This window comes from Maylandia zebra, linkage group LG18, assembly GCF_041146795.1.
Source record: "Maylandia zebra isolate NMK-2024a linkage group LG18, Mzebra_GT3a, whole genome shotgun sequence".
NCBI classification, from domain to species: Eukaryota; Metazoa; Chordata; class Actinopteri; order Cichliformes; family Cichlidae; genus Maylandia; species Maylandia zebra.
Window position 1 is genome coordinate 1,517,660 of NC_135184.1, and position 119,512 is coordinate 1,637,171.

The following is a 119,512-nucleotide window of genomic DNA, read 5'->3' on the forward strand; positions in this document are numbered from 1 at the left end:
TGCTTACATAAGGCCAGTGACTCAAGAGTGGAGGCAGAAAGCTGTTCCAAAGTTTTGCAGTTCAGCATTTGGAAGGTTTACAACGGTGCGGAAATCCTTTAAGACTTTGAAGTCGGACTGGGATTTTCCGTCAGGGCTTTCTGGTCGTCACCCAGAAGCAAAGCAGCCCCACAGCATCACACTGCCACCACCATGTTTGACTGTTGCTATGACGTTCTTTTTTGAAATGTTGTGTTAGTTTTACATCACTTAAAACGGGACTCAAACCTTCCAGAAAGTTCAACTTTAGTCTCGTCTGGTCTCCCAGATTCTGTCTTGCTGTTGAATATTGAGCTAAGTTCTTTATGTGTTGTTCTGTTTTTCTGTGACATCCTGGATGAGTTGTTGCTGTGCTCTTGAAGAGATTTTGGTAGGCCGGCTCCTCTGAGGAAGGTTCACGTTGGCTCTTGCTGTGGTTCGCTGGAATCACTTTGTCAGATGGCTTCTTCTTTTTTTTTCATTCAGCAGGTCTGGCAGTAACGAGGCCTGCATGTTGGCAGTGGAAAAAACCCCGGTTAATCACAGTGCATTTATTTCACAGCACTGCACTGGTGGTTTGTAATGAACCAGGAAAATAATTTACATTTGAGTACTACTAAACGAGTCGGTGGTCAGTTAGTTTCATCATTGGGAGGGGGGCATCTTGGTTTTGTTAGTCCAAAATACTGAATTAGTGTAGACATCCATTAATTTGGAGCCATTTTTACAAAGTGAAAGAAACCTTGCTTCTCAGTACTCTGCACTGCCACAACAGCTGGGATTGAAACCCTAACTTGCTACAATGAACGGTGATTGACACGCTGACTAAGTAATAGGAATATATGGTGATGTCCTATTGTCATAACAGTGTTTGTTTATTTTTCTTGTCTCTTTCTGTCCTTCCAGACCTTGCACAGCAGCATATCTGTAAGGAGGAGGTTCTTCCTGAGCAGCAGCTTTGTAACCAGGAGAGGAGCTCCAGACTGGACCGGGAGGAACCAGAACCTCCTCAGAGTACAGAGGAACAGCAGGAACTGTGCAGCAGTCAGGAGGACGAGCAGGTTGTAGTGAAGGAAGAGAATGATACCATTTTTAAGGTGACTGTTACTTGGAGGGAAAGCAACCATAGTGAAGCAGAACCAGACAGTGACCAGCTCGCTGCTCACAGCTCTGCTGTAGCTGAGAGCCAAGATCGGGAAGGAAGCAGGAATGTCAATTCAGGTTCGACTGGAAATAGAAGCAGAAGTCAGAGCAATGATACAGAAAGCTCTCCCATGCCAGCTGATAAGTGTAACACTGATACAGGTAAACAGCCTTTGAAAGGAGATGGTTTTCCCTTAAGAAAATGTAAAAAAGCCTTCAAGAAAAAGTCTCAAAAGAGGACACGTCACAGAATGCAAACAAGCGAGAAGCATCATACCTGCAAAACGTGTGAGAAAACCTTTAGTGAAAAGAGTGTTTTGTTGCGTCACACAAAAACTCACACGGGAGAGAAGATTCATTCTTGCAAAACGTGTGAGAAAACCTTTGTTCAACACCGTGATTTGATGAACCACATGAGAATCCACACCGGCGAGAGGCCATACTCTTGTAAAACATGCGGGAAGTCTTTCAATCAAAGTGGTCATTTGATGGCCCACCAGCGAATCCACACCGGTGAGAGGCCGTATTCTTGCACAACGTGTGGAAAATCCTTTAGTCAAGGTAGTAATTTGTTGAGCCACATGCGATGCCACACAGGAGAAAAGCCTCACGTTTGTAAGACCTGCGGGGAAAGATTTACAACGTCAGGATCGCTTAAAATCCACACCAAGAGCCACACAGGAGAGAGGCCTCATCCTTGCCAAGCATGTGGGAAAACCTTCACTACACGCTCTAACCTTCTGCGCCACATGAGAACGCACACAGGAGAGAAACCGTATGTTTGTGAGACCTGCGGGGAAAGATTTACTCAGTCAACGTCACTTAAAACCCACAAAACTATCCACACGGGAGAGAAACCGTATCACTGTAAAACCTGTGGGAAAATGTTCCGCCAGAGTCATCATTTGTCGTTGCACATGAAGACCCACAAACAGCAGAAGTCGTAGTGCTGAAAGTTTTGTGGGGAAAACCGTATTTCAAACACCTTTACACTACTCCAACAACTATTCTGATTGGCAGCATTTGTTCTGATAATATCTGTTCATTTTTCTTTTTTTTGTAAGAAGTCCCTCATGAACAGTTGACCTCCTCACCCGATCACTAAGGAAGGCCAGCACCACCCTTCAGAGGATGCTCATTTCTGCTGCTATATCTGTGATAACGTTCTTTTGACCTTTTGAATTTCAGGGAGTTTCTAGTTTTGGGAGATTGCTTTGCGATTCTGGAAGAAGGGTTTTGTAACTTTTCTAATAACGCTATAATCAACCTTTGAGTTCAGCATGTTTTCAGTGATTTTCTACAGCAGTTTCTTTGTCATATTATTACAACTGTGTAAATTTATAACAATACATTCAAATATTAAAAAATTGGAGGAGCATTTTGTCAGCTGATGGTCTTCATCTGCAGCCTTTGAGATTTTCTCCTGTGACGGAGTCGCACAAACTTTACCTCCATCACTTTGGATTCTGAGTGTTGTTGAAAACCAGAGGATACGAGACGATATCTGACTCTGATTGAAATATCTGTTATTCTTTTTTACTGTGTCTCAGTTGTTTGTGGGTTATGAGCTCAGATGTCGGAGTGGTGATATCTGACAGCTGAAGCAGTTTTGTTTCTGTTTCTTCAGAAGACAAACAAACTGTAAATGTTCGACATTGTTAGAAAATGTTCTTTATAAATAAAGTTATTTTTCTTCTAATAGTTTTGTGCTTCCACAGCAGCTCTGTCTCTGTCTCTGATCTTTACTGCTTCATTTCTCTGTTGTCTTTGTCATCAGTCCAATGACACAAGAATCAGAGGTTTAACAGTGTGTGGCTCCCTCTAGTGGATGTTGTGGAGTATTCTGTTGTCTTTGCTCCAAAGGTTTTTGTACAGAGTTTTGCTGTTTCCTGTCACTGTGGGCTGCAGAGCACAGTAGTACACAGCAGAGTCAGACAGCTGAAGCTTCTGGATCTTCAGAGGAACGGATGTCTTGTTGATTTCAGCATCAAATCTGTCCTCCTGGAACTCTGGGGCTTTATCTGTTGCTCCAGAGAGAAATTTCCGCAAGATATATTTTGGGTAAGCGTTTACTTCTTGTTTGTACCAGAACAAGGTGGGTGTTGTTTGACTTGCAAAAGTACATCCAAGTGTAACTGTGTCTCCTTCAGCAGCAATGACATCTCCTTGTTCCTGGATCACTTTGTCTTCTCCTTTACACTCTGAGGAAGAACAGAACATGCAGAGGAAGAGATGGATCAATAAACATGATTAAAAACTCACCATTAATCAGACTCACACATTTATTTAAGCAGAGGAAACATGTTGATGTTTGTATCTCACCAAAGAAAAGAGCAGCAAGAATAATCCACAGCCAATGTTCCATCTGTACAACAAGGTTTAAATCAACAGGAGAAACTAGCTGATGTTCAACATTCAGTCTGAGAATTGTTCTCTTCACAGCAGCACTTATTATTGACACAATGGTTGAACACAGTGCAGAAGGAGAGCCCCGCCTACTGGATGATGTCGCCCCCAGTGGAGCTGAGCAGTGTGCAGAAGTGTGTTTTTGTACACAGTTTTGGTGTTTCCTGTCACTGTGGGCGTCGCAGCAGACTCTCACTGCAGCAGATCAGATCTGAAGAGCCATTCATCTTTGGTCGTCAGCATCTTCTGGCTGTTCTTTTGTTCTACTTCATGTTCCCGGGCGTAAGATGAGGAACTCACATAGTTTTCATGGATATTTCAAGCCGTACTGACATTAGCAGCTTCCACAACAGCCATTTGTATTTCGTGTATGCTGTGTTGTGAAAACCTCTAAAGAGTAAATAAAGATACCAGTCTCTTCAGGTGAACAGAAAGCTTCATCTGCATTACTCAGGAGGGTTTGTCTTTTCTCCGACACTGTGAACAAGATTTTCTCTTAATGAATTACCTGGTTAAATAGTCACTGCACCATCTTGTGGTAGAAAAGTGGTATTGCATAGTAAAGTGTTGCCTGATGTCAGTTAATCTCTTTTTAAGTGACAGCATGAAATTTTTTGCGTTCTGTTGATAGCTCACTTTATCTTTTTTAAAAACACTGAAATCTTAAAACAGGTACATTTGAATGTTTTTGCCAATTTTTTTCAATATTTTATTTTAATTTTTCCAGCATAGAAACCCATCAACAAACAAATACAGCTCAAGTGCTGAGATAATAGGACAAGAAATAGCACAATAATAATCAATAGAGAAGGACAAAAAAAAAGAGAGATTAGAAACTACAAGTATCCATAATCTGGAACGTGCACAGTCAAAAACTGCAATTTCTGGATTGGGTGAGATGGAGATCCCGTAAGCTTTAGAGTACCAATCAAATATTTAGGACCAGAAGTTGGTCAATGCCTGGAAGCGTGAGCCAATGTGCTCTCTGATACTTTACATCTGTCACATATGGGGAAGTTGAAGGATAAATTTTGTGTAGAACCTTGGAGTAATGTAGCCGATGGTCAATTTTAAATTGTATTAACTGATGTCTGCTGTTAACAGAGCAGGAATGAATCTTTGATAAGCATTTGTCCCACATTGATTCTGATATTTCTATAACCAATTTCTCCCTCCAAGCGTCTCTTATCCTCGTAGTCTGCACTTCAATGCTGTCATCAAATAAATGTACAATAGTGTAAATCAAACGATTGGAGTAAGGAGGGCTCAGGAGCACATTAAAAAATGTTCATGTGGAACATCTTGGTAATTCTTCATATTGGATTGCATAAAATGCCTGATTTGTAGGTAACGGTAAAAATGTGAAGGCGGTAAATTGAACTTTTGCTTAAGCTGATTAAATGATGCAAATTTTCCATCTATATAAAGATCTTTGAATTTGATTCAGCCCTTCTCCTTCCAAACATAGCAGGATTCATCATCCCAAGGAGGAAATGAAAACATACCCCAGCCCTTCCCCCCAAAACGCGTCCCCCAGAACCTGACGCATAACATCCCCTCTTCACTTCGAAGGGAGCTGCCGGGCAACTGGCAAGATATCTTCACACCCACCACTCAGAATAAAAACATAAAAGTGCTGTGTATTACCACCACCATGTAACGGGAAAAGCAAACATTCGCTGAGAAAATGTTACACCAGTAAGGATGTCTCATCTGAAGTTGTTGGTATAATGTTGTACTTGAAAGTCCAAAGCCAGTTCTCAGCATGGTGTCTTTTAAGGCTGCAGACCCTGAATTGGGATACAGCCCACACTTCAAATTTGGGGAAATGAACTGCACATTTGTCGACCGCATTTGGAGTACACTTCGAATTGGGACACCCTTCGTCGCGTCGCTGTGACGTAATCGGTCTACAAATGCGTACTACAAAGCGTGCGGTCGCTGAATTGGGACACAGCCAATGTCTCGAAGCAGACAGTCCAACAGACACTGCACACTGCTGGGTTCCAAGGATGCAGATCAAGGAGGACGCCACTTCTTCAGATACGACACACGATTCAGATAAGGCGTCTGGACAAAGAAAGGAGAAGCTTTCATCCCAAAGAACACCATCCCCACTGTCAAACATGGTGGTGGGAACCTGATGCTATGGAGGTGCTATTCAGAAAATGGACCAGGAAACCTAATCACAGTAAACGGCACCATGAAAAAAAAGAGCAATACATGAAGATTCTCAACAACATCAGGCAGTCTGCAGAGAAACAGCACAACACTGACCCAAAACACACAGCAAACGTGGTGAAGAAATGGTTAGCAGACAAAAACATTAATGCTTTGGAGTGGCCCAGCCAGAGTCCTGACTTGAATCCAGCTGAGAATCTGTGGAGGGAGCTAAAGATCAGGGTGATGGCAACAAGACGCTCCAGCCTGAAAGATTTGGAGCTCATTGCTAAAGATGAACGGGCAAAAACACCTGTGGAGACAAGCTGGTCGGCAATTATAGGAAGCGTTTGATTGCTGTAATAGCCAATAAAGGCTTTTCTATAGAATAGTGAGAAGGGTATGAATAATTCTGGACATGACACTTTTTGCTCAAATGTAAATAAAAGCTGAGAAATATTTTTTCCCACAGTGATGCCTCTTGTACGTCATCTTATCTTTTGGGAGATGCCTGTGTCACGAAAAACAAAACAAAACTTGCAGGTTGAATAAAAGTAACTAAGTCAAAATTTGCCAGGAGTATGAATAATTACACTGTTTGAAGGGGCAGCATCTCCTAAAGCCACCCGATTCTCGTCCACTGCGACGTTTTTGATATAGGCTCCAAACCTCTCTGATCACTGCCAGCTTACCTTGTTGTCGACAGCCTGGTCTTTACCTCCGACTTTACTCTGTATCCCGTAAACTGTTGGTGAATGACTTTCTGTGCACAACACCAAAAATCAAAAGACTCACATGTGCTTTGGTTTCTTTCAGGCTTATCTCGTTGCAGTTGTCTCTGTAAATCTGCTTTCCCTTCAAGCTGGTTTTTACGTGTCCCACATCCTTGATACTTTTGTCTGTGGTCATTCTGATGAGACTTTCAGCTGAAAGCTTAACTTTTAAGTGGGGAGAAGTTCCCACTCTGTGACAGCACCATCACCGTGGTCATTCTCTTCTCACTGAATTTCTCCTCATCATTTCTTGGTCTGGATGATATTTCGTGCCATTTTCAGCTTCTAACACTTCCTCACTTTGTATTTCCTGGCCTCTCGCCTCCTCACCACTCACTCGACCAGCCACGGTGCTGCCACACAGTGATCTGTGAGCAAGGCCTCAAAAACATCTGTCACAGCTGTCTGTGAGAACGACCAACACAGTTGTTCCCAAGCAAAAGAGGCTCTATTGCCAAATGTTCCTATGGTGGTTGCCAGGAAACCCAAACGATGTGTGTTGCTATGTCCATCTGAGAAACGGGGATGTACCTGAACTCATTTACACCAACTGGTGTCTGCTCCATTCATTTGTAATGACCGGTCATCTTTGACTAGGAACACCAAGAGTGTACGAATGTTGGATAAAAACACACAAAATTGTATGTAGACTAAAACATTTTGTGTGTTGAAGTCCTCTTTGTGGACAAAGACATGGAAGCTCAGATCAATTTAAACAGACATTCTTTAGACGTCTTGATGCTCATGCGACATTTCTTTTAGAGATAAAATGTTTAAATCTGTCAAATTTGAACACGAGGGTTGACCCCGTCTCCACACCCAGCTCCTGAACCGATTCTGGACTGAAACGACGCTAACGGCCTGATTTAAAGGTTGGTGGTCAACACACAGAAAACTGGACCCAGCATTAAAGGAGAACATAGTTGGTTTTTATTTAAAGTCTGATTCAATCTTTTCTGAAAGTCTACAGAGAGACAGAAACACAAAAAGCCTTAAAGTAAAGCTCAGATCTCAAACGTGACTACAAATCTGCTGTCAGAGCACAAACCGACGAGGACCCGCCGCCCTGAAGCCTCCCAAACATCTCCGAGTGGAATGTCATCGACGATCCAAGTACATCAAGTAACTCATATGAGAGTCAGCAGAGATCTACGTGGTGAAAACAAAGAGGATCTTCTCCTTGACACTTCTGGTCGAATTCGCCCTCACGTTCAGGAATATTTTATCTTTATTATTGTTCAAATACACTTTGTAAATGCAACATGAAAAGCACAATCACACAGAGAACAGACACGTCTCTCTGAAGTCCGCTTTCGTAAAATGCCCCACCAGGAAAATAAAAACAGGCTTTCATTTCTTCCTCCTCAGAACTTTATTTTCTAAACATGGAAAACTGTTTCCTGTCGGTTCAAACTGTCAAATCCTGCTCAAGCCTGGCATCCTGATTAGCCAGCTGTCGCTCTAAAATAATGACAGCGTGACGCCACAGATGCCCCCAGATCCAGCATCAGCCGTTCCCACCGCATGAACCTTCCCGGGAACTCGTTTAGACCTAAAAATCTACTTAAAGATGGACGAGGATCGAGTTTGGCTTGTTGTTTTAAAGCGGTTAAATACGACGGCAAAAATATAAAAACAAGACACCTGCAGTCTAACCTCTGCCTGCGTCATTTAATGAAGGGCGAGCCACAGTAACGAAGCGAATAACATCCAGCAGGTCATCATTACCCGGGCCGGGGGAAGGGTTTGAGTTCAGTGCCTCAGTTTGGAAATTAGTATTTATCTTTTTAAACGGCAAATATAGAAACACAAGTGTGCTGATGATACCACACTGAACACTTTATTGTTAGTGGCTGATAAAAACTGAGCCGTGAACTTTGTTCAGCTCCTAACGTGATGCGTTTACATCAGATCCTGAGTTTTCCCACAACGTGATCACAAAGTCGAAGCAAACACAGGCCAGCCGATTCTTGAGGGCAGCTTGAGCTCAATGGTTCAACTTCACTGTAGCTCAGAGGTCACAGGACAGAAAAACGTTTCAGTATTCATGAGGAGAAACTGTTTGGTGTCATGGCAACGTTAAATCTGTTTAGGATCCTGCTGCTCACACATAAACATTCCCGTCGTCCGAGCACAGAAAACCGTGACGTCAAAGGTGGCGTACGAGACTTCATTTGAAAGAACATTTTCACGTTTACGCGCAGCCCTGAAACCTGGTCACTGGCGGCCTGAACGATGTTTCAGAGGACAGTTAATGAGCTATCCTGTTTTCCCCGTCAGTTTGGAACCTCGTGACTTTTTGGATAAACTAAACAAAACGGTGAAACCTATTTGGGGCTAAATCCTTAGGTTATGAAACAAAGCACACAGACTGCAGATCCAAAGTTTCACGCGGACTCTGTGATGGTTTTTCTTTTCCACAGGTCCGACCCGCCCCCCCGCACTCCTCTGAAAAGTGAAACCTGCAGTAAAGACCTTAATAATTACATGTTTTCAATAAACTGCACTGCTGATTAATAGACAAGTGAAATACTGACGTTGGTGTTTGGAGCTAAAGTGTTTAAAGCAGACTTTGTTTCCCTGCAGAGCTGCTCGTGATCTGCTCTCAATTATTCAAAGATTTGCTTTCGCAAGGTTTCAGTACTTCTTTCCACTGAAGCGAAAACTATTTTAAAAAGATATCTGCTCTGGTTTTACTGGCGTGAGATCAAACTGGGCTGCAGGTGAACCTTCTTCTTTCAAATGAAGCGAAAGCAACAAGAAGTCCGTTCATCAGCGAGTTAGACGTTTTACATTTTTTCTGAACGACGTTGCAGGTTTGTTAGAAAAAAATCAAATGAATCTTTAAACCCTTAAAGAACGAAAGGAGAGCAGCAACGGCGAAGGACCATGAGAGCGCCGCCCTTTTTCTGTCAGTCACAGGAAGCTGAGCCGCTCTTACAGGATTGGTTAGAAGCAGCAGGAAACGAAACACTGAAGGAATTTTTAGTCGTCACAAATGATTCACTGATTAAATAAAGAAAATAGATTCTTCATTAAAATAATTTCTTAATTGCTTCATATTTCACTCTGCCTGTGCTGAGCGAGTTACTCAGCGTGTCCTCACCTCCTCACCACCTTCTGCATGTTTTTACTTTTATGTCATTAAACTAAATATTTCTGTATTTTACAGCAAACCGGGAAATATTTTTGGCCTACTGGAACCTGCAGATTAACCAGTAATCAAATACACTTTTTTAGCTGTTATTTCTTGGTAGCTTTTGAGTCTGGTTAGGGTGGCTTTACACTGAAGGGGGCGGGGCTTCACTCACAGGTTCAATAAAAGCAGAGCTACAGGGTCTCCAGACGCTCCGTTCCATAATAATAATAAAAAAACAAATTTGCTGCACAGCCTCGAGCTGCAGTCGTGCTTCTCCAAGAAAGGATAATAGAAAATGTTCTGGGCGAGCTGCATAAAACCAGTGAAGAAGAACGGCAACAAAAACAAACAGTAAATGCAGGTAAGCAAGCAGGGTTACATATTTCCATTTTTTCTTCATTACGTAAAGAAATAACAGGAAGAAGAGGTCAGAGAGGAAGAGAACCCCGAAAATATCCAAGCAGGAAGCTAATAGACATACCTGTATCACCCGGAGGGCGCAAAGCTAAAACGGCTACGAACAAATCACAAAGTACATTTTCTATTTTTTGTGTTTTTTTGTTAATAACTGCAATCTCTTGAAGCTAACAGTGACACTATCCCTACGGTCGACAGGGTGTTTATGATCTTTCCTCAGTCTTTCCTGCGATGTTCATCGTGAAGCCACCCCGTCGTCGGGCACCGACACAAGCGGGCGCTCAGCCCGGGAGGCGTTACACCCGGCTTCACAACGTCCAGTCCTGATTCTCACGGCTAAGACACAAGTCCAACTATGGCAATATATATTCACGTATATATTTATATAGCTGAAAACTTTCCTTCCTTCCTTTCTTCCTTCCTCCCTCCTCAGTAATGAAAATGAATGGAGATCAGAAAGTCCAGTCTTGTTTTGACCCCCCCGTGCATCACCTGGCCTCCCCCCAAACCCGACAACCACATCATTCTGGCTCTCGAACGGCCCCGCTTCAGTCTACAGCGGAGATGCTAAAAACCGGCTCTCCATCGGGACCGAGCAGACGTCCAGGAGGTCGTTCTTTTTTCCGTTTTAATTTTTTTTTTATCTTTTTCCAAAGAAAGAAGAAGAAGTTCTTCCAGATGACGAGTTCGTGGAGATGTGGCGTCTGTCCATAACGGGGGGGCAGTGATGTGAAGGGGGGGTGGTTCCTCAATGTTCAGATTTCCACCGGTTGAATGAAACCCGGCGGTGGCGTGGTGCGTGGCACCGCGGTCGAAGAGATCCCGCGCCCTCCGATCCAGGAGGGGCGTCACCGCTCCTTGACAGCCGAGGGGGGTGGGGGTGGTGATTCAGCCTCGTCGGGGGGTCGTGTTGCCTCCCCAGCCTCCACCGTTTCTCGCCGGTTTAATTTGAGTTGGAGCTTGTTTTCGTCAAACATCTGTGGTTTTTTTCCCCTCCGTTTCTCCTGGTGGTGGTTTGTTGACGTCCGGACACAAAGCGCCGCCTCGCGCTGCCGTTCAGTGAGGCGGGTTCATGGCGCCGTGACCTCGCTGCTGCTTCTGCTTCTGCTGCAGGAGGAGCTGCTCCAGCGCCGAAGGGCCCGGCTGCATCATGGAGCTCGACCAGATGGACTGTGGGGGAAGGCAGAGGGTTAGCGTGAGGCTAAATCCAGCAGAGGTCGCACAAGGGAGAAAACATCAGCGAGTCAGACGATAAACACGACTCATTTCTTCTCAGGCGTCTGAACTTGTGGGCCTGGTGTTACCTTGAGGCTGTCAAGCAGCACGGTGGAGGACGACTCCTCCATTGGAGAGTCCTGATTGGTCCAGGAGCTGCCCGTCGATCCAGCCTGGTGCCAGCTGCTGTCTGATGCAGAGGAGGCCGTGGTTGGCAGGTAGTCCAGACCGAATCCGCCGACTGCTCCTGAAACACAACGAGCACACGTGAGGCCCTTCTGTCACGTGACCTTTACTGGCTGTTTATTGGCCCACAGTGTTCGCTTCTTGATCAGCTGCTCCTCTGATAAAAATGTTAAACCGTAGACTTTTGTTTTGAAAAAGTTAAACTGAACCAAACATGGTCAAAATCTAAAGGATCACAGACATCAAACGGCTCCGTTAGCAAGAGCATTTTCCAGGCTCACCACTCTTGCTGGCCTTCCAGCAGTCCATTCCCCTGCGGTCCCGGTTGTCCGGAGTCCCGATGGGCCCAAAGTTGGAGAAAGGCATGGCTCCGTGGTTGTGGGTTGGAGGGGAAGACGGCAGGCTGCTGGGATTGGACGAGTGAGGAGACTGGCTGGCTGGCGTAGAGTGATCTGCCAATCAGAGCACAGTTTCCATTAGCCGCACGTTCCGCCCAGCACGAATGAATATTAATCACATCTCTGTGACGTACCTGAGCTGGCGGGGAGAGAAGGGGACCACGGGGTGCCCTCAAACAGCGTGTAGAGGGACGTCTCCTGGTGCACCATGGGAGCGTCGGACTTGGAGCTGGGCGGCAGGTTTTTACCGTAGGCCTGACTGAAGATGCTGTTCTGGTTGTACTCCTGCACACAAACACAAGCTGCCGTCAGCCTCGTATTTATCATTATTATGAAGGAAGACTTCAGTGACATCATCTATTGCTAACAAGCTGAGCAAACCACGAGTATTCAAATGTTCACATTTACCATCCGTGAACCGATGCTGTCATTTATTGCCTGCAAACTCTTTGTGTTTGTTCCTCACTGTGGTCGTACCTGCCACTCTCACTTATTTCATTTGACTATTAATCCATCCTATTCACTAAAGCAAAGTCACGCAGTCAACATCATCATTCTTCTCAGGCTGATGGTCTTAAAAACTAAACTCTGCGCAAATATCGAGTCTCACAAGAATGTGTGATGGTGTGTGTTTGCATTAAGTAGAGCTGGAGAGGTCAGCAGGACCGAGGCCAAGGCTCTGACCTGCATGGGGAAGCCGGGTATGGGCAGCAGAGAGGACGACTGGCTGATGACCTCGGGGCCGCTGTCCACTCGGGTCTGGTTTGGCAGCTGGAGAGAGAGAAGATGATGACTGACCTCAGATCAGTGCAGGAGTGAGTCATGAAGCTGTTCCACAGTAAAAGCCCCGGGGAGGAGTTTTATTGTGAAGCAGCTGCATCACACATCAAGTAAATCTTTGTGATGTGCAGCTGGTGGTTTCTGAGGTTTCCAAACTGGATCCTTGAAAGTCATTGCAGGAATTTAAATGCGTCGGTAATCAATCACTCAAATCTTAAACACAGCTCTCCTAACTCAAGCCTCACATTTGGAAACCCAAATCAGTTTCAATTGATTTGTTTCCGAAAAAAGGATCCATAATATTTCAGTCTCCAGCTGTTTCCCCGTGTTTCTCTTAAAGTTTGAAAACATACAGCATGCGATTACTGAAGCCGCCTCATCCCAGAAAAATCCCCTCCACTGTTAGCTCTCTACTTCTGTCACAAACAAGGCCAGGTCAGCGTAACAAAGACTGAGAATACTTTTAATTAATAAATTCAAGCTGTGCTTCAAAACATTGAACATCTTAGAAGTAAATCAATGAGACTATGAGGCATGTTTCAGTTTGACCTCTAAAGTCCAATCCCAACATAAACTTGGCTGATCTCCCGTTGTAGATCACCGTCGTGCACCTCAGAGCAGTTTTCAGCTTGGATGAGTTTTACGGCTTTGGGAGGAAGTTCTGTCCTGGTTTATCTGAGCTTCAGTGAGGAGCGCTACAGCTCCGACAACACCATCCTTAAACTTGATTTTCATTTTGAGAAGGGCGGAGTTAACCCTGCACTCTGAGCCGCAGGCGTCAGTTTGACCCTTGGTTCCCTCAGATAGCTCTGACATTAAACTACAAGTAAAAACTGGCACCGTGGAAGACGACTTCAAGGTGCACAACCCCATAAAAGTCAAAGGATGAACACGGCTGGACTTTGCGGCTAAAAACAGTTCGGCTGTAGTTTTTTTTAGTTGAAGCTTTTATAAGCAAGAAGAGGGTGAGTCTGTGATTAAAACACGACTTCCTGGGAGCGATCTAAACATAGCAGCTGAGCTGGAAGGTGTCTAGATACACCTGAGAGGGTGACCTCTGCTGGGAGATCAGCCAAATTCATATCAGGTAAGGTCTATCAAAGGATGATGCTTGCATGCTGGGATGAACTCCTTTGTCCCTCTAAATGTGAGGATTCTGCAGATTGTGACAATAACTCTAACATCTGGAAATGTGAGCAGCTCTGGTGAGCAGAGGGTGGCTTCAGACTAGATGCAGGGAAGTCAGGGTTTAAGGATGGGGAAGAGTGCTGGGTGAGGAAGACAGGGCTACATACAAATATATTTGGTCCAGGAGCAGTGCTAAGAGGGCCAGCCAAGGCCTGGAAGAAATCAGGAGGCTTAGTAAAGACGAGCTCCTCCTCCTCCTCAAAATCTGCTAGAGTTTTTAACAGGTCAGGAGGTAGAAGAGGCGAGCTCTTGTTGTCCTAGTGAGAGATGAAGCAAGAAGAGGAAGAACAGAAAGAAGAAAGAAAATGAGAGGGGGAAATGTAAAGAACAGAAAACGAAAGAAGGCAAGCCAGTAAGACCGAGGTGGAGAAAAGGGAAGTTACGCTGAAGGCTACCAAAGCTTGCAAGCTGACAGAGAAAAAAGAAAAATCATCACTAAACAAGTCCGAGCGTCTGCTCATGACCAGGTTTCTTTACACATGCGGAAAACTACCACAGAGTTTCTGGTATCAGTATAGAGTGAGCTTCAAATTCATCAACCTTCTGTGAGAGGCAGAGGAAAAGAAGAAGTGTGGGTCCATTAAACTTTTCTAAAAACATTTTTATACTGGCAGGAAATTCTTTAAAAATCTAATTTAATCTCATTTAAACCCAGATTACCTGGAAAATGACTGATGTACATAGGGCAGGGCGATATGGCCAAAAATATATATCACGATATATATTTGAAAATTTGTGATAACGATATAACGATATAATGTCTGCGAGACAAAATGCAACTCCACAACTTTACTAGTGCAAAAAAAACCATCCATTCCTTTTACTTAAACAAGCAGCTGTTTTTATGTGCATTAAGGCTTTATAAACATTTAACAGAGCAAATGCAAATTCCTTGCTGAAAGTTTAACCAAAAGGCATTTCCAGTAGAAATGGGCTGACGTATCCTGAGCATAACCATGTATAATATCCACTGAAGTTAAAAAGAGCTGCTTTGCAACATTAAACTGCAGTGTGCAGTACGCATTTTTCGGACCATAAGGTGCACGGGATTATAAGGCACATTAAGCGAAACAAAGCAGTCAGATAAATCAAACTTTATTAAACTCATTCTTCTTGCTTCCTCCACTTCTGTACCATTGATTCATTAATGTTGAATTCTCTGGCAGCTGCTCTATTCCCATGTTGTTGCAGTATATTAATGACTAACCTCGTATTGTGGATGGATTATCTCAGTTGTTCTCCTGACTGAAGTTTGGTCCGTTTACAGCATCCTGCCATGAGATTGCATTTGTCTCTAACCATGAGGAACCTTCACGTTAACTTTTATAAGTGGAAAAGTGTTAGTGTTCGTCCTCCAGCTTCACTGTTTATGTTATGCTAACATAGCTGTGTCGCTAGCGATCACGTAGCACATCATTATATACCAGCTAGCCCAACTTCAGTAACCCTACAAACGTCACTGCTGTTTAGTTTCCTGTCTTCATTTATGTTGGAAGTGATAGCAGAGCTGTACGTTTGAATGTTTTCAGAAATCTCTCAGTCAGAACGTGCTATATCATGCTTAGGTAACTAGCGAAACTAGCGAGCTAACTTCCGCTAGCTTCCTGCTAACTTCTAACTCCGTTAAATGTAATAAATTTTGTTTTCATGGATGCCTGGAAGTTAAACTTTATAGTTACACCTGGTAAAGCAGCAATGCTGATCGTTTTATTAAAGATGAAAGAATTTAGACAATTTTAAACTCTCAGTGATGTTCGTTTGACTTCGGGACTTTAAAGGATGGAGTTTAGGACCCAGATTACTCCCAGATTTACAAGCACCTTGGTCCAACAAATACGGCAATAACGATGGCCGCTTGCATGTTGTACAAAGAAAAAAAGTGCTTTGTTGTGTATCTGACGGACAAACACCAAACCAGTTAAGTTGCACCATTTTTACAAAACAATCCTGGCTCATCCGTTTCACTCAACAATCTACTTTCCCCGTTCACATTCTCCGTTACCGTGCGTTCTCCGTGCTTTTTCGGCACTGCGCATGCGCGTTTTACCCATATTCTATCTCGATATGTCATTTTCTTATCGTTGCCTAGCGTTGTACCAGTATTACCGTGAACGGTATAATATGGCCCAGCCCTAGATGTACATATAAGCCAATCAAATTTCTCCATTTACTTTGTAATGTGTAGCTATGGAGAAGGCATGTTTTATTGAAACATACCGACACAAGTAATCACGCCTCTCTTTTCCTTCTTGAGGAATTAATGCGATACTTAAATATTATGTGCGATATATAAATAATATTTAAATAGTACAAACGTGACTTTTGGCAAATTTTAACAGCCTGAATCAGGAGAAACGATTACTGCAACAACAGTTACACCCAAGTTTAGATTTAGATTTTAGTTCATCTAAAAAATAAATAAATAAAAAACCAAAGTTAAAAGAAAGAAAAAAAAAAAAAAGCAGGAAAATAAAGAAAAAGAAGCAGAAAAAGCAAAAAGCAGCAAAACAAACTCCTCCCTCTGCGTCTGCTGACAGCAGCTCACCTCAAACGGGGGTCCCCGGGGCCCATCCTGCTCTGAGCAGATACCCCCCGGCGATGGCCTCTTCATTCTGTCGGCCAGCACAGCCAGGCTGTCCCCGATCCTGTAAGACGAGTCCCAGTAGAAGTCCTGTAACTTCACGTCGGGGTACTTCATCTTCTTGTCCATGCTGGAGACCTGAGCCGACGACTGCAGCTGGTGCTCGTACATCTTCAGAGGATCCTGAGCTGCCATGTAGAAGGCCTGCTGCTGCTGCTTCTGCTGCTGCGGCTGCTTGATGGGCATCTGCATGGGAGACACCTTCTGCAGGGCCGCCTGGGCCTGGTTCCACATGTGACTCGACTGCTCCTGGACCTGCATGTACTGCTCAGGGCGGGAACACAACGAGAAGGAAACATCAGTGGACAGTTCAAATCTGAGGCGCTCACACTCAGATTTCCATGTTTTTGATATTTTGAGACCTGAAACCAAGTTACATTTAATGGATGTAAAGAGAGTAAAACACGCTGAGGTAAACAATGAGCTGCCTCAGTGTGAGAGCCTGGGAGGGGTCAGCACAGAGACAGAGGAGAAACGAGGCACGCTGGTTGTGCTCAAGTTCATTAGCGATGCTCACTATAAAAGCTGTGAGCAGGAAAGAGGCACTCTGAGCATAAACATCACATTTCACTAAAAAAATGGAAAAAGAAGTGTTTCAGCCGCGAGTCTTTCAAACAGGAATCAGTTTAGGAGCCGAGTTAATCGCTCTTTCAGCTGATGACTGTATGAAGGTAGTGACAGTCATGTGACCTGACCTGCTGCAGTCCTGGGTGGTGAGGTGGACTCTTTCCCATCCCAACCTGCTGGACTGGTTTGGTGGGTGACTGCTGCTGACTCATCGTCAGCTGGACTGACTGCTGCAAGGCCTGCTGGGAGGGAGTCTGAGTCTGGCCCTGCTGAGCCTGGGACGGGCCGTGTCCCGAGGATCCCGGCCCCTGACCGGGCCCCGGGCCCGAGGGCCTCTGCTGACTGTAGGGAATGTGAGACTGCTTCCCAGCTTGGACCTGGGTGCCCGCCTGGGTGTGGACAGGCTGCTGGAGGAAAGGCCCTGGGACGGACACACCGGTGGAGAAGGTGAAGCCCGGATTCACCTGGAGTCCAGGGAAGGCCACGGGAGAAGGGATCACATAGGCTGAGGGAGGGAAACCTGCAGAGGAAGCGATCGGGATCAGAGTTTGGAGCCACAGAGACAACAGAGATGAAGCTCACGGAGAGGCGTATTCGTTTAAGATGAGGTCAGCAGACCCACAGTTTGGTCTGAAGTTCAACAACAAAAAAAGTTTGGACGAGCTCAGTGGTTCAAACCCAGGCTGAGCCCCTCTGTGTGAAGTCTCCAGATTCTGCATGTGGCTGTGCACGTTTTAGACAGAAGCTCTGGTCTTTCCCACCATTGAACATGCAAAAATCGCCCTAATGGTGCCTCTGGGACCAGTTCAAATTTAAAGTTTAAATTTAAAGAAAAAGGTCCAAACGTACCGGGTCTGCTGGGCAGAGGCGGGAAGGCTCCTGGATGATGGATTGGGATGAACTGGGATGAGCAGGTGGTTTGAGTCTGAGTGACAGGAGTCTTCTTAGCCTCAGACACCGGAGTCTTCCTCAGCTCTGTCTGTGCCTTCACCTGAGCGAAAGGAAACGCATCATCACGCCGGCTCAAACCTGCAGCTTCATCAGTGAAAATATTTCAGCGTCTCTACCTGTTTTCCAGCATCGGCCGTTTTCTCATGGACGCTCTTCTTCAGCTCGCTCTTCCTCTTACCGTCCCTCTTCAGCTCTGTTTTCCCAGCGGCCCCGTTGCCTTTGGAGAAGTCTCGGCGCTCCTTGCCACCATCTTTCTGATGGTGGTTCCTTGTGGGGTCACGGCTCTGCTCTCTGGGTTTGATGTTCTCTTTGAAGGTGACCACTGGACGGTCGCTGCTGTCGGGCCACGAGCTCTGAGTCTTCCCCACCGAAAGCACGGACTTCAGGCCGGAATTCCCGCCGTCGTTGGCCGTCTGCTCGCCATTCAACGACTCCTGCAGCACGGGTACCTCCTTTTCCTGCGGCTCCTCAATGGCCTCTTCTGGAATGTCAGTCATGAAGATGAGGAGGCCATCCTCGCTCACTCTGCACTGGATCAGTCTGCAAAGGGGAAACAGCCATGACACACCAGTCCGTACACAGCACGACGTCACAGAGCGGAGTAACACTCACCCCGGCTGGCTGTCAGCCACCCATTTGCCCAGGCTGATGAGTCGCTGGTGTCGGGCATGCACCGGCAGGCCGTCCCGGTCCACCAGGATGCCCTGATGTCCTTTGGTGAAGTCCAGACACCTGAAACACAAACACACATCAGAACATCTGCGCTGACCAAACACTTTAAACAATCACCAAGAGAGGGAGGCGAGTCGTCACCTCAGAGCAGGACGGAGAGCCAAGAAACCCTGCAGCTCAAACTCCTCAGGCAGGGGTGTGACTGTGGAGAAAACAAACATCCTAGAATCAAGAATGAACTTTGTAAAAAAATTAACCAACGAGTTCGATTAAAAGTTAAAAAACAAATGTTTTGGTTTATTCAGACAGGATTTAAACTGTGAGGGTCGCAGGTTAAACTGCTGCAGTGCTAACAGTGACCGAAGGGACTTCACTTCCTGTGAACCTCTTTGTATCAAAACTGGCTGAAAATGCAGCAGATGCACAACAGGGGGCGCCTGTGAACTAGCTCACTGTTCACAAGCAAAGGACTTTTTTTTTTTTTTTCCCCCCCATTCGCCCATAAAACGCCAGCATTCTGCTAATGCACGCCGACTAAAGATTTAGAACAGGACGCCGTCCCATGATGGCGCCCGTTTGCTGGTTTTGATGGCTGAAGGTGATGCCGTCTGGAAGCAGCACATCTGGAGGATGCTGTAAAGCGGCTTGTGGATCTTTGATGTTTCCTAATACTTCCCTAAAATTTGAGGAAAGATTCCAGATTCAAAATAATTACTCCAAGAAACATACAGAGTAGCAGTCATGGAGTCATTATAAGAGGATTTATTCTGTGAACACAGCCTTTTGTTTTATTGTCAACTTTAACCTGGAGAATGAAACTGTAGTGAGATGAAAGCACGCTAGCAGCAGTTTTCCTGCTTTCTCAGTGATCTGTCACTAAGGCGACGTTTGCGTATTTTACAGCGGTCGGTGTGAACAGGAATAACAGAACAGTCTGAGCTCGTCTGCTGTGTGTAAGAATCAAAACGTAACCTAAAGTTACAAAGTAGTTTCCAGGAAATTAGGAGCAATGTCCCACCTGAGGAGCAGGACAGGTCGTCCTCTTTGGGCTGGAAACTGTTGAGAATGGACACGAGCCAGGGCCAAACGCTGAGAGAGAGGAAGAGGATGCAGAGTTACAGCTTCAGTACAAAACTCTGCTGATTAAGAGAGAGAAAGTGGGCAGGACTTACTACTGCCGTTTAACAAGAGCGGCCTCGTGGAAGACGCTGGGCCTCAGTTTGAGCCAGTCCAGCGACACCTTGATGGCCGGCAGCGGGCACTCGCCCATGATCTCCTCCCCGCGGTTCTTGTTGAGCAGCACGCGGCTGCACATGACGCCCAGGAAGGACACTGAGGAGACAGTTTTGAGTTGTTGCAGGTTACACATATGAGTCGCTGTACTTCTAATAAACGTAAAAGCCACCATATAAATCTGACATGAGTATCATTCAAACAAAGCAGGAGCCGTCCACGACTCCATCCATGTAATCGGCCATTAACAGTTTTCAGTTCTTACTGAAAAGGCCGAGGAGCTGGAACCAGCTGATCTGCTGCTCGCTGCTGTAGCTCTGCTCGCTGCCGTCAGCCGTCAGGTCTCTGAGGTGGTGCAGCTCAAACAGGTTAATGACGGTGATGTGGACGAGCTGCTGAGAGCTGAAGGCTTTCTGCAGGATCAGCCTCTGCACATGCAAACACACAGCAACACCCGTGTCATACAAACGGACTCGCACAGATTTGCACGTCGCGGTGCATCAAACAGCGTTTAGTTGTACCTGAAACTGCTCCTCCAGTTTCTCTCTCAGGCCGTCCAGCTTGTCCAGACTCTTACTCAGGTAGACGTGACCGTGAAACTTGATGAAGGCCTTGATGAAATCGGACACGCTCCACTTGGTTTTCACTTCATCGCGACTGCAGGACCACAGAAGGAGGATTTAACAGAGCGGAAATGAGACATCGTCACACTTCGAGACAGTTTAAAGAGTTTGGTTTTCCCTTTTCAGATGAAATCTTAGATCATTTCCTTTGACTCTACAGCGGGTGAAATAGTGTTTGTGCTGTGAGCTAGTACCTCTCCAGAGCCTTGGACAGCGCCTTCTGCAGGTTGGTGGAGGCTGCTGGGAAGGGGAACTTGACTGCAATGCTGCGGCAGTAATAGAAGATGGTGGTGAGGTGGTCTCCTTTAGAGGAGGCCAGGATGGCCAGCTGGTTGTAGGGCTGACCTGCAGGAGACACGGAGAGGCAGCACATGAGCAGGGAAGAACTACAAACATGGCTGCTTCTCGTCATTATGAATACCAAACACCAGAACACACATATCATTTCTTTAGATTATATTATTCAGTATCAGTGTTTTACAGCAGAGCTTTTAAATGTCAGTAATTCATCTTTAACATCAGCTGTCCCTCACATGTGACACTATTTACAAGAGGCAGAGTGGTAACTATAGCAACCCCAGCATAATTCAACCACATTTCTTTCTCAGTACTTGAAAGCTGCAAGAATTACGCGCGTATGACATTCAGATGAAACGACTCAGTGTTTGAATGTGTTTAGAGCTCAGCTGATAAAGGGACAGATTTCCAAAAACAGCAAAATCTAAAAGCCAGTTAAAGAAAACGTGCGGGGACTCACCGTTAGATGGAACCAGCTGAGCTGCGTGCCGGTAGTAGGACTCGGCCTGGCTGGTCTGGTTACGATATCGAGCTGAAAGACAAAGACAAAGAAAATAAGCTCTGAAAAACCAACATCAGGGCTGGTTTTTCAAATGAGCTTCCCGTTCGCCGCTCACGAACGGGAAGCTTTTCTCACCGATGTCTCCGAGATGGACGAGGCAGTGCTGGCAGATGTAGGAGCAGGAGCTGGGCTGAGGGGTGACGATGGCGCTGGTGTTGCTCTGCTTATTGCTGATGATGCCGAGCTGAGACGACTTCACGCGGCAGGGCAGGTCCACGTTGAACACGGTGCACAGCTCCTGCAGTAACTGGAACACGGCAGACACAGTGAGACGTCGTTTGAATGGTTTCTATCGGTGGTGATGTGGGGCTTTAACTCCATTCACTTTGTCTGTGTGTTAGCAGGATTACTCCAAACAAAAATCCTCCCAGAGGCGGAGCCTAGACCAGCTTAGAAATGACTGCAGGGATTATTTCTTTAGAGCAAAACTGGACATTTTTTCATAACTTCACAAACACAAGGTGAGCCTACCTGTGTGTAGAAGCCACTGGCAGCTTCCAGAAACAGCGACAGGTTGGCCTGGACCTCGCTGCGGTTGGGGTTGGCTCGGTTCTTGGCCTGGCTCTGAAGCGTGGTGATCTGGTTCTTGAAAGCATGATTCCACCTGCAGGCAGAGAGAAACCCACATCAGGACCCAGATGATTGGTAAAGGGATCCTGACTGGCCAATCAGCAGCACGTAGTCGGTTGACGTCACATTTTCGGATCAGCTCACAGCGCTTCGAACAAATACATCCTAAAAAGTACCAGCTCCTTCTGCCTGATGGAAAAGCCCACAAACTGAGTCGAGGGCTATATTACTGCCTTTTTATGTGAAACTGATCTTTGGTGTCAACACATCAAAAATTCTAAATATTCCGACAAACTTTTGGCTTCGTGAGAATTTCTGCAGTAACCAACAAGGAGCGACAGGCTTTCAACAACTTACTTCACAGACCCCAAATATTAAAAACAGTCTCCAGGTTCTCATATATCAGACATCTGTGTGTGTCTGGAAGCTGTGACGATGTGTTTTATTGGTGGAGCTGAACTGGGGGCAGGAAATGACAGTTTAGCACGAAACACAATCGACACATCTGTCCATTATTACGACTGATGATCCACCCACAGCTGCAGGCGGAGACGTGACCTGTAGCTGCGATACATGAGTCAAAGCTTCACACACTGACTGCGCGCTGAATACATCAACACAGAGGGAACAAAGTGGACTCTGCAGATTCATGGATGTCGGACCTCCTCTGTCATCATGCTGTAACCATGGTGACACCATGCGGTCCAAAAGCTGAGCTCAGTTTGTCTTCAGTCACACATTTATTATCACCATTTAGCCACCAAATGTTGCATTAATGTTAAAGGATGTTAGAAACTGAGCACTGCAGCTGATTTGGTCTCCATCAGCTCCACCAGCGACTCTGAACCTGCCTGCTACGAAACACTAATAGTGAGCGACTCCCGTTCACACTTTTTGAACCAGGTTATTCTAGAAAGACTTTCTTGTAGTTTTTTTACTGATACCTGTAGATTATTGCTCGTTATTTCCCTTCACTCGTGTCCTTTTTCTCTGCAGTTACAGCAACACAGAAAAAATCCAAACTGGTCTAAATTAATTGAACTGAAATTGTTGGAGAAAATTATGTTGTGTGATGCAGAGCGGAGGAGGGGCGGCTTACAGGTCCTGCTCCACCTTCTTGTCCAGAGCATACTCCAGGTCTGTCACCAGCATCTTCTGGTAAAGGTCCTGCAGGGCCTGCCGGGACGTCCACACCTCTGCTGCCCCCAGCTTTGAATCTACACACACACACACACACACACACACACACACACACACACACACACACACACACACACACACACACACACACGGTTTAAGGACAGCACCAAAGCAAAGTGGTTCTGATGGAAATGTAAAAGACTAATCTGAGACTTTAACAGTGAAAACACAGGAAACTGCTTCAGTTCAAATGTGGTGGTTTATACGTTTGCTTGGGGAGAAAGGGGTGCTGGTTTGATTCCAGTCAGAGACACGAATCCACTTTACGTTGGGTCAGGAAGGGCATGCGACCTCACACTGCCAAATCAAACACAAGCTACCCCCTGGGAGAGCCCCTGTGACAAGGGAGCAGCTGAAAGTCCCTATAAATACTTGATACACTGTCTCTGAGACACAGGAGCTTATTTTCGAAACCGAGCAGAACCTTCTTGCGAGTGCTGATGACATTTGTGCAACTTTAAACTTCCTGTCACGGGCAGACGGGGGAGCCGTGCTGCGGTTGGGGCCGCAGCCCGGTTAGTCGATAACATCTCAGAAACAACAACTAGCAGCACGTGCTTTTGTACGTGACCACACAAAGGAGATGCTACAAGCACGAGAGGGCGAGCTGTCAAACATATGGCCTTGGGACCAGAACCATCCCACCAAACGGTCCAATCGGGACAAACCACTTTGGAAAGACTGTGACCAACTGGAAGCCAAGAATCCAAAAATACAACAAAGAAGATGTGTGGAGCAGTTCAGATCCTCTATGAGGCAACAATGGGACAACATTCCTTTCCCAAACATCCAGCAGCTGCTCTCCTCGGTTTCCAGCCGTTTATAGACTGTAGTTAAAAGCAGAGGGATGCTACGCAGTGGAAACATGGCCCTGTCCCAACTTTAATTACACCTGCTGCTGCCCTCAAATTCAAAATGAGCTCATTTAAAGTTTTCTCACTTTAGAATTTGACAGCGTCACGTTTTTGGGATTTTATGCACCTGCAGGAGAGCAAAGCATCATATGTCACCTGATTTACACACAGTGAACGTCTGCCTGATTCTTCATTGTTTTTCTTCTTCACATTTTTATTTATTTGAATTCTTCTGTTTAATTTTTGTCATGCATGACATATGCATCTCTGTTGGACACGCCCCTCCCTGTAGCTGCCCGGTGGAGGACGTGTACATGGATGTATATGATTGGTGGAGTAGAAAACACAACACAACCAATCTGATCTAAAGTGTAACAGAGATGAGTATTAATGACTATTTACATTATCTGCACCCAAGAGCTAATTGTTTATACTAAATTCTGGCAAAAGTCACCTTGATGACAGCAGACACACAGTTTGAAGCCTTTATGACAAAAACAGCATCAATCCAAGAGTCTGAAATGTTAATAAACTCCAACCGTGATGGCGTCCAGCATCTCCGTGTTCCTGCGCCGACTGACAACAAAGAGATACCGACATGCCTCCAGATAAAAACATGCAAATGAACCATCATAACCGAGCTCGGGCTCACTGGAGGCAGCTCAGCTAGACAAACTGGAAGGTTTCCAGTCATCGTGAGAAGCTGCTGCTCTGCTTTAAAATCAGGCTGAGGCAGCAGGTCTAATGGATTCACTGGTCTGCTGTAAGACCAAACAATGACTTCAGCTTCAACCAAACTGGAAGTAACACGTCGTCTGTGTTGATTACAGCTGTGGTCTGGTAACAGATGATTTTCCTGGTGTCTGAGCCAAGACCTTCTCCTCCTTCCTTCTGATGATCGTTTTTTACAATTACAGATGACTCTCTGAAAGCTAATGTCGGATTTGTGTTTGTGTAGCTCTGTGGTTACACACTCACAGAGGGAACTGAAGCTACAGAGGCGTAGTTATGTGCAATCATTCAAAAAGCCAGCTTCAAGCCCGGCTGTGATGACCTGTGCTATGAAGGGAGAATACTAATTGGTTGACTGGTTTTGTCGGATAATGTCCTGACCACACGGACTGTGTACCTGCCGGCAACCAAAGCCTGCTCAACCCTGACTGAACCACAAACTAGAAATCACCTGGTGCCAAAAAACAGCACATTCTAGACATTTTTCTGTTTTACTTGTGGATCAAATGCTTATTAACCAGGAGCTGCATCTGTATTTGTCTGTTTTCTCTAACTCGTAATATTTAGCTGAGCTACAGCTTTACGTTGCTAAAACACTGATTTAGTTCTTTTTAGCATGAAGCCTGCAAGTGAGCCCCAGACCTCCAAGTCCCCCCAATAACAGCAGATTCCCAATGTGTGTGCAGGCTCCGCGTAATAATAACTGCAGAGCGACAGGAGCTCAGTCACACCAGCAGCTGAGCTGGTCCAAAGAACTGAAACATTTCATCACATCAGCAAAATAAGGAACCAGCAGGGTTTGTTCTCCCTGAGGCTCTTCAAAGAAACGTTCACCTGCGCTCACGCTTTCATTTAAAGCTCGCATCTCTGTTTCAGCTTACATACCTCACAGCTTTGTGATGCACATAGGTCTCTTAAACAGAAATCATCACTTTGAATCAATCTTTGAGTTTTAACTATCGTTCATCTAAAGTAAACTAAATAAGTGTGAATTAAATAAACCCTGGCGTCGTCGTTTACAGAGAAGTGAAAGGAAAGAAGTGACGAAGGGCTATCTGTCAGCGTCCACGTCGACCCGCTCGATACAGGCCGGTGAGTCAAAACTGCTGGAAGTCCGTCTGCTTCCCTTCACCTTGGTTTTAAAGCAGGTGCCTCACACACATCAGCAGCACTTTAACCAACAATTTTCATCCAATTTGCATTTTTCCATTTCATTGATGACAAAAAGAAAGTGCAGAGCCGCTCGTCTCAGCAAGCTACACACCACAGCGGGACGCTTTCAAAGTTAATGTCAGATATAAAAATATATATATATAGTTCAATAAAAAAAACCTGAATAAGCAACAATTTTTGTAGTTTCTGGAGGTTTCTGCTGTAACAGGAATTTACCAACTTTTTTAATTCTGCTTTCCAACTTTTAGTATTTTTCAAAGATGATTTAAGAAAACTTCTATTTATTTATTTATTAGCCCACACAAATGCCAAGAAAAACAAATAAATAACAAAGACTTGACATAACTGGAGAGAGCACAAATTACTGAGAGAAAAGCTGAAGGCTGAAGTTTCAGCTTGTTACATCTTCTCTTTTCACAGCGTACGGTCTAAATACCTTCATAACTCACCTTCTAAAACAAAGATTCACATCAAGACTTCTGCATAAATGACCTTTTAATTGTGTTGCCTTCCAGCTGTTTATGCACACTGAGTGTCTTAAAAAGCATCTATAAATAAAATGTATCATCAACATTATTATTCTTACTACACTTAATGCCTTTTAAACACACGAGTTACCCAGTGGGTGTCTGACCTGATGCCTGTATTGCGAGGCGGGTTTGGAGCTTACTGAGGTACCTGCAGGTTTAACCCTGAGTTTTGTTATGAAGGAGGTTCACATCTTACCAGGATACATCACCATGGCAACTTATGCTGCAGACCTGACCTGCTCTGGAGTAGATCATGTCTGAGATAAGAAACCAAGTGGTTTAAAATCCTTGCATACTGACCATTCAGATCCATGAAAACAACTTTACCATTCCTCAGAGCTCAGTGTGCAAACAGGAGGAGGAGCGGAAACTTTAAGGAAGTCTAAAGTTCAAATTCTCAGAAGAAGCTTGTTGACATTTATTATTAAAAAAAAAAAAAACTGGCTATAAACGGGGAACCATTTACACGTTATTACCTCGTATCAGATTTGTAAGCAGACTGAGTCTATGTTTGAATTCTGTTTCATTTTCCTCTCAGAGCATTAAACACAACCAGCACTGCAAAGGAAACAATAAACCTGTCTCACACACATCTAAACATTCACTTTGTGGAGCAGCTGTAATCCGATCCTCCCGTGTCTTCATGTCTGTTAACTTGCACAGTCGACACTTTTGCAGGTTCTCTTTCCTGGCTTCAAATAAACTAAACTTTATTAACATCTTAAAAGCCAAGTCCACAAAACTTACAATCCTACAGAGGTTTCCTTTCACACATATGCTCATTCTGATGCCTTCAGAGTGAAATGTGTTTAATATCGTATGTGCATCTCATAGTTTCGTTTTCCCTTTCCATCGCTCTGCTCCCAGCAGATCTCTCCATGTTTCTGATTGGTCAGATGCTCTGACTCGTTTGTCTGAACGATGAAGGACTGACCCAGGCTGACTTATCAAGCTTTTAACCACCTCTCAACCTAACTGATGATCTCAGGTTCAATGAAGCCACATTAAGAAAAGTTATCCTCAGACTGCTGAACCTGCCTGAACTGCAGGCCTCCAGAGATGAGCAGGTGAAGGATGAACAGGTGTGTGAGTAAGCAGCGGTGGGGACTTACCTGTCATGTCAGCTTTCAGGGCCTCTGCCTGTCTGCTCGGATGTAAACAGAGAACAGGAGGTTAGAGGCGCGAACACACACAAACACACACAGAGCATGACAACCTGACAGCACCTGTCTCCAGTCATAACAAAGCCTCATACAGCACTTCCTTATTACTGACGATCCACAGATACTACGGAGGCTGCTCCGCCCGTTATCGCTTCATTAAAGCACTAACAGCTCAGATTAAACGTCGTCAGCACGGCACGGAACAGATATCGGGCTCAGCCTACTTCCTGGATACAAAAACTTAGCAATACAAATAGATTTTCGTTACAAACCCGCCCGCTGATTAACGACCACGCGCTGTTTATTAACACCTGTGCACGTAAACCATCGGCACAAACACTTAAACATGCTGATGAAGTAAAGCTGAAGGAGGCGGGTGTGTGAATAGATGCCCAGAGTTCATATGTGACAACCTCAGAAAGGAAATGCTAACATGACATACGCAGGTGGAAGCTAGCTAGCGGGCTAAAGCTAGCAACAACACAGTGGGAAACGTATGGCGGGTAAACGCTCATCTGGCCTTAAATTAGCACACCAAACATCACACCTGTGCGCAGCTGAATGTGATTTAAATAAATAATCCACATCTCAGACTAAAGGAGCGTGAGGCGGCGACATGCAGAGGCGCCGATTGTTTGTTGATGTATGAAGCTAACAGCTAACATTAGCTAAGGGGGTGGTCCCTGGAGCAGCTAGCTCCTGACATACTAAAAGCTGAGCCAAACAAGCCTCCTGTCGGGTCAAAACGTCCGGTTCTGACCGCTCCTGGGCCACCGAGCGACGGACAGAGCGCTCCGCGGTGAACTTACCGGAGGTACTGGGCGCAGAGGTTCATCCTGCCGGATCACCAGTCTCTCAGACAACGACTGGTCCCGATGCTAACGTTCCTCCCGGCGCCATATTGTTCCTGTCTGACCCACACAGGGCCGCTGAGGTGGAGGAGGGGGGGGGCTGCTGTTAATAATTAACCAATAATTAAAAATATATATATATAAATGTGTGATAATGTTATATCAAACCAGGCGAAGCATTTTAGTAATACGCATAACAAAATATATTTAATAAAAAAATCATAAATAAAAACCTGAAGTCAGCTGCAGATGTTGTCGTTGTCAGGTTAGAGTCTGGGTAAACAATACTGTACACAAACTGAAGTTCTTCATTTTTCTGCGACACCAGAAGTGGAAAAGCCCCGCAGCCGGTTATGATTTCAAACTGAAAGAAGTTTCCTGCAGATGAAAACACCGGGGGCAGAAGATGAGGACAGGAAGTGATCATCAGCAGACAGAGCAACATGAAGGAGAGACACTCTGGGTGTGAATGACATCTATGGATAATATAAGAATATTACCCTCATTCCTCGCAGCTGCTGTTTAACCTCTGCCTAAAGAGCTAAATAGATGTTCAATCTTTACCTCTAATTTTAACTCTGAAAACTATTTTTCAGGGTTCAGACTCAAACCTGCATCACAACCGAACATTATGTCAACAGAAAGCTTTGGTTTTTTGCACGATTCCATCACTTTTGATGTTTCATAATTATGTAGTTTGTAAGTTATCTGGAAAACTCAGAGTCGACATGTAGATGCAACATTTTCACTTTGATCCTGATGAAAAATGGTGACATTCATCAGTTTGTCCTTGAATGTGAGCTTCATGCTTGAACCTAAACAAAGACGCCACCCTTTTATTTTTATGCCACAGCTCGACTCTTTGAAGTTAAATAAATGTGAGTGACCAAACACTGGAAACGTCTTTTTTAAAGTCTTTTTATTCAGCGTACACATACAGATTTCTTTTTACTGGCATATCAGACACTTTAAACCCGTTTGACATTCAGCTCCAACGTGAAACGACAGGAAAATGATAGCAGATGATGACGACACGATAAAGGCATGTTTTTATTTGCTGAAACCTGCTGCAGTAAATGTTCATCACATTGCCTTGTGCCTCGACCTCTCAGCAGCACATATATTTATTTACTTTGACCTGTTAGGTTTAGGATTCATGTGTCAACCTCACAGCCTGAGGACCAAATCTGGCCCAGCACACAGCTGAGAATGATCCCCCAAACAGTACACATCATCTAACTGCAGCTGTGGCCTGCAGAGCACGTGGAAGAAAGCTGAGATCGCCCCACTGTGCCCCGATACCGACCCAGCTTCATGAGTGGGACCCAGATATGTTCCATCTCTGCTTTCAGTATGAAAACGTCTTGAAAATGGAGACTTGATTGCACAACAACCCAAAACAGAAAACGTTAACCTCGGTAACTTTCTCAGGTATGCCTGAAACAGCTGGCGTTACCATGGAAACTCAACTCAGTCAGTCAGTAAAATCACAGCAGTGATAAAGTCACCTGATGACAAACAGCACACATGTATCGAATACTGAAGCTGTTTACCTGCAACACAAAGTGCCTCGAGGTGACGGTTGTTGTGATGAACTGAATTACATATAAAACATGCAGATACATAAATAATCTTTACACATCATTTAGAAAAGCAAAGAAGCAAATCTGTGACTTTGATGTTAGAAATGTGTTGTATCAGTGAAACATACATTTTTTTTAGGACTCATCGAAGACCAGCACCCGTCCATCGAGGTGGACGACCTCACCAACGGCCCAAAGGTTAAATCGAATAAAAATAATCTCAGTTTAAAAATAGTCAAACCTCAGATTTGAAAATCACCTTGATACCTGAAGCCCCTCCCCCTCCCTCAGGCGTTTCAGGCCGGCTTGGTCTTTCGCGTGTGGATCTTCATGCGGCGCAACAAGTGGCTCTTCTGACTGAAACATCTGCCGCAGGTTTTGCAGTCCAGCGTCTCACCTGTGTGACTTCTCATGTGAGTTTTTAACATCGCGGACTGAATGAACCGTTCCCCGCAGGTGTCACAGGTGTACGCGCTCTCTCCCGTGTGCGTCCTCATGTGGAGCGCCAGCTTATCGCTCCTCACGAAGCCTTTTCCGCAGGTGTCGCAGGCGTACAGCTTCACGCCCGTGTGGATCCTGCGATGTATCATCCGGGACCTGTGCTGAAAGGCTTTTCCACAAACATCACATTTCACCCTCTTCTTCCCGCGTCTGTCACACAGTGGCGCTCTAACATGTGAGAGTCGTTCACACAGTTTATGCGTGCTGTGTAAGTATAGTGACCATGAAGGGATCGCTCTGCTGCCCGACTACCAGCTGCTCCTCCTGCTTCCCTTCGATCTGTGGAGCTTCTGGTTCCTCCTGGTCCACACTGGAGCTCCTCTCCTGGTCACAGAGCTGCTGCTCAGGGAGAACCTCCTCCTCCTCACAGACCTGCTGCTGTGGGACGTCTGGAGGGATAAAGGGTTGATAATGTCACAAAAAGAAAAAAAGATCACAGCTGATCTACATGCTTGAAATCAGGGCTGCTGAGTCAATATTAAGATGATTATCATGGAAAACATAATGGACAAGAAGGAACTGATCTTTTAAAATGTAGCGGCTCTGCAACTTTAACAGTTCATAAAACTTCAAAGCTGGAAGTAACGTCTGATCTATCCTGAAATGAACCAAGCCAGCACAGGGAAGTGAAACTTAAAGTCTGCATCTGCGGCTCTTTGTGGCTGCTTCCACGAGAGGTTTCACTCATGTAGGGAACGTTTGGTCACCACTCAGGAAGCAGCTTCCTGCTTTCAGCCCATGTTTGCGTTATGACGAGCTGCAGACGGGAGCTCCTCGACCTAAACAGGTTAGAGGAACTGAGAAACGGGGCCGCCCGGCAGGAGTGTCGGAGCAGGCTTTTGTTTTTCCATCAGGTTAAACTGGTGAAGGTTTGAGGCCAGCACAGAGTGAATCCACAGTTCCAAACGATTTCAGGAAAACTGGGAAAAACTAAAAGGTCTAAAATGTACACCGGTTGTCTTGAGTTCTCCTGTTTTCACACATGCACCTCTGCTCTCTTTGGCAGTGCGTCGCAGCTGATAACCCTCCATCTCCTCCTACCCCAGCATCCTCCTCTGTCCTCCTTCATTACACCCATGAACCTCCTCTGAGGTCTTCCTCTTTCCCTCCTGCCTGGCAGCTCCATCTTCATCCTCCTTTGTCTGATATATCCACCCTCCCTCCTCTGCACGTGTCCAAACCCTCTCAGCCTCTCCTCTCTGATGGACTCATCTCTGATCCATGCTGCTCGCTGAACATGTGATCATCTTCAGCTCGGCCTCATGTCTTCGTGTCAGAGCCACCGTCTCCAAACATCCATCCCAGCAGGTCTCACTGCCAGCTTTAAACTTTCCCTTTCACTCCTTTCACTTACGCTGGTCCTTTTGTCACAGATCACCCGTGACACTCTCCACCCTGCCTGCCTGTTTCGATGATTGACCCGAGTTATTTAAACTCATCTACTGCTGCCCCCTTCAGCTTCCCCTGTCTCCCTCTTTTTTTTACTGCACTAAGATGTTGACTTTTGACATGTTTTCTGTGTTTGCAGTTGTAAACGTGAGCGCTAATTTCGTGGCTGACCTCAAAAACACCTTCTACGTCCATCAGTGCGTCAAACCTGAGACCCTGTGATCCACACTAGCTCACACTCAGTGTTGTGATATTTTGATACCACGGTAGCATTTACAGGATATTGCTTTGTAGTGAAAACTGTTACTCAATAAGGCCCATTTACTAGTTGTTTTTCTCTTTCTCTCTGACCCAAGAATTGATGTGTAAGAATCACAGGCTGGTACCCCAAGGTCGAAAATACCACAGAGATGAGACGACTTCCTTACTCCCATCCTCCCTTCCTTATCTTTTAGAAAAGAGCTTGTTAAAAAGCCAGGTGGTTTGTTTCAGAATTCACTAATGAAAGAACTCTGTATTCTATGTCTAGGAGTGTATTTTGCTGGGATGATCATAAATTGTAGCTGAAGAGAGAAACTACACAAAGGATACTTCTTTGCTCACAAGGCAGGAAGACGTTTCCTTATTTGGTCTGTACCGGTTTGAACTGAGAATCTGCTGACACACGAACCTTTTTCCTCTATATAAGCTGTTGTATGATAAATAAACCTCTGAGTCAGTTTGGAATGACACCTAGAACGGTCTCCGTGTCTTCTTGTTCTTCTGAACTGCTCCCGGTACTCCGGCCGGTACCGTGATTGCCCGTTGATCATGCATGAGAATATTTTAATTTTGTTATATGTTAAAGGATGAACTCTGCTTATTGGTGCCCACGCTTTAGGAGGAAACTCGATCTATGACAGAGATTTCCTTCACTCAGGCTGTGCAGGAAACCCACGGCCTGTTCGCTCGCAGCTGAATAAACGTCCCGCAGAGCTGTGATCAGGATCCTCCCTCAGAGGGACACTCACCTGTCCTGTGCAGCTTGATTTGGGGTTTCCAGGTGATATCCAGCAGTCTGCGCTGACGGTCGATCTCTTCCTCGTACTGGACGATCGTTTTTTCAAACTCCAAGAATATTTGTTCAGCAGCAGCAGTTAGTCGCTCGTTGATGAACTCTCTCAGATACTGAACTGAAGGCATCGTTGCTGCAGCACAGTCTCCGCTCAACAGAAATAAAACTACTATCTGTTTACTTCCTCTGTGTGTCACAGTGAGAGGTTCCGACAGCGCATCGGCGTCTAACTTTCGTTCCGCCTACACAAACGAAGCGTCCACGTGATAAAAGGTAAACACTGAAAACTAACGGGTGTGAAGAAGGAAAGTCAAATATAAAATCATCTTCGTGGAGATTTGAATTTTATTTTTAACCCATCAGAACATTTTTGATGCTTAAAAGTTACAAACTCTAGAACATTCCTGTTGTCCGTTTTTCAGATCTAATAATGGGAGTCTGTTACTTCCCGATCGTTGTCTCTTGAGTCACCACAAAGCCTGGATGCAGGGTAGATGAAACTGCTTTCAGCTGCTCCTTTATTCACACCGGGTAGCTCCACATGTTAGCTTTGGTACTTTTTACTCCAGATGTCCTTCCTGATGTGTCCCTGAAGGATTTGTGTCTGCTCTTGGGGTCAAACCAGGGATTTTTCACTTGTTAAATGTAAACCCCCACACTATCTGCTACCCTGGAGCCACATCTGTACAACAGATCCTGGAGGAACAGGAAGTATGTGCAATAACAATGTTAAAGACTGTTTGTTGTTAAATGGCTCATGATGTGAGGATATATTAAATTACATCTGGATTAAATTCAAAGGATTTTGATCAACTAAGCATGTCTAGAATGAGTCATCTTTCAGACAGACAGGGCTGCGTGACATCGGCTGGGATTGGAAAGCGTACGATATCAGGCAGATTTTCAGGAAAACATTCATGAGTCCATACATTGTTCCCTCATTATCCACCTTTTCAGGGCACAGACACTGACTCGTTCACAGTGTTGGGAAGGTTACTTTTAAAATGTATTCCGTTACAGAATACATGCCCCAAAATATATTCTGTAACGTATTCCGTTACGTTACTCAATGAGAGTAACATATTCTGAATACTTTGGATTACTTAATATATTATCATGCTTTTTACAACAACGTGAATGTACTATTGCTGTGTGATTTATTACTATTACTGAAGGTCCGCGACTCCGAACTGTAGTAAAGGGACCTCTGACTAATAGGCGGGGTCCCTGTCGGCTCGTAGCCGAAAAATAGCTTTACTTTGTTGTGTGGGTCAACTTTGCTAGCAGAGACAGAGAGAGGCGTTGAAAGGCTGCTCCAACAGAACTTATTGTTTTCGGAGGAAAACACGAACGTGGTGTACAGTCGAGTCTTAATAGCTTACTTACAACTGGGCTCGTCAGGCTCTCTTCTTGGCTGCAGTGGTTATTATTATATTTACATGCTTCCAGCTCCCGTTTTTCCTCGATGACAACTCGTACCTTTCCACTCCCCTTTTTCTCCCTCCTCGCGCTCACAGACACATAACGTGTATGGCAGTGCATTCTCCCAGCAGCACGGACTACACTGCCCATGATGCTACATTCTTTAGAGCTATGCTTGTAGCATTCAGCCTGTTAGCTTAGCACAACAACAACAACGAAAAGGCCTCTCTCACCCAGGAAACACACAGTCGCAGAGAGAGAGAGAGCGTCGCCCTGTAACCATGGCAACCGTAACGCTGCCGCCTGGAACAACAGAACGTAGCTGTCAAACAAAACCAAACAGTCCTGACCCGCGACAATATGAAACAGGAAAGTACCGCAGTGTAATCCATTTATTTCAACAAAGTAACTGTATTCTGAATACCACCTTTTTAAACGGTAACTGTAACGGAATACAGTTACTCATATTTTGTATTCTAAATACGTAACGGCGGTACATGTATTCCGTTACTCCCCAACACTGCTCGTTCATCACAAGCAGCGTCTTCCGCAGCTGGAGGTTACATCCTGGCCTCCAGCAGATTTGCACACCATTAGTTTAGTCACGGAGAAAAGGGGCCAGAGAACAGATCAGGGACTCAACTCAGAGTTTAAGCTGGCTCACATTTTTTAACAGTGCACCATCTGAGTATTATCGCTCTGTTCACCCAGATCATTAATAAATAATGCACTAAGCTGCATCCCTGGCCTGCATGGGATCACACACCATGTGATCACACAACATCACACAAATACTTGATAATCAGTGCTCACTAACATCCACATAAAATCCTAGAATGTCATTCAGCAGGACTACCTGGATGCTCTGTTATTACTAGTTAACTGCAGCTTTTGGTGCTTCAAGAGTGGAGGGAGGGAAGTGAAAGCAGGTTCTCAGTGGGCCGGTTCAGTGGAAACTAGACTAAGACTGGGTGACAGGAGAAACTGGCCTAATGCAGTTTTCACTCAGGCCAAACGTAACTGAGCCAGAAGTGCAACAAGTCGCCCAAATGCGTCTGTGATGCGGGGTGACACACGCAGTGTATGTCTACAAATGACCTGCAGGGGGCAGCGGTGCGCCTGCGCTGAGTTTAGTCTGCCAGGAGAAGAAGAAAACCCACTCAAGGTTTATTGTTAGCTTAACTCCTCTGAGGGCTGGAGTGGAAGGCGGTGGGGTTTTCTTTCTTACCCTGTTTCAGGCCCGTGTTTCCGCAGGTGCAGTAATGATGACCTTACATCGGGACCTGAGACGGTTTATTAACGGCCGACTAACTGCTGCCGCCGAAGAAATATTCCTGGAGTTTGAAAAAACGATCGTCCAGTACGAGGAAGTGATCGACCGTCAGCGCAGACTGCTGGAGATCACCTGGAAGCCTCAGATAAAGCTGCACAGAATAGGTGAGTCCACGCTCAGCGAGAAAAACACTTCACGGAGGATCCTAACCGGAGCTCCACGGCACATTTACTCAGCCAGGAGCTGAACACGAGCTGCGGGACAGTAGGCCGTGTATTTCCTGCGGGGTTTGGATTGTTGCGGGAAGAAACGAGTGAGGCCGAACTAACATGGCTGTGATCGGCACACAGTCCGTGGGCCCAGCAGCACGCAGAGCTGGGCCGGGCTAGAGCCGCTGTCAGCGGACAGCGAGGTGGCGATCCGCGTTCAGCTCTGCTTTTACGCGCGGGGTGATTGATGAAGCAGGAGTGCTGGGGCCAGAGTGGGCAGAGGGTCACGTCATTAAATACCTCTCACCTGAAAACAATTCCCGGTGAAAGTTCGACCTCTGACTGTCTGCAAAGTGTCAGGGCCCTGCTGCCATTGGTGCTCTCAAACATCCTTGAAGGGTTGGAGGGAGGCTGTGTAAGATTCCAGCATCTATAACGGCCCTGAGCTCGGTCCTTCACAGGGTTCAGGGTACATAGCTGCTTCTATGAATGAACCCCTCCAGTTTTTGTTCTACAGCAAACGGTGGAGGCATGTAACCCTTAGTGGGGGTTGTCCCCTGTGAGACAGTCCTGAGGGACGTTACATGAGTCGTGTGTGAAAATGTGCTTCACAATGACCCGGATGGCACAGACATGTACACGTCCTCCCAGGCATGACACCCGAATCCCTTCAGGGTTGCACCAAGAATCAGTGTAAAGTCTGTAAATCAGACCTGTGGAGCTTCCTGCTGTGCAAAGCAATAAGAGAGAAGCAAAAAAAAGTAACTTTTATACACAAGGCGCAAAATATTCTTTTAAACAGTCGGCCGCATGTCTTCTTTATTAAAGCCTGAATATGGAAACACTTTCATCCAGCCTGTGTGATATTCCCCAGTTATGACACCGTGTACCAAAACCAGCTGTTTTAGAAAGACCACGTTTCTGTTCATAACGTATCCAAAATCTGTGACGGTCTTTGCTCTCATTTTTCAAATATACATCTATGAAACACTCCTATGTCTTTCTCAATAGAGCCTCACCTGTGGGATTGTCACAGGGGACTGTGGGAGGTCTCATGTGACCAACGTGCTGTCAGTAATGGAAGGAAACACTAAGCACGTAGGAGGCGCATCTGTAACAGATGGAACGGATGGTTTTGTACAGATGTCCATGAAAATGCAAACAAACACATGATCAAAGCGTTAGTCCAAGAATCCCTCTGTTTGAAGAGTCGCTCGTGTTGTTGGTTCCTGCAGCTGCGACGGGGGTTTGATGTCATTTGATGTCGTGCATGATTAATAGTGCGAGCCACCCGCTGTAGCGCTGATTGCTGATTGTTTGGTGGCTCAGAGAGGAGAGTGCAGCTGCAGCTCAGGAAAGAGGAAGGAGACAAAAAGAGACACCAGGGAGTTTGTTTATTTTCCACTTCCTGCTTGAAGACAGAGCAGTGCCTATAAATAGCAGCAAGAGAGGAAAGAATCACATTTGAAGGCATTACTCTGCGACCTGTGACAAACACGTCGTTGTTAATGTGTCGTGAATGAAAGCGTTGAATGGAGAGGCCGGAGAATCAGTGTCTGGAGATTAATGAGAAGCCGAATGAGGAAACGGGCTTGACACTGTTAGCAGCAGCAGCTCTGCTCGTGGTCACCTTCCTGTTTTTATTATTGAGCAGCTCTGTGAGCCCAGATAAGAGGAAGTAAAGCTAAATGAAGAATCAAAGCGGTACCAGTTTCTTTAAAAACACCAGTCAGTCAGTACATCCGACTGACACGTGTGATTCAGCTGAGGAAGAACATCCGTGACATGCAGACCACACTCATACCTGGTTTTTCTGTTCCAGTATTTACTTTCCTTTTACTGACAGCAGACGCTGAGCCACGTCAACCAAACAAGCAGTCTGTGGTTGAAAAGCCTGAGATCCCTGAAATTTGAACCCTGCTGATGGTTTCGCCCTCAGCTCAGTCACGGTTGGATCTCACAGAGACACACGTCCATCTTTATTGGTACATGAATCCTATAATTACTCCTTATCAGAACTGTAATCGCTGCCTTTTTGCTGACCCAGTAATTTGAAATGTCTTTGAGCCTTTCCGGCTCAGATCTGCACTCCTCTACGGTCTGCTGGTGATGCGTTCAAGGACTCGTTTAAATGCAGAAAACTACATGTGCTGCATACAGCAGCCTGCAGTTACTAATGCCTGGGATTTTGACTTGATCACAGACTTGCATTCAGAGCTGAAGTTGGTGCATGAAACGTTAATGCTGTCTGACTCTTTCCAGTCATGAACTACATTCAGCCATCGATGTGCACACACTCTGCTGCTGTGTGGTCGTTGTGCTCCTGGGACTCTCTCAGAAAAGACTGATCTCAAACAGAATTATTATCAATAAAGTTTAAAAGGATAAAACACACCTGACAGGAGGTAAAGTTTGTGGGTCAAAAACGGGGACGTGCAGCTAAAAGTATTTTGTACTCTGAGCTTTGCAAATGACACACATGAAGCCGATTATCTGTTGATTATCGTTAAATTCCAGTTGTGTGTATGAGCAGATGTTTCTCTGTCATCGCACCGGTGACCTTCCTTTTCTCTCTCTGTCCCTCCAGGCCTCCCACAGCACCATGACTCCAACAGGGAGAAACTTCCTACAGAGCAGGAGAAGCTCTCCAGCCTGGAGCAGGAGTCACAACATGATCGTAATAAGGACGAGGCTCCTTCTGAACAGGAGACCTCCAGCCTGAAGCTGGATCCTCCTCAGCAACATGACTGTAATAAGGAACGGGTTCTTCCTGAGCAGGAGGGGAACTCCAGGCTGGAGCAGGAACCTCTGCAGGTTAAAGAGGAACTGGAAGAACTCCACACCAGCCGGGTGGAAGCAGCGCCTCTGCAGATTAAAGAGGAGCAGGAGGAGCTCTGCACTGCCTACCAGGCAGAGCACCTTATAGTGAAGGAGGAGGACGATACCTTAATGGTGACTCTTACTTACGGGGAAAGTGACAGTGAAACAGAGCCAATCAGCGAGCAGCTCCTGTCTCACAGCCCGCCTGCAGCCGAGAGCCGAGATCAGGAAGGGAGCACGAACGCAGCCTCGGGATCGGGCGCAGACGCAGAGCCAAAGCCAACGAAGAGACTCGCTAAAAGCAGAAGTGACAGTGCAGAGCGCGCTCCCATGTCAGAGAGTCAGGGTAATACGGACGCAGGTAAAAAGCCTTTGAAATGTTACGTTTGTGAGAAAGTTTTTAAGGATAAGTCCCAAATAAAAAGACACGTCAGGATCCACACGGGCGAGAAGCCGTTCGCGTGCAGCACCTGCGGGAAGAAGTTCTATCAGATATACTTACTGAAATATCACGAAAGGACTCACACGGGCGAGAAGCCGTACTCCTGCAAAATATGTGCGAAAAAGTTCAGGTGTAGCGACAGTCTGTTGGTCCACATGAGAATCCACACGGGCGAGAAGCCGTACGGGTGTAAAACGTGCGGGAAGAGATTCATCTGCACGTCAAACCTGAAGAGCCACACGAGGATCCACACGGGCGAGAGGCCGCATTCCTGCAAAACCTGCGGGAAGAGCTTCACTCAGAGGGGCAGCCTGACCGTCCACATGAGGACGCACACGGGCGAGAAGCTGTACTCCTGCAAAGCGTGCGGGAAGCGTTTCTGTCAGAGCGGGACGCTGCTGATCCACATGAGGACGCACACGGGCGAGAAGCGCTACTCTTGTAAAATTTGTGAGAAGAACTTTACTCAGAGCAGTCACTTGTTGCGCCACACGAGGACTCACACAGACGAGAAGTCGTCCTGAAATCTCAGCAGGGGGCCGGGGTGAAAACGCCCCCTCCCGGGCAATAAGCAGAGCGTTCGGACGAGCTCCGGCACCGTGCAGGGCGGAGTCATAAAAGCTGGCTCTGGCCCGAACAGCACTGCATTTGTAGCTTTCACAGTATCGCTTTTGTTCTAGTATTTGGTAAAGTGTCCGACGCTGACCCGGGTCGCCGCCTCTGAAATCTTAAACATTCAGCGACGGTGCACCGACGGCCGAGTGCGTTCCCTGTGTGACGCTGTTACAGTGGCTTTGCATGATTCTCTGCTCAAAGCGATCTTCACCTGACAGCGAGCTGTGATGCAGCGTCCGAGATCGTCCTGCCTCCCTTTAAGCTGACTTTTTTTTGATTGGCTGCCCGTTATTGTTGTACGGAGGGTGTCAGAGGCAAGACTGAACATCAGTACAGGTATTAGAAAGAATAACCTTTTAAAAGCGGCGATTCTCAGGCTACATCCACACGTACACAAGTATTTTTCTAAATGGAGATTTTCCATTTTCAATAACAAAAACAAAAAAGTATAAAATCCACACGTGCATGTTTGAGATCTCCGTCCACATGTAAACGGAAAAAATGAAGTCAAACGCTGTCGAGAACATGCCAAATCCTAACCATGCAGAAATGTTGGCCAATCAGAAGTCTTGCAGGCCGGGAGGGAAAGAGTAAACAAAGAAACGAGTCGTACGTGTGGACAGACATTATTCCTCAACATCACACTGGAAACAGCAAAAAACAAGAAAGTGTGTAAGCGTGTAAATACTGCAGGCAGCACGACTAACACCAACAGTTTGTCTGCACCACTGTAGAAATCCATCATGTAAACAAAAGGCGCTGCAAGACTGAATCTCTCGTCCACACGTAAACACAAAAACTGAGTTTTTGAAAATCTCCACCCTGGGAGGAGTTTAAGTCTCAGTCTTCAGTGCTCCAAACGGCGTTTGGAGGGTGGATGAAAGGCCAAACGCAGAGAAAGAGCTGTGGACGTAGCCTCAGTGCTGCAGATCTCCAGACTTTCATCGGCGCCTCATCAGACACGCGCCGATACGTTTTTACCAAACAAACTGAGGATATTTAGGATCTTTTTTAATAAGCAGCTCGTTAAGATCGTCGCACAGACGAGCTGGTTCTGTTCGTAGCGTCAGATTAGCTGTCGCTCTCTCTCCTTTGGCTCATCTGAAACTTTAATGTTCACATCTGTATTTTAAACTGCGTAAAAACAGAGCGCGGGCTCGTTACTGACGCGTGGTTGTGAAATCAGAGCGAGCCGGGCTGTGTGTCTGTTCTCTCTTCTGCTGCTCTCACGGTTGTCGTGTTGCGTTGTCGTCTTCTCTGTACTTTTGTGGAGGATTGTGTAAGGGCGCTGAGTCCCACATGCTCTGCCAGTGTTCTGTTACTGTGTGTGCCACTCTTCCACAGAATAAACATGCAGATCCAATCCCTGCGGTCACTGGTGTTTTTTAACCCACGAGCAGCCAGTTTGGAGCAGACGCTGTCTTTGAGGTTTGATTTCTGTCGGCGATCATGCAAACAGGTTCATTTCAGAGTCCCTGCAGCTGCTCCTGAGGAGTGGAAGAAAAACTAGAAAGTGGGATTCAGGAGATCATCCAAGCATTCCTTCCTCTCCAGCTGACGTCAGGAGTGTGGGCTGAGAACCGCTTCCCCCGCCTGAGTGGCCTCAAAGTCGGCTGGTAGTCCTGCTCCAGCAGCCGCAGTGGAAGATTTTCCCCAGGCTGATCTCCCAGCTCCACTCCCAGCTTGTGTGCTTGTTATGTCTGCAGTCATAGCAAAGTTAATCCTAACAGATCTTTAGACGTCAGCTGGCTAAATAAACTTTGAAAAGCCTCCTCGCGGATGCCTGGATGTTACACGTCACTGGTTTTACAGTCACTTTGTTTCCTGGTGGAAGCTGAAGGCGGATTTCTGAAGCAGCTTCTGGTCATCAGGCTGAACAAGCTGGCAGAGACGTGATGTCAGTCTTGTTGTGCAAACACAAAGCTGAGTGCAGACGGCGGCGTCGCCCTAAAGCTCGTTTCTCCACCGAATTATGGAGACAGAAGCTGCTCTCTGAGTCCTGAGCTATTATCTTATTTGATCATTTGCACATACGTTACCCCGCAGAGCTCTAATAATTATAAGTGAAATATTTCTCCGGTGTTTTTCTGTCATCACATTCGTGTCATTCTGTCCCTCCAGACCTCCGACCGCGACACCTCTCCGAGGATGAGGAGGTTCTCGTGAACCAGGAGAGGGACTCCAGCCTGAACCAGGAGGAACCAGCAGCTCGACGGATCAAAGAGGAGGAGGAGGAGCTCAGCATCAGTCAGGAGGGAGAGCTGCTCGTTCTGGACGAGGACGGCGACACCATCATGGTGACCGTTACGTACGGGGAAAGTGACGACAGCGACCCAGAACCGGAGCGGGAGCAGCTCCCCTCTCACAGCTCTCCCGTGGCCGAGAGCCGACGTCAGGACAGAGGCAACCACGTGGACTCGGGATCGGCTGTGCAAGCGATGTACAACAACGTGGACAACGGCCTGATATTTAGCAGCCCTGTTTACATGCAAGGCTTTAGGAATGAACCTCTGATGATGCAACAAGACATAAGCGACCCGGACGAGAAGCCGTATCCCTGCAAAATATGCGGGAAACACTTTCGTAAACGCTTTAATCTGGAGATCCACATGAGGGCTCACACGGGCGAGAAGCCGTTCTCGTGTAACGTGTGCGGGAAAGGTTTCACTCGGAAGGACAGCGTGATCCTGCACATGAGGACCCACACGGGCGAGAGGCCGTTTATCTGCGGCTTCTGCGGGAGGCGGTTCGGTCGGAAGGATAATTTGGCGTCCCACATGAGGATCCACACCGGCGAGAGACCTCATTCCTGTAAAATTTGCGGCAAAAGTTTCTGCCAAAGTAACGACTTGTTGCGCCACACGAGGACTCACGCCGCCGAGAAGCCCGTTCCCTGCGACATATGCGGGAAAAGATTTCGGGACGCCTCGACGATGAATTTTCACAAAAAGAGGCACAAGTGAGAAGTCCCGAAGTGTTCAGGACTGAAAGGGAAAACGGTTTCATCTTTGTACAAGTAAAACACATCACGTGTGTCACGTCATAGCTCTCTACCTCTGCTACATGTGGGCTGTTTGGACACATTTTGTCTTCCTGGGTGTTCTGTGACTGTGTCAACTTTGAATCGTTTTAGAATTACGAGGCGTTGCTGACCGTAGGTACAAGCTTTATCTTCCTCTGTCCGGATTATGTTTGCTTTCGTCTGCAGCCGCATGAGGATATCTGAGCTGTAAGCAAAAGGTCAGAGTCTGCGTGAAGGTGTGGTCAGAATATCTGAAGTATGAAAGTGCTCCCAGTGCAAGGACGGCCCCAGAAATGGCGTGGTGATACAGACCTGTTGCGCATTAAGTGCCATTGAAGTTTCTGCAGCATCAGCGGAGGTGGCTGAATTCTCCGGATACTAAGGAAAGGTCATACAGTGCTTCCTTCACTACGTCCTTCAGCAGAGGATCCTTCAGGGCACAGGTGTCGAACTCCAGGCCTCGAGAGCCGCTGTCCTGCAGGTTTTAGACGTGTCCTTGATCCAACACAGCTGATTTAAATGGCTGAATTATCTCATTAACATGAGGGCTGGTAATTAACTAATCAACCTAGCCCTAACTAACCCTGACCCAGGGTGAGATCTAAAACCTGCAGGACACCGGCCCGCGAGGCCTGGAGGTCGACACCCCTGCTTTAGGAAAACGAGACGATGCCGTCCCGTTTCGGGAAACGAGCGATCGAACCAAGCGACGCGGCTCAGATCATGAAAATGTTAATCCTGTGTTTTCCATTTTATTCTGATTCATTTGACCCTTACAGGCTGTGATGAACCCTCAGCTGAAGTATGATCATCATATTGTGATACAAATAAAATCTGCTTCTTGTAAAGTTGTGTTGTGCGATTTAATTTAATCTTAATTTGTTAAGATTGAGCTGTATAAAAGTATCTGTGGGTTTAGGGTTCACCGGCATTCAGGCTCATCGTGGCTGAAGTCCTTCCTGAGGTTGTGCTGGGTCTCTGCAGCAGGAGATGAGCGGACAGGAAGTGCAATTAACCAGAATGTGAGAAACATCTGATTTCCCTTTATGGGCTGTTTTTGACATCAAGTAAATCTGAATAATCTTGATGTGTTAATACAGCCTGCATGAAGACACGCCCAGAAACACGCCCTGCATGGCTGAGCTGCCAGCAGTAAACTGATAAAGCCTGTAACAGCACACAGGTGAGCTCGGAGGATCTCATCTGGTCCTCAGGATGTTGTAGTTTCATTACAATGGACCCACATCAACAACATCCACCGACACAGCATTAGGCACGCTGCATCAGAACAGTCGCATCTTTCCTTCACCTTAATGTTTTCCATCGAGGACAAGAAACAGGAGGGAATTTGTTTTTTGGGAACCATTCATCCAGATTCCTCTAACACTGTCAAAGACAGAATATGCTGCGCTAAAACCATCACGAGTCACAAAACAGTTTCAGCCTTGTAATAAAGTCTGGACAGTGATCAGATTTTCAAACAAATCCATTAAAATAAAACAATCAAGATCCAAACTAAATGCTAACTTTGAGTAGTTAATACATTTGTTAAGGGAGCAGGAGACTGAAACCCAGAGAAAGATGGAGCAGAGAGGAATGCACAAACAAGCACACGGAGCAAAAACATCTCTCCACAAAGGGAAAGACGAGACCACACGGGACCGATTACACAACGAGACGCAGCTGGGAACCGAGCACAGCTGCAGACAATCAAGGCGGGGCGGCAATCACACAGGAGGGAAGACAAAGAGAGGAAGGGAAGACAGGGCAGGCATGTGAGGAGAAGCAATCGCTCAAATAAAACAGGAAGAGGGACCCAGGACGGCAACGAGAAGCACAACAAACCCAGAACCATCAGAGTTTAACAGCAACACTGCAGTAACCATGAGGAGGAGTTTCATCTGTGTGTTTCCAAGAAGCTTTTGTTTACTAATCAGCAGGAAGCAGAACAAAGGGAGATGATCACAGGATCATTTCTTCCCACAGTTTTCGATGTCTTTGATTATTTCACTGCAGGGGGAAGAAACGAGCACAGATACAGAAGTAAAGTCAGTTACAGTAAAGGTAAAACATCCCCACGGTGCAGACTTCAGAGTCTAATCTGCAACATTTTACTTACTGTCCAGTTACAGATCGCATGTATCACATGACCTCAAATGATTTGTTTGTGAACAACATGACATGAAAGCAAATTAATTCACATTAAGTTCACTCCAGAGCACATCTGCTTATTCAAAGGGCTTAAAGTTGACCTCAAAAGGGCCTCAGCTGCCTGAGTCCAGTAAAAATACCTGTTAAAGCTTCACAAGGTTTTCCTTATTCTTCAGCTGCAGTCACATAAATCTCCTGTTCAAACAAACTGCCCTTTATAATTGAAATGTGTGTTTATATTGCAGACATTTTATAACTGCAGACATGATCATCTAAAACATGAGCACCACACGTGGAGCTTAACTGGCAGCACAGAGGCCAACTGAAGACTGAGCTGTTCAAACACAGCTTATTAAACTACAGGTGGAAACAATCAGGAAAATCACAGGGCAGGAAGTCAAACCAGCACACTGCATGAAAGAAAATCAAACTTCAAAGTCAAACAGGAAATAATCAGAGGAGACTAAACCTAACATGAACGCAGAGCGACCGAGACATAAAAACAGCCCGAGACAGAAGGAGGACGATCAGCAGCACAAAGACAAAGACCTGAACCAACAACCAGGCAGACCTGAAGCAGCTGAAGCTCACAACCACTAAAAGAAGAAGCACGGTTACATTCAGATAATGCAGGCTGCACGAGAAAGTGTGTGTGTGTCTGCATGCCAAGTATCCTTGGGCAAGATACTAACCCCAAGTTGCTCTCTGGTGCATCCATCGGAGTGTGAATGTGTGCGAACGTCGTTAGAAAAACACTGTTTAGAGTCAGTGCTTGTGAGAATGGGTGTGATTGGGTGAATGTGCCATGTTGTAACAGCACTCTGAGCACGCCGGGAGAGTAGAAAAGCTCTATATAAGAATCAGTCCATTTACACAGAACCAAAAACACTGAGATAATCATGGAAACAGTGTAAAAATCAACAAACTCAACATTAACTCAAAATTAAAATTAGAAACAAATTTGGAAAACGTTTTGTTTTTTGGGGTTTTTTCCTAAATACGCCCACTCGACGCCATTTTTCTTGTACATGTACAAACATTTTCTCATAATTTTTCCAAATATTTAAAATTTGCCTTCTTGTTATTTTGCAATTTTCTCCAAAACCTTTATACTGTTAAACTACCAGAAATGTACCATTAGTGGTCATTTTTAAATTAAAATGTATTATTATTATTGTTATTGTTGTTATTTTGTTTGTTTTTGCAGTTTGTTGTTGTGCTTCTTGCCCTTTTTTGTTAATTTTTCTTGCTTCTTAGTTTGTTTTGTTGTAAACTGGTGAAAGTTTTCTTTGAATTTCTTCATTTTTACTTATTATTTATTTTAATCTTCAGTCTCAAACGTCTAAGCAGATCGCAGATCGGCTGTGATCGAGTCCGGCTGTCCAACAGACTCCTGTCTGTAGAGGGCAGCACGACATTTCACAGTCCGCAAGCTGCTGGAAATTCATCAGACGAAGAAGAAATTCGGCGGAAGTAATCAATGAAAACTGTTGTTGTTGTGTGAGCTGAGTGTGTGAGCTGCGGCAGCAACGATGCCTTCAGTTCAGTATCTGAGAGAGTTCATCAACGAGCGACTAACTGCTGCTGCTGAACAAATATTCTTGGAGTTTGAAAAAACGATCGTCCAGTACGAGGAAGAGATCGACCGTCAGCGCAGACTGCTGGATATCACCTGGAAACCCCAAATCAAGCTGCACAGGACAGGTGAGTCTGTGACGTGGAGCTCTGTGGGAAAGCTAGAATCATTTCCACGGGCTTCGTGACAGAAACACTGAAGGTAAAAGAACCAGCAGAAGAAACGCGTCACGCTACACAGCAGCGAACGCAAACGGCGTTAACAGATTACTGACGTCACGTTTTTGATCAGTGGTTGTTGATCGATGGTCGTGATAATTTGCATATTAGTGATCATAAAGTGACGTCACGGTTTCAGTCATCGTGCACACGTGCTGTTTGTTTGGAAACCTGCAGTCAGCTGAGACTGAGGAAGTCACCTGATGATGATGAGAAGTTTGTCCCGGTGAACAGAATCAGCCTGTGGGGAGGTCACGGTGGACAGGGCACGCGCACATTTTTTCTCTGATTTCATGAGAACGTTTTTTACTTTTAATGTTCATTCAGTACTTCCGGTGTTTCTGTCACGTGTCCGTCCTGGTAGTTGCAGTAGAGACTGGATGCTGTGTGAAATACAGACACATGAAAATGAATCCAGTGATGCGCTGATCTCATAAATCTGGACTGTATTCACAAAAGAACAGAAAACAAATCGTTTAAAGTGAGAAAAAATGAGCATTTCTTTGTCAGCTTATTTTAAATGTTCACGTTTTAAATGTTCACGTTTAAAGAGTCAAGTCGGATCCACGGTTTCTTCATGGATCTCTGAAGCTTTGGCCAAATAAAAATAATCAGCAGTAGTCGTATGTTTTAATGTGGTGTTTTCAATAAAGCACTCGACCTTTGCTTGCCTTGTGCTTTAAACATGTGCAGACGACCCACAGCAACATGTCAGCAGGGAGGAGGAGGTTCTCCCCGAGCAGCAGCTCTGTGGCCAAGAGGATCCAGAACCTCCACAGATTAAAAAGGAACAGGAGGGAGAGCAGCATGTAGTGAAGGAGGAGAGTGTAGACGTCATCATCTGGAACGAGAGCAGTCCTCAGCAGGAACACGAGGACGTCACCTGCAGCCCACAGATGAAGACACAAAGGACAGGTGTGTAGCATGAAACCATTTCAGTGAACCACAGCCGAGTGTGACTCCTGTGGATCTGAGTCAGGATTCAGTCTCAGCAGAAGAGTCCACGTTTTCATTCAGTGACATGTTACCAGCTGTTCCTCCTGATGCTGCCCGCACATTTATCCAGGCTTGGGATCATTGGGAAGCACAGACAGGCCTGTGTCTCCTCCTGGTCTCAAACCTGTGATCTCTGTCAGTGGAGCCACCGGGCACAAGTCATCCCATTAATGTTCTGAGCCTAATTTATCCCCCGGTGTTTGTACCAGACTTAATAGGACTAAATGCAAACATACCAACAGAATATTAGTTTACCTTCATCTCCTTCTCAGCTTCACTAATCGGTCATTTTTATTTCTTCTATGCAAAAGTGGAAATAATAACTTATTTCTTGTGCACCTTTGTTTAGACGTCCCACAGCAGCATGTCTGTGAGGAGGAGGAGGAGGAGGTTCTCACTGAGCAGCAGCTCTGGAACCAGGAGAGGAGCTCCAGTGTGGACCAGGAGGAACCAGAAGCTCCACAGATTAAAGAGGAACAGGAGGAGTTCTGTCAGGAGGTGAGCCAGGAGACTGAGACCTTCATGGTGGAAGAAAGTGAGAAAGGAAGCAAGAATGCTGACTCAGGATTAACTGTGAGTTTCGGTTTAAAGCCAAAAATGAGAAATCGCAGACGTCTCGGTGCAGACGACGCTCCGAGCCAGCGTCGCTCTGACACGGCCAGCAAATCTGTAACATGTGACGTTTGTGGAAAAGGCTTCAAGTACAGATCCCGGATGCAAAGACATCAGAGAATCCACACAGGCGAGAAGCCGTATCCCTGTGAGATGTGTGGGAAAGGTTTTTCTCAGAAGGATGCTCTGACTGTGCACATGAGAACACACACAGGTGATAAGCCCTATGTTTGTAACACCTGTGGGAAAAGATGCTTGACCTCATCGACCCTTACCCGGCACGCCGCGGTCCACACGTGCCAGAAGCCCTATTCCTGCAAAACGTGTGGGAAAGGTTTTGCTCAAAAGTCCATTTTGCTGGTCCACACGAGAGTGCACACCGGCGAGAAGCCCTATCTGTGCAACATCTGTGGGAAGAGATTTTTTAAATTGTCAACGTTTAACATGCACATGTTTATCCACGCAGATGAAAAGCCGTATTCTTGCCAAACATGTGGGAAAGGTTTTAATCGAAGAACTGATTTGTACGTCCACAGCAGAATTCACAGAGGTGAGAAACCGTTTTGTTGCCCAACGTGTGGCAAGTCTTTCAATCGGCGCAGTAATTTATTATCCCACACAAAAATCCACACGAGTGAGAAGCCCTATTCCTGCGAAACGTGCGGGAAGTCTTTCAATCGAGGCAGTAATCTGTTACGCCACATGAGGTCTCACACAGGGGAGAAGCCTTATGTTTGTAAGAGCTGTGGGACCAGGTTCGCTGACTCGTCGTCACTTAAAAGGCACAGAGGAGGAGCTGCTGAATGTGGAAGAAAAGCTTCTTTAAAATCCTCCTGAGAAACCACACAGCTGAGAGGCCGTGACTGTATCAGCGTTACTGCACCACGCAGCGGAGACGTCCTCTTGCTGTGCACCATGACATCCGCCACTGAATTAATCGAGTGGCACTAGCAGTGGGAGTGGGCGTGTGTTTTTGAGTCTAAAGATATGTTTTGAGAAAATCTTGGTTATTCAGTCTGTGTACCTGTATGTGCTTCCTGTGGTAATGTCAATTTCCACAACAGCCTCTGTGGAATTTTGTCACAGCAGTGGGGAAGTGGAGGGGAAGCTACTGGGAGTCTGAAGTTTTCAACAAGCAGCTTCTATAAGTTCTCTTTCCTTCCAGAGTCCGACGAACCTTTTCACCTTTACATTCGTCGCTGTGGCTCACGTGCTCCTGAACTTTAGTGTGGCTGTGCCACGAGCTCATTTGTAGCCCATCAGTTTTCTCCCACTTACAGACCTCTCTCTCTCTATCCACCTGCTCGTCCGTGGAGCGGATATGCAAGTGTTCTCAGCTGAATCATGGGGCGGATGCTGTGTTATTGGACTCGACAGCTCCAGACCACACAGGGTTTAAACCAGACGGCAGAAAGATTAAACGCATTTTCATCAGGTGTATAAATATCAGGTGTTTTTCAGCATGGTACCCTACAGATGAAGAGAATAAAGAACAAATATGAAAATGTGTCTTTGTTGTTTTTACTGCTACTTTGTGCAATAATGCATTTTTCAAATAATTTCTTTGCTTCGTGGATGGATGTACTTTATAAAAACAAAGCTTATCTGATGAGTAAAGTGTGAAGTGTAAAGCTTTTAAAAAAACAAAAATGATTTCTTCTGCGGGTTTATTTGGTTTAGCTTTAAAACTTTGGATGATTCTGACTCATGAAGCAAGTTTTTCATCTTAATCCTGCAACCTGCCACAAATCTCTCCATTTTAGACATTTTACATTTGCTTTTCGTCTGTACAGGGCTTTTATTATGAAACTCTGGAACACGAATAAGCCCTTTGGGCGCATGCGTAGAAGAAGCAGGTTTGCAGCAGCGGCTCTCCTGAGGCGCGGACCGAGCCGGAGCACGGTGTAGTATTCCCCCGCTCAGTACTCGGGTTACTGCAGTAGTCATGTGTACTCTTGAGTATCTGAAGGACTTTATCCAGCGGAGGCTGACGGCAGCCGCGGAGGAAATCTTCAGCGAGGTGGAGAAAACCTTCGTGCAGTACGAGGAGGAGCTCGACCGTCACCGGCAGCTGCAGCGGAAGCTGCTCCTCACAGGTGTGTAAAACCTGCACGTGCCGGAAATCCAGCCAGCGGTGCTGCGTTCGAGGTCAAACTGGGAGTCGGAATTTTATTATGAAACGTAGCCCACGAGCCCACATCCAAGATGGCGGCAGTGAACGTAAACTGTGGTAAAACTTGGAATGTGTGCAGCACAGCTGTGTACCCGTGACTCACTGGCTGTGTCCCAATTCAGGGTCTGCAGCCTCAACGATCCTCAAGGGCCGCGTGCTCAAAGGCCGCTAAGGCCGGAAGTGCGAGGCTTGTGAAGTGGGACGGTCTAGCCTCCGTTGCGCTGCCCAGGTTGCCTAGCAACCATGATACTAACAGCTGGAAACGTTTCATACAGCTGTGTTTGACAGAAATGAAGGAGAAAATCTTTTGTGCATTTGTTTGTTTGTTCCTACATGAGCTTTGATCATTCTCTGTGAGATTAAGCTCAGCTATTGGACGGCGTATATTTCAAAGTAAAGGCTTTAAAACCAAGTTAGTACAAACGTCACTAATGTCACATGACTTTGCCGACATGTGGCCAACAGCAATGTTTAATGTTCTTCGTTATTAAATATTTGCACATAAATAAGTGACATAATATTCACTACTTAAAGTTTACTCTTCTTTTTTTTCGGCAAAATTATCCACACCCACCGCCGCGCTATGCATTCTGGGATATGTTGGGCCACGAAGTCTACACCGCCACATCCTTAAAATTCAGGGAAATGAAGGACGCATTTGAGGGCCGCATTTCGAGCAGCCTTTGAATTGGGACAGCCTTCGGCGCGCCGCTGTGACGTAATCGGCCTTAAAATGCGGCCTTTAAGGCTGCAGACCCTGAATTGGGATACAGCCACTGACCTGCTCCACCCATGAATGTGCTGCACAGGTGCCAGAAACTGTCTGATGAGCTGAGCTCAGCAACAACAGGGAGGCTGCGCATCAGCTCACCTGAACACACCTGGCTGATGCACGAGCTCTGGAGCCGATCGGTGGTTGGCTGGATCCGCTTTATTCCAAACATGTAAACAATATACCGAAGTTCATTTAGCAAAGACAAACAAACAGCTTTACAAAATAACATACAAGGAAAGGAGTGGGAAGAAGTGCGCATGTCCCGCCCCTTCACCACAGTTATCGGTCAATATTCAATCAGCGTCCTTGTTGATATAATCTGCAGTCATAATGATAACGAACATATTTCTAACATAATATACACACCACATAACATCACTTTGTTTTTGCCTCCACACAACAAAACCGACTCCTCCAGTTATGAGAAGTTAGTTGTAGAATCCAATAAGCAGGAATGAAACTCTGTCCACGGCCTGCTGGGAGACAGAGCTGTCAGATCATCAGCCTTTGTTTCCTCCTCACCTTCTGCAGGGAGGGCACGTCTGCTGAGACCCCTCTGACCCAGGCTTGGATGAGTCAGAGGAACTTAATGGATGGCTGGATTTGTTATACACCTATAAAGCTGAAACTTCTCCCCAACAGGAAATCTTTGTTTTTAGTTATGAACCTCTTGAAGCCATTCTTTCTTTTTTTATGTCTCATATTTAAAAACTGGATGTTAAATCTGATGCTCCTGACCTTTGGGTGTGTGTGAGTGAACCACAGAGTTCACTAACCCTCACCAGGATCTCTGTGGGTTTTACTATCCTCATACTGTTAACTTATTTCTTGTGCAACTTTGTTTAGATGTCCCACAGCAGCCTGTAGGTAAGGAGGAGGAGGTTCTCCCTGAGCAGCAGCTCTGGAACCAGGAGAGGAGCTCCAGTGTGGAGCAGGAGGAACCAGAAGCTCCACAGATTAAAGAGGAAGAGGAGGAACTGTGCAGCAGTCAGGAGGGAGAGCAGCTGGGACTGAAGGAGGAGACGGACACCTTCATGGTGACTGTTGCTGAGGAAGGAGAGCACAGTGAACCAGACATGGAGCAGCTCTTCTCTCAGGGGCCTGATGCCTTCATGGTGACTGCCACATATGAGGAAAGTGAGGAAGGAAGGAAGCAGTTTTGTTGCCCAACGTGCGGCAAGTCTTTCAATCGGCGCAGTAATTTATTATCCCACACAAAAATCCACACGAGTGAGAAGCCCTATTCCTGCGAAACGTGTGGGAAGTCTTTCAATCGAGGCAGTAATCTGTTACGCCACATGAGGTCTCACACAGGGGAGAAGCCTTATGTTTGCAAGAGCTGTGGGACCAGGTTCTCTGAGTTCTCATCACTTAAAAGGCACAAAGCACATTTTGCACAGAGCTGCAATATGTGGAAGAAAAGTTACAGCATGTCCTTAAAATCCACGTGAGAACCACGCAGCTGAGAGGCCGTGACTGTGGCAGCTACACCACGCAGCTGAGACGTGGTCGTCCTGAAGCACCGATGGGCAGAAAACGTGTGGACACATCGACTGGACCGCGCTGCAGCAGCAGCCTCGTGTGAAACGAGTCTGTTACTATCTGTTTTCAGTCTGAGGGAAACAGCACCAACAGTTCAAGGCAGAAAAACGTGAATCTTTCATGTTTTCATGAAGTCTCGGTGGCTCGGTGTGAGCCCCGTCTTTTAGCCTGTTTGTTTCTCTTTAGTTCTCCGAGCGGGATCACCGACATCTGTCACTGAGTTAGAGTTAGTGTTCTGGGAAATAAATGAGTGTAAAGACTGAGCAGTGCGAGCGGCTCATGTGTTTGGACGTTTTCTTGGTCTGTGTGTAAATAACAACATTAGAATCCAGCAGAAACACTGAGGTGTTTTTAAAAAGCTCAAGTTTCTCTTCCCTTAACCTAAAGGAGCCCACCTCTCCCCCAGACCTCCCTCTCTCACCCAGACCTCCCTCTCTCACCCCGACCTCCCTCTCTCACCCAGTCCTTCTCTGCTGGAGAATCCCAGCAGATTCAATCCATCCAGCTCTCAGAGAAACTGGAACAAAAGCTCCATCTCAGTCTCTACAGGCTTCAGTTAGCATGTCAAAGGTTAAAGTTCATGACATCACAATTGCAGGAGAAAGCCTCCTCTCTATAGAAAGAGCACGCAGCACAACTCAGGTCTGCGACGGCACAGGCCGAGTCCACAGCTGAACCCAGCAGAAGAGCTGTGGTGGAAGTGGAACGAGTGACACGACGCTGTGAAGAAGAGCGAGCTCCAGACAACTTTACACATCTGTAACTTTATACTCCTGTAAGTGTCCTTTACAGTCACATTTTTACTGAGGTGACATACTTTAATACATATTCTGAATTTTGATATTTGAGAATAATTTATTTGTGATTATTTCATGAAATTTATTGTGAAGGTTTGTGTGGAAAATAAAGGAGTGAACAAAGTGGTTTGACTCTTGTGTCCTGGGTGCGCTCCTTTTAAATATAAATAACATGAGAACTGTAAGGAGTTCAAATGGACACTACACTTATATTAAACTTTTATGTATTTAATGTGTGTTGAGACTCCAGTCGGGTACATCCTTCCTCTTTCTTGTGGTGACCTACAAATAAAAGAAATACACAAGAACAAACATGAAAATATGGTTCTTTATTTATTATTATTTTGTGCAGAAATCCTCATTTTTCCTTTTTTCGATTTTCTTCTGTGTCTCTGTGACATTTCACTAAGTTGCTTTTCGTCTGTACAGGGCTTTTATTGTGAAACTCCGGGAGAGGAAGAACCCTTTGGGCGCATGCGTAGAAGAAGCAGGTTTGCAGCAGCGGCTCTCCTGAGGCGCGGACCGAGCCGGAGCACGGTGTAGTATTCCCCCGCTCAGTACTCGGGTTACTGCAGTAGTCATGTGTACTCTTGAGTATCTGAAGGACTTTATCCAGCGGAGGCTGACGGCAGCCGCGGAGGAAATCTTCAGCGAGGTGGAGAAAACCTTCGTGCAGTACGAGGAGGAGCTCGACCGTCACCGGCGGCTGCAGCGGAAGCTGCTCCTCACAGGTGTGTAAAACCTGCACGTGCCGGAAAGCTAGCGAGGAGTTGTGCCACAGCGGTCTTGCACGCGGGTGTCCGCGCGGACAGCCTGAGCCAACATGGCCGAGAGTCACGGGGTCACTTCCGGCGTCATCCTCAGCTTTCGCCCCCCTTTGGTGTCAAACCTGCGCCTCTGGGCTATGCGTTGGCTGTACTGATGTAAGTTTGCCTGCTGTCAGTGGTTTACTTTAAGGGTCCACGAAGCTGTGAAATGTAAACGGCTTCACTGAGCTCGATTCTTCAGTTTGAGGGTAAATCTCTGAACACGGAGCTCGTGAAGGATGTCGCGAGTCTGACAGCAGGTTGGGAGGTCAGTAGAAACCAGACCTGTCCTGGTGTAACAGCGTCTCAGACACGAGGCACATCCGGCTCTTTAAGAATCTAAAAGCTGGATGATGTCACACATTAAAGCTGAAAGTTGAGCAAAAACAACATTTTGTTGTACTTGTTCCTGTTACTATTATATCCAAACTGTGTGACGCTGTTCTCGCTCATTGTCGCTCTGATATCATATCAGTGTAATGCAGTGACTGTTACAGAGGAGAAAACCATCTTCCACGTCGAACAAGATAAACCAGATTAGAACATGCTGCTGTTTTATTCTGATAAGTATGCTGACAGCACGCTGCACTCCTCCCTGCCTGAACCTGAAATGTGTTACTTAAAATATAAAACTAATAAACTACCAGTTAAAGTATTTACTGTTGGCCAATCAAAAGTCAAAGGAATCATTCTGTTTCCTTATCTGCGTTTCATGGATCGATATCGGTGCTGCATCATGTCTGTGCCATCACATGTTTGTATTAAAGCAGTGTGAGAATGGTACTAATGGAAGATGACGGTGATGTGGTATCTGAACAGCTGGTGGAGCCTCCACTTGTCTAAAATTGTGGCTTTAAAGTCAGAAAGCGATTTGAGGTCACATGTTTGCTCCTGATTCGTGTCAGCGAATGTTTCTATTCGTCCTCTCACTGACACAGAGATGCAGAACAGTAATAGTCACCTGAGACGATTTCCCAGCAGCGTTACACCAGCGGCAGGCTGAGCTGCCGATGCCGGCAGGATGGATCCATGTTTCCATGGTTGCTCTGACCTCGAGACTGATCATACCCGGAAACGTTTTTCCTTCTTGTGTTTTAGTTTTAGTGAGACTGAAAACTGTAGCCTCGGTGTCTTGTCCGTTCTGACAGCGGTGGTACCCGCTGTGGTCTTCTGCTTCAGGCTTTAGCATGCCGCCCATTCAGAGATGCTCTTCTGATCACTTTGGATGTGACGAGCAGCGATTTTAGTTACTGCTGTCGTCCTGTCTCAGAGTTCTGCCGTTCTCCTCTGACACAAAGAAGGTACTTCCTCTCAGAGAACTGCTGCTCTCCGGATAGTTTCTCTTTTTCAGACCTCCTTTGTAGGGCTGGGCCGTATCATACCATTCACGGTAACACCGGTATAATGTTAGGCAATGATAAGAAAATGAAATATTGTGATAGAATATGAGGGAAAAGGCGCATGTGCAGTGTTTTCATAAACACATGGCAGAAAAAGCATGGCGGTGACGGAGAATGAGAAGAGTGAAAGCAGATCGCTGAATGAAACGGATGAACCAGAACTGGTTTGTAAAAATGCTGCAACTTCAGTGGTGGAGCTGGTTTAGCTTTCGTCCGGCACTCAAAAGTCTGTCAAAAAATGTTTCAGTACGACTTTGCTAAGCTGCGAAGCTGCACCGCTTGATGGACTGTCGGAGCATTACGGCTATCGTAGGCTGAGCCTCGCGGAGTGATGCGTACCGTGCTTCAACATGACGTTACCGTATTGTTTGTGTATAAGGACCCAAAATGGCAGCTGTTAAGAGACGTGCGCATGAAGCGGATTTTAAACTCAAGGCTCTCGGTCATGCAGTAGAACATGGGAACAGAGCAGCTGTGAGAGAATTCAGCATTATGAGTCAATGGTACAAAAGTGAAGAATGAGTTGAGTCAAGTTAGACGTATCTGACTGTTTTTTACTGCAGTTCCATGTTTCAAAGCTCCTCTTTTTACCTTTGGTGGTTATTATACATGGTTATGCTCAGCATATGTCAGCCCATTTGCCTTTTGGTTAAACTGTCAGCAAGGAATTTGCATTTGCACTGTTAAAATGTTATATATACACATAAAAACAGCTGCTTGTTTACGTGAAAATACATTCATGGGGTTTTTTTGCACTAGTAAAGTTGTGGAGTTGTACAGTATTTTGTCTCGCATCAATTATATCGTCCGTTATATCGTTATCGCAAATTTTCAAATGTACATCGTTGTAAGTATTTTTGGTCATATCGCCCTGCTCTACTTCTTTGTAAACTCTGAGATGTCTGTGTGGGAAAAACCAGCCAATCAGCAGTTTCTGAAATAGGACACTAAAAGTTTCTTAAATCACTTTTCTTCCTCAATTTTCTGATGCTCAGTTTGACCCCCGGCTGATTGTCGTCACCATCTCTACATGCATAAATACACTGAGCTGCTGCCATGTCATTGGCTGATTAGAGATTAGTGTTAATGAGTGAGTGTAGACCACAGCTTGGTACATCTCTTATTGTTTGATATTCATGAGCTGTGGGCAGAAACTGAGTGAGTGAGATCACAGATGAAGGCGGAGAAAACAAGCGTCGTCCAAACGGTGTCTGGACTCTGCGTCAGAGGGAGGGTGAGGAGCTTGGTTATTCAGGAGCGTCTCAGAGCTCCTCAAGGAGCAAGTTGAGATATTCGGGCATCTGGCCAGGATGGCTCCTGGGTGAGGTGTTCCAGGCATGTCCTACCAGGAGAAGCCTCCAGGGCAGACTTGGGGCACACTGGAGAGATTACGTCTCAGATGGCTTGGAATGAGTTGGAGAAGCTGGCTGGGAAGAGGGAGGCCCCCGTGATCCGGAGCCTGGTCAGGAAATAGGTGGAACCAGTAATAGGTGTTTGAGTTTCAGTAGAGATCTGTAAGCAGTGACTAGGGCTGAACGATATATCGCATTTGCGATAATATCGCGACATGATCAAGTGCAATTTTCTAACCGCAAAGGCTGCGATTATACTGCGATTATATTATACAATTCATGGGCTGCATCCTCCTGAGGCCGCATTTGTAGACCGATTACGTCACAGCGACGCGCCGAAGGCTGTCCAAATTACTACCATATCCCAGAATTCATAGCGCGGCCCAGCCAAACTCCAGTTTCCAGCAATGGCGGCCGCTACTAAGTTTTAAAATTACTCATACTAATCTTTCAGGGTCACAAAATAAACTTTTAACATATTTTCAGGCGAGAAAGTAGTTGTGTAAACATCAAATATCTGCTCGGTTTATCAAGATATCCCATATTTGCAAAAGTGCTTCGACGTTTTCAGAGGCGTCTGCTACCCACCAGCTCGACAGCTAGCCGGGAGCTCGAGGATTACTGATGCGGCCGAGAACGGCACAACTCCCGGCACATCATTTTCAGATCACCGCGGAGTTTCGCTGCTCGGGTTAAACGTAATATATAAGTCACTTAGACAACCTAAAAATGTTATTGTTGGGCTTTTTTCAGTGTTTTGTTTGTTCGTGAGTAAATCGGTTTGGCTGAGATTAAAGTTATTAGATTAGATAAAATAAAACTTTATTAATCCCCCGGGTGGGTTCCTCCTTGGTTTTTACACAGCTGACTAAACGTCAAACAGAAAACTTATTAAACAGAAGTATGAGACAGTCGAGAATTTACACCAGTGTCTGGTTATATTTTAGATAGCAAGAAGCAGACGGCCGAGTTTATTAAACTCCACCGAGACAGCGGCGACGCTAATCAGAACTAGACCGTCCAATTTCACGCCTTTAAATTTTAAAGGCGTGTTTGTGTGTGTGTTTATACAATTGCTATTATGTTTGCACTTTATGTGTAATGTTACTGACTGCAGAGATCAGTAAGATGTGTGTATTTTTTATTTATTAGTTTTATTTATTTAATATTATTTTTTAATTGAATGACTGTCTAGTAGTTCACAGATGTCGAAAAACTGAGTGTGGTAAAGCCACTGATTTTGTTTATGTATATTTCTGCAATCTGCACATTGTACTGACTTTCATTTTAATGTTTACACCAGGGTTCCTTGTCAGCACTTTATGCTCAGATGTTTGTAAGCTAAAAATAAACTATTGTGTATGTTCAAATATACTGTTGTGATTGAAGAAGTTAAATAAAAATGTCAGTCATCAATTCATGCATCACCTCATGTCATCATAACAGAGGTCTGTCTTCCAGGAAAGAACAGTTTAAAATTAATGTAATATAGTATTGGCCATACTATATGATGTATTGCTTGTCTTTGTTTAATAATACAGAAGACAAATACCTTAAAAAATAATCGCATATCGCATCGCAATCGCAATATTGGGGCAAAAAATCGCAATTAGATTATTTTCCATAATCGTTCAGCCCTAGCAGTGACAGGAAAAATTCCCCCAGGTATTAAAATGCTAATTTCCAGGTTAATATTTGTTATTCTGAGGGCCTGAAGGGCTTTAAAAGTAAAAGGAATTTTGCATTACTGCCCCCTTGTGGCGAGAGTAGTTATTTAAAACCAAAAACCTCCAGTGGTGATTGTAGAGTCTGTTGGGCCCCCAGGCAAAAATTCGTATTTATTCATTATTTATAAAAACAAACAAAACATAAATAATCATTTAAATAATAAGCAAGTTCAATTTTAATTTTCCTAAGAAGTTTCCTGTCTTGGTTGATGGCAAACGGATCCTCTGAACATCTGTAATTAACACAAAGTCTCTTTATATGTAGCTACTTAAAAACATCAAAGGTGCTGATATTGATATGAGTTATATGACTAAACCTAGAACATAAGACACACACAGCTGTACCTCAGCGTCAGACCTAGAATGAGCCTGGCAAACAGAAATGTGGCTCTGCAACAAATTTTATTGGAAAAATATTTTCACTGTGAGCAGCAGCAACTTCCCATCTCAATGAGAATGACTTGAAAGAGGAATACAGTGGCTATCCTGTGATGTACAGGTCCTTCTCAAAAAATTAGCATATTGTGATAAAGTTCCTTATTTTCTGTAATGTACTGATAAACATTAGACTTTCATATATTTTAGATTCATTACACACAACTGAAGTAGTTCAAGCCTTTCATTGTTTTAATATTGATGGTTTTGGCATGCAGCTCATGAAAACCCAAAAGTCCTATCTCAAAAAATTAGCATATTTCACCCGACCAATAAAAGAAAAGTGTTTTTAATACAAAAAAAGTCAACCTTCAAATAATTATGTTCAGTTATACACTCAATACTTGGTCGGGAATCCTTTTGCAGAGATGACTGCTTCAATGCGGCGTGGCATGGAGGCAATCAGCCTGTGGCACTGCTGAGGTGTTATGGAGGCCCAGGATGCTTCGATAGCGGCCTTAAGCTCATCCAGAGTGTCGGGACTTGCGTCTCTCAACTTTCTCTTCACAATATCCCACAGATTCTCTATGGGGTTCAGGTCAGGAGAGCTGGCAGGCCAATTGAGCACAGTAATACCATGGTCAGTAAACCAGTTACCAGTGGTTTTGGCACTGTGAGCAGGTGCCAGGTCGTGCTGAAAAATGAAATCTTCATCTCTATAAAGCTTTTCAGCAGATGGAAGCATGAAGTGCTCCAAAATCTCCTGATAGCTGCATTGACCCTGCCCTTGATAAAACACAGTGGACCAACACCAGCAGCTGACATGGCACCCAGACCATCACTGACTGTGGGTACTTGACACTGGACTTCAGGCATTTTGGCATTTCCCTCGCCCCAGTCTTCCTCCAGACTCTGGCACCTTGATTTCCGAATGACATGCAAAAGTTGCTTCCATTCGAAAACAGTACTTTGGACCACTGAGCAACAGTCCAGCGCTGCTTCTCTGTAGCCCAGGTCAGGCGCTTCTGCCGCTGTTTCTGGTTCAAATGCGGCACCTGTAGCCCATTTCCTGCACACGCCTGTACACGGTGGCTCTGGAGGTTTCTACTCCAGACTCAGTCCACTGCTTCCGCAGGTCCCCCAAGGTCTGGAATCGGTCCTTCTCCACAATCTTCCTCAGGGTCACCTCTTCTCGTTGTGCAGCCTTTTCTGCCACACTTTTTCCTTCCCACAGACTTCCCACTGAGGTGCCTTGATACAGCACTCTAGGAACAGCAATTTCTTTCTGTGTCTTACCCTCTTGCTTGAGGGTGTCAATGATGGCCTTCTGGACAGCAGTCAGGTCGGCAGTCTTACCCATGATTGCGGTTTTGAGTAATGAACCAGGCTGGGAGTTTTTAAAAGCCTCAGGGATCTTTTGCAGGTGTTTAGAGTTTGTTTGTTGATTCAGGTGATTAGGTTAATAGCTCGTTTAGAGAACCTTTTCATGATATGCTCATTTTTTGAGATAGGAATTTTGGGTTTTCATGAGCTGTATACCAGAATCATCAATATTAAAATGATGAAAGGCTTGAACTACTTCAGTTGTGTGTAATGAATCTAAAATATATGAAAGTCTAATGTTTATCAGTACATTACAAAAAATAATGAACTTTATCACAATATGCTAATTTTTTGAGAAGGACCTGCACATATGGTCCGTGTAGGGCAAAAGTTTTGGGCGTGAAATAAAGAGAAAGACATTTCTTCCACTTTGTTCTCCAGACTCAGTTTTTAGAGCAGGTGATGACATCATCCAGTGGCAACAAAATTCCTTGAAAAGTCAAATTCTAGATAAAAATTGGTGCCCCTTTTTTTTTTTCAGACACTCTCAAATTCAAATGAATCGGGAAAAATTCTGTTTTTTGGATTTTGTGAAAATCATGTGACGAATCACCACCGAAAGTCATAGCACACTATTCCCCATCAAGCCTCACACAATAATATAACAGGCTGCGAGGCGTTTTGCTTCAAAATTTAGAAGTGAGCTGTTGCATCAGCACAATTAATTAACTTGGAGATTCGGATCTGGAATTGATATGTCACTGTGAGATGATGGTTTTATTAGAGAGGACGTCTCACTGTAAGGGAGAACTTCAGAAATGCTGGTTTTGGCCTTCCACCGAAGAAAACTCACCAGATTTCTGATAAAAACATTGTTGCACAGTTTGGTAAAATAAGGTGTGGTGGGACGTGGTCTGCGGTGCCGTGCAGGGAGGGCAGACGCACCTGCACGGCACCCGTAATCACGCCCGCGGGGTTAAAACACGGGGACTCAGGTGTGTGTGGTTGTTGTTGTGGTGAGTGTGAATAAAAATGGCTCAAAATGATATTCCGTGGTCCCGCCGTTCCTTATTCTCACCACCACAAAGGTTTCGCTTACTGATGCTTAAAATACATTGTTGTTTGTCCTATGGACAAAAATGACAGGAAACAAACGGGTATCTATGAGTAAAGTGACAGAGTGTTTGCCTGTAAGCAATAGTGATGACTAACTGCACGTTGAATTTATGGCAGTGTAACAGACTCATGCTGCTTCAGCCTTTTTCTCTCCAAAAGATCAGCGAGATAAAACACTCCTCTCTGATGGTTTATGCTCTGTAATGAAGTTAGGAAGTGAGCTAACGTTTGATCTGCCGTTAGCCGCTTTGAGGTCTGCTCTGACTGAAAATGTGTCGCCCAAATTATTTGGCACACTTCAGATTTCATTTGTGTAGTAACGTATTGCCTTTGTTCCTCCAGACCTCCCACAGCAACGTGAAAATGGAGAGGAGGAGATTCTTACTGACCAGGAGAGACCCTCAGGTGTGGACCAGGATGAACCACAGCAACCACGGATTAAAGAGGAACAGGAGGAACTCTGCACCAGTCAGGAGAACCCCCAACCTCCACAGATAAAAGAGGAGGAGGAAGAAGTTAGAACCAGTCCAGAGGACCCAGAATCTTCACAGATTAAAGAAGAAGGGAAGGAACCCTGCACCAGTCAGGATGGAGAGCAGGTCGTGCTGAAGGAGGAGACTGATACCTTTACGGTGACTCCTGTTCACGAGGAAGATGGCTGCAGTGAAGCAGGACCAAACAATGTTCTGCTCTCTCCTCTGAGCCCTCCTGACACTGAGAATGGGAAGAAGTACTATCGTATTTACACAATGAAATATCTTGAAAGAATTCAGACAGTTGACAAAAGATACTGTTGCAAAATATGTGGGAAAGGTTTCGCTCACAGGTGTAATTTGGTGGACCACATGAGAATTCACACTGGTGAAAAGCCATACACATGTGAAACATGCGGGAAAAGTTTCAACAGAGTTGGTAATTTTAATGCCCACATGAGAAACCACACGGGTAAGAAGCCCTATGCTTGTGAAACGTGTGGGAAAGGTTTTAATCATCGATGCAATTTGGTGGACCACGTGAGAATTCACACAGGAGAGAAACCATACACATGTGAAACATGTGGGAAAAGTTTCAATCGAGTTGGTAATTTTAATGCCCACATGAGAACTCATGCAAGTAAGAAGATGTTTTCTTGTGAAACCTGCGGGAAAGGTTTCAATAGAAGGGGCCACTTTAATGCCCACCTGAAAACGCACACAGGTGAGAAACCTTATCCCTGTTACACATGTGGGAAAACATTTATAAATGCATCAAGGCTCAAATTTCACATGATAATTCACACCGGTAAGAAACCCTATTCTTGTGAAACATGTGGGAAGCGTTTCATTCGAAAAGTGCACTTAACCACCCACGTGAGAATTCACACAGGTGAGAAACCTTATCCCTGCGAGGTATGTGAGAAAAGATTTATTGACGCGTCAACGTTGAAGTGTCACATGAGAACTCACACAGGTGAAAAACCGTATGTTTGTAACATCTGTGGGAAAGCATTTTCTGTCTTATCGACCTTTAAAAGTCACACCTCGGTTCATACAGGTGAGAAACCGTATTCCTGTGAAATATGTGGGAAAACATTCAGTCGCAGTGGTCACTTGACTGTACACGTAAGAACTCACACGGGTGAGAAGCCATACTCGTGTAAAACATGTGACAAAACTTTCAGTCAAAGGCATCATTTGACTTCCCACATGAGATCTCACACAGGTGAGAAGCGATATTCTTGCCAAATGTGTGAGAAAAGCTTTGTTCAAAGCAGTCATTTGTGGCGCCACATGCGAACTCACACAGGCGAGACATCGTCGTCCTGAAACATCTCTGTGGGATTATCTTCAAGTGACGCTTAGGAAAATAAAAGAGGTTAACAGAGGAACTTTCAGATCTCAGAGCTCTGTAGTTTATTGCATGTGACAAAGTACTCGATGGATCAAATGAATCATGATTTGATCTTTCAGAGCCGACAGTGAGGCTGTCAGATTTGTCCGGTCTGTAAGTTTTGATTTTTACAGAAACACGTTGCATATTTTGAAAAATGCTGCCTTTCGTCTCCTGTTTTGTTCACTTTTGTGCTGTTCTCATGATGTAAACATGAGAAAAAAAAGTTAATGTTACAACATGTTAAGGCTTTTACTTTTTCTTATCTCTCTTCTTTTTCTCGTCACCCCCCCATGGCAGTTGTGCAGGCTACCCCTCGCTGGGCCTGGTCCTGTTGGAGGTTTCTTCCTGTTAGAAGGGAGTTCTTCCTCCCCACAGTGCTCCATGTGTCTGATTGGTTCTCTTCAAGAGTGTAGTTAAGGCTACTGTTATAGAGATAATCATAGTCACAATTACTTAGATCATTATTGGCCAGTTATTGAACTTAAAATGTCTTTTTACTGACTGTATACACACACACACACACACACAACCCTTATAGTTAAAATAAAAAGTGGTTTAATCCTAATAATTTTTTTCATCATTGAAAGCAAAAATCTGCAGACCTCATTCTGGGATGTGAACCTTACCCATAAAGCTCTTTGAGATGACTGTTCTTGTGAACTTGGCAGTGTTGGAAGGTTACTTTTAGAATGTATTCCACTACAGATTACATAATACATGCCCCAAAATGTAGTTTGTAACATATTTCATTAAATTACTTAATGTCAGTAACATGTTCTGAATACTTTAGATTACTTGATATATTGTCATGGTTTTTACAACTACATGGATGTACTGTGTGATTTGTTACTATTACTGAAGGCTACTTGCCACTGAGCTAATATTGTTAGCTGGCGTTAGCTGAGGTTAGTTCATAGACTGCTTTAGGAACTGCACATGATTATTTGCACCTAGCAGGCTGTTAATGCTTTCCACCAAGTTTAGCAGTCTGCACTCTAATAGTAATAAATCACACAGCAGTAGTAAAATCGAAGATACTGAAGTGGCACATAACCCAGGTAGCTACCACAACTAAAACAAGGTAGCTGCAGTCGGCTAATGTTAGTTTTAAAAAAGAGCTTACTTCCAGATGTTTCTTTACGTTGGAGTCTTTTGACGCTGAGAGCAGCTTGGTTGCTGACAAACAGTTTTCATTGCACGGTCAGATTTCATCCCTTTCTTCTTTAAATATGAAGTATTGTTGGAAATTCCAAGTAATAAATGTATTCCTACCTGTGCACTGTTGGTTCTGTTGTGCTGGCTCCAGGTCCATTGTGTAACTGATGCCACCAACATTAACAGGACGCTTGCTTCAGAGCCTTTATTGTGTGTTTGTTTGGGTTTCTGACAATGCGTTTAAAAATTAGAGAGGGGACAGCCGAACATATGAAACATATGTATGTATCGTATGTAATTATCACCTTTTTTAAACGGTAACTGTAACAGAATACAGTTACTCACATTTTTGTATTTTAAATGTCTTCCATTACTCCCCAACACTGGAACTTGCTCTATTGATAAAACTGGCTTGAGCTGAGCAGAGGTTCCATCTTACTTTGTCTTTGTTTGCATGTTTATGCGTCACGTTTCTCTTTCTTTGTGCGGCTGGATTTACAGGAAGTGTTCCAGCTCCTGCACCATTAGTGTAGTGTCTAATATTACAATAGTTTTCTCATTATTTTAAGTATATGTTTCCAAAGAGTCTTTTTTTTTACATCAGTGTTTCTCCATGAAAACACTTCCTGAGTTTGGTCAGTTTTAGTAGAATTTTTTTTTGCTTAGTTTATATTTTTGTCTATTTTATGATTACAGTCTTTTCACTGTTTCACTCACTGCTGTAAATGAACCTGTAGAAATAAAATTCCTTTTGTCAAAGAAACCTGATAACATTTCTTTCACTGCTCCTTAGAGTGTGTGTGTGTGTGTGTGTGTGTGTGTGTGTGTGGGGGGGGGGGGGGTAATATGGGTGTCATCAGACCAGCTAAACTTCCTGCAGTGGCTCATCCAGCGATGAGAGCTGATGATGGTCGGGTCTCGGGCTACCACCCAGTTTTCAGATGAAGAGTTTCCAAAGGGAGCGCATCAGGTGAGAAGTGCGAGGACCATGAGGCATCCATCAGTCATCCCAGAGCTGCGATCTGAAGCCACGCAACGACTACAGACCGTTGGTCAAATTCATGACTGAAGCAGCAGCAGGTGTACGAGTGCAGAGTTAAACCGCTCTCAAGTCTCAGGTGAGTAAAGCAAATAACTACCAATGGAAGTGAAGGATATCGCCTGCTGACCTATCAGGGAGTCGTAAATGCATTTTAGCTGAGGTCACCAATAGGCGGGCTGCGGCCCGGATGATTACTAGATTCTAGACTAATTTTAATCTGCCTCACCGGCGTGAAAGTGCTGCGAGCGCACCAACGTGTTTATGAAGATGTCTCTGAAGGTGAGGCTTCTCCACCTCACAGCTCCACCCAGGCCGTACGCCACCTCCTCGTGAGCTCAGAGATCTCGGGTCCCTGTTGCTGCTTCCACATGGGAAACTGGAAAAACCTGACGTCATTTCCCTGGGGGTCCCCTTCTGGTCAAGTGTGCGGTTGTGACAGTTTATAATGCAGCAGGCCACCATGGCGACCACTTTATGTCCCATAATGCACTATGTTATGACAGTCCAAGAAAAACCAGGAGTGGAAGGAGGAGCAAACACCTGATGAGTCCGTGGGTGGATTTTCTCTCAGATGTGGACACAGTTCCACAAACAGGTTTGGCCTCAGCACACACACACACACACACACACACACACACACACACACACACACACACAGGCTTCTCATCCAGAGAACATGTCACCTGAGGGGCTTAAAATAAAGAGCTGCCTCACAGACACTTCCTCCCAGCACAGATGTTCTGGTCCTCTCCTGATGGGAAGCATTTCTGGGATTTCCAGCTGAGGTATTCAGAATTTTCTGGACTGCTGTGGAAAAACTTTTGTTTCAGCCCATTCAGGTCTGAACTCTGACAAATCTGAGTGTTAAAAACAATGTTTTTAATATTTGGAACTGAACGTGTTGATAAATAAATGTTTGAAGCTGAAGTTTAAAAACATCAAAGCGCTGCTTCAGAAACATGGCCGAGGCGTGGTTCATCTGAACAGAGTCACGTGATCAGTGACATTCAGCACGTGGCTGCTTCAGTGCCTGATTTAATGGTTTGTAAGGAAGTGAGTCATTGGTGGGGTTTTGCTGTGTTTTGGTGATTCTGTGCGAGAGATAGTGAATCAGTGATCAGAGACATGGAGCCAGACGCTCTGCCTGTTCCTAAATAAAAACCAGTTCATCAGCAATTCTGCTCCCAGGTGTAAAATGCACAAAAGAAATGCACAGTTATAGAAGTTTTAGTGTATTTTATATAAACATATGTGTCCGCTGGTTAATTGCATAATGACGTGGAAGCAGGGACCTCACAGCACAGACATACTCCCAGCCTGGTGTTAGTAGTAACAAGAAGTCACCAGCGAAAGGAGAACCATGACACACGTTTAACGAAGGAAGGTTTAATCATCAAAATGATTTATTACAAAAATAGACATAACAGTGGGCAGAGAGAACAGAGTCACACTGAGGCAGATTCAAGCTGCTCTTCATATGTTTGTCCACCAGGTGTCACCAGAGGCCTGTGTTTAAAATAGCAATGAACTGTTTTTAATTACGATTCAAAGCTTCGTTTGTCCGTCGCTGGTTTGGACCAAAGATCCTGAACGTGGGACGATAACAAGGACAAAGGAATTTGACCCTTCCTGAGCATGCGCAGTAGACGGTCAGGGCTCCGGTCAGACTGATGCGCTGCTGGTCGTTAAGGGAACGACTGAGGCCGCGCGCCGCGCGCGTGCCCTGAACGCGGTGCGGTGTCTGTAACGCACTGACGCTGCCGCAGCCCCCCCCCCCCCCCCCCCCCCCCCCGCCTCTCTCTCTCTCCCTCTCTCCCTCCCTCCCTCCCTTTTCTCCCCCTCCCTCCCTCTCTCTATCTCCCCCTCCCTCCCTCCCCCTCTCTCCTCCTCTCCCCCTCCCTCTCTCTCTGCTGCGGCTGCTCCTCTATAGGCGAGCTCCACAGAACCGACAGGACCGGGACCAAGACCGGGACCGGGACTAAAGAAGAGCGAGGAGAACCATGACGGAGAGCACGAAGACCCACGTCATCCTGCTGTCCTGCGGCAGCTTCAACCCCATCACCAAAGGACACATCCATATGTTCGGTAAGGAGGTGGGGGATGGGGTGGTGGCAGGTCTGGGTGTGTTTGGTGTGTTTGGGGATAAAGATCACCGGAACCCCGGTGCTGAATATCCGCGCTAAAGCTCCGAGCCGGACTCCGGCCGCTGTCCGGGAGGGTGGTGCTGAAACGGGCGACGGCTCCGGTAAAATCCCGACGACTCAAACAAACGCAGTACGGAGCAGCCCGGGCCCACGTTCAGGAAAAACACGGAGCTGCCCCTCAACCCTCCGAGCCAAACCGTGACAAAAACACGCACACTGGTGTAAGGAGGCCGTCAGCGTGCGGGGAGCAGACCGGGGGTGTTAGTGCCTTGCTCGGCCGCCTTTCCCTGCGCGTTAGCGGAGGTTACAGGTCGGAGTGTGGTCAGAACATGTTTTCATCATAGAATCAAAACGACTGCAGGATCAATGATGCGACTGTTAGTGTGACTGTTCTGCTGGACGTTCAGAGGCCTTTCATCGCGTCACAGCGGAAAACACGACGGTCAGCGATCAGTCTCCCACGAAGAACCGCGTCACGAATACAGTCAAATTAATAAACAGGTTTACTGTAATATCAGGAGGCACAAACAGAAACGGTCTGTTCTCAGCTGGAGACATTCTCGTGATTCATTTCTGGAAGATGAATAATTCACAGAGATGGAAAAACGTAACAGAGTTTAACGTTCAGCTGATGTCATTCACTGGGCTGTGTCACGTGACCTTTCAACGAGCAACGATCTCTTTGAAGTGCAAAGATCGATAAGAGTCATCGCTGTTTGTCCTTTAAATCCTTCTGAACTGCAATTTATCCATTAAAACAAACATCAAGTCATTGTGAACTCAGCTCTTCTCCAAACGCAGTTCCCTGCTGGTTAACTTGTGTATGTCCCTGTGTATGTAGGTCACCTAAAACCAGGTTTGTGGCACCGAATTAAAACTAAATGTGGAAAAAACCTGAAACGATGTCCTGCAAATGTGATGCGAACGTTTCTGTATCACTGTGAACCGAAGAGATCTTTAAATATGACACCCACCATTTACACACAACTACGTCCCACAAAATGACATTTAAAATATAAATCTATAAGAAGGCTGTTAGTTTGTGTTACTGCACACTGAGTTTGAGGCATATTCACGATCACACTGTTAAAATGTTCAAACTTTAAACAATAAAACATTAAAATGAGAAAAGATTTTCTTCTGTTCCTGTTGCTTCTGTTTCCTGTTTCCTGTTCTTCAGCGCCTGGCTTTGCTTCTCTCTCCTTGTTTCGTGGACTTCCTGTTTTCTTGCTGAACTCTTCTCCACGTCCTGCTTGTTGTTCTTCCTCCCGCTGAATGTCTGAACTCTGAAACTCTTTAATCTGAAGTTTTCTGCCTTCATGTGGTCAGAGCTTCTTTTTCATCCGCTCACAGTTTGCTTGTTGAGGCTGATTCTTCATTAACAGCTGTCACCCCCTGATGGGACAGGCGACGAGTTCTGGATCAGAGGGTCACATAAACTCTAACGTGGTTCCCACGCCTTTGTTTTAATCAGATACAAATACAAATGTAAGCTTTTGACAGAGTGGAGCAAATATAGAAAGCGATGAGTCTTTACTGTTGAGCTTTCTAAAGGTTTTATCCTCATTGATTAAACAAAAGGAAGTTAATGATCTTTGATCCTGAAGACGCTTCAAGTAAATAAAAGTTAAAGGCTTCACGACTGGGCTGAGAAACGTCGTGCCATCGTCTCTGCTCTCGGCCTGCGACTCCACATCTTTCTTGATGTGTGGGTTCAAACATGGAAACAGCTCTCTGTGAATAAATGATGTTCTTAGATAACAGAAACAGTCTGTGAGGATAAACGAGGCTCCTTCTACACTCGGTGAAGATGTAGGCTCTTCTGTCCTCCATCTCTCATTATATTATCCACCTTTTTCTTTTGTTAGCTTGGAGCTCCAGTGGAGACGCCTGCGTGTTTAGTTTGATACGACCGTGAGTCGCTGCAGAGACCACAGCCAAAATATTTCAAGAACCTAAAGTGGGACAGAAAAACAGGAAAAAATGATTTGGACTTGGGGCTTGAATGTAACAAGCAAAGGAACTAAACCCAGCTGTGCCCCCGCTGACCGTCGTTAAAGAGTTTTTCTAGTTTTTGTGTTTTATTTTAGTTTGTTTGTTTATTCGATTCATTTTTGTTTTCTTGTTTTCATTTCAGTTTAGTCTCAGGTGTTTTCCAGAGTGACTTCTTTTGTTTCACTTTCATTTTTATTGCTTTGACTGTGACTCAAACTGGCAACAGACAAACTGAATCCAGTCCCTCTGTTTATGTAGCGAAGCGTGTAGCAGTGTGAAAGTGTCAGTGATGGATGCTGTTTAATGTATGCAGTGTGTTAAAAAGTGTGCAAAAACCTAAATAACCCAACAGACCAGTGGAAGCTGCCCAGAGAGGCTGAACGGCCTGAGAGAGCCGGCTTTATACTCTTCACCACATCCACCCTTCAGGTGCAGCCACTCACTGCTTCACCCAGGTAGAAGCAGGAGGCACAGAGGGCGCTAGGCTAGGCTAGGTTCAATTAGATTAAGCTAGGTTTAGTGTTTTATAACTTTGGAGCTAATTATGATGAAGGGATTCAGCGCTGGTATTACAGCACGGACACTGAACTCACGTCATGTAAAGATCTCATCAAACCACCAACTTCAATTCACTTCATTTTTTGTAGTTTTTATTTAACTTGAATGTTTCTCCATCCCTGTTTTTAGGCTTAGCTCAGCGTAACTTTGCCATAGATTTGGTATTTGTTTGTAAGTAAACCAACCTGCTGCAAACATTGAACCATGGCTGACAAAATCTTGGACATTAAAACATTAAAAAAAATCTTTTTATGTTTGTTCCTTTGTTTGCAGAAAAAGCCAGAGAATATCTGCACAAAACGGGACGCTTCATTGTGATCGGAGGGATCATCTCACCGGTGCACGACTCCTACGGGAAAGCTGTGAGTGAGCCTTGAATCGTTTCATGGGGTCGGTGGCAGTTCGTTCTGTTTTTCTAAACTTTCCTTCATGAAGATGATAAAGGATCATTTTGTAATTCTCAGTTTGACCTCATGCCTCATTGTTTCTATGCATAAACCAGATACAATGATGCAGGAGCTTGTCTGTTCACGTTGTTGTTGCAGTGTTGTGTGGTAGCTTCAGTGCAGAGCTGTGTTTTCCTTATAGGCTGGCGTTATTAGTTGATGAAGGTCGCTGATGATGATGAGGAGTTTTTCTGAAAAGTGACAAAAATGATTCAAGTCAACATCGTGAGAGTTCAGCCCTGTTCAGGATAAAACCCGTATAGCTCCTTCAGCTAGAATTAACCAAAAACACATGTTTGCATTGTTAGGGGCGTGGCCTCTTTGACTAACAGGTGGATGGTGACACGGGTGGCTGTAGCTGCTGCTAGGCTTCATCTGAGCCAACTGTAGCCTCTGAAATGGCGCTCTGGACGGCGTTTGTGCCGTTGGCTGCTGTGAGGTTGTTGTACTCACAGACCTATCAAGACGGCTAAGCTGCAGTTTGGGTGCACAGTGAAATCCTGTGCTTGGATGTAGCTTGCTAACTAGCATTAGCTAATAACCCGTCACTGCTGGCACCATAAAAACAACATAAATGGCCAAAATGTTGACGTGAAGCTTAAAAACCAACAAACAAGAAAATGTCCTTGTGACGTGGCTACTTCCATCATTTATATACAGTTTGTGATCATTGGACTTTTCTGCAATAAATAATTTAAATCTTGAAATCTAGGTACAGTTTTTCCCAGAAGTGCAACCAACCTCAGTAAATAAAACTGCACGTTGAAAATGACGGTAACACGTACGCAGTGCTGTGAAACAGAACGCCAGGAGGACCAGATTGGAATGAGGCCAGCCAGGCATGCGCAGAAATATAAATCATCCAGTTAGAACCAAACAATTTCTGCTCCGCACGAATGGTAATAAGGTTGAAAAACAGATGTTACATCTTGGTTATTGTTAGTATTGCGGACAGATGCCTTTAACATGCGGCTTCATCCTCCTGCAGAGTGCAGACTGTGTTTCGTATGTTAGAGTCGAGCACAGATCACGCTGTCTGCAGCTGCAGCTTTCCACTCTGCTTCCTGCAGGAATTAATGAAGGTCTCGTCCTACTTTTGCTCTGCCTCTACAGAAACACACAACATGAATAATAGATGCTACAGAAATCCAGTTTCATCCACTTTGCTGTTCGTTCCAGTTATGTTTGTTTTCCAGCATCGTCACCTGCAGCTGAACGATCCCAATGATGGATTGTTAACGATGGAGATTATTCACATCGCTCATCTTATTAGTGTGTCAGGCCCGATGACTCACAAACCTCTCTGTCCTCAGAAAGCAGTGCGTCAGGCTTTATTCACAGGTGGAAAACGCGACGTGGCCGGCTTTAGAGCCACCGTGAAAGCAGAACATTTCCCACCTGCTCTCCGTCTGTTTTATCCAAACGACTCCTGCTTTCATATTTCATTGATCTGGATTTCCCACCATCCCCTCTGAACGGCACACATTTTCTTTAATGAGCTACCAGAAAGACTCTTAATTACTTTGAAGTTTTTTAATCCTTTTGGTGGGAGGAGGACCTCGCAGGGGTGAAACACATGAGACGACACAGAAAACTGTGGCTTAAGAAAAGATAAGAGCCTGATCGATGGATGAATCTCAAATCTAACGAGGATAATCAGTCAGAGCTGAAGATTTGTTTTGATCTAGATCTTATTTTGGTTGGAAAACTCATCTTTCTGTTACCTGGATATTAGTTCTGAGTTTAATTAAACACCTGAGCTGAACCGTCCGAGGCAGGGTGGAGTGGGTGGAGGACGAGTGTCAGGGGTGAAAGGGAATGTTTACAAGATGGCAGTGAGACCTGCTGTGATGGTTTGGAGACTGTGGAGGCCGAGCTGAATGGTTCAGATGTTCACTGGGAGTCAGCAGCATGGGCGGGATCAGAGTCACAGAGCCTGGTTTGCACACGTGCAGGAGGGAGGGTGGATATATCAGACAAAGCTGCCAGGCAGCAGGAAAAGAGGAAGACCGCAGAGGAGCTTCATGGATGTAGTGAAGGAGGACATGAAGAAGAAGAGAAGGACTTAAATTCAACCTAATTTGCTGGTTAAAGATGTGAATAGTGCACATGAACTACAGGACTCTGTTTAATTCAATTTAGTTTGATTTATACAGCGCCAAATCACAACAGTTTACACTGTCAGGTAAAGATCCCACAGTAACACAGAGGAATCTCAGAAAAGCCCAACAAGCAGATGGGCCACTGTGAGCAGGAGCTTTGGCAACAGGAAGGAAAAGCTCACTTTTAACATCTTCTCAGTGAGTTTAGGATGAGTTTCCTTTCATGCTTGTTTTTCATGTTTTTTAAACGTGGCTGACGGCGCTGCTCTGTGTCTGCAGGGTCTCGTGTCCAGCAGACATCGCCTCACCATGTGTCAGCTGGCCGTGCAGAGCTCTGACTGGATCAGGTGAGACTCTACCCCCTTTAGAGGCTTTTACTCTGGAAATAAACACGTTTGAGCCATGTTAGAGACAGGACTTCCTGCAAGGAGTTTCACATTAAAAGCTCTGAAATGCCAGTATGTGGCTCGTTGTTTATTTATTTATTTTGGGGCCGTAAATCATAAAAGCAGCAAAACTTTTGGTAGATAAGTTGCAGAGTTGTGGACGTCATGCAGGTAGAAACATGAGAGTTGTTATTATTATTTAATAGAAATAACCCTGATATCAACACTTTGTGTTTATTGTTTATTATATGCTGTCATCAGCTCGGTGGTTTTCACGTTTTTGTTGAAAAAACAGCCAACGTCAAATAAAACCACAGAAGAAGTGAACAAATGTCCCCTCAGAGAGACAAAGCAGCTGTGCTGGTGCTCAGTGGCCAGAGCCGGAACATGAAGTGCTCCTGTAATGTCCACATAACCGTGTTTGTGCTGTTGGAGCCTTTTTAATGCATTTATCTGAACGATAATATGGCTGCTGTGAGGTCACTGTAACAACAAGTAACGCCCACGAGGTTTGGGGTTTGGGTGGCTGAAACTGAGAACAGGACACTAGGTTCAGGTTGCTGAATTTGAGTGAAGCCACAGGTGATTCGTGTCCAGAGAGAAGCCGTGAAACACTGGTCAAAACCAGACGATTGTAAAGAACCCCGTCGTTCCCCGCAGGCTCTTAATGTGAAACATCTGCAGGACGTTTTATTGGCAGCTGAGACTGAAACTAGCATTTGTGTCCTCATCATTCTTTACCTGTTTGTTTGGTGAAGGGTGGACCCCTGGGAGTGTTACCAGGACACCTGGCAGACCACCTGCAGCGTGCTGGAGCATCACCGCGACCTGATGAAGGTGGGCGTTTCTGACTCTGTGTATCTGCAACGCCCCTCAGTCTTTTCATTTCCATTAGAATCGGTCATTGTAGTAACAGCGGCTGGAAAGACATCGTCGAGCCCTTTGTTGAGTCATTTCCATGACTCTTCTTTGGTCTCACTTTAACTGGTTGAGCTGCTAAAGGTCTCAGGATCAATTCAAAGTTTAAAGACGCGTATTTTAAATTTCTGTATTCAATATTATTTCAAACCTTCCAAAATGAAAAAGCATCATCAGAAGGTGACAAAAAAACTGCTCTAAACTGCTCTACACCCGTCACTGAAATGAGGCTCAACAGCAACAAACATTCCCACTAGTGAAATGCTGCCCCCTGCTGGGGAAAGAGTTACAGAAAGCACCTGTAACAACTCCGAGATGAAGTTACAGAAGAGTTTCTAACGATGTTTGCGTCCTCAGAGAGTCACCGGCTGCATTCTATCCAACGTCAACACGCCGTCAACCACTCCTGTGATTGGTCAGCCACAGAACCAGACCACGCCCATCTACCAGAACAACAACAACATGAACCACACGCCCACAGCCAGTGAGTCATATTTCAGGTTCTTAATGAGTGTTAATGAGCTGATGTGTGGTGCTGGGCTCTAAACGTCCTCTCTGCCTCTCAGTCAAGCTGTGGGGGAAGATCAGCGAGAGTTTGGGCAAAATCTGCTGCGCGCGCCCGCACATCGAACGCTTCACCTTCGTTGGTAAGAATTTACAAATAAGAACATTACAAAATAAAAGCTGAAGTTACAAAATAAAAGCTCGATCCCTTATAAATGCCAGTTCGGATCGAGGACGAGATGGAGAAACAATCAGAATTTGATGTCTTGACTTTACACACACGACCACAACATTCACACATAATGAAAATAACCAATAAACAAGTGTTTTTATGTGGATACATGAATATGTTCTTCTGTGCTGTTCATTCTTTCTTTCTTTCTCATTACTGTCTAACATAAAGTTTTGATATTTCTCTATAAAAGCAACAAAAACACAGCTGATCTGGACGATCCGCCCTTCCCTCCTCGTGCTGCTCTGGACTTCCTCCAGCACAGCTGCTGTTTTTAGTGTTTGAACCTCAGTTGGGGGATTTTTTTGGAAATGGTGATGTGAACTTTGTGCTAATTACTTAACAAAGCGATTTTCAAATTGAGGAAGCCTCGGAGTTTGTGCTCGGGTGTAGATAAGCTCACAGCACAGGTGCCACCCTCACCTCTTCAAGCGTGCCGCGGCGCAGTCTGCTCATGTGACTGCATTAAGCCTGCACGTTTTCTAGTGGGGGGAGAAACCAAACATTGACATGTGCAGAGCGGGGACATAGATGGAGCTGCCAGGCTGGAGGAAAAAGAGGAAGACCTCAAATAAGATTGATGAAGGTAGAGAAGGTCTGTGTGACCGAGGAGGATGTGAGGAGATCCACTGTAGTGAGCCCTGGAGGGAGCGCCTGAAAGAAGAAGAAGAAGTAAAGGATGAAACATGCTCCTCGTGATGCTCCTGACCTGATACCTGATGAGCGTGCTGCATGGTCAGATCTGCAGACTCAGCTCTTCTCACCTGTGATGATCAGTGGAACAGAAGGTGATGCCTGATTGGTCAGAACTAGCAGGTGTGGCAGAAGTCCAGAGGTGCAGAACGAGAGGCCCTTAAAGTTTCAATCAGCTAAATTCAAATTGGGGTTTTTGTATGAGCGGCGTCACAAAACATTTGGTTCCACTTCACAGCTCAGTGTGTCAGTAAGAGCTGTCTGAAGACAAGGCGGCACTATCACGAGGAGCCTGCGTGTGCCCGTGTTTTGCTTCACCGCCGTGTAATCACATGTGTTTGTCTCTCTGTGTCAGATGAAAACGCCAACCTGGGGACTGCGATGAGATACGAGGAGATCGGTGAGTGGGGTCTTCAGTGTGTGGACCTGAGCGGACTCGTGTGTCGTGTCCTCCGGTTTTCCTTCCTGCTGTGTTTGTTTGTTTGGATCCGGTAAACATGATGTTTACTGAGGGCGTGTCTCTTTCCTCCTGCCTGTTTGCCGTCTGTAGAGTTGCGCATCTTGCTCCTGTGTGGCAGTGATCTCCTGGAGTCCTTCTGCATCCCTGGCCTGTGGAAGGACAGTGATGTAAGCATACCATAGCCCCTCCCACTTACATGTAGCCCCGCCCCACTCACATGTAGCCCAGCTCCTCAGCTCTTTTCCCAAACTGTAGGCTGGATATAAAAGATGGACGTAGCTTTTGGGTGTGCGAAGTGAAGCCGGTGCCTCGAAAACTATTTGATGTTCATTTTGGAAATAATGTCTCCATCAAAGTAACGCAGGCAGTAACCCGGAGAGCAGCTTTCACAGCTAAAGCTCTCAGAAGCTTAACTCAAGGCTTCAAAAGTGGACTTCAGGGGCTATGTCCATTTTCAATATACAGTTTAATCCCAGGACTCGGCTGTAACGATGAATGTTGTTGACAAGGGAAAATTTTCCAGCATTATTCTCTCCAAAGCGGCGCTGCACGCAGAGCAGACGATCCATAAATGAGATTTATGCAGTGAAATTCACCAGAAACGCAGCGAGGTGTTTTTAGAGGCCGGCTGGAAGTGTCCGCGCTGTCTCTTCAGCCTTCGGCTGCATTAGAAGATGTAAAGTTACTAAACAGCCTGAGCAATAACAAGAAATCCAGATTTCTCACTTCCTGTCGAATGCTTATTTGGAGAAACAGAAAGACTTTAAGAAACGTTTCTATGGAAGATAAACGGGGACACCTCGTGTCGGTCTGTTTGTACGACTTCAGTGAAACCGTAACACTTCACACATGAGGCTAGTTACTTTTATTTTGAAGTCTTTCGAACTGGAGGACACAGAATGGTCCCGTTCTGATTGGCTGCAGTTTTCCTGATAGCAGCGTTTCAAGGCGTGACGGGCCTGAGCTGCACAGACGGCTGATTTACGATGCCGGTGGGGTGAGAGTGCTGCTGCTGACATCACTAAAGGCAGCTTCAGGTTTTGCAGAAACGTCACTTTCTGTGTTTTCATGGAGAAATGAGTCTCACTAAATGAAGACTCATAAACGCTGTGATCCAGTTTTAACGTTCGTTATAAACTCGCGAGGACTGAAAAGTTGCAGCAAACTTTCCTGCGTCAACAACCGAGGTGAAGTGAACAGGAGGCGATCGACCGCTTGTCAAAGAAAGCGTCAGTGGTTCACTCACCTGGTGTGTGTGTCAGAGCTAGGAGGAATTTATTTGACTGCAGGTGTGTTTCCATCCACCTGTTTTTACTCACATTTTCAGTCTGAGATAAAAACGCGATGGAAACGCCAAAAATCAAATAAATCTGAAGTAATGTGACTTGATCGTCCACCGGAGAGACCAGAACTGCTGAAACGAAGTCATCAGCTGTGATTGAAGCGGCGAGGAAACGGTAACCTTCCTCATGTGAACGCTTAAACTGACAGAAATGTCTTATTTTATCAGATCATTCAGGTGATTCCATCACATTAACGTGTTATTCTTGGATTCTTCTAGAGCAGCTTTGCATGATTTACAGTTTAAAATAATCCTACTGTGTCTTATACTGGGCCTCAACGCAGCCCCTCAGTTCATGCTCTGTCTGAAATGTGCTTTTTAAGCTCCTCCCCCTTTGAGCCATCCTTCTTCTGGTTGGCTAATCCCTCACAAACAGAAGGTTTCAAGTCTGTGTGCCTGAGGTGACCATGTAAGGACAAACCCTCTCTATGACATCATACGTAGCCAACAGTGGAACAAAACGGAGAGTTTAGAGCAGCTCACAGGATTTAGATTCATGTTAACTGGAGATGAGCATCAGCCATCAGAACAGGACATAAAGAGAGCAGCTCAGTCAGCTTTTCTTTTGCTCTGATGAAGCTGAAGTCGTCGTCCCGTCGTTCAAACCGATCTCAGCCTGAAGCTCGTCTTCTTCTGCTTTCAGATGGAGGTGATTGTGGGAGATTTTGGGATCGTGGTGGTTCCTCGTGATGGCGCCGACACAGAGAGGATCATTAATCACTCCTCCGTTCTGCGCAAGTTCAAGGTCAGAGCTCACCTCCAGATCACATGACCTTTGACCCAGAGAAACATCCTCCAGCGTCTCAGCTCATTTCTGTTCTGTTTCAGGACAACATCATCGTGGTGAAGGACGCGATAAGCCACCCGATGGCCATCGTCAGCTCCACCAAGAGCAGGTGGGAACTCAGATATTTAGAAAACGCTTTCGCACCAGCGTCCACGTTTCAGTTTCATGGTTTTCAAAGTTTTAACATTCAAAGAGGTTCATTAAAATGAATTCACTCTGGATCCAAACTGTTGAAAGCGTGACCTTTACGCCGTCTGTTTCTCCGCCCACAGACTGGCGCTGCAGCATGGCGACGGCCATGTTGTGGACTACCTGAGTCAGCCCGTCATCGACTACATCCTGCAGAGTCAGCTGTACATCAACGCCTCGGGATAGAGACGACAACAACCTGCCCGCATGAAAACAGGGAGACTGGAGGAGGAGGGGGAGGGGGGTCCTACCTACTACCATCATCTATTTAAAACACGAGCCCTCCTCCTCCTCAATCGAAAACTTGTCTGTCTTCTGTGTCAAACATATACTCTTCTTTGAGCTGTTGCTTTCCAACAGGAGCGTTAGTGCTCCTCCTTCTGTCTGTGTCATGTGACTTTACATCAGGGGAGGGGGAGGGGGGTATTTTGGGAGGTCTTGGGGACGATGCACAGAGGTAACTCCTCAGGGCTGTGGCGGCGACGGCGGTGTTTTCTCTTTCTCGTTCTTTATTAAGGTCTGCGAATGCATGACACAGTCGGGCATGCTCAGTGTGCGCAGGATCGTGCTGGGCGGGGCTTCATGCAAGAACCATTCATGAGCTCAGGATGCCGGCCCGGCTTACACATCCACAGATACTTAGTCCCAATCTGAAATACGGTCCACTGAAAGAGACAGACAGCTGCAGCAGAGCAGGATGATCCCCATGAATTTGTTTGAGCTGTTAAAGATTTCGGCACAATTAACCCCGTCACCAAACACCTGATGTTCCACCAGGTTCCACCTTTAACCACACTTCAACCAAGAAGCGCCTCCGGCTGACTGAAGATGACGGAGAGCTGCAGCGGTAAGATCAGAGCCTCCCTGAATCGACACTCCTTATTTCCTTAGACCACGTGGACCAGTCAAAACCTCTAGGCTGGATCAGTGCGTGGGTCACTCAGGTTGCAGTACCATGTAACGGCCACTAGTTGCTGACTCCAGTTCAAAACCTTCTTGTTGGATGACCTAAATGTGTAATGATGGCGTGCAGGAAGTCTCGCCACGACCTCCGGCTCTAAACTGCTTTTCTCCACACACACCAGAAATACTTTAAGGACCCAGAGCACCAGGCTCAGTCTGTGCACGGTGCAGCTACAGTAGCTAACACTGACCCGTATTTCCAGTAAGCTGTGAAACACCAACCCCAAATCCTTCCCAGGCTTTTCCCAGGCGTCACACTCGCACGGTGTCCGAGGAAGGAGCTCCAGGGTCGGAGCAGCGCAGGGCGAAAGGGTCTAGAAGCTTCAGTCGTCATTCAAAACTAAAGTTAGAAAGAGCTCACACCAAGTGTCCGAGCGTGATGACTCAGCAGCACCAGCAGGTGGCGTTATGCTTCATTGTGTCCATCTTTATTTACAGTCTGTGGCGTTCTTGCATGAGGCCCGTCGTTTCCTGCAGCTCTTCTGCAAAAATGTAACACCGCGACGCTGCTGCCACATAATCCGGCTCTCTCTTCCACACGTAGATGCCCCAGGAACCAGAGCTCGGCACATACTGCAGGTAACCATCAGGCTGTAGCCAAGCTTAAGCTCTGCAGTGATGAAGATGATGTCCTCGGCGGCAGCAGTGTTCAGCATCCTTCCTCCTCGTTTGCTCCCGTTCTTAGACTGCATGCTTAGACAGTTTGGTTCTGGCATGAGTGTTTATCACTTGGTAGATTATAATCTGTTGTGAACGTGTTTGCAAAAAAAGAAAAACAAAAGAAAGAAGTTAAAAAAAGATCAAATATCTATATGAAAAAAATAAAACATCGCTGCAGCGGGGATCATCGTCTCCCACGTCCGGCCATTTCTATTCGCTCTGTACAGAAGGCATCCCCGGGACACGTACGATTTCTACACGCGGTCAGGCGTGTGTGTGTGTGTGTGTGTGTGTGTGTGTGTGTGTGTGTGTGTGTGTGTGTGTGTGTGTGTGTGTGTTTAAAGGATTGGTTGCTTTCAGTCACTTTTTTTGTATCATGTAGCTGAAAATTCGTATCTTTTTAATTAATCTGCCTTTTCTGTTGCACTCACTTCTTCTACATGTAATCTGTGATGGCATTTTAGGTGTGTGTGTGTGTGTGTGTGTGTGTGTGTGTGTGTGTGTGTGTGTGTGTGTGTGTGTGTGTGTGTGTGTGTGTGTGTGTGTGTGTGTGTGTGTGTGTGTGTGTGTGTGTGTGATTTATGAGCACAAATGTGTGTTTACAGATCAGGACAGAGGTTTAATTACAGTCATCAGTGTCACTCTCCAAAGAGGATGTAAGGAAACGTGAGTTTGACCGTTTTCAGCTGTTTGTTTGTTTCGCTGTGTTCGTGTCCATGTCACCGCTCTGCTTCTGAACTCATTTGAAGCTGTGGTTACATTCACACCTCGCTGCTGCCAAAATAAAATATTTCTTTGACTAAAGCACCTCAGCCTCTCTGACTCAGATGGGCTCATTTCATCCTGCTCGTCTTCAGCGTCCGGTCTGTTGCGTCGGATGTTTGACCCACACACAGAAATACCAGTTACATGAATCTAAGAAGTGATGAATAATGAAGTGAAACATGGTTTAAATGTCAGAACTTTTATCTTTTATTTTCATATAAATATTCTTGGTGGTCAGACTCGGTAGAACAAAAACACTGAATGCATGAAGGTTTAAAAACGATGGTGTATGTACAGTTATAAATACTCTAACATATATTCACAGAATGCAAACACACAGAATATATTTTTATAAAAACAGCAGATACTCCCCGCTGAGCGTAGAAGGAAACAGCAGTGCATTAATCTGCTCCAAAAGATCCTTTTACTAAAAACTGAATGATTTAGACAAAATCATTCAATAGAGAAAAATAATGTGTAAGGAGCACATGTCTTATGCCTACGTGATGAGTTTAAGGTGTCGTACAGTTTAGATTTAGGGACAAATGAATGAAAACATCGGAGGTGATTTGTCTTTAAATTTTAAAAAGCAAGATTCAAACTCAGAGGTTTAGAAACGAGTTAGCACGTTAGATACGGATTCTAAATAATTCAATATTTTTATGTATTACAGACAAAAAGAAGGTTGTCAGTAGTTGAAAAGTGCAAAAACACAAAGTGATGGCAGTAAGTCAGGTCACGCTTTAGGCCTCCTCGATGGGTGGGCTGTTGTAGCAGCCGTTGGGGATGGATGCCAGGATCTCCCTGAGGTTAGCGATGTCTGCCAGGATGGTGTCGATGTCGCGGTTGATCGAGTTGAGCTGGCGCATGTGCGCGGCCTCCTGCTCCTCCATGTTTCTGAGTCGGGGGCTCAGATTGCCCTCCACAGCTTTCTTAGCACCAGCCAACGAGTCCTCCAGCTGCTTCACCTTCTTTAAATCCACAGCACTGGACTGGTCTGAGAAAAGAGAGTAGACGCGGTGAGGAAGCAGCTCGTGCTGCCTCAGAAGGGCACTCAGGCCTTTCTGGAGATTGTGAAGCTGACCCCGTTAAAAAGCAACGTCTCCAGGAAAAGAAATCTCCAACAGTTGATTCTGTTTCCCACAAACGCTACGTCCAGATGAACAGAATCAACTTTTGGAGATAAAAAGCAACGCGTTGCAACTTCATAAATAAAACAGGACTTCAGGTTAAACTCCCAAAGTGTGAGTCAGATAAAAAAGTGTACGTACTGGTTTTAGCCAGCAGACCCTGGACCTCTCGCAGAGTTTTCTGCACTTCCTCGCTGACCAGCCTGGCGTTGTTGTAAGCTCCACCCGCTCCCAAAGACGCCTGCAGGGGAAACATTTACATCTTTAACCCCGTGTCCATCGTTTTATACGAGTGCGTCTGTGCGTCTGTGACAGGTTACTTCAGTGTGGTCAGTTTACCTCCTGGGCGTCAGCATGCAGGTTTTCAGCTTTCTCCAGCTCGGAGGCCAGATCTCCAACAACGCCTCCCGCCGTTGTTTTCAGGTTAGTCGCCTCTCTGTTCAGTTTGGTAGCTTCTTCCAGTATATTGTCATGAGCCGGCAAAGATGCAAATTCTCCCTGAAGGGTAAAGACAAAAGTCTCCGTTCAACTTAAAAAATAACCAATCAAACACATTTGTTTAAAGAAATTTCACAGAGTCAATTCTACAGCTGCTTTCTTCAACAAACGTAAACTTGTCCCTGACGTCTCGCCTGTTTTATCATTTCCAACATAAAGAATGCGTCATAAAGTAATGCCACAGTATTCATGCTACCTCCAGACCAGTGACCACGTCCCCGAGCTTGTTGATGTTTTCCAGGGCGTTATCATAACTGTCCTGAACATCTCCCAGGATGGACAGCGTTGCATTATTATTGCCAGCAGCCTGCTGGATGGTGGTCTTGATGTCAGGCAGACGCTTGATGGCAGCGTCTGCCTTTGTTTTGCTGCCTGCGATCTGCTGGTCGAAGCCTGAGAAGAAAGAAGAGTGGCATCAGCCTGCCGCTAGAGTTATGGTGGTGAGTGCCGCCCCATCGCTCGGTGAGTGCCGCCCCATCGCTCGGTGAGTGCCGCCCCATCGCTCGGTGAGCCTACCTTTCAGGGTTTTCAGGGCATCTTCTAGCTCATCACTTTTGCTGTTGATGAGTTTGATGGCTCCTTCGGTGTCAGCTTTGGCAACATTGACTCTGTCCACGAGGCCGTTGTACTCCTGCAGCGAGGGATTGAGAACAGAGGTGTTGATTGTTAAAACGTCCAACGTTACAGCAGAAATAAACATGTTTACTGATACTCAAACGATTTTGGTCATTTAGCCATTTCCTCCTTTAACTGGACATCTCCTGCTCACCAGAGGTGAATCTGTGACACTTTCGTACCTGCTGGGCAGCTTTGCCGTTGGCCAGCAGGTCCTCAGCGACAGCCTTGTCTCTCAGTATGTCTTGCTGCAGCGCATCAATGCCTGCGAGGTTCTCATCCATCGCCTCTGTCACTCCATCCACCCTGGAACGCATCGCATCAGTCGCCCCCTGTGCATCATGGGAGAACAAAGGAGGTTAGAGACACTGAACAAGTAGATGATAATAAAAAGAAGAATCTGTCCTCTCCAGCCATTACCTGCAGAGATGGGGGGAGGTTTTGCTCCATGTTGGCGATGTCTTTCAACATGCCGTCCGCCATTTTGCTCTCCTCTATGGCATCGCTGCTTAGACGTTTGGCTTGGTTCTCAAAACCCTTCACCTGAGCTGAAGTCTGTTCATACCTGGACACACACAGGTGGCTCCAGTTTAGTCTTTAGGCACCGGGTTTAGATTCTGCTGTCATTAACAAATCTGAAGCGTTTACATGCAAAGTGCACGTAAATCAACAAAGTGGTTGATTCAGAGTCTAAAAGAGTCTTTGTCTCTGAAGCTCAGAGGAGATACTTACATGGTTTTCAGGTCTCCAATCAGCTCTTTCACTTTGTTCTCTCTGTTCATGAGGTTTCTGACCAGAGTCAGACTCTGCTGCGAGTCACTCAGAGCCTTGTTAGCGTTTCTTTCCACAGCGTCTGCGAACATCTGATGACTGGAAGGCAAAGGCGTCGGCGTTAGAGACGGTGGGTAACGTGGACCGGTCTGCATGGTAGCCAAAAAACGTCTTACTAATTTGTGAAATCAGCACTTACTTGTTAGCCAGGTTGGTAGCCGTCGTCACCAGCGAAGACAGGTCGTTTGAACCCAGCGGAGAGTCGCTCTGAGGTACATCCTGAAAAATAAACAGAGGTTAGACAAGAAAACATCGTTGCCAATTTGTCAGCTTCTGTTTTCCCAAAATTTCTTGTCTTCTCTAAACCTTTGCCTGTTGCCTCTAAATACACGCACACCCAAATACAACACAACCCCTCTAAAATAAAATAATGATTCTGTCAAACACGACGTGTTCATCTCTGCGTCTGTCAGCGTGGAGCCTTACAGCGAACTCGAGGTCAGGTTTGGCCTTCTCCAGCTGGACTTTCATCTCCTCGATCAGCTTCTGGACCTCCCCCACCTTCGTCTTGTACGTCTGTTGCTGCAGTTTGATGTCAGCGGCTGCGTCCTTGATGTTTAGGAGATTCTCCTCCTCGTCCAGCTGCTGCTTGCTGATGAACGACAGGCGGTCCTGCAGCCTCTTCTCCACTTCTGTTACAGACAAACAATAAGAAATCGACTTTATTTTAACCAATGAAACCTTCTCCAGTACATCTGCTATGGAAACCTGAGCGAAACCATTCGGCTGCAGGTCTACTAAGTTCTTCTAAAAACTGCAAGTTCACTTAACCAAGTTATTGAGTAAAAATTTCTTATTAAAGCTTCTACAATGTGGATTTTTATTTTTACTAACTGTAACTGTAACAAACAGCAGCTGACTGATCACTTATAAACATAGGAATTAGTACATTTTCCCATTATACTCACATATTTTACTTTTAACATACAAGAAGTCACAACATGTTCAGCAGTCACAGGTTTAGTTTAGTGTTTGGCAAATTGGTACTGGGTCCTAAAAGCCTTCCGGTGATGGCACAGATAACATGCTGTCTTACTTGTGAGTTGCTTGGCGTCTTCCATCATGTCGTCCACCTGCTCCATAGCATCTGTCAGAGCGGCCTCTATCTCCTTGTTATTAGCTGGTTTCAATCCTCCGTCCGTGTCAGAGAACAAAGACTCCAGGTCCCTCAGTTTGGCAGCATAAGCAGCCATCTGAGCCAAAAGGAATACGTTTAGATGCCACAGTGTCTTAATAAGCAGATGAAACTTCAGAGTTTCTATAGGGTGATATTGTGATAATATTGTTTTATTATGATGATCATAAACTGCAAATGTAATATCTCAAAGCCTCAGGTGGTATGATATGGAAAATATAGCATCCACACAGCAGGGGGCGCTCTGTAAAATAAACGTAACACTTTCTGTGTATGACAGCAGGCGCCTGTTACAGGTACCCCACCTTTGCTTTGATGGGGGTGAAACAGGCGGGGCAGCTGGATCGTTGGCACCTCAGACCCTCGAAGCCCGGTCTGCACCGACACTGCCCGGAAGCATCGCATTGATCAAACTCCGAGCGCTGGACGTCACAGTTACACGCTGACGGGAAAACAGGAAAAGATGTTACTGCTGGATCACATCTGGGAAAACCGTCACAGCACAAAAAGTGTAATTAAAAGGTGCACCAGCAGGGGGCAGCATTCCACCTGTGGGGGTGTTGAGAAGTTTCCAGATGTGGGCCAATGTTTTGTGCTTTAAAGGTCTTTGAAACTTTAATATAAACTAGCTTTGCTCAAATTAATGATCATGTTGTTTTTTAAACTTGGTTCAAATTTAAATTCAATTTTCACTTCACTGTTTTCTGTAACTGATGCTTATTCTGCATATTCATTAAGTAAATGATCAATACAGCACCAAAGAAAAACAAGATTGAGCTTAGCGTTGATCAGCTGATACACTTTAACACATCGAGGTAACCGCAGCCATGTTTAAGCTGTTTTAGCTGCACACAGTTGCTGGGCAGCTGCATGCTGCTTTGCAACCCAACACCACCATCAAAAACCACAATTCTGATGATTTTCTTTGCTGTGAGCTTAAAAGATTATTAAACAGCTTCTCTCTGAGCAGCTCATGAAACTGAAACATGTCAGTTCTGTTTGTAAAAAACTGTTTTACTGCTTTCTGACATCTAAGATTCAATTTTACAGTAAAGAACACAAAGATTTCCCTGCAGATGAAACCCAGAGGTCTACATCAGAAACTCCTCTGACTGTGCGTCGTTCTTACGTTTGCAGGCGTCGGTGGGCTGCCCGTGGTAGAAACCTCTCACACAGTCCTCACAGTGCCGTCCCTTCGTGTTGTTCACGCACTTCAGGCATTCGCCGCTGTTGCGGTCGCAGCTTCCCAGCACTCTGACGTCGATGTGACCATTACAGTGGCAGGGTATGCAGGGACGCTGCACCCCTCCGGTACCCAGGGGGTCGCCATAATAACCTTCCTGACAAACGTCACAGCGAGGACCTGAGGACAGAGACACACAGTCAGGTTAGAATATTCTAGAATTATTCAAATTCAACTAAAGACGTTTAAGAGCTGAAACAAAACATCAACTAAACATCATGTTGTTGATGTCGTCTCACCAGAGGTTCCTGATGGGCACCTCTCACAGCGAGGCTCCAGAGAACCAGGACCCAGTGAGCAGGACACGCCATCCGCGCAGGGACACCTCACGCAGGTCTCCGGCCGCCTCGGGTCTCTGTAGAAGCCCTGGGAACAGCTCTGATCCGCGGGCGTCTCATCGGCAGAGTAACAGTCTCCAGTTTGCGGGTCACAGCTGCCTCCTCTGCAGCTGCAGGGCTCACAGGGGCTGAAGGCTCCATCTGCGGGGTCTCTGCGTTTGAAACCGGGCGCACACCGCTGACAGAACTCGCCCTCATGACCCGGCGGGCAGCTGCAGGTGTGCACCCAGCGGGCCGGGACGCCGTCTCCACGCTGCGCAGTCACCAGCTGCACGCTATCGAGGTAGCCACGTCCTGAAAAAAGAAACAACAGCTCATGAAACTGTGTGCGAGAGCCGCTCATCCTTCACTCTTTGTTGTTCTTTTCTTGGATTTTATCTCTTTCTTCTCTGTGGAAGAGAAGGAAAAGGGCTCACCGGTGTCTCCAAACGTGGCTCGGATCTTGATGGCTGTGAGGTTCTGCAGGAGCGTCTGGAACTGCAGGGCGGAGAGCTGAGGCCTCCACTTGCTGCCGGGCCGCTCGTCCAGTCTGTTCAGAAAAAGACAGAAGTTCAAACAATGTTTCAGGAAGACGACGTCTTCTCCCTGCACTGTCCTTCAACATGGAAGCTCATGAACCTCCGAGAAAACAGGAATCATTTTGATGTGTTTCTTCTTATTGCTTTGCTAATATTTGGACTGCAAGTGACTTCTTGACTAAATCAATCCAGATGTGTAGCCAGATGTGCAAACAAGAAAGAATTTGGTATCACGATGACATTAAATCTCATTAAATGTATCAGAGTCTGAGAGAAATTCTGATTCGGCTCATTGCATTCAGCTCCGAAGGTCCATCATAGTTTCACCCACGTGTGCATGAGAAGAGAGGCATGAAGAACATCTGCAGGTCAGACTCCACGTTTATTGGAGCAGTGTTGTTCCACCCACTTTCTCCACATCGCTCATGCAGTAAATCCCTCGTAAACACAGCCAGGTACTAACGGAGTGCCTGAGATTCTTGCTGCGTCTCTACTTGTTGTGATTAACAGCCTCGCCTCAGGAATGTTCACGCCTCAGAGAAGCCTGGCTGTCTGAACCTTTGATAGCTGGGCTGGAAACGTTTTCACATTCCTGCTGGACAAATGATGTCACACAGAGATGCCAGTCACAGTGTAAGTGGGAGCTATTCTGCCTCATCAAAACACGACACCTGATATTTCAGGCCAGTGTTCTCAAACTGCAGAGCTGCTGCAGGCGGCTGGAACAATGCATTAAAGTTCAATGACTTTCACTAACATTCATTTATAGCAGAAACTGAGGAGAAAGCAGCAGTGACAGTCCCACTAATGCCCACCAGGGGCTCCAGCAGTGAGTCCCCACAGACTCCCATCCATCCATTCGCTTCCGCTGATCCTTTTCAGAGTCGCTGGGGGCGCTGGAGCCTATCCCAGCTGTCATAGGGCGAGAGGCGGGGTACACCCTGGACAGGTCGCAGGGCTCCCACAGACTCCCGTGGGAGTTAAGACTTAAGTTTTAAAGTTTGCATTATTGTGGGCGTGGCCTCTTTGACTGACAGGTGGATGGTGACACAGGTGGCTGTAGCTGCTAGCTGGACCTCTGAGCCTTTTTACTCCAATTATCTGACCAATAATAACACCCGACCAATCAAATCTGTTCTCCACGTCATGTTTAGCGCTTCAGACAAAACCATCAAACTTTCAGCGACTTCACACCGTGGATTTTCTGACCTGAAGCTGTAGGTGATCTTCTGACCACAGGGGACCACAGATCGCAGGTCACCCAGAGAGGCAGCGACTCTTAAGCCGCCACCTTCCAGGATCACGTCGTTGACGGACGGGTATCGGACGCCGCGGTCCAAACGCAGCGAGAAGGAGAGGTTCTGGCCGTAACTCAGCAGCTGGTTCCCGAGGTAAGAGTCTGTGAGAAAGGAGAACATCAGTCATGACAGGAATGAAAAGAAAGACAAAGAAGTGTGGGTGGGGCTATGCTGTTAGAAGAGGTGGGGCTTGACTCACCTGGGGCATACAGGTAAACCGGCAGGCTGTTTTTGGAGATCACCTCCACGTCCTGGTGTTTCGGTGACCAGCGGAAGTGAGTATCGGCTGGAGTCTCACCTTGCATCGTCCCCACCTTCCAGTCCTCCACACCTGAAGCACACCAGAGTCTGTCACCTCACTTATTGTGCACTTTTACTTTGAAATGTAGGAAATGTTAGGGTTCTTTTATTATGAAGGTAACGAAGGAGAAAGATTTACCGGTGGTGAAGGTGGAGGTGATTTTGTGGACCGAGTAACCGGATCGTGCTGAACATCGGCTGCTGTGGCCGTAACAGAAACACGGCAGAGTCAGACTCTCAGATTCCTGCCTGGGCTGACGGCTGAAAACGCAAGAAACAACAGGAAGTGAGCCATGTACTATCAAAATAAGACAGGAGAATATTTCTGTGAACTAAAAACTGAAAAATAATGCAAAGAAGGCTGTGGAAGAAGTGGGCTGTTTAAAACTGCTCAGATGTGTTTGTATTCATCTGAAGCACATAAAGTACTTAAAGCTACTTAAAAACCTGTAATGGAAAGATGGAAGGCAAGCACTGAAATCAATAGAAAAGAGCTGTGGGCTGAAGTTAAGGACTGAAAACTGTAAAGTGACTGAAGACAGAATTCAATGTAAACATTTTTTAACTGCAGTTACAAAACCATTCATCAAATAAAAGACACCAAATGTAAGCAATGACATGCATTAAAGTGCACTGAAGGTGTTGAGAATTGAAGCATATGAGGTAACATTTGTCTCTCACCTTTGGGGGCAGCCGTCAGCTCCGATTGGTCCGCTGGGGCAGCGGTCACATTTGTCTCCTGTGACGCCTTCTTTACAGCTGCAGCGCCCCGTGCTGTCACATGACTTGCTGACAGAACCTGAGGAAAAACAAGCCCGGGCAGAACAACTCAAGTAAACGATGACATCGGTTCGTCGTCAGCCCCAAGTGGCCATTAAAGGAACTGCAGCTTCATTTTTCCACAGCAATGAGTTAACACATTGAAGCAAAAACGTTCAGCCTCTCATGTTTGGAAACTGTGTTTTATGAGACCGGGAAAGTAAATGTGTCGTCTCTAAAGACGTGCCAGGAACACAGAAAGGTTCAGACAGTTTTGATGAGGCATGTTTGAGGTGTAGTTTTCGTTTCCAATAAAAACATAATGAACTTACAGGATATGTGGAGGATTGTATCGATCTGATCTGGTGCCAGCGTTGGTACTGATACTATGGATACTTGAATTGATCCTCCCACCTCTGCTCTCTGGTTTGTACGTCTAACATTTTCCACACATAAGGGTTTTGTGAGACTTGCACTCACCTGTAGGGTTGCAGCGGCAGGGCGAGCAGCTCTGTCCCGCCCCCTGCAGGTAGAAGCCATCCTTGCAGCGCTCGCAGTTGCGGCCTTCCGTGTTTCCCTGACAGTCGACGCAGTGCAAACCCAACGCGTCGTGCAGGCAGTACTGAGATCTCCCATTGCACTCACAACGCATTATCGCTGCATGAGAAAGTAAGAGGTCAAAGGTCAAGTTTATTTTGATTTCTTTTAAATGATTTTTTGTACAATAACTGTTTGTAGATGCACTTCCATGTATTTTTGTGGCTTCACAGGTGTTGGACTGGTGCTTTTCCAGTCTGACCACAGGAAGTGCTTGCATTATTGTGAGGACTGTGGGAGGAAGCTGGCTGTTTACATTTCAGTTGTGCACTTTCTTCTGTTCTCCACTTTCCCTCCAGCTTGCATGTGAATTACTTGTTTTGTTCGTATTGTGATGGTGAAAGAAAAGAAGGCACATCCACAAGCTTCCTGAGCTTTAATCTAACAAACAGCAGCATTAGAGATGTTTACAGAGTGTGAAGCGTTTCATATGGTTTGTGGTTTGTTCTGAAATCCCAGCAAGAGCCTGCACACAAATCATCACAATCTGACCAGCCCCGCCCAAAAAGCCAGCACCTCAGCCCCTTCTGTGTGCAGCGAGCTCACCGGGATCACGGCTCAGAAAAGCAGCCCTGAAAAGACTTGCACCCGCTCCTTTAAAGCTTTGATTGAAACTGAGGGAGAGTTTCAACAGGCTGCTGCTTGTTCCTGCTGTTGGCAGAGAGGGCCGATCTCCCCCGCAGTGAATGCAGCAACAGCAGTTTGTGGTAAACCAGAGCAATGATGAAAAAAGTGAATCACAAGGCAGCCTGCAGCCTGCAGGGGCAGCCTGGTACAGAGCAACATTTCATGATTTTATTATTGCACCCTTTGCAGTGACCATCCTGGCAATGCAGCAGAAAGGGGACGACCACCAAACTGTTCTCATCCAGGAGGATATGATGTCACTGCAGCCACAGGATATGATGTCACTGCAGCTAATAAGCTGCCGCAGATCTTTTTCTGTGTGTTTTGGGTCTGTTTGGTGTTTGTGTGTTAAGCTGTGCCACTGAAGCATTATTGCATCAATATTTGCACAACACACGTGCGAACGTTCGCCCCTGACCGACATCAGGGCGATCGGGAGTCTGACCGACAGCTGGGATCAAGTTACAGAAACCAGGTTTACCAAGTGACCATGAAGGCCAGAGATTTCCCTCAAACTTCAACTCGGACTCGCAGACTATCTCCCGTGTGTCAGCGTCAATAAGCCACGCTTCTCTCCGATTGCACTTCTTCCATTAAGAGTCTTGGAGTTATTTTTGACAATGCTTTTAAACTTGATAAACAAATCAGCTCTGTAGTTAAGGGATCTTTTTATCATTTGCGGATTTTAGCCAAAGTCAAGTCTTACCTTTGCAGGAACGATCTAGAAAGAGTGGTCCATGCTTTTATTACTTCACGGCTGGACTACTGTAATTCCCTCTATGCTGGCCTAGATCGTTCCTGTCTACATCGCCTTCAACTGGTGCAGAACGCTGCCGCTCGCCTGTTGACCGGTTCAAAAAAAAGAGACCACATCACTCCGGTTCTCTGCTCTCTCCACTGGCTCCCAGTTGCCTTTAGGATTGATTTTAAAATCTTATTGCTGGCTTTTAAGGTTTTAAATGGCACTGCACCTTCTTACCTGTCAGAACTCCTTAGTACTTATCGCCCCAGGAGATCTTTGAGGTCAGCCGACCTGATGCTTTTAGATGTTCCCAGGTATAAATTAAAGACAAAGGGAGAGAGGGCGTTTGCTGTGGCTGCACCCAGACTGTGGAACAGTTTACCTCCTCACGTCAGATTCTCCAAAAGCCTAGAAACTTTTAAAACTGCTCTTAAAACTCACCTCTTTTCATTGGCTTTTAGAAAGGTTTAATTTATTTGTTTTATATATTTTTATTTTATTTTTATCAGCGAGGTGTTATTACGAAATTGTGTTCTATTGTATTTTTATCTGTATTTACTGTACAGCACTTTGGTCAGCCTTGGTTGTTTTTAAATGTGCTCTATAAATAAACTTGACTTGACTTGACTTGACTGTTGTTCTGCCAGGAGAATCCGAGCTGATGCAACTGTGGCACCAGCTGTTTACTCAGGTGAGGTGACCTCAGTCACAAACATCTCGAGCCGCTGGACTTAATCAGCATGAAGTTTGGAGGCAGAGGAAATGTTTCATGTCCCTGTGTTACTGTCCTGAGCTCAACGTGAACCTCACACAGCTGATGAGGAAAAACTCATTTTAAACAGGGTTTTGGGGTTTTTTGAAAGTGTGTTGAGAAAATATCCCCCAGCGATCGGTGGCAGAGGGCTGCCCCCTCCCAGGTTCTGTTGGACGTCTCCTCTTGTTCCTTCCCAGCGTCACCAAGTGCTGCTCATAGGGTGTGTCTGACTTTGGGGGTTTTCTTGAACACGTCCTGTCCTGGCAGGAACATTTTAACCTCACTGTGATGTTTTTTCTCCCCGTATGAATCTGAATACCTCGACAGTGACTGTAATCAATTTCTTCTTTGATGTAAGCGCTCAGAGGGAGGCTGAGGTGTGTTTGTCTGACTGTCAGATTCAGCAGACGTGAACTGCTCGTTCTCTACAGTTCAGAGTGCATCACACTGACTCACTCTCTTATAACACTTATTGTTCACCTGATTGCCTCCGGCAGCGGTGAGCTTAGGTGTTGTGTCTCTCATCGGACAGTTTCCAACTTGTGCGCCTCTAAATATTCAGCCTAAAGAAACATTTTCTCTCCAAAGGGAACGTGTTCACTGTTTCATAACTCTGCTTTCTTTTCCCCGGAGGAATGAAAAACAACAAAGACACACCTAGAGACGGTTCTTCTTACATCACAGTGTCAACTCCGAATCTGGTTTCATTTTTAATCTGAGGTTAATGCTTTAACAAATAAAAGACTAAAGCACCGTCTGTGCTGTGAGCACTGACTCATGTCATGATTCAGCTGATAAAACACTGCACATGTCAAACGTCTGCACTTGGTGATGTTTTTTTAAGCTTTGAACCAGTTTGTAGAAAAGTGCACTGCCTCCCACCTTTAAGTTGTTTTTTGGGGAATAATTTAACTGCGTTTTTGCTCCTGCAGGTGATGACGTGGTTTTCATCACCTTCATGATTTGACAGTCACTCGCAGTCTGTCCTGTATTGAGCACTGACTCAGCAGCAGTAAAGGCCAAACAGCCCAATATAATAAAAATAATCACTGCTTATCAATAAATCAGAAAATAAAGAGCTGCATGTATCTTGATGAACAATGCAGTTTTTACATTTCTCTCATTTTGGGTAAATAAAACGCCACAAAACGCAGTATTTTTACAGCAAAGCCGGTAAAACTGAGATATTTCCATGTTTCCTTAACCCGGCTACTTACTAACTATCTATCTATCTATCTATCTATCTATCTATCTATCTATCTATCTATCTATCTATCTATCTATCTATCTATCTATCTATCTATCTATCTATCTATCTATCTATCTATCGTCTCAGCGTATGAGGCTGGATTCTTTTCTTCAGCACATCAGTAAAAGTTCAGCAGATAATAATTTCTCTCCCTGAGGGGCAGGCGGTTCTCCTCTGACAGCTCAGGTTCTCGTGAGCCTCACCCATGGGTGTCTCCCTTTTTCCACCAGCTAGTCTTTGTTATCTTTTAAGACAAATTTGAAAAATGAAATGATCCTAATGAAAAGTTATAGAAAGCCTTCCTGTTCTGACTCGTCTGTGTGAACGGGTTTGTTAAGCTGCATGTTGTTGTTCTTTTACTTTCTTTAAACGTTTTATTTTGTCCTGAAGTCACAGCTTTATAGTCACAGCTTTATAGTCACAGCTTTATAGTCACAGCTTTCTCGTAATTTAAGGATCAGCCTTCGTGTCTATTTAAACTTCTTTAGTGAGATTTCTTAATTCAGCTGTTTGTGTCTTATTGTTAATCAAATCTGAGGAGCAGTTTACTTAAAATGATTCAGGAATCGTACTTCTGGGCTCTGCTGTGTTTCCTCTGACTCATCGCTGAAGCTTTATCTGATCTGCAGCTGTCCCAGCAGCTTCGTGTCTGCACCGGCAGACTTTCAGACACGAGTGACATGAATATGAATAACTCACAGTCTTATCTCATATTATCTTCACACACTTCATTAATATCACAGCTGCCTCCCCTCTGTGATTTTATTTGATTCCTTTGTTTGTGCACTGAACACATTTTTCAATAATTAACAAAATCACCAGACTGAGCCTTTAAAACAAACATATTAAATCCACAGCAATAAATACTGTACTACCTCTGAAATCAGTATTTAATGATTATTGTTATTATAAAATGAGGATCAATACGTTGTTTTTTAACGTCCCATCTTACCGACCTATGTTTGTCGTCTTGATTTCATAACGTTGTTGTTGCCTCTCCTAAACATTACCACAGCTATTAGCAGGCTGAGCTCAGGTATGTTGGTTAGAGTTTAAAGAAGAGAGTTAAAGGATCTTAATGTCTTTCAGCATCTTGCTGATAGCAGTAACAAGAAGCCGAGCCACTTACAGTAGTATCTGTAGGTCGCCCGGACGGCGCAGACAGCAAACAGAAGCCCGCAGAGTGAAATCCATCCGTTCCTCATGTTGTGTGAATCCTGAAATCAGATCCAAAAGCTGCAGCTGATGGAAAAACTCCTGCACAGCTCCTCAGAGTGACGCTTTTTAACTCCTCTCCTGCTGCAGGTCCGTACACGCTGCACGTACAGGCCACACTTATTCACGTGTGATTCACAAAACACACACCGTCAGTCAGAGGATATGACGGCTCCAGTGTGTGTGTGTGTGTGTGTGTGTGTGTGTGTGTGTGTGTGTTGTAACAGTGTGAGCCGTTGTCCTGGAGCTTCACATTTGCATTTGTACAACACAAAGACGTCTCACAGGACGGAGAATTAAAAATCTGATTTCTGTGAATGAAGTGAATCTGCGCTCTGTTCCAGATGTGGAAAACATGACAGATGTTTCCTGAACGTGAACTCTGCATGCAGCTGCTGAGAGTTCAGATTAAACCAGCAACAGTGCAGAGGCTGACCATTCACAGCAGCAGTCATGTCAGAGGGTTTTACAATCTAATGTGTGGACCTTAGAGAAAACACAAAGCCCTGTGACTGACCTGTCCAGGTGTGCCCCACCTCGGCCTACTGCGGCTGGGATGGACCCTGACTGGCAGAAGCAGAAGAAAATAGACAGGTGGCGTCCCCCACGGCTCAGTTTTAGGCCCGGTTTATGTTTTTGATTTCACCAGTCAGCAATATTCCTGTTATCATTACATTTAACACTGCATTATTACATCGATCCTATAATTATTATTATTAACTTTTAAATAACCAGGGAGTGAAACGCAGACACCAGCTTTGACCAGTGTTTCTTATTTTGGTTGATTCCTCTCTGGACTTTCTTTTATTTATTTCAAGGATCATTTATTGAATTTTGACCTTTAGTTTCTGAACTTAAAATAAATCGTTCCATTGTGCTTGGATTAATGCGCGTTTTACAGTATGTAGCGGAGGTGGCTGATATCCAGAAATCCTACCAGTGGCTGGACAAAGCTGGACTGAAAGACAGCACAGAGGCACTAATCATGGCAGCACAAGAACAAGCTCTGAGCACAAGATCCATAGAGGCTGGGGTCTATCACACCAGGCAAGACCCCAGGTGCAGGCTGTGTAAAGATGCCCCAGAGACAATCCAGCACATAACAGCAGGGTGCAAGATGCTAGCAGGCAAGGCATACATGGAACGCCATAACCAAGTGGCCGGCATAGTGTACAGGAACATCTGTGCCGAGTATAACCTGGAAGTCCCGAGGTCAAAATGGGAGATGCCCCCAAGGGTGGTGGAGAATGACCGAGCTAAGATCCTGTGGGACTTCCAGATACAGACGGACAAAATGGTGGTGGCTAACCAACCGGACATAGTGGTGGTAGACAAACAGAAGAAGACGGCCGTAGTGATCGATGTAGCGGTTCCGAATGACAGCAATATCAGGAAGAAGGAACACGAGAAGCTGGAGAAATACCAAGGGCTCAGAGAAGAGCTCGAGAGGATGTGGAGGGTGAAGGTAACGGTGGTCCCCGTGGTAATCGGAGCACTAGGTGCAGTCGAGTGGATCCAGCAGATCCAGTTTGTAACATCTCTTTATTACTATAATCATTGTGATCAGTTAGTTAAAAGACTAGTTGGGATTATATAAGGAATTTGAATATTTTTAATACAACTTAACAAAGTTTATGTTAAAGCTTAGCATAACTTAAATGTGATAATTCATGTTAAACCATGTGGGAAGCTTACATAAAGCACATACAAATATGTATAAAATTAATTCTATATAATATATGAAAGATATCACATTAAAGAAAATCTGAGTACTAATATTAAATATTTACTGTTTAAAGTATGTTTGAAACAGTAAATATGAGGTCATCTATCAAAGTTGTGGAATAGTTCTGATGAGGAATCGAGATTTTTCCAAGAGGAAAAATATTTTTTGTTCTTTCCTTTTAATTAAACTGTTTACTGTAGTTATTATCGCCGTGGTGCGTTCAGGGAGATATAAAAGGTTCAGGATGTGCTCGGGGTTAGAGTTTTATTCAAAAACCAAAGACAGCCACAGACGTTTATTTGCAGTCGCCACAGATGAAAGCACATTTCACCTCCTGCTGAGTTTGGAGCAAACACAGTGTTTGTGTTTTGTGTTGTGGAGCCCTGACTTTCGCCTGCAGGCACGTTTTCTCCTCCTCCTGCTGCTCAGGTAGTTTCCATGTGTAGGATGTGTCCTGAGGCTGCAGGTGAGCCAGCAGACACACCCTGAGCCTCAGACACACACTTACTCACACACACACATTATGATCCATCACACACACCCTGCCTGCTTACACACAGAGTCGCACCCAGTTTGACTGTGTTGCCGTACCAACACACCTTAACACACACACACATTTAGTTTATTGAGTCATAATAAATCTTCAGTGCAGATTTTATCGCCAAGTTTGTGAAGAAATTGCAAAACTTTCTGGTTTGATTTCAGCGCTGGTTAAAAAATCTAAACAAGAAGCTGAACTCAGTTAAAGAATCTCCTGGTTTAAAGCAAATACTCTAAATATTATTATTATAAACTGTGAAGTCTCTTCTGTTGGAACAAATTAATCATCAGATGTGATCACGCAGTTTGTTGCTTTGCTGTTAATGTTTGAACAGCTACAATTTCTGTAGTTAAATGCAGAAAGTTTCAATGTCCTGAACCAAATGACTCAGTTTTGTCTTTACGATGTGAAAATACTATTTTAGTTTCCTCTTTTTCTGCCTCAGATGCCCTAAATTAAATCAAGTTCCCACTGAAAATCCATTTGTTTCCTCAAAAAAAGAACATAAAACACTCTAAGAGATGCAGGTAGGGCTGTTAGATCATTTTCTACTATTGTTTTCAGGTGATCTATAAATCTTATTGAGCTCGGTCCTTCAGGTGCTTCAGGTTAAATATCTGGTGCCTTCAGGAGAGGAGCTCAGGTTAACACAGACTGATGGGTGACAGAAGTTTTATTTAAAGTCTGTCATGTACAAGAAACATCATCTTTAAAACACTCCAGATCAGCTGGTTTCACGGGAGTTAATGCCTGAATACAAAAAAATATCAATTCGGTATATTTTATCTATTCTGTTCTATTTTTTATTCTATTCTGTTCTTTTATACTTTTCTAATACTTATACTAAATATAAACTAAAGGTTTATAATGGCCTGGCTTTAAAACTTTCACTGTTTTGATCATTTATACTTAACAGGCATTTATAACTATGGAGCTCAAATCTGTTTTGCTGGTGTAAAGATGACTGACCAAAGTGTTCATGAAAAGAGGAACATGGAGCACAGCTTTCATGTATTCTCTCCACTGTGTTAGAACAATAAAGGCAAAAAAAGATAGTAAAAAAAGAAGAAGAAGAAACAGAACTTGATGGAGGCCGATTCTCCCTCCGGCCTGAGGGGGCGCTGAAGCACCGGGAGTTACGTTTATTTTTAACCGAAAGTGAAGCGTAACCGGAGGAAGCCAACGCTGATAGTCTGCCGGCGCTTAGCTGCTGAAGTGTGGAGCAGCTTTTGCAATTTTCTGCCCTGGCTGTAAGTACAAATACTTCGGATTATTTTCCCCCGCATTTCTTCTTAATTTAATCATATTTTTTTGCGACGCGATGTGAGTTGAACTTCCGGTGATAAGTAGCTAGCAGGGGCCTAACGTTAGCCTGCAGTCACGCATTTATCAGAAACTAATTTTTATATAAATTGTACTGAAAGTTTAAAGATAAGTGACTTAAATTCGTGATTATAAGTCATCAATTTAATTTTACACTTTGAGGCTAATGTTAAATGCTAGCCAAACATTACAGAGTTGAATCTAATGAATGCTAACAGTGTTTTATGAAATCCAGCCCACAGTAAAAACAACCCGCTGTGCTAATGACGCTGTTATCGTTTGTATCCAGAATCACCGCAGACAGCGGGATTTATCCTAGCGGTGGGCAGTAAATGCATCCATCAAGACTGGGTTTGAGTTACTTCATTTAATTTGCATATTTATGTTGAGTAAAGTGATCCGTACAGCCATGTTTACATAAGTGAGTCACTATCAAAGATCCGTTTGTGTTCAGGCAAGACCAAAGTTCATCTTAAAAGGTGGTAAGCAGACAGCAGCAAGGCTTCTACCAGAGTTTGGCCAGTTAGTTATTGCAGTAATTTCTTAGATGTGATATTATCCGTCCTCAGTTCAGCAACATTTACTGACTTTCATCCCTCTGTGACTCCAAACCAAATGATTCACAGTAAGTGCCAGATCTAAGCTAAATATCAAGGAGTTTGACAGCAGTTTGTTTCTCAGATTAACTGGTCCACGGAAGAGAAGGACCCTCCTGTCAGTCCACCATGGCAGACATCAAGAACTTCCTGTACGCCTGGTGTGGGAAAAAGAAGCTGACTCCAAACTACGACATCCGAGCAGCGGGCAACAAAAACAGGCAGAAGTTTATGTGTGAGGTGAGCGTTCATTCTGACATCAGGGGGTTTCACTCGGTGAGGTTTTTGTTAACCTTACACCGTACTCCCTGCAGGTCCGAGTCGATAGCTTCAACTACATTGGGATGGGAAACTCCACCAATAAGAAGGACGCGCAGACCAACGCCGCCCGCGATTTTGTCAACTATCTGGTCCGAATCGGAGAGATGAACGCAGCAGAGGTCCCGGCCCTCGGGGTCAGGAAGCCGTTCCTGTTTTTCCTTCTGTTTTTTTCTGTAGAGATAAAAACTGATTGTTTCTCTCACTTTGTCTTTTTTAAATGAGTAAGTACGTTTTCTGCCATCAGGCGAGCGCTCCCATCGCAGATCAACCTGATGCAGCTGCAGATGCTGGCTTTGGAAACCTCCCTTCTAGCGGTCCTCTACCACCTCACCTGGTAGTGAAAGCTGAGCAAGGTACCGGCAGCATGGTGGCTTTAACGACTCCAAACATCACAAGTTCTTACTTTAATGTGGTGAGGCGGGTCGGATTAAACGGGTTCAGATATTCAGCCGGCTTCTTTCTGCTTCTCCTTCTTTATTGTTCTCAGGGGACAGCAGCGTCAGTGGGCCGGTTCCAGGAGTGACCGGACTGGGTTATGCAGGAGCAGGAAACTCGGGTTGGGGCAGAGGAGGAAGTGACGGAGGAGCTCAGTGGGACCGAGGAGCCAACCTGAAGGAGTATTACGCCAAGAGAGACGAACAGGAAGCGCAGGCGGTACAAGATAATTCCAAATTACAGTGCAGTGAAAAGCATTGGTGATGTTAACATTAAGCTCCTTAACAGGAAGTAAGCTGCTCCTAAGTTACAGTCGTCCCCCTAAAGCTCAAATCTGAACCAGAACCTTGGACAGATTTACTAAACTTGGAACAACCAGCCAAGTTTACACTCCGAGGACTCTGCTTTCATGAAGAAAACTGGCACTCGGGGAATACGTTTCTACTTTTATTTTTAAACTTTGGCCATTAATAATATGCAGATGCATCATTAGAACCAGAATGAGTTTCCTTATTTGTTCTTCAGGTATGATTTCTCTCCCTCGCTAAACGAACTCCCGCCTGTGTTTTTGTTTGCAGACTCTGGAGTCGGAGGAAGTGGATCTGAACGCTAACCTTCACGGAAACTGGACTCTGGAGAACGCCAAGGCCCGTCTGAACCAGTTCTTCCAGAAGGAGAAAACCAGTGCTGAGTATAAATACAGCCAAGTGGGACCGGACCACAACAGGTCTGGAATCTCAGAGCTTTTTAGACCGGCTGGAAATTCTAAACCAGATCCAGTCTGAGGGGTCACAGCTGGAGCCGAAACAAACGCTGATGGTGTGACTGTGATTTTAATGAGCTTCAGCTGCTTAATAATTCTCTTTAGCTGAAGAAAAATCAGAAGTATTTCCTAAAAGCAACTGTGATTTTGACCAAAGGACTTGATTTCTCCATTTGAAGAGAATTGATTGAATCTCTGCTGGAAGTGTTTGTCTTTTGTTTCCCTTCAGTTTGGATTTGGTTTGGAGTTCACAGCCGACCTTCAGCCACACACCTGTTTTATCTTGCATGTTCAGACATTCAGTTTCTGATTGTACTGATACGTTCTGATAAACGCTGCTTATTTTAGTCATTCAGCTCACAGATTCTACATAAATGTATCAAATCCATTGGAAAATACAATAATGGCAAAGATTGGCCCCGCCCCCAAAGAGCCGCTCGGCAACCAGACTGGGAAACACGAACTAATCATATTTTTGGCCTGAGCTACAGCAAAGCTTTACAACAGCTTTAGTTGTTTTCTCAGTAAAGATGGCGACGAATGAACTTAACATGGCGTTTCTTCAGTGTTGTGGGAGGAGTGAGAGATGGTGGCATCTCTAGACTGAGCTGTTGTGGAACTTTGTGCATGTGCAGGAGACGTGTGAGGGTGTAAGCTGAAAGTGTTGATCAACAGGGTGGGGGCGGGGCTTCGGCACAAATAATCGAAACTCCGCCCAGAGAGCGAGCGCTGTCCTTGAAGTGACGGGTGGTAACGCTCAGAAGCGCCTTGAGCCGACTGTTGTTGTCATTTGGCGCTTTATAAATAAAATTGAATTGAATCTTCTTTGTAAAAAAATAAAAAAATTGCCAGTTTATGTAAAACAAGACTTGGAATTTCTGATTATTCTAAAATAATTTCCTCCAAAGAGCAGCGCGAGGGTTTTACAGGACGTGTTGATTTTATGTCCTCCCCTTCTTCTCCTGCTGTTTCTTTCTGTTTCCTCTTGTTTTCATCTCCTGCTTCCTTTTGATCTTTTTACATCTTTCTCTTTATTCCTGCTGCCGTCTCAGTTCTCCTGTTATTTTCCTCGTTGAATGAAATTCTTAAAGGTTATATTCTCTTTCAGCACGCACCAGCTGGGTCTCAGCTCAGCCGTCATCGTATTCCCAGACACCTGTAAACACGTCTTCTTTGTCCTTATGCACATAAATGTGTGACAGTAGCCTGAATACGACCCAGCTGGTGTGTGTCGCGCTGCAGAGCTGACGTGTGTTGGTTGGTGGTTGATGTTCAGGACGTTCCTGTGTGTTTTTCTGCTGGACTTGCTGTAAACCCAGAGACCTCCAGAGTGTGTCGGCTACACCAGAGAGCTCTCACTGTTCGAACTGAGCACAGACACCAGCTAACTCGCACTGAAACAAGAACAACTAGAATAACTAGAACCTGAGCCCGACAAACCCAGACTGGTTTGAGTTGATGAATTGTTGTAATGTGAGAAATGAGCTGTGATAAATGTCAGCTGGTGAATTGGGCAGGAGGTTACTTTCAGAGGCTGGAGTGAGTTTCCTGCTCCATCAAAGAACATCGAGGTGATGCCAGAACTCACAACCACACCAAAGGAAGACATGGGACAGTGTTTAGGTGCACTAAAGCTGTCCCATGGGTGCAGCTCAGGGCTTGGTGGAGTCTGGTTGTGATTTCTGGTGTCGCTGTTCACCGCAGGGCAGAGCGCAGCCAGGAGAATCAAAGCTGTTGATTGGTCTTTAAAAATCCCAAAGTCTGGCAGAAAAACATGCAGGCTTCCTCCTGAGAGTGCAGCAGGTGAGTTCAGCTCCTAAGTCTACGTGCAGTTTGATGTTTTTGTTCTAGAAACAAGGAGTGAAGCCGTGACGTTTGTCTTTGTGTCTGCAGGAGCTTCATAGCAGAGATGCAGCTTTTTGTGAAGCAGCTCGGCAGAAGTAAGACTCCAGAACATTTCCTATTAAATGCTGAAGTTGTTTTAGATGATCAGCAGTGAAAGAGGTCAGAACAGGACGCAGAGAGAGCGCTACAAACCAAAATGGCAACCACACCGGACTCTGTGCGAGCGTGCCCGAGAAGAATTCGATTTTTAGTAACCTGTTCTCGGATTAACACTGGATGGAAAAGTTACAGAAATTGTGATAAATGTGATCAGAAACCATGAAACACCAGTTGCTTTCTGTTGTTCGTGTGAGTCAAACGTTGCCGGGTTTGCTCTGCAGGGATCACGGCTCGAGAGCACGGCTCCAACAAGAAGCTGGCGGCTCAATCGTGCGCTCTGTCTCTGGTGCGACAGCTGTATCACCTGGGAGTCATCGAGGCGTACTCCGGGGTCACCAAGAAGAAGGAGGGAGAAACTGTACGTTTAAAAACAGGCAGAGACTGAACGACACATCACGCAGCTCGTTTTTAAAACAGGATTTTGTTATTTTGGCACAGTTGGAGGCGTTTGAGGTCAACGTGTCCCCAGACCTACAGCAGCAGCTGGCCTGTGTGGTCCAGGAGCTCGGAGTCAGCGTCCCCCCACCGGTGAGTCGCATGAAAGCGTTCGCACTTGCTGTTCAGTGTCTGTCAATCGAACCCACCCTTCAAAGGCAGCACGTAGCAAATAAAGCAGTGTGCTGTGACGAATCTGAAGTCTGTCGCGCTGATGTTCGTGGACGTACGCATGAAACCAGTGAAACACTCTTCAGTGCACCGGACTGCAGATGTGATGTGGTGATGCTCTTCAAAGCAAACTGTCATCGTCAGAATAAACGGAGCGTTTACATTCGATTCAGTAACATGAAGGTTTTTATGTTCCAGCCTGCAGACCCCAGCAGCCCGGTGTCTCTGGTTCAGGGGAAGCTGGCGTACTTCGAGCCGTCACAGAGGCAGACCGGAGCCGGAGTCGTCCCCTGGTCGCCCCCTCAGGTCAACTGGAACCCCTGGACCAGCAGCAACATCGACGAGGGGCCGCTGGCCTACGTGAGTCTCACGAACCCTGAAACCCTAAAGTAGGATCAGTTTGTGGCTCGTTGATCTTTATTAGCAGGTATTCAGAAATCATGTTATTAATTCGAGTCCCACAGGCTGTGCAGACACTCGGTGTCTTACAGTCATCAGAGTCGTGCAGCTCTTCCCTCTGTGCTTTGTTTTCCTGACAAAACTCTGATTTCTAAATCGGAGCGAGTCGTGGTGAAAGCCTTCCGTAAAGACCCCGTTCTAACCCCTTCAGTGCCCTCCGGAGCAGATCAGCGGCGACCTGCACGACGAGCTGCAGTACCAGCTGGAGCATGATGAAAACCTGCAGAAGGTCAGTCTCCTTTACCTTTACGTCTGCGTTGATGAAAGCGTGCCGTGAGACTTAACGATGCTGTCGTTCAGATCCTGATGGAGCGCGAGCAGCTGCCCGTCAAACAGTTTGAGGAAGAGATCATGGCGGCCATCGACAAAAGCCCTGTGGTGATCATCAGAGGAGCGACGGGCTGCGGTAAAACCACTCAGGTCCCTCAGTACATCCTGGACCGCTTCATCAAAGGGGGCCGAGCATCGGACTGCAACATCGTGGTCACGCAGGTAACGCCGAGGCGTCCTTTCACCCGCCTCGTTTACCTGAGAGCTTACAGCCTGTCTTCTGTATTGTTGATCAAGCAAACATTAAGCGGCTTTAAGCTCACTTCATTGCAGTTTGAGGTCTGATCCGTGTTTGAGCTCCGTGTGCTCCGTAAACCTCCGCACAGCAGCCCTGACCTTCTTCTTCTCTGCAGCCCAGAAGGATCAGCGCCGTGTCCGTGGCTGAGAGGGTCGCCTTTGAGAGAGCAGAGGATCTTGGGAAAAGCTGTGGCTACAGTGTCCGATTTGAGTCCGTCCTGCCTCGACCCCACGCCAGCATCCTCTTCTGCACCGTCGGTATGGAAGCCACTGTGCTGCTGCCTCAGCAACTAAGCAGCGAAGCCGTGGTTACTTCGCTGGGCGGGGGAAGCGATTTGGCGGTCCGGCCGTGTAGATCTGAGTGTTTTCTGTGTTTCAGGTGTTCTTCTGCGGAAGCTGGAAGCAGGAATCAGAGGCATCAGTCACGTCATCGTCGATGAGATCCACGAGAGAGACATCAACGTGAGTTTGTTTGTTCGCTGATTTTTAGGGACTCACTGAGCCAAAAACACCCCGGGGGCTTCTGTCCATGTGTCTGACCCTCTGTGTGTCCGTGCAGACGGACTTCCTCATGGTGGTCCTCAGAGACGTGGTCCAGGCATACCCGGACGTGCGCATCATCCTCATGTCGGCCACCATCGACACCACCATGTTCAGAGAGTACTTCTTCAGCTGCCCCGTCATTGAGGTGTTTGGACGCACCTTCCCTGTCCAAGGTACCTCCGACTCACCGGCCTCACCTGTGTGTGGAAACATTAAAATGATGATTGTCTGTGGACTTTCCTGTAATATAAACTGAGGATAAGCACTCATACAAGTGTTTGGTGACCCGTTAGCCGGGAGGTTTGGGTGTAATGGTGAGCGTGGTGCGTCCTGCAGGTTTTAGATCTCACCCTGGGTCAACACACCTGAATCAAATGATGAGTTGATGACCAGGCCTCTAGAGAACTTCAGGACATGCTGAGGAGGTCATTTAGCCATTTAAATCATCTGTGTTGGATGAAGGACATCTTAAACCTGCAGGACACCGGCCCTCGAGGCCTGGAGGTCCCCTGCCCTAAACTGTTTAAGCCAATAATCAGTGTAGTAAACAGTTATTGTTATATCAGCGGGTTTGAAAAAACCTCTTCCTTGTTTTCAGAGTATTTCCTGGAGGACTCCATCCAGATGACAAAGTTTGTGCCTCCACCGATGGACCGAAAGAAGAAAGACAAAGACGAGGAGGGAGGAGACGACGACGTGAGAAACGTTTTTAAAATTCTTCTGCACTGTGACGAACGTCAGAATTACATGTGATTGCAAAACGTTTCTCCCCAGACTAACTGTAATGTGATCTGCGGGCCGGAGTATACGCCGGAGACGAAGCATTCGATGTCTCAGATCAATGAGAAGGAAACGTCCTTCGAGCTGGTGGAGGCGCTTCTGAAGTACATCGAGACGCTGCAGGTGGCCGGCGCCGTGCTCGTCTTCCTGCCCGGCTGGAACCTCATCTACTCCATGCAGAGACACCTGGAGAGCAACCCACACTTCGGTACGCGTCACACCACACAACACCAATAACGCCTTAAGTGGAGAGTCACTGCTGTGGGGACTGTTGACCGAAACACTCCCCCTGACACTGCAGTGGAAAGCAAGAGACTTCTTGGATCTTGGTTTTTAGCTGGTGTTGTGTAGCGTTGTTGCTCATCGTGCGAGAGCACTGTGAAAAATCTGGTATGCTGTGCTTTTCAGGAAGCAACCGGTACCGAATCCTGCCGCTGCACTCTCAGATACCTCGAGAGGAGCAGAGGAGGGTGTTTGAACCGGTTCCTGATGACATCAGAAAGGTCAGTGACAGGAATACATAAAAGCTTCATCCTAAATTTAACTTGTGGAATTCAAACCGTTTCAACGATGACCGACGTGGATGAGATGAAGTGTGTCTGATATGTGCTACATGCACTGAGCATGTCTGAACCACACGCTGACGTTTCAGGTCATCCTGTCCACCAACATCGCCGAGACTAGCATCACCATCAACGATGTCGTCTACGTCATCGACTCCTGCAAGTAAGTGTCGCTGCGCTCACAGGTGTAGTTTCTCTTCCTGAGGTCAGCGTCTGAGCGGGTTAGGGGTTAAAGGTCGCACTGTTTGCTGTGCTAACAGGCAGAAAGTGAAGCTGTTCACCTCCCACAACAATATGACCAACTACGCCACCGTCTGGGCCTCCAAGACCAACCTGGAGCAGAGGAAAGGTCGAGCCGGCAGAGTCCGACCGGGGTTCTGCTTCCACCTCTGCAGCCGCGCTCGATTCGACAAGTAAGGCGCGTTGATCCTCCGGCACGCCGCGGGCTGCAGCGTTTGGGTGTTAACATCTGTCTCTGTGTGGCTGTGCAGGTTGGAGACTCACATGACTCCAGAGATCTTCAGAACTCCGCTGCATGAAATCGCCCTGAGCATCAAACTGCTGAGACTCGGAGGCATCGGCCACTTCCTGTCTAAGGCTATCGAGCCACCGCCACTGGACGCCGTCATTGAGGCCGAACACACCTTGAAAGGTACGAAAGGCCTGGTCTGAAGGGAAACGGACTATCGGGGCTGCTGGGAACTTAGTTCTGTGTGTCTTGGTTTGTCCTCTCACAGATCTGACGCTCTGATTTATAGATTTTAAATGATCAGCCCTGCTGTGGCCTGTTTTTATGCCTGTGTTGGGGTTCTATGCCCTTTGGTCTGATTCTTGTCTGTACTTCATAAAGTTGACATGTTATGTTTTGTTTTTGAAGATCCTTTTTTTGCCGTCAGTTTCCACATGAATTATTTTCACTGTAATCTCCGTGTTTGTTGCAGAGCTGGACGCTCTGGACTCCAACGACGAGCTGACCCCTCTGGGGCGGATTCTGGCTCGGCTGCCGATCGAACCTCGGCTGGGGAAGATGATGATCATGGGCTGCATCTTCCAGTCAGTTTTCCGTCTCTCTGCTGATTTTCTGATTCTCTCAGCGTCCCGTCTTTAAAAATTCTCATTTTCGTGTTTCCCTCCAGCGTCGGCGATGCGATGTGCACCATCTCGGCCGCCTCCTGTTTCCCAGAGCCTTTCATCAACGAGGGGAAGCGTCTCGGCTTCGTGCACAGAAACTTTGCTGGCAGTCGTTTCTCGGATCACGTGGCGCTGCTGTCCGTGTTCCAGGCCTGGGACGACGTCAGGTCTGTGCCGCGTGCTCTTACAAATGAATAGCTAAATCAGAAAAATGGTAAACTTCACATGTAGAGCGGTAAAGTTACAAAAGACCTCTGCAACACGAGTAACAGGAGGTGTCGTTTTCTCCCTGAAACGTCTCGTTTGTGAACACTTGTTGTTCTGCTCAGGATTAACGGAGAGGAGGCGGAGAGTCGCTTCTGTGACCACAAACGTCTCAACATGTCGACTCTGAGGATGACCTGGGAGGCCAAAGTCCAGCTGAAGGAGATCCTGGTGAACTCTGGATTTCCTGAAGGTACCCGAACGCACCATCCTGACACACAAAGCTGATTGAACCGGCCGGGAGCTCACCTGCACTTTCGTTTCCCTCAGAGTGTCTCATGACGCAGATGTTCAACACGGTGGGGCCGGACAACAACCTGGACGTGGTGGTCTCTCTGCTGACCTTCGGCTCGTACCCCAACGTCTGCTACCACAAAGAGAAGAGGAAGATCCTGACCACCGAGGGGCGCAACGCCCTCATCCACAAATCCTCCGTCAACTGTCCCTTCAGCAGCCACGACATGATCTACCCGTCGCCGTTCTTCGTCTTCGGCGAGAAGGTGAAACCCAAAACTGCCACGTTCACCTTTTAACATGAATATTATTGCTTTTGTGTAAATTAACAACAGCAGGTGGTTTTTTCTGTAGGTTTTCTCACTAAATAAATTTTTAGATGAATTTACGGCCCTCGCAGCATCACAGCCAACATTTCTCTCGGGTGGGGACGTTTCTGTTTTCAGATCCGAACCAGAGCGATCTCGGCTAAAGGGATGACTCTGGTCAGTCCTCTGCAGCTGCTGCTGTTCGCCTGCAAGAAGGTGACCTCTAACGGAGAGATCGTGGAGCTCGACGACTGGTGAGTGACCGACCGACCTGCAGCTCGTCAGCACTCTCACTCACTTCCTGTTTTCTCTGAGGCACTGCGATTCGCTCTCCTCTCAGTGACCTTTCACTTTAATGATGGCAGGATCAAACTGACGATTGCTCACGAGGTGGCGGGGAACATCCTGGCTCTGCGGGCCGCCCTGGAGGCGGTGGTGGTGGAGGTGACCAAAGACCCGGAGTACATCAGACAGATGGACCAAACCAACGAGCGGCTCCTGAACGTCATCAGACACGTCTCCAAACCGTCGGCGGCCGGGCTCAACATGATGGCCACCAACCAGAGGTAACGGACGTCCTCAGACAGGAAACGCAGCCTGCCTGTTTCCTTTTTCCACATGAATGAAGGAACGTTTTAGTTCATCCTTTCAAATCGCAGATTTTTCTCCCTCTATGATGAAACTTTGATGTTTTGATCTTCTTTGGGTCTCTGCTTCATCCTGTTATTACTCACATCGCCTCTGAAAACAAACTTTAGACCTTCAAACATCTCATCTCCTCTGTTTGTGTGTCTGTGCAGGATGGGAGACGGTCCACGACCTCCGAAGATGCCGCGTTTTGATGGAGGAGGCGGCGGCAGAGGTTACCAAGGAGGAGGAGGCTACAGGGGAGGATATGGAGGAGGAGGAGGGGGATACAGAGGAGGTGGAGGATATGGAGGAGGAGGAGGATACAGGGGTGGTGGAGGATATGGAGGATACAGAGGAGGCGGTGGTTATGGTGGAGGAGGAGGTGGTTATAGGGGAGGCGGAGGTGGAGGAGGAGGTGGTTACAGAGGAGGAGGTGGAGGATACAGAGGCGGCGGCGGGTACAGAGGAGGATACTAACCTTTAAAATCAGTCGCCTCGTCTTCTTCTTTCGTTTATTTTGTAAAAGATTAATGTGAAATCGAGCGCCGCAGTTAAAATGATGTTTGACTGGAACCTGCTGATGTTGGTTTTTATGGTCTGTGAATGAAAACGTCTCAATAAATCTGTCCTGTTCCTTCATCGCGTTGGCTCATTCTTCCTCTTCACACATTGAAAGTCTGAAGATCCAACTCATCAGGATTAGTTTGAGTTTAAACTTAAAATTAAAAATCCCACAAGTTTGGACTCGTGTCAAACAGAAGTTATTGCTTAAAGAGTGTCCACAAAATAAAAGCAGAAACTATTTTAAATAATGCAGGTTAACTTAAAAAGGTTCTGGCTGTGAGGGCCCAGCAGGAGGCGCTGTCTCACGCTTTCTTTTTTCTAAATACTTCTGTTTTTTTAAATACATGAAGGTACAAAAGTAAAATACAGATTTTAAAAATACTTTTTTGTTAAATAAACATGAGGATAGATTAAAATTGACCACAATTAAATCACCCCACCACAGACCCATCCACCTGCAGGAGGACTGACCTGGATGGGGTGGCATCACCTCCCCGTGGGCAGGGACCCTCAGGGACCCTCAGCTCCCCGTGGGCAGGGACCCTCGGCTGTTGATATGTGCTAGACATCTTCATACTCATCTCAGTCTCCTGAGAGGAGCTGGGCAGGGGTGGGTGTATGTTGGGTTTTTCTCTGATGGATAAGACCCGTCCTTTTCTTTGGCCACCTCTCGTAGCTTCTCAGTACAGTCATGGCCAAAAGTTTTGAGAATGACACAAATATTTGATATATTGAAGTAGAGCTGCACAGGGGCGGATCTAGAAGGGTGGCATGGGGTGGCAAGTGCCACCCTAAAATGATCCCTTGCCACCCCAGTTTTGCATATGACAGTGTTGTTTATTAAAGTAAGACAGCATTAACATTTTGAGCGTAGTTACAGTCAGCAGTGAATATAAATGCTAAAACTGAATATATTGCATAGTGTCCCCCCTGCACCAGTAACAAATGGTTCAGCCCATAGCAGGACGGCTTTTTTCTTGTTTTCAGTAGCAAGCGATGCTTATGATCGTGCCAGAGCACATTCTGAACAACACCATGGGAATTTCGCTTTTTACACAGGTGGGTGGATGTTACACTCTGGAAATGGAAGGAAGGTGAGTGTTATTAACCCTCTGTGGTCCACGGACACGCTGCACCTCCAGATCACATGACTGATGTAAGCTGACACAGCAACAAGCTGCAGCCACGCTGAGTCTCTGTTTCAGCCACATTGAAAGTTCGGACTTCAAAGTTTTTAAATTTTAATTACAGGCCAGTAAATCCAGAGTTATGATCATATATAGAAGCCACGCTTTGTTCTAAATACTGTCGTCACGTTTGTGTGTGTGTGTTTGTGTTTTAAGCGTTTTCTAAGTACAGCGCGAAAACCCTCTTTCCTATCGCTGGAAAAATGCACCATGTCGCCCAATTTAAAAAACAAAAGTCAACATGTGGGATTTGGTTGTTTAGGAAGAGGGAAAACTTTTGGGGGTGACGGTAACGGCAGCGAGACAGAGCGAGCGAGAGAGAGAGAGTTTAGATGTGGCAGATTTGTGACGTTTAGTGTGGAGTGTATACTTAGTGTGTTGTGTTGTGTAGTCGTTGTTTTGTTTTGTGTCACAAAGGCACATTTGCAATATAAACACTGTCACTGAGTAGAAAACCAGCGGAGTGATACAGCTGCTGTTGTCAGGCCTGCAGGTTTATCCCTGAGCTGTTCTGTCTTTTGGTGGACAAGCTTGTTTTACTGGCACACATCATTTGTGGGGCATCTTATTGCGAAACCTGATTGTTCTCTCACTTTAGTTTTAGTAATATTTTTAAATTCTTATACAAAATGAAAAAAAAAAACGGCAGGTGTATTGGCTGCATTTTTAGATAAATAGCTGTATATGTTTACAAAATGTACATTTTATATTTGCATTTCAAGTTATAAACATTTGCTCAACATGTCTGTGGGTTTTTGTTTAGAGTAAAAAAAGATACTACTAGGATTTTAAGTTCTTTGTGTGATTTCAGATCAGTAATACTAATGCAGTATGTCAGTCAAAACAACTAAATTCAGTTGAGCTGAAAAGATACCAAACAAGGCAACGGGGGGGAAAAATTTAACAATTTGAGGGTGAAATACAAACGTAAACTCAAAAGGAGTCAAAAATGGCCGGTTGTATTTCAGACCTCAGTGGGTTGATCCAACAAATCATGAAAAAATTAGGTTTAAATTTTTGTTCATGACAGTGCAGATTTCTGACATTTTGTGTAATTTAAGCTGTAACAATGTGACTGTTTTCTGACAAAAAACAGACTTGCATTTGTAAATGAACCGCCCCATGTTGTGTAGCTTTCTGGATTTTATACTTATTGGGCTACATATTTATTTATTATACAGGCTGTACAGTACGTAGCATCAAAACTCACATGTTTTATGTAACTAAAGTGTTTAATTATGTGGGCTACAGACAATAATTAAGTTATATGACGTGTATGCTTACTGTATTTGGATTATTTTAACCATATATAACCACCTGCATATGTGTAAGAAAAAAAGGGCTTCGATTTTGCCACCCCATTTGATTTCTTTGCCACCCTAAGAAAATTTCTCTAGATCCGCCCCTGCGGTGATTGCCCTTTGTCTTCGTCCGGGAGGGCAGGCAGTACCACCAGCCTCGCCACAGGTCGGGTGAAGGTCCAGTCCTTCACCTTGATGTCAGCAGACCTGATGTGCCCTTCGGGACTGGGGTGGACTTTGGAGATGCGACCCACGAGCCAGGAAGCGCGAGGCAGCTGAGGATCTACGATCATCACCACCAAACCTTCTGTGACATCTGCGGGGGATGACCGCCATTTCTGCTGAAGCTGCAGGTTTGGAAGGTACAGCCGGATGAATCGAGACCAGAAGTGGTCAGCCAGCACCTCGGAGTGCTTCCACCTCCGGCGACTCAGGAGCTCTTCTTTGGGGCAAGCCACTTGAGGAAGTGCTCCATCAGGCCGCCCCATCAGAAAGCAGTTGGGGATCACTGGATCAGGATCACTGATGTCAGACGGGACATAACCTAGTGGTTTGGAGTTCAAGATGCCCTCCACCTCCACAAGGACCGTGCGGAGGACATCTTCCAGAAGGGGTTGGGATCCTACTGTAGTGTAGAGTGCCGTCTTGACAGACCTAATCTCCCGCTCCCACACTCCCCCGAAATGAGGAGCCGCTGGTGGATTGAAGTGGAAGACAATCTTATGGGGAGCCAGGAGCTTCTGCAGGTCAGAGGTCATGGCTGCAAAAGCTGCTTGGAGTTCTCTGGCCCTGGATGACGCAGGCGACTGTCGACGTCCTGGATGAACAGGCGGGTGACTGGATGTGTTGGATCCCAAACTAAAGGATGGGAGCTGGTAAAGGCGAGATCTTCAGAGCGGCGAAGACGTCCACCTACACGGATGACCTCATTCTCGTGGTCGAACTCAGGGGATAGTGCAAGGAAACGACTGCTGCGACTGATAGATTTCCCCTGCTTAAGGAGTCGATAATTCTCAGGGAAGCTCTCCTGTTGAGCTTCTCTCAGGACGTGCATCTCTGCTCGAATATAGTCATAAGCCGATGAAGTTCCACCGCCTTTGGCCGCCCCATGCAACTGCGTAATAGCAGCTTCCAGCAGCTGTGTCCAGGTGTCATATTTGCTGAAGTTCGAGGTGGTGGGGTCAAAGGTGGTAGAAACTCCACGAAAGGTCTCTTTACGGAGCTCAGATGGGCCTGGAGGCTCAGCCAGGGTGCCACTTGGCTCTGGAGGCCACTGTTCTGGACCTAGGAGCAGGAAAGGAGGCCCTTGACTCCATCTGTTGGGTCTGGTCAGCTCGGGAAGGGACTTCCCACGGGTTATATCATCCGCAGGGTTCTGGGCTGAATCCACATAACACCAGGTGTGCGAGTGAGTTACTTCGTGGATCTCAGCCACGTGGGTACCGACGAAGACCTTGAAGTCGACCAACTTCTCTATCTCCGCCCGGTAGATCTTAACTCGTTCTGGATCTTTCTGGAGCCTTCTCTCCACACTTGTCAAACTGGGAACGACAGTGTTAGGGCTAGCTTTAAGGTGTGGCATGTTCTGGCGGCGAAGGAGGGGGGTGGCATAACGTTGGATGCCCTCGACTTCTACACGAACTGTCTTCTGCTCTAGCAGGCTAACTGCATAGTTGTCTTCTCTTGAAAGGGTAACCACCTTGCCTTCTGGCACCGGGACAACATCTACCTGCCATAACTTCTCTACATGTTTGAGTAGCTCACTCACCTGGGGAGGAATGGCGGTCGTGAAGAGGCACTGTTGTGGCAGCGAAGAGGAACCTACAGTGGGGCAAAAAAGTATTTAGCCAGCCACCGATTGTGCAAGTTCCCCCACCTAAAATGATGACAGAGGTCAGTAATTTGCACCAGAGGTACACTTCAACTGTAAGAGACAGAATGTGAAAAAAAAATCCATGAATCCACATGGTAGGATTTGTAAAGAATTTATTGGTAAATCAGGGTGGAAAATAAGTATTTGGTCAATAACAAAAATACAACTCAATACTTTGTAACATAACCTTTGTTGGCAATAACAGAGGTCAAACGTTTACTATAGGTCTTTACCAGGTTTGCACACACAGTAGCTGGTATTTTGGCCCATTCCTCCATGCAGATCTTCTCGAGAGCAGTGATGTTTTGGGGCTGTCGCCGAGCAACACGGACTTTCAACTCCCGCCACAGATTTTCTATGGGGTTGAGGTCTGGAGACTGGCTAGGCCACTCCAGGACTTTCAAATGCTTCTTACGGAGCCACTCCTTTGTTGCCCGGGCGGTGTGTTTTGGATCATTGTCATGTTGGAAGACCCAGCCTCGTTTCATCTTCAAAGTTCTCACTGATGGAAGGAGGTTTTGGCTCAAAATCTCACGATACATGGCCCCATTCATTCTGTCCTTAACACGGATCAGTCGTCCTGTCCCCTTGGCAGAAAAACAGCCCCATAGCATGATGTTTCCACCCCCATGCTTCACAGTAGGTATGGTGTTCTTGGGATGCAACTCAGTATTCTTCTTCCTCCAAACACGACGAGTTGAGTTTATACCAAAAAGTTCTACTTTGGTTTCATCTGACCACATGACATTCTCCCAATCCTCTGCTGTATCATCCATGTGCTCTCTGGCAAACTTCAGACGGGCCTGGACATGCACTGGCTTCAGCAGCGGAACACGTCTGGCACTGCGGGATTTGATTCCCTGCCGTTGTAGTGTGTTACTGATGGTGACCTTTGTTACTTTGGTCCCAGCTCTCTGCAGGTCATTCACCAGGTCCCCCCGTGTGGTTCTGGGATCTTTGCTCACCGTTCTCATGATCATTTTGACCCCACGGGATGAGATCTTGCGTGGAGCCCCAGATCGAGGGAGATTATCAGTGGTCTTGTATGTCTTCCATTTTCTGATGATTGCTCCCACAGTTGATTTTTTCACACCAAGCTGCTTGCCTATTGTAGATTCACTCTTCCCAGTCTGGTGCAGGTCTACAATACTTTTCCTGGTGTCCTTCAAAAGCTCTTTGGTCTTGGCCATGGCGGAGATTGGAGTCTGACTGTTTGAGGCTGTGGACAGGTGTCTTTTATACAGATGATGAGTTCAAACAGGTGCCATTCATACAGGTAACGAGTGGGGGACAGAAAAGCTTCTTACAGAGGACGTTACAGGTCTGTGAGAGCCAGAGATTTTCCTTGTTTGAGGTGACCAAATACTTATTTTCCACCCTGATTTACGAATAAATTCTTTACAAATCCTACCATGTGGATTCATGGATTTTTTTTTCACATTCTGTCTCTCACAGTTGAAGTGTACCTCTGGTGCAAATTACTGACCTCTGTCATCATTTTAAGTGGGGGAACTTGCACAATCGGTGGCTGACTAAATACTTTTTTGCCCCACTGTACTGACCTTACTTTGAGTTTGATTCCATAAAAAGTGACACAAACATTAGTGTCCGCTGTGCGTGGGAAGAAAACTTCTTTTTACAGCGAAAAAAACCCCTAAACTTCCAACAAGCACCGAGTAGCTACGACGTAATGGGAAACTCACAGAGAAACTCGCGGATTCTTCCACTGACCGCGGCACACCTGCACCAGGGTAACCCTCCGCCTGCCCCACTCATGCTTTTACAGGTGAAAATAGAGCAACAGGACCGCTAGTGTTTGACTTTATTTATTTTCTGCTGTGTTTTACTTGCATGTATTTGAAAGACTGAGTGTAAACACACAAAATATTTTATTTTATGTGCTGGAATGTGCAGAAAATAGGTTTAAATGTTAAACTAATTTCTTCCAGTCAGAGAATGTTGCATATAATTAAATGTTTACTTGATGCATAAAGTTAAAAGATTAAAACTAATAAACAAGTTTTAAAAAGAGACTTTTCCATTTGATTACATTTTGTATGATGGATTATGCAGAAAAAGTAGAATTGGGCTGAAAGATCTATCGCTTTATCACCTCTTCAGGTTGTAAATCGTGTTTTTAAAAAGTAACTAAGTAATTAATTACTTTTGAAAATAAGTAATCAGTAAAGTAACGGGATTACTTTGTTGGGGAAGTAATCAGTAATTAGTTACTGATTACTTTTTTCAAGTAACTTGACCAATACTGGAAATCACGCAGCGTGTTGGTGCCTTGAAAGCTAAGCACAAATGAATAGTTTGAAAAGGTAACTTCACAGCTTAATACAGAAAACTGACAGGTTCAGCAGATTTGGACAAGTGAGAAAAATGTTGGAAATGTTTGAACGGAGTGTTTTTTAATCTGTTGAGTCGCATGAATCACCAGCAGAGGGCGCTGTCTCACTTACATCGTCTGGGTTTTTATATACTTGGACCAAAAAAAGAGAGTTTTAAAAAAGAGCGAGAGGCATGGGGACAGATGTTGAGGTAAAATAAATGCTGATTAAAATTAAATGTATAAATAAATTCGTTCACTCACGGGCGGTTTACTAACGCCACCCTGCTGTTGCCTGATTGGACCTCGTTTACCTTCAGAGTCTTCACGGCTCTGACTCAACGTGGAGCTGCAAACATTCCTCTGATTCTGGTCTGATATGACGTAATCATGACATCATCACGCAGCTGCTGCAGCTTTGTCTTCCCATCCAGATGCTCGGTTTGTGCTTCAGAAGGTCTCTACGTGCCTAAATGCACTGAGCTGCCACGTGATTGGCTGATTAGATATCTGCAGGTGTGCCTAATAAAGTGGCCAGCGACTTTATTTTTGGCAAATAATTTATATATTTGTCTTTAGTCAGTTTATTTCACCTGTATATATATTTTCATTTTTTCTGCTTTATTTATGAATTTACTGGCACTATGACGTCATATCAGGACCACCAATAAAAATGTTCATTAGAAAATATTCATCCCAGGATAGTTTAAAAAATCCAGGATTAAACTTTCAGAAAATTCCACATTTTTTATGTAGAATAATCCACAAATGATTATGACACCACAGACTGCAGTAAACACAGCGCTGTTTGAACAACACACAAGTGTTGTGTGTTGTACGACTTATGGTCTCTGCAGCTGAACTGGAAAAACTCATTCATGCATTTAGATTCCTGTAATTCCCTGTTCACCAGCTTGGATCAGTCATCTCTGTCTCGCCTCCAGGTGATACAAAACGCAGCAGCCAGCCCACGAACTCGTTCTAGCTCCCGTCTTATATTCTTTACTTTGGCTCCCAATAGATTCTAGAATTCGTTTTAAAATTCTTGTTTTAACATACAGAGCACTAAACGGCCCCAGATTATTCATCCGAGCTTCTTACAAAATACGCTGCTCGTCGTCCACGCGCACAGACGCAGAGTCTGTTGGTTGTTCCTCGAACACGACCGAAGCGGGCAGAGCCTTTCAGTCTGTGCACCACGGCTGTGGAACAGTTTACCATCACTCTACGTTTGGTTGACTCCGTGGATTCTTTGAAAAAGCAGTTAAAACTTTTCTGTTTAAACAAGCCTTTTGCTGATCTACGTGTTTTATATTCTTCACATTTTTAATTTACATTTAAACCTTTTACATTGTGTATAATGTCCATTGATTGTACTGTTTATTTTAATCTTTGTGACTGTCTGTGAAAAGCGCTAAATGAACTTTACTTACTTTCTTACTTATTCATTTTTTTTAAATATATTAATTTAACATGTTTTTCTTTATCTTATTTTCTGGGCTGGTGTTTATCTGTGTCCTCTGTGTTTTACTCAGTTAACGATCATTTTGAATGTGCTGTGAGTGAAAACAGCCGAGTCCTGCAGAGCTGCTGTCGTGGATTCTCTGCAGGAGAAGCTCAAGAAAAAAATTTACATTTTCAAGTCAAGAGAGTCTGAAGGCGCCTCAGAGAAAACCCCACAAACCAGACTCTGTATTTTTCTGAGGATTTAACGCAAATCTCAAAGTTCCTCTAATCTCAGAGTGCCAGTCATGCTGCACCAACTCCACTGATACAAGTCGCAGTTTAAGGTTCGGTGGTTTTCCTTTAGACGTGGCTCTGTGCTGAACACGTGAACTAAATGTGCAAAAGGTCCTGTCTGAGACAAGGACGGGGCGCAGGTCCCTGAGAGGGTCTGCTGTGGAAATGTGCCACAGCAGCTGGGAGAAGCTCTCTGTGTTTCTGTTTCTGTGGTGATGACTGTGACTGCGTTAGACATCACCTCAAACATCCAGAAACATGCAGAAGAGTCAAAAACGACCTTTTATTGGAGCTCGCTCAGAGCCTGAAGCAGGAAGTCTGGATTAACTTCTCTGAGTGGGGTTTAGGCTTTGTTGTTAAAGCTTACACAAAGTCTGGATCTGGATTGTTAACACAAACCTCTGGTGTCTGACGTCTGTGTTCTTGTCTTTAAATAAGTGAAGATGTTCCTTCTATTAAAAATAATAAAATCTCACCTTCACCGGAAAACACCTGGGAATGTTTAGAGAAGGCCCACTCCCCCTCACCCACCCACCCCAGGACACACAGACTTAATGTCCGCCCGTGTTGATGAATAAGTGAAATTGTTAAGATGAAGAAGAGAGGTCAGGTGATCTGCTGTTCGTCAGACTCGTGTTTGACCTGAATATAAGACTTCACGCCCCAAGGACCTCAACAGCTACAGGCCGGTGGCTCTGACATCCCACCTGATGAAGACCCTGGAGCGGTTGGTCCTGGCTCAGCTTCGGCGCCTAATAAGCTCATCACTGGACCCACTTCAGTTTGCCTACCAGCCTGGCATTGGAGCGGATGATGCCGTCATTCACCTCCTACATCGTTCCCTCGCTCACCTGGAGACCGCTGGAAGCACTGTGAGAATCATGTTCTTTGATTTCTCCAGTGCCTTCAACACTATTCTTCCCTCGGTTCTAAAGGACAAGCTGGAGAACTCTGGAGTGGACCATCACCTCACTACCTGGATCCTGGACTACCTCACCGACCGACCACAGTATGTGAGGACTCAGGGCTGTGTGTCGGACAGGGTCGTCTGCAGTACGGGGGCCCCACAGGGAACGGTTCTGGCTCCGTTCCTCTTCACCATCTACACTGCAGACTTCTCCCACAATTCCACCCAGTGCTTCCTGCAGAAGTTCTCTGATGACTCTGCAATAGTCGGCCTCATCACTGATGGGGACGACAAGGAGTACAGAGGACTGACTCAAGACTTTGTGGACTGGTGCCAGCTGAACTACCTCCAGATCAACACCAGTAAAACCAAGGAACTGGTGGTAGACTTCCGCAGGCACAAGCATTCTCCACTGCAACCACTGAACATCCAAGGTATGGACATTGAGGCTGTGGACAGCTACAGGTACCTTGGTGTTCATCTGAACAATAGACTGGACTGGACTCATAACTCAGACGCCCTCTACAGGAAAGGGCAGAGCAGGCTGTACCTGCTGCGGAGACTCAGGTCGTTTGGAGTGGAGGGCCCACTCCTGAAGACCTTCTATGACTCTGTGGTGGCTTCTGCTATCTTTTATGGTGTGGTCTGCTGGGGCGGCAGCATCTCTGCTGGGGACAGGAAGAGACTGAACAGGGTGATCCGAAGGGCCAGCTCTGTTCTAGGATGCCCTCTGGACCCAGTGGAGGTGGTGAGTGACAGGAGAACGGCGGCTAAGCTGTCATCCCTGATGGACAACATCTCCCACCCCATGCAGCAGACTGTGACAGCACTGAGCAGCTCCTTCAGTGGGAGACTGCGGCACCCACGGTGTGGGACGGAGAGATTTCGCAGGTCTTTCCTCCCCACTGCTGTCAGACTCCATAATAAAGACTTTAACTGATCAAGCACACACATCCATACATATGCAATAACACTAAGTGCAATAATCTTTTCTGGCATCGTTGTATTTTTACTCAGTTGTATATAGCATTTGTATTTGTA

General features: G+C 45.7%; 8 protein-coding genes across 11 annotated transcripts in view; 5 read left to right on the forward strand and 3 right to left on the reverse strand.

Moving 5' to 3' along the window:
- The window catches only part of LOC105940446 (uncharacterized), a 21,350-nt gene extending 18,352 nt beyond the window's left edge, over positions 1 to 2,998 (forward strand). The window contains exon 7 of the mRNA XM_076876980.1: positions 925 to 2,998. Coding sequence (XP_076733095.1) covers positions 925 to 2,108 — 1,184 coding nt within the window. The 3' untranslated portion in view covers positions 2,109 to 2,998. The remainder of the gene's footprint in view (positions 1 to 924) is intronic.
- A 4,409-nt stretch (positions 2,999 to 7,407) lies between these two features.
- Positions 7,408 to 28,528, reverse strand: smg7 (SMG7 nonsense mediated mRNA decay factor). 2 transcript variants are annotated; one of them, XM_004573521.5, is made up of 23 exons: positions 28,401 to 28,528; positions 27,541 to 27,572; positions 23,039 to 23,156; positions 21,841 to 21,973; positions 21,445 to 21,616; positions 21,268 to 21,339; positions 20,705 to 20,855; positions 20,409 to 20,544; positions 20,153 to 20,315; positions 19,827 to 19,986; positions 19,673 to 19,743; positions 18,796 to 18,856; positions 18,595 to 18,714; positions 18,099 to 18,522; positions 17,881 to 18,022; positions 17,160 to 17,551; positions 16,369 to 16,728; positions 13,931 to 14,080; positions 12,540 to 12,626; positions 11,990 to 12,140; positions 11,739 to 11,909; positions 11,361 to 11,518; positions 7,408 to 11,226 (listed from the first exon to the last, which is right to left on the reverse strand). In XM_004573521.5, the coding sequence occupies exons 1-23, from the start codon at positions 28,424 to 28,426 to the stop codon at positions 11,113 to 11,115; spliced, it is 3,564 nt and encodes a 1,187-aa protein (XP_004573578.2). In that variant the 5' UTR covers positions 28,427 to 28,528; the 3' UTR covers positions 7,408 to 11,112. The 2 variants fall into 2 exon arrangements, with proteins under 2 accessions (XP_004573578.2, XP_012770953.2); XM_012915499.2 differs by lacking the exon at positions 13,931 to 14,080 and having other exon boundaries at positions 28,401 to 28,520.
- Positions 28,529 to 30,492: 1,964 nt separating this feature from the next.
- On the reverse strand, positions 30,493 to 33,180 carry LOC143413514 (uncharacterized). Its single transcript, XM_076876745.1, has 2 exons — positions 32,926 to 33,180; positions 30,493 to 30,915 (listed from the first exon to the last, which is right to left on the reverse strand). The coding sequence occupies exons 1-2, from the start codon at positions 33,095 to 33,097 to the stop codon at positions 30,722 to 30,724; spliced, it is 366 nt and encodes a 121-aa protein (XP_076732860.1). The 5' UTR covers positions 33,098 to 33,180; the 3' UTR covers positions 30,493 to 30,721.
- Positions 33,181 to 35,318: 2,138 nt separating this feature from the next.
- Positions 35,319 to 52,724, forward strand: LOC101484584 (uncharacterized). The gene is made up of 8 exons (XM_076876981.1): positions 35,319 to 35,828; positions 38,461 to 39,054; positions 41,872 to 42,711; positions 46,442 to 46,627; positions 47,411 to 47,632; positions 48,063 to 49,159; positions 50,205 to 50,421; positions 52,120 to 52,724. The coding sequence occupies exons 1-8, from the start codon at positions 35,654 to 35,656 to the stop codon at positions 52,722 to 52,724; spliced, it is 3,936 nt and encodes a 1,311-aa protein (XP_076733096.1). The 5' UTR covers positions 35,319 to 35,653.
- LOC111500338 (uncharacterized) lies at positions 50,331 to 65,501 on the forward strand. Of its 2 annotated transcripts, none has more exons than XM_024799319.2 (3): positions 50,331 to 50,421; positions 54,042 to 54,343; positions 62,054 to 65,501. In XM_024799319.2, exons 2-3 carry the CDS (start codon positions 54,193 to 54,195, stop codon positions 63,514 to 63,516), a joined length of 1,614 nt encoding a protein of 537 aa, XP_024655087.2. In that variant the 5' UTR covers positions 50,331 to 50,421; positions 54,042 to 54,192; the 3' UTR covers positions 63,517 to 65,501. The 2 variants fall into 2 exon arrangements, with proteins under 2 accessions (XP_024655087.2, XP_076732790.1); XM_076876675.1 differs by lacking the exon at positions 50,331 to 50,421 and adding an exon at positions 53,486 to 53,590.
- Positions 65,502 to 67,638: 2,137 nt separating this feature from the next.
- On the forward strand, positions 67,639 to 80,963 carry nmnat2 (nicotinamide nucleotide adenylyltransferase 2). Its single transcript, XM_004573507.6, has 11 exons — positions 67,639 to 67,865; positions 70,751 to 70,839; positions 73,305 to 73,372; positions 74,170 to 74,248; positions 74,687 to 74,813; positions 74,896 to 74,976; positions 76,114 to 76,158; positions 76,309 to 76,385; positions 78,204 to 78,305; positions 78,389 to 78,456; positions 78,620 to 80,963. Exons 1-11 carry the CDS (start codon positions 67,781 to 67,783, stop codon positions 78,720 to 78,722), a joined length of 924 nt encoding a protein of 307 aa, XP_004573564.1. The 5' UTR covers positions 67,639 to 67,780; the 3' UTR covers positions 78,723 to 80,963.
- Positions 80,964 to 81,107: 144 nt separating this feature from the next.
- Positions 81,108 to 94,846, reverse strand: lamc2 (laminin, gamma 2). The gene is made up of 21 exons (XM_004573508.3): positions 94,688 to 94,846; positions 90,070 to 90,246; positions 89,512 to 89,629; positions 88,970 to 89,091; positions 88,730 to 88,861; positions 88,442 to 88,631; positions 87,131 to 87,243; positions 86,616 to 87,008; positions 86,263 to 86,496; positions 85,439 to 85,575; positions 85,035 to 85,191; positions 84,425 to 84,630; positions 84,138 to 84,217; positions 83,900 to 84,037; positions 83,588 to 83,732; positions 83,350 to 83,499; positions 83,069 to 83,183; positions 82,749 to 82,945; positions 82,394 to 82,552; positions 82,196 to 82,295; positions 81,108 to 81,921 (listed from the first exon to the last, which is right to left on the reverse strand). Exons 1-21 carry the CDS (start codon positions 94,761 to 94,763, stop codon positions 81,668 to 81,670), a joined length of 3,393 nt encoding a protein of 1,130 aa, XP_004573565.2. The 5' UTR covers positions 94,764 to 94,846; the 3' UTR covers positions 81,108 to 81,667.
- Positions 94,847 to 98,139: 3,293 nt separating this feature from the next.
- dhx9 (DEAH (Asp-Glu-Ala-His) box helicase 9) lies at positions 98,140 to 109,206 on the forward strand. Of its 2 annotated transcripts, XM_004573509.5 has the most exons (28): positions 98,140 to 98,290; positions 99,045 to 99,199; positions 99,274 to 99,414; positions 99,525 to 99,633; positions 99,768 to 99,934; positions 100,294 to 100,442; positions 102,372 to 102,418; positions 102,704 to 102,840; positions 102,921 to 103,010; positions 103,287 to 103,448; positions 103,699 to 103,776; positions 103,848 to 104,039; positions 104,231 to 104,372; positions 104,494 to 104,576; positions 104,674 to 104,830; positions 105,256 to 105,353; positions 105,432 to 105,645; positions 105,846 to 105,940; positions 106,090 to 106,163; positions 106,261 to 106,413; positions 106,492 to 106,652; positions 106,942 to 107,053; positions 107,137 to 107,298; positions 107,461 to 107,588; positions 107,666 to 107,895; positions 108,076 to 108,191; positions 108,303 to 108,503; positions 108,738 to 109,206. In XM_004573509.5, the coding sequence occupies exons 2-28, from the start codon at positions 99,089 to 99,091 to the stop codon at positions 109,042 to 109,044; spliced, it is 3,816 nt and encodes a 1,271-aa protein (XP_004573566.1). In that variant the 5' UTR covers positions 98,140 to 98,290; positions 99,045 to 99,088; the 3' UTR covers positions 109,045 to 109,206. The 2 variants fall into 2 exon arrangements, with proteins under 2 accessions (XP_004573566.1, XP_076732763.1); XM_076876648.1 differs by lacking the exons at positions 98,140 to 98,290; positions 99,045 to 99,199; positions 99,274 to 99,414; ... (1 more) ...; positions 99,768 to 99,934; positions 100,294 to 100,442 and adding an exon at positions 102,183 to 102,281.
- The last annotated feature ends 10,306 nt before the right edge of the window (positions 109,207 to 119,512 follow it).

Excerpts from the sequence above, each read along its gene's own strand:
- smg7 (XM_004573521.5), bottom strand. The coding sequence starts at position 28,426 with ATGAACCTCTGCGCCCAGTACCTCCG. Across the intron at positions 23,157-27,540 it reads CCTGAAAGCTGACATGACAG|ATTCAAAGCTGGGGGCAGCA; the intron begins GTAAGTCCCCAC and ends GTGTGTGTGTAG. Across the intron at positions 14,081-16,368 it reads CCCGGGGACCCCCGTTTGAG|GACAACAAGAGCTCGCCTCT; the intron begins GTGAGCTGCTGT and ends ATCTCTCACTAG.
- LOC143413514 (XM_076876745.1), bottom strand. The coding sequence starts at position 33,097 with ATGCCTTCAGTTCAGTATCTGAGAGAGTTCATCAACGAGCGACTAACT. Across the intron at positions 30,916-32,925 it reads AATCAAGCTGCACAGGACAG|ACGTCCCACAGCAGCAGGTC; the intron begins GTGAGTGTCCCT and ends TTATCCCTCCAG.
- LOC101484584 (XM_076876981.1), top strand. The coding sequence starts at position 35,654 with ATGATGACCTTACATCGGGACCTGAGACGGTTTATTAACGGCCGACTA. Across the intron at positions 42,712-46,441 it reads TCACAAAAAGAGGCACAAGT|CTGCGGCAGCAACGATGCCT; the intron begins GAGAAGTCCCGA and ends TGAGTGTGTGAG. Across the intron at positions 47,633-48,062 it reads GATGAAGACACAAAGGACAG|ACGTCCCACAGCAGCATGTC; the intron begins GTGTGTAGCATG and ends ACCTTTGTTTAG.
- LOC111500338 (XM_024799319.2), top strand. The coding sequence starts at position 54,193 with ATGTGTACTCTTGAGTATCTGAAGGACTTTATCCAGCGGAGGCTGACG. Across the intron at positions 54,344-62,053 it reads GCGGAAGCTGCTCCTCACAG|ACCTCCCACAGCAACGTGAA; the intron begins GTGTGTAAAACC and ends TTGTTCCTCCAG.
- nmnat2 (XM_004573507.6), top strand. The coding sequence starts at position 67,781 with ATGACGGAGAGCACGAAGACCCACGTCATCCTGCTGTCCTGCGGCAGC. Across the intron at positions 74,814-74,895 it reads GAACCACACGCCCACAGCCA|TCAAGCTGTGGGGGAAGATC; the intron begins GTGAGTCATATT and ends TCTGCCTCTCAG. Across the intron at positions 78,457-78,619 it reads GTCAGCTCCACCAAGAGCAG|ACTGGCGCTGCAGCATGGCG; the intron begins GTGGGAACTCAG and ends CTCCGCCCACAG.
- lamc2 (XM_004573508.3), bottom strand. The coding sequence starts at position 94,763 with ATGAGGAACGGATGGATTTCACTCTGCGGGCTTCTGTTTGCTGTCTGC. Across the intron at positions 90,247-94,687 it reads GGCGACCTACAGATACTACT|CGATAATGCGTTGTGAGTGC; the intron begins GTAAGTGGCTCG and ends TTTCTCATGCAG. Across the intron at positions 86,497-86,615 it reads GTGCCCATCAGGAACCTCTG|GTCCTCGCTGTGACGTTTGT; the intron begins GTGAGACGACAT and ends CTCTGTCCTCAG.
- dhx9 (XM_004573509.5), top strand. The coding sequence starts at position 99,089 with ATGGCAGACATCAAGAACTTCCTGTACGCCTGGTGTGGGAAAAAGAAG. Across the intron at positions 104,373-104,493 it reads CATCCTCTTCTGCACCGTCG|GTGTTCTTCTGCGGAAGCTG; the intron begins GTATGGAAGCCA and ends TCTGTGTTTCAG. Across the intron at positions 104,831-105,255 it reads ACGCACCTTCCCTGTCCAAG|AGTATTTCCTGGAGGACTCC; the intron begins GTACCTCCGACT and ends CCTTGTTTTCAG.